We start from the raw sequence: 105,542 nt of genomic DNA on the forward strand, positions 1-105,542 counted from the left end.
ACACTGTAAAATCACTGTGTACACACACACCTACTACATACACAATGAATGGAGCTCGCTCTAACCACAGCCAACAGAAAAGGATTGGAGGACTGGATGAAGTGGTAAAGTTGCAATTGCCACACCACACACACTTCTGACTTTCCCATGAATAAGGTACTCCTGCTCAGTATGAATCAATAGGATCAAACACATCACTCTTCCACTTTGATACAGGCTTTAATCAAAAATAAATAGCTACATATTTTCCCTTCGAAAGAGTGGTGCTTTTCATTCACACTCAGTGTTATATTTGAAGCTAATTGCAACTTACATTCTTTCATTAGTTCCATATAATAACATGAAACAGTAACATGCACATGAAGAAGTCGGGTTTAATGTTGTGGTATTCAAGGTCACACTTGAACCACTGAGGAACTGATCCAAATTCCATTCTCTATGCGTTGGTCATGACCTGCTGTGTGTGTCTGTGTGCGGCCTGGGATACGTGGGCCGCTGGGGCTTGGAGAGGGGAGAGGAGACCTCAACTCCTACCCAGTCACTTCAGCACAGCACAGCACAGCAAGTAGTGGCTGATTAGGAATGTGGAGTTAGGAAATTGTTGCACAAATGGCATGTGAAATCATGTGCGTTACTCTGCACCTCATTACCAGTGGTGCTGTTGTTATAACCCAAAACACGCATGTGGTATTCTTGTGGTGTGTGTACATCTGTTGGGTGTTGATTCAGTCTAGAGAAGCGCAAAGGCCTCCACTACATGTTATAAAATTGAGATTCAAATAGTGGGCCATTTTAAAAATTCTACTTGTTTCATGCGGTCTGTGGTACGGAATGTAACAGTACAGTCCATCTATGCAATTGCTGTCTGATCCAAAGTCAGTCCATTAAGCTCAGCACTCTGTTGCTCATATTTAACATGTCTCTCCTACATGACCCAACATGTTACTTACTTTGGCCCGGTATCTAAAGCCAAAGCCAGATCATTTCAGAGGAACCGTACATTATGTAGTGTAGAGCAGATCAGCACACGCTGACCGTCCGTTCCGGCCGGCCCAGCAGACAGGCGGTTGCTCGTCTCCTCTCCTGCCTGCCTGCATATGAACCCAGCGAGTCACCTCCCCTGCTCAACTCACCTCATTAACATTCCTTCGTGGGACAGCAGGGACGCGTTGTGAGGCCAACACAGACATGTCTGGCCTCCAGCAAAGCTCTCTCAGTAAACACAGACCCTGGATGATGAGCTGTGAGTGGCCAGGTTCGAGCTGCTGTGACGGGCTAGGGCTTGGCCCTCGCAGGGTTCAGGCAGGCCCTATTTGCCGGCCCTGGCCGAAGGCAGCTCGGGGGAGGCAGACTAAGCTCCGATATCTGATGGCAGCCTGTCATTTAACCTAGAGACATTTTTCTGTCCTCTAAGACTTGTTTGCTAATGCAGCACTTTTTCTTAGAAAAGAAAGTGGTCCTTTGAGTAAAAAAAGGTGCTACAGATGTGGTTAAATATATTGGCACCCATGCACTTTTCTTAAATAATTCTGTATTTCTTCTCAAATAAGTTGACATTTAAAAAAAATTGCTTATTGGATTTTCAACATTGCAGAACCAATGTTATTTTTACAAACTAGCTTAGTAGTTGCTCGCACAGCCTTTGGCCAAGATAACTTCAGACAAATGTTTCTTGTAGCCATCAACGAGCTTGCTGCACCTTTCTACTGACAATTTGGCCCCCTCTAATTCTTAAATTTTTCAGGGGTGCCCTTCACCAACTGCTGTTTTCAGATCTCGCCCTTGGTTATGGATGTGATTCAGATATGGACTCCTCACTGACAACTCCAAAACAGTCCTGGGTGCTTTTTGATGTGCATTTAGGGTTGTTGTCCTGCTGGAAGACCCACAACCTTCATGGAGAGCCCATTTTTGGAAACTGGGTTGAATATTGCACTCCTCCAAAACACATTGATAATCTGCTGATTTCATTTCGCTTGCACACGTTCAAGGCCATCAGTGCCAGAGGCAGAAAAGCAACCACACAGCATTATCAATCCCCCATCTCTGATTGTAGGGACATGCTTCATTTATACTGGTAAGTATGTCGGTCAAGGTATGACAGAAATTGGTGCCTGAGAAGTCAAGGTGAACACATTAACTTTCTCGAATTACAAAGAGAATTTACAACCCCTTCACGGATCTCCAACCACAGACCAAAAATATGCAGAGTGACTGTTCGCACTGTAAGAGGAGATATATTAACTGGCCAAAGGAAGTGACATGCGGTGGTGGCTGGCTCAACCATGTCGTCATCTAGGCCAGGGCAGACATCTGATGTAGCCGGCGGGCACAGGCACAGTCTCTCCCCTTCCCCTGTCCCCATCCCCCTGTCCAAAATTAGCCTGGACCATGAGCCTGGCCCAGAATAGGAGGCGGGTGGCATGGTGGCACGGCGCTAAGCCCTCCGGGTCCACAGCTGGAGCGCTCTAGACAAGGGGCCCCGTGGGGGCCTCCTGGCCCATCACCTGCTTCCTGTAAAGCAATTTGTTATAGAGTTGTCACTGTAAAATCTACAGCCTGTCCTGGAGGTAAAGAAAGACAGGGTCACATGTAATGAGGATACCGCTGCCTCAGTCTGGCTGTGATGTAACCGAAGGGAAGGACACACACTTTGGGCTTTGCATGTAGCTGTGGGTATACTATGTGGGTCTTTGCATGTACAGCAAGGCACATGTGCGCTGTGTTTAAGAAAAGTACAACCAAGATCTATCATGTCATATAATTAGGCAAACAATAATTTCATGAGGTTTCTGAATCACCCCCCCCCCCCCACCCCCCTCGCCCCCCCTTGCTCCCAGGAGAGACACACACATACCAGCACCACCTCCACTGTCTGTGTGCTGGTATTTTTAGGCAGCTGCTGTATTGTTTTTGACCTTTACTTAGGTGTGTGACTAATGCTTCTGGATTTGTGCTGATTAATATGACCCCACACACACATGCTCCCATTGTCCAGCGGCCTCTTCCTTAGCTGCGCAAAGCCCAAGCACACAGCACCTAGCAACTACAACTGAACCGTGGTAAGTACAAGGCCAGGAGTGTCCTTGAACATAGCTTCGTTTCCACATTAACCAGATGAGCTGCTGAACACTATCTGCCCAGAGTCTTGTCTGTAATGAGGGCAGGATGCCAATACACTTCCATTGAATAAAAAGATACTGTGAACTTGAACTGTGATGTTGAGTATTAAGTCGCCCACTGGGTGTTTGTTTGACAGGTAAGTGGCCATAAGTCAGAAGAAGTGGATGGATCTGACCTCAAGGTCAGGGTGAGTTATGCATGACCAGACCTCTCAAAGTGGAGCAGGCAGGCCAGCAGCAGCACAGCTTCTGCTCTTCTTCTATATGCAGACCCAGGACATAACTTTACCTGGCCTTAAGGTCAACTTCTCTTGTTCTTCCCCCTAACCTATAGGATCTCCTACCGTCAAACAATAATAGCTCTTCAAATATAGACACGACTACATGAACGTTTTGACCAAGGTCCATTGTCAAGGGGATTCAAGATTGCCATGCTTCAAAGGAAAACATTTACTACGGCATCACAATTGATATGCTAGTCCATAAGATGTTTGTTCTAAAGTATAGAGGTTATAGGTGAAGTTCATTTAAGGTTTAGGGTAAGCGATAGAGCGTTTAAAATCATATATTTGAAAGACCTTGTACTTCCATCCTTTGCAGTGTGGCCAGATAGTGGCAACCATTTGTTCTCAAAGGCATCCAGCTGAGAACCAATGGCAGGCCAGGCCAGACATGTGCTGAAACAGCCAACCAACCTCTGGGGCAGATTATGAGGTCTTTCAGTCTATCACTATGGAGATACCAAGTTCCTGGTTAATGATGTGTCAAAGCATGAAAGCTTGACCTCTCATAGTTGAAGGTGCCCCAAGCGAAACTTTCTCCAGCGCTTGCTGGGCTGACACAATGAAACTCCAGTCACATACCTGTTTAACTCCCACATCATAGCTTACAATGCTATGTACGAAACATAACATCTAGATAAGGAAAGTTGACGTCATCTCAAGAACATCAGTAGATGTGATTTATGGGAGTTGTCCACCTCATTGGAAAGCTCACAACCACTCTTTTCGCTATGTCTATGCTCTTGCATGTGCACTCACAGTTGTACAATACGGTTTCAATAACGTTCTGTTTGTTCTCTCGTTTCTGTTTAATTGGTCATTTCACAGATACATCTGATAGGCCTAAGCAGTGTGCCAATGTGCAATTATCTCCTAAAATAAACTGCAGATTGTGTGGTCCCAGCTGTGTGGTCCTCATAGTAAATTGTTTTTTTTTTATGGGCTTAACACAACACCACCATTTGCATGTAAGCAGTGAAATATATAAAACTTTTGGGCTGTTTCTTACATTGACATGTATTTAGATAATAAACATTGATGTATTAGGCTGTGTTTCATGAGGGAAATGGTGGACAAAAGGAAATGAAGGGCAATTGGATGAAAAGGACACCAACACCAAGCAACATGTAACGATTTTCTTCTTCCTCTGACTAGGAGTATGAGAGATCGGACCAATGAGCAGCGTGGTAATAAATCATAGTGGGTTAACAGGCTGCCTAAGAATGGTTCTCAATCAGAGACAACGATAAACAGCTGCCTCTGATTGGGAACCATACCAGTCCAAACACAGAAATACAAAAACATAGAACAACACATAGAATGCCCACCCCAACTCAAGCCCTGACCAAACTAAAATAGAGACATAAAAAGGGAACTAAGGTCAGGATGTGACACAACATGAAACTAGAATATCACCACTGTCATCCATAATTTCCTGAACTAATTTCTGCAGTTTTCATTTGGTTGGAGCCACATCATACATGCTCTGTTACTATTTCTTAACTATTATAGGGCGTGTAAAGGAACAATAGGGGAACTTATTGCCTATTCGCATAAGAAATAGTTTGATTCCTTGATTATTTTAGTTCCATATGACTCGGTATTTTTTTTAAGCAATTGAGATGAAAAACCTATTTGGGTAATTTTCCACATTAGTGCGCATCGAAACGGTTTGTCATCAGTCAATGAGGGTGTCAAAATCTTTCCAATATGGGGATCACCAATATTTAAACGGCTATGTAGGCTAGATAACTTTTACATGCCTATATCTAAATATACCGAAGTCCCTCACCTCACCGTGCACATACCAGTGTTTGTAATTGTCTAACAAAGGGGGGGGGGGCATGGACAGCTGACATGCTGGTGCAGTGTTTTCTTCCTGCGGCGCATCTTCAGTCCCGACTGAGAAGAGGAGCGCGGAGTAGCTATCTGTCTCATCCTCGGACAGATGAGTGACTGACTTTTTTCAGTGTCATCATTTTTCAGCGTCTGTTATACCTGTGTTTGGGTTGGCAACTTTTTCATCTTCACCTGCTATTCACGTCGAATGTCTAACAAATAGCCTAGGCTACAACAGAACACCCAACAGCAGAGGAAATAGTTATCGTTGGCAACAGAACATCTGTTTGGACATTTGGGACAGTTTCTCAGAAGATGTGTCTTCATTCGATTTACTTTTCCTAGACCGACTTTTGATAAGCACTGACTCGATAAATAAGAGATAAACACTTAGAAAACATCTTTTCAAGGCGTCAATGAACTGACAATACATCAAATTAGCCTTTTGAAACTGGATGGATAGAATATTTCAACTTCTTTAGATAGACAGGTTTCCCTCAATGATGATCAGCAAACCATCGCCAAGGACTTTTATCACTCATTATATGTTGTATGCCGTCTGTTCATGAAATTAGAAATGTTTTGTTTCTTCAAAACCCGAGGATATTCCAGGAACAGGACGGGGTCTCGAAATGGGATACTATCCCGACACCCCTCAAGGATATACTTCACCTTTATTCTGCTGCTTCTCATCTTCACACCTAGAGCAGATTCTTCTTGGTGGTGAGTGGTGTCTTTCATATGCACTTGATGCTGCAGAAATAATCCTATCATTTCTGTCCAAGATTACATCTATAATTGAAGTCATTGACATCCAAGATTAGATATGAGTTTCCAGTAGTTTGGGATGACCAGTTGTCTTAATTAGCTAATTATAAGACGTTCCAAGACCTATTAATGTTGGCTATTTAGGAGTACAAAATATAAATTAGGAGAAATCATATGGCCTAATGCATATATGCTATAAAGTATGGATTAAATATACAATTATAAACTGGGTGGTTTGAGCCCTGAATGCTGATTGGCTGAAAGACCTGATATATCAGACCATATACCACGGGTATGACAAAACATTTATTTTTACTCTCCTAATTATGTTGGTAAACAGTTTCTAATCGCAATAAGGCACTGGGTGTTTGTGGTGTATGGCCGATATACCACGGCTAAGGACTGTATCCAGCCACTCCACATTGTGTATTGCATAAGAACAGCCCTTAGTCGTGGTATAATGACCATGTACCACACCCCCAAGATTCGAGATTCAAATTATCCTAGGAATGCAGGAGATTGGGAAATAACTTAAAGTTATATATCAGTTATGTGGCAAACAAATTCAAGAATAGTTTAACACAATAAAACCTTTGTAGTCAATACCTCCATCACACCTTAGAGTCAGACCTATACCCTGCTGGTACTTGTGAAGAAATTGCTGTCAGGCTCCAATTCCAACAGCCACAGGGGGGAATGTGTCTGGATAGGAGTTTTATAACATCAATAGTCTATCAAGTGAGATCAACCAACAGCACCACACTGTCTGGTGTTCATGAAGATTCATGGACTCAGGGACTTTCCACTATCAATCTTTCATATTAGAAGTGTGGTGCAGGCAGTGGTGCAAGAAAAAGTGTTCCTTGATGATTTCTCTTGAGGGTAAGAACCAAGGGTGAATAAAGGAAGTAATAAAGGCAGTGAAACACTGCTCTTATGCCACAATACTCCAATCTTACTGCACAGAACATGGTAAACCAGCTTTCAGCTAGTGGCAAAATAAAAATAAATAGTTGTGTTCTTATAGTTGATCATCCAAACCACGATAATACCACATACGTTAAAACATTTTTTATTTATTATTTTTTTACATTTTATGTGAGACATTTTAGAAATGGATATTTTCATAAAAAAATCCCTGTGGTATTGTTGAAAAAGCTTCTCTGTCTCACAAAATATTATTATAAAAAGAAGTTAGTGCAATTAAACAGTGAAGTGAGGCGGAGCGGGGAGACGTGGTAGATCTCTCCAAGGATCTACATATTTATCTAATCATGATTTATATAGTCCGGGGTTACTTCCAACGTGATTGTGATTATTCAGATAAGAAGTAGTGTGTTTTCTGGTGTGCTGGATTGATTGTCCTCTCTCCAAACTAAGTATGAGGCGTAGAGACAGTCAGGGTCTTTTGGCTCAGTTCTCTACTCTCTCTATGGAGAGAATAAACACTGTGTGCCTCTGCTCTGCTTTATTGCTCAGACTCAGGCAGCAGGGAAGGGAGGCAGATTTTTTTATGTGGGGGGGGGGGGGGGGGGGTGACAACCATAACAGGAGTGGAAACACTTTTCTGTTTCTGTATCGGTGGCACGACAAATAATGTAGCTGTGATTAAGCCTGGCAGTAATGATGTCCGGTCATCACAGGGAGAGGGAGAGTTAGTTTACAGGGAGAGGGAGAGTTAGTCACACTGTATGGCTGCTGCACTGCACTCAGTGTTTCTGTTCTAGTCTCAGGGGTCTCTCCTAGTTAACTGTGTGGATTCTTTCCTATCTGTGAAAGAGCATCTGACGGTCTCACATTTCATAAACAACACTGTCCTCTGATGTACCATTTATGGCATCTGTAGCCGCGTGGGATTGACAATGAAGCGGGACTGAATTGTTAAATGCATACTTTGTATAGAATTCCTGCGGTTCAATCGCCAATTCAATTAATGATGAAAATCCATTGATTCTTGAAGAATATAACTTGTCACACATCTTTCTCGACCTAACTTCAAATCTGTACGCCTATGTAGATATTCCATTAAAAATCAGCCGTCTCCAGCTACAAAAGTCATTAACAATGTCTACATTATATTTCTGATCAATTTGATGTTATTTTAATGGACAAAAAATTGCTTTTCTTTCAAAACAAGGACATTTGTAACTGACCCCAAACTTTTGAACGGTAGTGTTTATACAAAAGTATGTGGATACCCCTTGAAATTCGAGGATTCGGCTATTTCAGCCACACCAGTTGCTGACATGTATATAAAATTGAGCGCAAAGCCATGCAATCTCCATAGACAAATATTGACAGTAGAATGGCCTTTCTGAAGAGCACAGTGACTTTTAAAGTGGAACCATCATAGGATGCCACATTTCCAAGTTTGTAAAATGTATGCCCTGCTAGAGCTGCCCCGGTCAACTGTAAGTGTTGTTATTGTGAAGTGGAAACGTCTAGGAGCAACAACGGCTCAGCCACGAAGTGATAGGCCACATAAGCTCACAGAACTGGACCACCGAGTGCTGAAGCGCGTAGCACTCACTACCGAGTTCCAAACTGCCTCTGGAATCAACGTCAGCACAAGAACTGTTAGTCCAGAGCTTCATGAAATGGGTTTCCATGGCCGAGCAGCCATGCCAAGCGTCGGCTAGAGTGGTGTAAAGCTTGCTGCCATTGGACTCTGGAGCAGTGGAAACATGTTCTCTGGAGTGATGAATCACACTTCACCATCTTGCAGTTTGACGGACAAATCTGGGTTTGGCGGATGCCAGGAGAACGCTACCTGCCCCAATGCATAGTGCAAACTATAAAGTTTGGTGGAGGATGAATAATGGTCTGTGGCTTTTATTCATGGTTCAGGGCTATGCCCCTTAGTTCCTGATCGACGACCAGGTTTCCACATACACTACATGACCAAGCGTATCTTGTTCTTTAACATGTTTTTTTTTTTAAATGGACATCTGTTTGTGCACAACAATAGTCCCTGGCAGTTTTACTGGCCTACTGACAATGCACCTGTCTATCTGATCTGCAGGTACATTGGAGCCCTGGGTGCACGGGTGATCTGTGACAACATTCCAGGCCTGGTGAATAAGCAGCGCCAGCTGTGCCAGCGCCACCCGGATCTCATGCAGTCTATTGGGGAGGGTGCCAAGGAGTGGATCCGTGAGTGCCAGCACCAGTTCCGTCACCATCGCTGGAACTGCAGCACGCTGGACCGAGACCACACTGTCTTTGGTAGGGTCATGCTGCACAGTAAGTCTGTTTCAGTGTGTTCATCTCTCTCTCTCTGTGTGTTCAGTATTCAATCACTTGCATCTTGGATGTAAGATTCACCACATGAATCTGATTCAACACATACACGTTTTCACATTGGTGGTTGTAGGCAATAGCAGAACATTGTGAGGGACCGCTTCCTTGCCTTTTAGACTTACTCATATTCAAGCCTTAAGGGTATAGCTATGTATATCTTAGCTCAATACATAATACAACAGTTCCCTTCCATATATGTCTCCTTTGTTTTCCCCTCTCCAATAAGGTAACAGGAGAACGTACTAGTTGCCATTTCCAGTTGTACAATACCCAGAGAGAATGTGTGCAAGTAAATGTATCTAGTTTCACCTTCTCCAGGAATGAGGAGGGTTGGAGAAAGTGGATATTCTCCGAAAACTAGTAGCAGATAGAGTGATCCACAAGGGTGATGTCTAAACAGTAATAGGAGATGTAAATATTTGGGTAGATGTTTCTGGCAGGCAGACAAAGCCGTACTCCCTGACATATTGCCTGTGTTCTGGTTCATTGCGTGAGGAGGAATGAAAACTAGAGGTGGGTGGGAAAAGCAGACCAAATAACCCTGAATCTGCTCTCCTCTGAAATGAAAACATACCTAGTGACTGAGAAAGCTGCCATCTGTGCAAATTAAAGAGTGACAGATGTTTATTAAGCCTTCGCAGAAGGCAGGAATCGTGGTCACAGGAAGGTAATAGTCAAACACGCATAGGCAGTCAAAAACGAACAATACCTAACAACCATACAAACATAAAGAACTGAACTAAATAGGGACCTGATGAGACCAGGTGAAATTAAGGAACAAAAATGAAAGACAGGGCTACGTTACAGGACAAAGAGAAAAAAACACAAGATTGACTAAGTAAAGAAAAGCAGAACCTTACAGTACCACCCCCCCCCCCTCCCCATGGGAGGCTCCTGACAACCTAGGAGGGTGGAGCGGGCGGGCAGGGGAGCAGAGGCGGACGCCTACCTCAGGGGCGAGGTCCGGCAAGCTGGTTCGACAAGGTCATGGACTGACCCAGCGTCAAGGCTGATGTCCAGTGGGTCTGTTCGGGGGTCGGCCCCAAGTTCAGGGAGCGGGACGATCCGGACGGTTATGGTGAAATGCCTGAATCATCTCTGGGTCAAGGATGTCTTGGTCGGGGACCCAGGACCAGTATTCAGCTCCATAACCTTCCCAGTCCACTAGGTAGTGGATGCGACCTCTCAGGCGTTTGGAATGAAGGATGGCCCGTATGGCGTAGGCATACGTAGGCATCCTGTAGAGGACTGTAGGTGACTGGTTTTAACAGAGACACATGGAAGGACGAGAAGATTTTATACTGATGGGGTAACTGGAGGCTGTACATGACAGGGTTGATGTGATGGGTTATCTTGAAGGGACCAATGAAGTATGGACAAAATTTTTGCAGGGGAGGCGGAGCCGGATGTCTCTGGTAGAGAGCCACACACGCTGTCCGGGTGAAAGAGTAGTGTAGGTCGGCGGCGTCTGTCGGAAAAGTGTTTCTAGGTATTAGATGCTTCCTGCAGATGCCAGTGAGCGGTCTCCAATACCCGCTCACAATGCCGAAACCAGTCGTTGACAGCTGGGCCACTACCAGGCTCCGCCTCCCAGGGAAACATGGGGGGTTGGTAACCAAGGACACACTGAAACGGAGTAAGGCGGAGGGATGAGTGCATGAGTGAGTTCTGAGCATATTCAGCCAAGGCTACATAATGACCCCAGTCGTGTGGAGAGCCAGAACATTGATGGCGAGGTACTTGCCTATTTCTTGGTTCAGGTGTTCTGTCTGCCCCTGGGTCTGGGGTGGTACTTGGGAGAGAGACTGAGGGCGACCCCCAGTCGGTCACAGAAGGCTCGACACACCAGGGAGACAAACTGGGGCCCACGGTCAAAGACGATGTCCTCTGGAATCCCACACAGATGGAACACCTGCTGGAACATACACACCGCCAATTCCATGGCGTTAGGTAGATGAGGAAGAGGAACCAGATGATACATTTTTGAAAAATGGCCTACTATGACAAGGTTGGTGGTGTTACCAGAGAATTCAGGAAGGTCTGTGATGAAGTCAACATCTATGTGGGACCAGGGTCTGTGAGGGATTGGCAAAGGTTGAAGCTTCCCGGAAGGGGGACGACAAGGGCTATTGGTTTGGACTCAGACTGGACAGGAGAGTGCGTAATCCTTTATGTTGAATGCCAATGAGGACCACCAGAATTTACGGGCTAGAAGTTCAGTGGTTTGTGTAATGTACGGATGTCCTGACCCTAAGGACGTGTAACACAATTGCATCAGTTGGGGTCTAACAGCTGCTGGTATGTAACTCTTTCCAGCTGGTGTCTCAGGAGGAGCTGGGTCTGAGGTTAGGGCTTCTTGTATGGCCGAATGAACCTCCCACTGTACCGGTCCCATAATGCAAGAGGGAGGAAGAATGGGTGTAGGTCAAACTGGCAGGAGAGAGCATCAGCTTTTATGTTTTTCTTTCCAGGGATGTAAGTAACATGAAAATGGAAGCGTGTGAATAAGAGCGCCCAACGGGCTTGTCTGGAGTTTAACCTCTTGACCCCTCTGATATATTCCAGATTACGATGATCTGTTAGGACGATAAAGGGATGTTGTGCACCAACTAACCAGTGGTGCCACTCCTCGAGGGCCAGCTTGATGGCGAGGAGTTATGTTCCCCACATCGAAATTCCTCTCAGCAGGGGATAACTTCCAGGAGAAGAAGGCACAGGGATGTGATTTGGGAGATGTTCCCACCGATTGAGAGAGTATGGCTCCTACTTCAGAGGCATCTACCTCCAGGGTGAAAAGAAGGGTCGGATCAGGTTGGCGAAGGACAGGAGCTGATGTGAAGAGGCGTTTCAAATTGTTGAACGCAGTCAGGGCAGTCCATTGAAGGGTCTTGGTCTTTTGGCTGGTAAGGGCAGTGAGGGGAGTGGCAGTCAAACAGAAGTTCCGATTGAACCGGCGATAGAAGTTGGAGAACCCAATTAAACATTGGAGTTCCTTAACGGTGGTGGATTTGGGCCAGTTACTGACGGCTGTGACTTTGTTCTCATCCATGCTGACCCTTCCAGGTGTCAGTACGAAGATGAGGAAGTTTACTGAGGTTACATGGAAGGTGCTCTTTTCAGTCTTCACATAAAGGTTATGGTCAAGGAGCCGTTGAAGAACCTTTTGCACATGCTGTATGTGTTCCTTCAGGGAGTAGGAGTAAATCAGGACGTCATCAATGTAGACGATGAGAACGCTTGATAATATCCTGGAAAATTGGAAAGTTGATCATATCCTGGAAAACTTTGTTCAAATAGGATTGGAAGACGGTGGGAGTGTTTGTAAGGCTGTATGGCATGACCAGGTATTTATAGTGCCCTTGAGTGGTGATAAAGGCCGTCTTCATTCGTCATCTTCATGTATACGGACAAAGTTATATGCACTTCGCAGGTCGAGTTTAGTATAGATGTTGTCGCGGCCCACTTGTTCAAGGGTCGCTGGGATCAGAGGAAGAGGGAAATGGTTCTTGACCGTGACGTCATTCATTGAACGATAATCAACACATGGACGGAGGCCACCGTCTTTTTTTCCAATGAAGAAGAAGCTGGATGCAGCCAGGGAAGAAGAAGGATGAATTCAACCGTTTGAGTGATCCATCAATGTAGTTCTCCATTGCCTCATTTTCCGGGATAGATAGGAGGTAATCATGGCACTTCGGTGGGGACACTCCAGGGAGTAGGTCAATAGCACAGTCTCCTGGACGATGTGGTGACAGAGTGGAGACCTTGGTTTTGCTGAAGACATTGCTGTACTGGGCATATTCAGATGGTATTGTGGGTGGCACTGCAGAGGCAGAGTCGTCAATGGTGGTGTCTCAGCTTACCTCTGCAAGGTAAGCTGAGACAACTGGAGAAGCAGGTAGAAGACCAGGACAATAGTTCACCTTGTTGCCACGAGATGGTAGGGTGTTGACGACAAAGCCAGGGGTGTCCGAGGTTGAGTGGCTGTTTGGGGGATGAGAGTTCCATGAGATGAATGGTTTCGGTGTGGAAACTCGAATCTGGAGGATGACGCTCTGTGTCAAGTGCGTGATGAAGCCCGTGCCCAATGGCTGCCCGTCCTGTGTGTTAATCCTTAAGGGAGGGTTGACAGGTGTTAGATTAATGTCAAGCTCTTGTACTAGCTGGTGATTGATAAAATTACCTTCTTCTCCCGAATCTATCAAACCTTCTACATACTTGGTAATCCCCTTCACGGTTATTAATACTGGGACGGCGAATTGCTTCTAGGAGATATTTAGAAATAAGGACACACTTACCTGCATGGCAGCGAGGGGACCCTTCTCATCTCTCCGTGGGGGGCGAACAGGGTAATGGCTGAGTAGATGATCTTTCCCTTCACAGTATAGGCAGAGCCCTTCTTGTATCCACTTTTGACATTTGATTTACGGGAGAGGAACATTGCCCAACTGCATGGGCTCTGGAAGACAGGCTAGCTCCACCTGAAGTTCCCTGTTAACCTCTCTAGGATAGGGGATGCTTTCCCTAGCAAAAGCCAGGGAAAATGCAGCGCGGCAAATTCAAATAAAATTATATAAAAATCAAACTCATTAAATCACACATGTAAGATACTAAATTAAAGCTACACTCGTTGTGAATCCAGCCAACATGTCAGATTTTAAAAAGGCTTTTCGGCGAAAGCATAAGAAGCTATTATCTGATTATAGCACAACAGTAAACGAAGAGAGTATCATATTTCAACCCTGCAGGCGCTACACAAATCGCAGAAATAAAATATAAATCATGCCTTACCTTTGACGAGTTTCTTTTGTTGGCACTCCAATATGTTCCATAAACATCACAAATAGTCATTTTGTTCGATTAATTCCGTCCATTTATATCCAAAATGTTCATTTATTTGGCGCATTTGATCCAGAAACAAACAGCTTCCAATTTGCGCAACGTCACTACAAAGTATCTCAAATGTTACTTGTAAACTTTGCCAAAACATTTCAAACTACTTTTGTAATACAACTTTAGGTATTTTTAAACATTAATAATCAATCAAATTGAAGACGTGTCTATCTGTGTTCAATACAGGAAGACAACAAACCAACTACTTTTCAAGTCTTGCGCAACTCTCAACAGTGTTACCCAGTTCCTATATGGCCGTACTTCTTCATTGCACAAAGGAATAACCTCAACCAAATTCCAAAGACTGGTGACATCCAGTGGAAGCGGTGGGAACTGCAAACAAGTGCCTAAGAAATATAGTTTCCCAATGAGAACACACTGAACAGACAGAGACCTCAAAATAAAACATCTGAATGGTCAGTCCTCTGGGTTTTGCCTGCTACATAAGTTCTGTTATACTCACAGACATGATTCAAACAGTTTTAGAAACTTCAGAGTGTTTTCTATCCAAATCTACAAATCTATAATATGCATATCTTATATTTTATATCTTATATTTTTGGCATGAGTAGCAGGAAGTTGAAATTGGGCACGCTATTTATCGAAAAGTGAAAATGCTGCCCCCTATACCTTAAGAAGTTAAGCCCTCTTCGGTAGACAGTAAGAAAAAGCAGCCTCATTCCATCCACTCCCTGCAGCCATGGTGCAGAACTCGAGGGCATACTCGTCAGCTGAATTGTGTTCTTGTTGAATTTCTATGAGGAGGTCTCCTATAGGATGACCGGAGGGAGATTGATCGAATACCTTTTTGAAGTGGGTGTGGAAATGGGGCTCAGATTCGAGTTCTGTGCTGTCGGCAGTCCATATGGCGGTGGCCCAATCCAGGTCTTTGCCTGTGAGTAAAGACAACAAAATCCACCCTGCTCTTGTCGGTGGCGAAGATAGTGGGGTTGTGTTTAATGTATTTGCTGCATTGAATCAGAAATCTTTGACATTTCCCAGGTGAACCGTCATATTTTCCCGTCATGAATATGAATGAAGGAGGGCTATGGGTTACGATACCTGGCATCGGAGGAGTAGGGATAGGTTGGCGGAGAAGACGGAAGTTGGCGGATTTTCTCCTTACGCTCCTCTTGCTGGGTTAGGCACCGCTCTAGCTCCGCTGAATCCATTCCGTTTTTAGGTGAGGTATTCTGTAATGAATACTCAGGGAGAAAAATGTGTAGGCTCACAGGCAGGGCGCGGCAAATATTTATTAATCCTTCGCAGAAGGCAGGAATCGTGGTCACAGGCAGACAATGGTCAACCACAGGTAGGCAGTCAAAAACAAACAATACCTCACAACCATACAAGCAGAAAGAACTGAACTAAATAGGGAGCTGATGAGACCAGGTGAGACACGAACGCAGGTGAAATCAATGAACAAAAATTAAAGACAGGGTTTTTACGTTCCAGAACACAAAAAACAAAAATACAAGGGTTGACTAAGAAAAGAAAGCAGAACCTGCTGTACATGGACTGATTGTACACGAACATTGTACAGAGAAAACCAAACCTATTTGACTCAAAAAATGTTGTGCTCTATATTTCATTCTATATATATTTGAACAGTGTCTGTGTTCCATGTTTCAAGAAGCGTAGACACTGTTTACATTCAGATAGCATGGGACACAGCACACACAAACAAGATTTGAATCAAATATAGGCATGTTTGTTTCTGTGCAATGTCTTTGGACTATGCAAGTCCAAAGCTTTCAGTTGGGCATATGTTAGTGTTCATAGCATGAAATCTGCTCTAGATGATGTACCGTAACTGCTGTGTAACGACATGGTTACTCCAACAAAACAAACTTCGCCTGTATAAGACTGACTTCGTTTATATATATAAAACCAACCTGAGGCCACGTGTTTGAAGAGTATATTGTTACAAGCAATATGTCTAAAAAATAAGCAAAATCAAAAAGGGTAGTTTTGAGATAATAATATTCATATTTTTAATGTTGAACAAATTCATGTGAAAATGTGTATTTCAGAATCTAGAATTGCTCCATATTTGAGGGAATACTATAAGGAGGATAATGACTCCAAGATGTTGTCTGTATCATGTATGGTTCACAGATCATAGGGTCTTACAGGAGGCATGTATAGGTTTAAAAAGGGTCTAAAATGGCAATTTTCATCGTTATTTTCTCCCCTAAATTTTTTATACAAAGGTAAAAAGGATGTTAAACACCCTTCCTCCCAATGAAGTTCCTATGTGAGAACTTCATTGGGCGTGGAATTGCCCAATGACATCTTCTTACACAAAATCTCCTACCATCATATCACCCCAGGTAGCCGGGAGGCAGCATTTGTGTACGCCATCTCCTCGGCGGGTGTGGTCTATGCAATTACCAGGGCCTGCAGCCAGGGGGAGCTCAAGATCTGCAGCTGCGACGCCCACAAGCGAGGCCGAGCTAGAGACGACAGGGGCGACTTTGACTGGGGCGGCTGCAGCGACAACATCAACTACGGCATCAAGTTCGCCAAGGCCTTCGTCGATGCCAGGGAGAGGATGGTGAAAGACGCTCGGGCGATGATGAATCTACACAACAACCGCTGTGGGCGAATGGTGAGCAATGGCTTCGGGGTTAAGGTGCCGTTTTGCTTTTTTGATACAGGCAGTCCCTTTAAACTAGCACTAGCATATGCTTTAACTACAGTGTAACAACATTGTTGCTACAGTAGAACATACATTGCTAGTACAATTTAAGCCACTGTTGAACTGAATTTTTATAAATACTCTAGACATGAATAGTGAGTGTACTAGGTTGGCCACAGGTGAGGCTTTGTCTCAACCTCTAACGAAATTGTCCAACCTTCTTGATTTCAGGCAGTGAAGCGCTTTATGAAACTGGAGTGCAAGTGTCATGGTGTCAGCGGCTCCTGCGCCCTCAGAACTTGCTGGTTGGCCATGTCGGACTTCCGGAGGACCGGGGACTACCTCCGAAAGAAGTACAACACGGCCATTGAGGTGACCATGAACCAGGATGGCACAGGATTCATGGTGGCTGACAAGGACTTCAAGGGAACCACCAAGAATGAGCTGGTGTATGTAGAAAACTCCCCTGACTACTGCCTCATGGACAGAGCAGCAGGTGGGTCAACTCATGCAGTCATAGATGTTATGTAGGACCAGGAATTTTTCCTCACCACATGACCTGGCAGAGAAAACCCCAGAAGTTTTAGCAATGTCTAAGTGGAAATTAATTTGAAGAGAAATTACATTTCAGTATATGATTCAACATAATATTACATTTAGTCATTATTAAAATGTATAGAGCCTTATTTAAGTACTTATCACCAAACTTGGTGAAAATATTGTCATCAGAAACTTAGCTGCTCTAAGTAAAAAGTATTACCCAGACGCTAAATAATACAGAAGTCTACGCATCAAATACAGCTACGAGAATCCCAGACTCATCTGCCGAAGGCCTGCATACCTTCATGGCTCAGAGTTCAATTATTTGACCTTTAACTTCTCTCTAATTCCAACTGTGTTTTCTCTGCCTTGGTAATCTCTGTCTCTCACGCCCCTCATGTCCTATCACTTCAGCAGAGCATCCAAAGAGCTCTAGAACAGCTAACGGGCTCTGGTTATGATACTTTGGATGTATTGTGTGTTACTGGTATTATCCTCATCTCTGTTAGGCCTATAGTTATAGGTTGACACCTAGTAAATTGCTGTTAAGAAGAGGAGCTATGCTACGCCCCTAGCCTACTACAAGGTGAAGCAATAATCTATTGTATAGGAATTCACACCCTAAGGATACAACAGGGTCATTTTTAAAAATCCTTCTGTGGTCACTATTAAGCTCCACTCCCAAATGCTCAAGGGGAATACCTCCGCTCACACCTATTCTCACACCCTTTCACTCAAGGGCCGGCTGGTCTGTCTTGTGCTCTCTCCACAGGCTCCCTGGGCACGGCAGGGAGAGTCTGCAACAAGTCTTCCAGAGGCACGGACGGCTGCGAGGTCATGTGTTGCGGACGGGGCTACGACACAATGCGTGTCAAACGAGTCACCAAGTGCGAGTGCAAGTTCAAGTGGTGCTGCGCCGTGGAGTGCAAGGACTGCGAAGACACAGTGGACGTTCACACCTGCAAGCCACACAAGAGACCCGATTGGTTGGACCTAACATGACCCTGAGGTCCGGCCTTTCAAAGGATCTAGCAGTGGCCAACTGCATTATGGGATATGTAGTCCCTACTCCCGACTAATTTCTGACCTCCATTACCTCTGGCATGGTTCTCATTTGACAACCCCTTCTAAAGTGACATCCTAAATAACTTTTTGCCAAGGGGCCATATCCCAAATTGGATTGGATGGTGCAGTACTGTATGGTTCTGTTCTATAGGAAGGCAGTCTAAGAGAGTGGTTGGGCCAGGAGAGGGGATAGTTCCTATTTATGTTTTTGTTTGATCGTGTTGATCTGGGGAAATACTATTGTGCTGCTTCCAAAGTGCTAAGGACAGTTTTTCCAACAGAAAATCATTTACACATGATCTGTTGTGGAAATGCAGCACAGGACATTATACTGTGAGCACACCAGAGATGGAGTTAGGATTGTTGGGTGGTGTATATGTTGTTGGTTTTTGCTTGGTTTAAAACTATGTTCTCTTCTAAACTGGTGACCACTTTGCTCAGTGTTTCATCGGTGTTACAATGAAAAGTGGTAAAGTTCTGAAATTGTACTCTGCTTGAGACACTGGACATGGAAAGACTGACTTGTATTCAGTAGTTTAGGAGTGTGAACTTTCTGAAAAAAAGGACATCATGCCTCACCCGACTGGTCAAAACGGCATCGGAATGGACGTACAACAGAAAGTGAATTCAACTCTAACATCCAACTGTTACCACGGGCCAGAGAGCTGCACTATGGACACTAATATAGCCCAATATTGAGCAAAGAAATTCATTTAAAACAAATGCTTCTGCTATGCGAGTCAAGTGAAACCAACACTGTCGTCGGCCGAGGTGGACCGTAACGTCTTCTCTCCCGTTGGTGTGACAGTTACCCTGTCAACCTATTATTGTGCGTGTTCCTAAAAGAATACGGTGTGATGGACGGTAGCTGTCGTCTCTTGCTTTATTATCTATCACTGGTTACTGAAGCTGCTAGCTGCTCTCCCAAGTTAGCATTCTTCACTATGGGGCACTTTCATTATGCAGCCGTACGCAACACCATAGTCATTTCACTCTCGGGGTTGTTTTGTAGGCTACGTGGGGCTCTGACTGATCTGTGAGAGATGAATCACTTTGTGAAACGTGACGTAGAGGAGCTGAGAACCCGGATTGATTTTTCAACTCAACATTCACGAGTGCACATGGGCCTTTGGGGCCAGCGGGATATGACCAATGGAGACCGAACAAATGGTACAAACGAATGACCGAAGGCAGTGAGGTCCATGTGGCGATCACAACTACTTATTAAAGACGTCCGTAAGATGAATGAGATTTCGGTTTGTGTTAAAAAGAGGCGACATTTTCAAATGCAAATGGGCATTGACGTGATTTTAATGCAATGTTCTCAGAACGGTAGGGAGTCGCGGGCCAAGTTGTGCTGTGGTGTTAGTTGGAGTGTTGTTGTCACCTTGGGAGGACCCTAAAATACCACTCTTGTTCTATATTAAACCTTGTTGAGCCTTCTGTCATTCACATCAAATCTCATCCATCCTCATATCTCTGAACATGTGACACTGTCATTGTCACTGACACACAAGGTGATATTCACTGAATCTACTACTCGCTGTTCTTGAGTAATTCATTAAATTATGATAGATTCCACCCCCCCCTCTCCCCTTCCCCCCTCTAATGTCAGCGCTAGGCTCAGCACTCAACGAATCCGTGGTGTAGGTCCTCTAATTACAGCATTACTCTTCCCCGAGCCAAACATGGGAATTATTTATCTATTTCATAGTCTGTGTAAACCAGGGGATATTATGCAGACTGTTTTCTTTCTCACAGAGCATTATTGTAAAACGATTAGTCACATTAATCACTTTCGAAAAAGCTTTTATTGGTCTCTAAATCTTTTTAAAGGGCAAGCGCAACTGTGTCCTTGTGGAAATGTCCTGCCAAATCTCATATAGTATACAGTGGACAGGGAACGGGAAGCGCTTGCTTTGCTTACATCAGTCTTCTAAAATAACCAGCTTGTCACCATCTGCATTCTCCTCCCATCATTGTGATATCTAATGGGCATCTATTTAGTGACAACATGATCACTCTAAAATAGTCTCGGGGGGGGGGGGGGGGTTGAGGATGGAAGACCTAAATGTTTGGCACTAAGTGACACAATGTCTTTATGTTGCCCTTCAATAAAAATAAATGAGTCTATCATAGACAGGGGCGTAGGAGTGACTCTGACAACATGAAAAACATGTTTTACATGCTCGTGACTTTTGAGAAAAGGTTACAGACAAATCTTTTCTTACATACGGGCAAATTTACAAGGCTAAGGGGGCCCTTGCTGAGGGGCACATACTCTGGTACAGTCCAATCAGTCTTAGGGCCATTGCCATTCATACTGTACTGAATACCAGACTGTTCATGTGGATATATTCAATTAAACAACCATTTTGTACTCATTCGCTGCTACTGTATGATTTATTTCCTATTATTATCTCACTTCCCCTGTTTCAGGTTGTTACTGCTGCTGCTCCACATACTGTATGGTTGGAAACTTAACATAATATTTTCCACTTATAATACAGTTATTATACTGTATTATAAACTGGGTGGTTCAAACCCTGAATGCTGATTTTCTGACAACTGTGGTATATCAGACCGCATGTATTTTTACTGCTCTAATTACGTCAGTAACCAGTTTATAATAGCAATAAGGCACCTCGGGTTGCGTCGTGCCTAAGAACAGCCCTTAGCTGGTCATATACCACACGTTCTCGTGGCTTATTGCTTAAATAATAACCAGCAGCATACAGAGTTAAAATCTGTTTTACACAGAACAAAAAATATAAAGGCAACATGTAAAGTCCCATGTTTCATGAGCTGAAATAAAAGATCCTCAATATTTTCCAGGTGCACAAAAAGCTTATTTCTGTCATATTCTGTGCACAAATTTGTTTACATCCCTGTTAGTGAGTATTTCTCCATTGCCAAGATAACCCTTCCACGTGACAGGTGTGGCATATCAAGAATCTGATTAAACAGCATGATCATTTTACAGGTGCACCTTGTGCAGGGGACAATAAAAGACCACTCTAAAATGTGCAATTTTGTCACACAACACAATGCCACATGCCTGAAGTTTTGAGGGAGAGTGTAATTGGCATGTGACCTGAGATACTGCCAGATAATTGAATGTTCAATTCTCTACCATAAGCCGTCTCCAACATCGTTTTAGAGAATTTGGCAGTACATCCAACCGCAGACCACGTGTAACCACGCCAGCCCAGGACCACATCCGGCTTCTTCACCTGCAGGATCGTGTGAAACCAGCCACCCGAACAGCTGATGAAACTGAGGCATATTTCTGTCTGTAATAAAGCCCTTTTGTGGGGCCTGGCTCCCCAGTGGGTGGGCCTATAACCTCCCAGGCCCACGTCCCTGCCCAGTCATGTGATATCCATAGATTAGGGCCTAATTAATGTATTTAAATTGACTGATTTCCTTATATGAACTGTAACTCAGTAAAATCTGTAAGGAGTGACGCTGGAGAGAAGCAGGTACGGGGAGTCAAACATTTAATGGGGAACAGACATAGAACAAGACAGGAACAGAACACGGGTAACATGGACATATGACAATCAATCCCGAAGCAGGGAACAGAGCTTGGGAACAGGCAGATATAAAGAGGGTAATGACACAAGTAATTGAGTCCACATGAGTCCAATGATCGCTAATGCGCGTGACGGGGGGGAAGGCAGGTGTGCGTACTGATGGTGGCTTGAGTGCGTAATGCTGGGGATCCTGGCGCCCTCGAGCGCCAGGGGGAGGAAGAGCGGGAGCAGGTGTGACAAAAATCGTGAGAATTAGTGTTTATTTTTCTGTTCATTTTAATAAATAAAAAAATGAAGCATGAAAGGTCAAACTGAAATTAATCAATCTCCACAAATATCAAAAATGAAATATCATCATGGCTGCCTCTCTCCTGCATGAACTTACCACATGCAGTACACCCTCTAGACATAAGATGCTATCATTTCATCAGAGATAAATCATATAATTCAGATTGATTCACACTATGACAAAGCATCAGTCTGTGAACTCTATGGGCTCGGAGAGGCACTTCTCACTATCTTACCTGTTGCTTTGTGGCCTCTCTGCATGTCTGTCTGTTCATGGCTGTCACTCTCATGATCATGATGACACCAAACAAAGTCTTAACACATGGAACACACCTTCATGACCCATAATCACTGTGATGAAGTTCAAGACATCTAAGCTGAAAGCACTCAAATCTGCCATCTAGTTGCAAGGGTGGTTTCTCTTTTTTTTGACTGGTGGCACATCCATTGCTACCTTGCTGACCCTATGCTGAAGACTAAGACAGTGATTGAGCAAGTAATTCTGTAGCTAGCAAGTATTCTTTGCTTCAAAACATACATTATTAGTTTTACAAACAGACACCATTAGCTAGTTAGATAAAACCTGACAACTAAATAGGAATAAATGGTAGTTGTAAAGCTAACTAGCTACAAGCCAGGGGAAAGTTTATAGTTGCTCACGTTCATTCTAACATATCAGTCTATTCACATTCATACACGTTTTAGTTAAACTTACTTTGTTTTTGCCAACAACAATTACTTTCCCTGTTGCGGTTAGTGATGATGTTGGTGCTACAACATGCTTTTTCTCTCACTCTCACACTGCTTGTAACAACCAAGAGTGCAACCTGGTCTCAGAGCATTTTGTATTATTATATACAAAAATCTGAAATACTACATTTAGTATGATATGTTACCTTTGGTATAGTTACATAAAACAGATGTTTACTTAAGGCAAAAATGGAAGTAGGGTGGTTGGTTGGGATGGATGGATGGGTAGGTATATATTACAAATGTCTAGCAACCCAAAGGTTACGAGTTGGAATCTCCTCAAGGGCAACTTAAGCATTTTAGAAACTTTTCAACTACTTACAACTTTTTATCAACTTTGAAACTCCTTAGCATGTTAGCTAACCTTTCCCCTAACCCAAACCTTAGCTATTTTTTCTAACCCTTCCCCTAACCCTTTAACCTAACTATTGATGTACCAAAATTACATTTTTGGCCGATACCGATATCGGATATTTTCCTTGGCAAAAAAAAAATGATACCGATAACCGACATTTAAAATTTTAGCGGCCTTTCAAGCATTCTAGTACAGTTAAATAGTTAACACACACACATGGACGCAGCAGTCTAAGGCACTGCATCTCAGTGCAAGAGGCGTCACTACAGTCCCTGGTTCTAATAGGCTGTATCACATCTGGCCGTGATTGGGAGTCCCATAGGGCAGCACACAATTGGCCCAGCATCATCCGGGGTAGGCTGTCATTGTGAATAAGAATTTGTTCTGAACTGACTTGCCTGGTTAAATAAAGGTTACACGCATGCACATGCACACGCACGCACACACACACACACACACACACACACACACACACACACACACACACACACACACACACACACACACACACACACACACACACACACACACACACACACACACACACACACACACACACACACACACACACACACACACACACACACACACACACACACACACACACACACACACACACACCACTGACCAAAAAGTTATTTTGTTGGCATTTACATATATCCTCATTACCAGTAAAACATAATCAAAACCTATTTCTTTCACTTACTTGCTGTGCTGTTTCGTTGTTCATTTGTTCAGTCGTTTCATTCTTAACTAGGATTTCTATGGAACACCATTTGGGTCTTTGCGTGTCAAGAAATATACTATTTAACACTGTTTGAAATGTCAAATAACACTATTTGAAGTGCCAAATAAGCTTGTTGACCAACCAGGACCTAAATATGACTGCACGTCACATAACAATTTAACACGTTCATACATTTTTTAAAGTAGTTATTACACATTGATTACACTATCACTTGTATTTCATATGTCACAACGATTCATCGATACGTATGCTATGATGCTGGTAAAGTTGTCTCGCGCACCTACAGTACTGGTCATGAAAAAATCTAGCTAGCTCATGGATGCAAACAATGTTCTTCCCCAAAAACATAGCAAAAGGGCATAATCTCTTTCATTAGCTATAGTTCGCTAGCTAACTATGTAGCTAGGTGTCATTATCTAAAATAACCCTAATTTATAAGACAGTTCTTATTTGATTAATGGTGGTCGGACCCATCTATGTGAAGCTAGCCACAATGAGGATTAGCTACAATAGTGGACTTTGCGGTTAGCCTTCAAAATAAAAGTAAGGCATAATTCTACTAATTTGTATTCAATTGCATCACTGTCAATTACATACTTTTTGAAGGCAAACCGCAAATTCCACTATTGTGTCTAATCCTTATTGTGGCTAGCTTCACAACAAAAAAATAGGTCTGGTCGAGCCTCACTAGCCAGATGAAGCTAGCTGGCTGCTTACAATGTCAGCTTTGGGCAACAGGGTTAAGTAACTGGCTAGCAATTATTTTCTTGAACTGAACTTCAATTTCCATAGGCGAACATCAAGTGGAAACCTTGCTAATACTTACTCACAAGGATTCCTAAATCATTGCTAAAAATAATGTAAATGACTGTAGTTTCTACTGGTCATTGGTTTCAGGCTGGTTGTATTGGTGCTAGCTACGTACCAAGCGAAAGCTAGCTACCCCAGAAGTTGCGGTCGAACAAATTATGCTTTATTACCAACGTGGTATTGAAAACACATTGTTCGTGGCCGGTGTTTGCTTGTTTGCAGACTTTTTTGAACAGCTTTGACAGTATTTTTTGACACACAAACACCCAAACAGTGTTCCATAGTATGTATGTTGTGAAGCTAATAGCAGTGAGTCTATTACTGTATAACTCCGGTAGGGCAACATCTGAAAAATAGCACACTTGGTAGTGTGTACTGGTGCGCAACCAGTCGGCAAAAGCCAACATCACCCATGACAGAGAATGGTTGATTGTCAAGGGCAATGAATTCCATTATCTTGGCATTAATGGATTTCGCCTTTGAGTGGTCTCGCTGAAATTTTCTTACTCATTCAAATAACTGCTCGACTTGTTGATTGCTCGATCCACACTGCAGACATTGTGGGTTAGGTTAAGAATGCTCTGTTGCACATGAAGCGCAAAGTTTTTACGTGGGGTCATTACATCATGTTATATACCGTAGGGAGTTTACATAAACTTAGGTTGGAGTCAATAAAACTTGTTTTTCAACCACTCCACAAATTTCTTGTTAACAAACTATAGTTATGGCAAGTCGGTTAGGACATCTACTTTGTGCATGACACAAGTCCTTTTTCCAACAATCATTTGAGTCAATCGGAGGTGTACCTGTGGATGTATTTCAAGGACAACCATCAAACTTACTGTCTCTTTGCTTGACATCATGGGAAAATCAAAAGAAATCAGCCAATACCTCAGAAATAAATTGTAGATCTCCACAAGTCTGGTTCATCCTTGGGAGCAATTTCCAAATGCCTGAAGGTACCATGTTCATCTGTACAAACAATAGTACGCAAGTATAAACACCATGGAACCACACAGCCATCATCCCACTCAGGAAGGAGACGCATTCAGTCTCCTAGAAATGAACGTACTTTGGTGCGAAAAGTGCAAATCAATCCCAAAACAACAGCAAATAATCTTGTGAATATGCTGGAGGAAACAGGAACAAAAGTATCTATATCCACAGTAAAATGAGTCCTATATCGACATAACCTGAAAGTCCGCTCAGCAAGGAAGAAGCCACTGTGTAATGTCGTTAGTCTGTTGTTTGAAGTGAGTCAGACCGAAATGCAGCGTGTAGGTTACTCATGACTTTTAATGAAGAAAATGCTGTACATGAAATAACTGAGAATACAAAACAACAAACGAGTGAAACTACTTACAGCCTATCTGGTGACTAACACAAAGACAGGTACAATCACCCACGAAATACAACGCGCACTCAGGCTGCCTAAATACGGTTCCCAATCCGAGACAACGAGAATCAGCTGACTCCAATTAGGAATCGCCTCAGGCAGCCAAGCCTAACTAGACACACCCCTAATAATACACACTCCCAATTAATACAACCCCAATACGAAATACAACATATAAACCCATGTCACACCCTGGCCTACCCAAACATATAACAAAACACAAGATACAATGACCAAGGCGTGACACACTGCTCCAAAACCACCATAAAAAAGTCAGCATTTGGTCTGCAACTGCACATGGGGGGGATCATACTTTTTGGAGAAATGTCCTCTGGTCTGAAAATAGAACTGTTTGGCCACAATGACCATCGTTATGTTTGGAGGGGATAAAAGGAGGCTTGCAAGCCGAAAAACACCATCACGACTGTGAAACACGGGGGTGGCAGCATCATGTTGTGGGGGTGCTTTGCTGCAGGAGGGACTGGTGCACATCACACATCAGTCAGGAAGTTAAAGCTTGGTCGCAAATGAACAATGAAGTTGTGGCAAAATGGCTTAAGGACAACAAAGTCAAGGTATTGGAGTGGCCATTACAAAGCCCTGACCTCAATCCTATAGAACATTTGTGTGCAGAACTGAAAAAGCTTGTGCGAGCAAGGAGGCCAACAAACCTGACTCAGTTACACCAGCTCTGTCAGGAGGAATGGGTCAAAATTCACCCAACTTATTGTGGGAAGCTTGTGGAAGGCTACCTGAAATGTTTGACTCATGTTTTTTAAAATTATATATATATATTTTTAAAATCACCTTTATTTAACCAGGTAGGCCAGTTGAGAACAAGTTCTCATTTACAACTGTGACCATTTACAACACATAAACAAATGAACAGTCAATAACACAAAAGAAAAGAAAAATAGAAAGATCTATGTACAGTCGGTGCAAATGTAGAAGTGTACACAATAGGCAATAAATAGGCCATTAGAGGCGAAAATAATTTCAATTTAGCATTAATAGTGGAGTGATATGTGCAGATGATGATGTGCAAGTAGAGATACTGGGGTGCAAAAGAGCAAGAGGGTAAGTAATAATATGGGGACGAGGTAGTCGGGTGTGCTATTTACAGATTGGCTGTGTACAGGTACTGTGATCGCTAAGCTGCTCTGACAGCTGATGCTTAAAGTTAGAGAGGGAGATATAAGACTCCAGTTAAACAATTTAAAGGCAATTCTACCAAATACTAATTGAGTGTATGTAAACTTCTGACTCACTGGGAATGTGATGAAAGAAATAAAAGCTGACATAAATCATTCTCTCAAGTATTATTCTGACATTTCTTTCTTAAAATAAAGTGGTGATCCTACCTAACCTAAGACAGGGAATTTGACTATGATTAAATGTCAGGAATTGTGAAAAACTGAGTTTAAATGTATTTGGCTAAGGTGTATGTAAACTTCCGACTTCAACTGTAGGTATGCACGTCAGCTTTGACGTCGGTTTTGCACATAGGTGTTAAACTAGACATCCGATATATTGTGCATCCCTAAACCTAACTCTTAAACATAACCTTTGCCTTAACCCCTAACCCTAAAAGCTAGCCTAGCTAACGTTAGCAACCTAGCCACCTAGGAAGAATTCATAATCATAACATATTGTACATTTTGCAAATTCGTACATATAATACAAATTGTAATTTGTAACATGGGTGTTCTGATTTACTTACAGAATAATACAAAATGCTGTGAGACCAGGTTGGAAAGTGAGAACAAAGCATTCAGTGGGGGCAGGGGAAGTGATTCACTTTCCAGCAGTGAAGGCCTTTAAAAAAACATATTTTACCCACTTCGTACATTTGGGGAGACATGTCCCCCACATCCCCCTGGCTCCTACGCCCATTATCATAGAGTATTAACTTCTTATATCATCCACCAATTTTGATTGCATTAAAAAACAGTTTTATCAGTATGATGAATGATTAGGCTATAATTACCCTTTATTTATTACAAAAAGTTAATGGGGGCCTACGGCCTTATCTGTCCTTTTTAACAAATTCTGCAGTTCACTCTGCACTCCTTGCCAAATCTGTTTTGTTGAGTAATAGAGGGAAAGATGTATGTTTACTTTAAGAAGTTGTCAAATGGCTCCCGGGACTGCATGCGGAAACGTGTTGAAAGTTACCTATGTCTTTGAGAAAACAGCCTGCCAGTTTCATTAGTTTAGTTTGGCCCTGAGCAGAGCCCCATCAACTGTAATCAAGATTTGTAGGTGCACACACTGGTCTTCTCTGTGCTCTACAGAACAGCAGCTCCAGCCAAGTGACATCAGCACTAGCTGCTGAGAGAGAGTCAGAGTCCAAGTCCTTTTCTTTCGCATCCTAAATTAAAGCTTCATGACAACACAGGCCCACATATCACACATAACCCAAATTCGTAGCCCGCCCTAACGCATGTAATCTACGATGAACTGCTTAATGGTTACGTTGGCTCATCCCTGATCTGATTTATTTCATAAATTCAACACCATATGAATCATACCCCACTGATGTAATCCCATAATCACTACATATCCCGGTTCTGGTCACACTGTGCTGCGGCCTAGGAGGCTGCTTTAGAGTTTAGTGGTGGGTTTGTCTTTGGTTGGGCCATGTGCTTATTACTTACCTGCCTGTCCGATCCAACCACAGCCCACCGCAGTGCTGCATATCAGCAAGCTCAGGGTCCATGCCAGTGAGAGGTCTCTGGGGCAGATTTATAGGGGAATTTAGTGTATTATATACGTGACCTTCCGGGGCGTGCATGGCAAGGCTCCCAGGCTAGGTTCATGGTCTATTAACACACTCCCTGTCCGGGTGAGATTACCGGGCTGGCGGCAGAGGATTAACACATAAAAACCCTTATCTAGTGAGTCAACTGTCAAGAATGCGTCCCTCGCCGAGTTTTTGTCAGACGCAGGAGGCGGAGGTTCTGTCTGTCTGTTGCTGGAGAGAGGATGAACCGAAGATGGATACGAAGATAGTGTCTGCTCAGTTATAGGCAACCATTTTCACACTCTCATGTTCACACAAACCGTATCATGCTGGCTCAGATGTTTTGGACTTTTCTAGTATGGTTCCAGCAACTGTGGTGAATGTGAAACCAGGCCAGGGACACAGTACATCTAAGCTTGGCTCAGTAGTGTAATAAGGGATTATTCTCCCAGCCATTCAGAGACTTATTAGCCTGGCCCCAGATCCATATTAAACCAACATGTCTCACTATTGTTGTATTGCCTACATATTCAGAGGAATTGGATAAAGCACTTAGATCGTGGACCAGACTTGTGGCTAAGCCTATATGCCCTAGTTTGTCTACCCCGAGGTAGACAGCTTACCCTCTCCTCTCCAGCTTCTGACCTCTGACCACCAGTGTTGACCATCTAGGCCAGGCAGCTCCAGCGCTGTTTGGTTTAGTTGAGGTGACACCAAGTATATACAATATATCGAAAGGATGTGTCAAAGGGACTTGGTTCCTACATCATTCTATTCAGTCTTCAAGTGCAGGAACACACCAAACGATCATCTCTATATATGTTATCAGAAGAATGAGGACCAACCAGAGAGAATCAACTCCAAACCAGGAGTTGAAACCGGTTCAGGGAATGGAACAGAAAGATAACATAATTTTTGATGAACAGAATCAGAACCGAGAACGAAAGTGATCTATACTGTTCCGGAACAGAACCTTTATTTTAAAAGAATAGAAACTGGTTAATGTTATTTTATATTCTAAGCATTTTTTTCCAGTCCCACAAAAAAACGCAACCAAGTGCCTATACAAAGCCCTCACTCTGAAACATATTCCTGTCTGCCTGCTAGCCAGCTGAAAATCTTATCCAGTGTGTGTGTGTAGGCTACCTGCCCTTTCCCCCTCCGAAGCAAAGTCTAGTAGCCTACTGACGTTACAAGCGTGATTCAGAAATTAGGGAGAGAGATTAATTAGAGATGTAATTAATTAGAGATGTAATTAGAGAAGAATGGATTAACCTTTTCACTGCTAGTTAAGGATACTATAGGTAGCATGTTTCACATTGGATTTATAAACTTCAAAAAGGTAAGACGTGTTTTTATTTGAATTCTGGTGCCGCTTGCACACACAAGTTGTTAGCTAGCTAGTTGGCCCAACGTTAAGCCAACTCTGAAGTTCAAAGACATTCAAAGTTCCTTCACAGAAGCCGCTCCTCTATAGGTATAATTCTGTGGGCCTGATTCAGATAAGATAACGAATGTCTCTGCCCCACACACAAAATTTCAGTCGCACCTTGCGCCTTACACTCATTTGTCTAATGCGTGTAAATAGCTTGCCGACTCCATACTTCATCCATATTGATTGGTGAAGAAATTTAATGTTGAGCTAAACGTAAAAAAAAATGATTTAAGAGGTTTCAAATGGAACAGAAAGGAACGATATAAACCATTACATTTTTTGGGGTTCAAACCTGTTCAGAACTCTATTAATCTGTTAATAAAGTTCTGAAACTTAATCTGTTCCAACCCCTGGTCTAAAAAGGAAATTCTCTCAGTGTAGCTTTGAGAGTATAATGTAGCTACTGCCATCTGCGGGTATGTAGTGTGAAGTTGGATTTTGCCCGTAATGCTTATCCAATCCTTTCAGAACTACACAGTACCTAGGGGATAAGGGTTGTTTCAAACCCCACTACTTTTGTGTTGCAAGTACTAACCCTAACCCAAGTACCATGCTCCAGCCCAATAAGTTATGGGAATCACTCTCTATAAGTCTCTGTGTATCTCTCCTGACAAAGACAAAGTGGCTGTTTGTGTATCTTCATAGTGCGACCGATGAGAGTGTTTTGTCCCTGCTGTTGTTGTCATTGCCCCTGAGTCTGAGGAACATTCACCAGCAGTTTGTGTGGTTCAAGCACAAACATCATCATTAGTAACTTTCACAAACTCCTGGAGCTAATACAACTTCAATAAGTGGCCAACTTTCTCAGCCTCAAATTGCACGTATAAATGTAAATATTACAGTTGAACAACCCCTAGTCTAGTGTTAGGACATGGACTCTCTCTTTCACAGTGTTGGGGAAAGGGAACATTGAGTGGGCCATAATGTCAAAGCTGGTTCGCATCCCACAACCAAATAGAGGGAAACAGTTAGGGCATATAATATAGGTGGGTTTTTCTATAAACTAGGGTACGTACCAGTGAGCTGTTACAAAGGCATTCATAATTGTTTGATTTTTTTCTTCATGTGAATACATTACGATATAAAAGGGGAACATACAGGACCAGTCAAAAGTTTGGACACACCTACTCATTCAAGGGTTTTTCTTTATTTGTACTCTTTTCTTCATTGTAGAAAAACAGTGAACACATCAAAACTATGAAATAACACATATGGAATCATGTAGTAACCAAAATGGTGTGAAACAAATCAAAATACATTTTATATGTAATATTTTTCAAGGAAGCCACCCTTTGCCTTGATGACAGCTTTGCACACTCTTGGTATTCTCTCAACCAGCTTCATGAGGTAATCACCTGGAATGCATTTAAATTAGCAGGTGTGCCTTGTTAAAAGTTCATTTGTGGCATTTCTTTCCTTAATGCGTTTGAGCTAATCCGTTGTGTTGTAACAAGGTAGGGGTGGTATACAGAAGATTTGGTAAAATACCAAGTCCATATTATGGCAAGATAATAAATAAATAAAGAGAAACAACAGCCCATCATTACTTTAAGACATGGTCAGTCAATCCGGAAAACTTCAAGAACTTTGAAAGTTTCTTCAAGTGCAGTCGCAAAAAACATCAAGCGCTGTGATGAAACTGGTTCTCATGAGGACCGCTACAGGAAAGGAAGACCCAGAGTTACCTTTGCTGCAGAGGATAAGTTCATTAGAGTTACCAGCCTCAGAAATTGCAGCCCAGTTCAAGTAATATACACATCTCAACATTAACTGTTCAGAGGAGACTGTGTGAATCAGGCCTTCATGGACAAATTGCTGCAAAGAAAACACTACTAAAGGGCACCAATAAGAAGAAGAGACTTGCTTGGGCCGAGTAACACGAGCAATGGTGGAAATCTGTCATCCTATCACGCAGAGAAGGTGAACAGATGATCTCCGCATGTGTGGTTCCCAGCGTGAAGCATGGAGGAGGAGGTGTGATGGTGCTTTGCTGGTGACATTGTCAGTGATTTATTTAGAATTCAAGGCACACTTAACCAGCATGGCTACCAGAGCATTCTGCAGCGATATGCCATCCCATCTGGTTTGCGCTTTGTGGGACTATCATTTGTTTTTCAACAGGACAGTGACCCAACACACCTCCAGGCTGTGTAAGGGCTATTTAAGCAAGAAGGAGAGTGATGGAGTGTTGCATCATATGACCTAGCCTTCACAATCACCCAACCTCAACCAAATTGAGATGGTTTGGGATGAGTTGGACAGCAGAGTGAAGGAAAAGCAGCAAACAAGTGCTCAGCATATGTGGGAACTCCTTAAAAACTGTTCCAGGTGAAGTTGGTTGAGAGAATGCCAAAAGTGTGCAAAGCTGTCACCAAGACAAAGGGTGGCTACTTTGAAGAATAATCAAATCTCAAATATATTTTTATTTGTTGAACACTTTTTTGGTTACTACATGACTCCATATGTTATTTCATAGTTTTGATAGCATCACTATTATTCTACAATGTAGAAAATAGTAAAACATAAAGAGAAACACTTGAATACGTAGGTGTGTCCAAAAGTTTGACTGGTACTGTTGATGCATTCAATATAATTAATGAGTTGAATCAGAACCTAGTTGTTAAATCCCTTTCTCATGCTTGGAGTCTTCACAGATTTGGCAAAACTCATGTGATAAAAAAACACTACCTTTCTCTCCTTAGATTTATGATACTGTTGTTTGTTTTTATATCATATACTAAGCATTTAACAATTTAATTACACATTGACTTTGGCCCTGTGAAATTCCTGGATATTGCTGTCAGGATCTTTTTTTAGTGTGGAGATCTCAGAAGTGTACTGTAACCTCCTAACATTTGTGTTACCGTGTGAAAACAGCTTCATTGGCACATATATCCAAAATAATGCAAAGTCCAATGCTTCAAACAGAAAGTGTAACTTTAATATTGATACTGTCATTAATGGGGTTCTTCAGTAATTATGCATAATAGTTGTTTGATACGAGTTTGATGTCGCGCTGTTTAGTTCCATGGGGACATTATTGCACAACATCAGCTGATTCAGGAAAGGATTTTTCTGTGATAAAGAGCTTGTGTGTTACTGCACGCAATTTAACAACAGCCAAAGTGGCCAAAGTGCGGGAATTAATGTTGATCTCGAGGATTGACAGAACATTTTGGTGACTATGTTGTTGCAGTGGTCAAGATAATTAGCCTACTTGGTGGACAGAGCAATCGGGAACATGAAAACGGCTTATTTATTCGTTTTTGAATAGAAACTGAAGAAGAAAAATAAATTACTTGTTTTTCCCATTTTTGCATATTAAATCAAAACACAACTTTATATTTCAATGTTCAAATGTGGGTGGGGTTAAATGAGGAATGCCTGGTCAAGTGCACAGCCAACTCTTCCTGTCCTTTCAGAGCAGGAGGTCACCATTATAACTTCATCCTACGAATCCAAGTCATTCATTGATTAATACATAGCTGCCCATAATATTCCACAGTGCCAAGATAAGGTAAGACATCTCAATTTCTGCATAACATTTAGTGTGTAGTGTCTTATTAATGAACTCTTGTTAATGCAAATGGTTAGCTCAATGATATATCCTAGCTACCTAGCTAACCATTGGTCATCTTATTAAATAATAAAATACAGCCAAAACAACCGTATCTATTGATAGACTAGAGATCAAATCACATCAAATCAACGTTTATTTGCCACGTCTGCCAAATACAACAGGTGTAGACCTTACAGTGAAATGCTTACTTATAGGTGACCAATAGATAAGTAAAGTAATAAAAACAACAGTAAAAAGACAGTGAAAAATAACAGTAGCGAGGCTTTATATAGTAGTGAGGCTATATACAGGCACTGGTTAGTCAGGCTGATTGAGGTAGTATGTACATGTAGGTATACATACTTGCACAGGGGTTATGCCCCAGCTATAGTTAGTCAGCGATTTCACATCTAACTAGCTGGAATGAAGCAAGGGTATGAATAGTAGACATGTAAATATATCATTTGACTGTTTACAGCAGGTCTTCAAGCCTGATTAGGGTGCCGTGGATGTGTCCAGCTTAGACCTTACTGTGAAATGCTTACTTTACAAGCCTTTAACCTAACAATTTCAGTTTTAAGAAAATATTACTAAAATAAAATAAAGTTGCAAATTAAAAAAGTAACAAAAAAATAACAATAATGAGGCTATAACGACAGAGTCAATTTGTGGGGGTACAGATTATTCAAGATAATATGTACTGTACATGTAGGTAGGGGTAGAGTGACTATGAATAGATAATAAACAGCGTGTTGCAGCAGTGTAAAAACAAGGGGGGGGGGGGGGGGTCAATGCAAATAGTAAAGCAAAATAATTACTCAGCAGTCTTATGGTTTGGGGGGTAGAAGCTGTTAAGGAGCCTTTTGGACCTAGACTTAGCGCTCCGGTACCGCTTGCCATGCAGTAGCAGAGAGAACAGTCTATGACTTGGGTGACTGGAGTCTTTGACACATTTTTGGGCCTTCCTCTGACACTGCCAAGTATAGTATTTAGGTCCTGGATCGCAGGAAGCTTGGCCCCAATGATATACTGGGCCGTACGCACTACCCTCTGTAGCACATTATGGTCGGATGCCGAGTTGCTGCCATACCAGGGAGTGAGCAACCGGTCAGGATGCTCTCGATGGTGCAGCTGTATAACTTTTTGAGGATCTGGGGACCCATGCCAAGTCTTTTCAGTCTCCTGAGACTGTGCCCTCTTCACGACATTCTTAACGGTTTGGACCATGATAGTTTGTTGGTGATGTGGACACCAAGGAACTTGAAGCTCTCGACCTGATCCACTACGGTCCCATCAATGTAAATGGGGGCTAGGCCCTCCTTTTCCTGTAGTCCACGATCATCTCCTTTGTCTTGCTCACGTTGAGGGAGAGGTTGTTGTCCTGGCACCACAGTCCCAGTTCTCTGACCTCCTCCCTATAGGCTGTCTCATCGTTGTCGGTGATCAGGCCTACCACCGCTGTCGTCAGCAAACTTAATGATCAAATCAAAATCAAATCTAATTTTATTTGTCACATACACATGGTTAGCAGATGTTAATGCGAGTGTAGCGAAATGCTTGTGCTTCTAGTTCCGACAATGCAGTGATAACCAACAAGTAATCTAACTAACAATTCCAAAACTACTGTCTTATACACAGTGTAAGGGGATAAGGAATATGTACATAAGGATATATGAATGAGTGATGGTACAGAGCAGCATACAGTAGATGGTATCGAGTACAGTATATACATATGAGATGAGTGTGTAGACAAAGTAAACAAAGTGGCATAGTTAAAGTGGCTAGTGATACATGTATTACATAAGGATGCAGTCGATGATGTAGAGTACAGTATATACATATGCATATGAGATGAATAATGTAGGGTAAGTAACATTATATAAGGTAGCATTGTTTAAAGTGGCTGGTGATATATTTACATAATTTCCCATCAATTCCCATTATTAAAATGGCTGGAGTTGGGTCAGTGTCAATGACAGTGGCTGCTGCCAACACACTCAATGTTAGTGGTGGCTGTTTAACAGTCTGATGGCCTTGAGATAGAAGCTGTTTTTCAGTCTCTCGGTCCCAGCTTTGATGCACCTGTACTGACCTCGCCTTCTGGATGATAGCGGGGTGAACAGGCAGTGGTTCGGGTGGTTGATGTCCTTGATGATCTTTATGGCCTTCCTGTAACAACGGGTGGTGTAGGTGTCCTGGAGGGCAGGTAGTTTGCCCCCGGTGATGCGTTGTGCAGTCCTCACTACCCTCTGGAGAGCCTTACGGTTGAGGGCGGAGCAGTTGCCGTACCAGGCGGTGATACAGCCCGCCAGGATGCTCTCGATTGTGCATCTGTAGAAGTTTGTGAGTGCTTTTGGTGACAAGCCAAATTTCTTCAGCCTCCTGAGGTTGAATAGGCGCTGCTGCGCCTTCTTCACGACGCTGTTGGAGTCATGTTTGGCCATGCAGTGGGTAAACAGAGCGTATAGGGGGACTAAGCATGCACCCCTGAGGGGCCCCCATGTTGAGGATCAGCGCGGCAGATGTGTTGCCTACACTCATCACCTGGGGCGTTCAGTCAGGAAGTCCAGGATCCAGTTGCAGGGGTAGGTGTTCAGTCCCAGGAACATAAGCTTAGTGATGAGCTTGGAAGGCACTATGGTGCTGAACGCTGAGCTGTAGTCAAGCTGAGCTGGGATCACTTAGAAATGTCCTTGTTTTTGAAAGAAAAGCACATTTTTTTGTCTATTAAAATAACATCAAATTGGTCAGAAATACAGTGTAGACATTGTTAATGTTGTTAAGGACTATTGTAGCTGGAAACGGCAGAGTTTTTATGGAATAACTACTTTACATAGGCGTACAGAGGCCCATTATCAGCAACCATCACTCATGTGTTCCAATAACACGTCGTGTTAGTTAATCCAAGTTTAGCATTTTTAAAAGGCTATTTGATTATTAGAATACCCTTTTGCAATTATGTTAGCACAGCTGAAAATGGTTGTTTTGTTCTGATTAAAGAAGCAATTAAACTGGCCTTTAGACTAGTTGAGTATTTGGAGCGTCAGCATTTGTGTGTTCGATTACAGGCTCAAAATGGCCAGAAACAAATAACTTTCTTCTGAAACTCGTCAGTCTATTCTTATTTGGGGAAATGAAGGCTATTCCATGAGAGAAATTGCCAAGAAACTGAAGATCTCGTACAACGCTCTGTACTACTCCCTTCACACAACAGCACAAACTGTCCCTAACCAGAATAGAAAGAGGAGTGGGAGGCCCCGGTGCACAACTGAGCAAGAGGACAAGTACATTAGAGTGTCGAGTTTGAGAAAGAGACACCTCACAAGTCCTAAACTGGCAGCTTCATTAAATAGTACCCGCAAAACACCAGTCTCAACGTCAATAGTGAAGAGGCGACACAATTGACGTTGAGACTGGTGTTTTGCGGATACTATTTAATGAAGCTTCCAGTTTAGGACTTGTGAGGCGTCTCTTTCTCAAACTCAATGGGATGTTGTCCTCCTCGGATAAACTTAGATTAGCTAACACAACGTGCCATCGGAACACAGGAGTGATGGTTGCTGATAACGGGCCTCTGTACGCCTATGTAGATATTCCATTCAAAATCATCTATTTCCAGCTACAATAGTCATTTACAACATTAACAATGTCTACACTGTATTTAAAAAAACAAGGACATCTCTAAGTGACCCCAAACTTTTGAATGGTAGTGTAGGTGTTCCTTTTATCCAGGTGGGAAAGGGCACTGTGGAGTGTAATTGAGATTGCGTCATCTGTGGATCTGTTGGGGCGGTATGCTTATTGGAGTGGGTCTAGGGTGATGTCTAAGAATGGGATGTCTAGTTTTAACACACACACTCAGCTTGAAGAGTTTAGTGATTATAATGCTTTTGTCATTGGTTATTGTTATTATTGTTAATGATTATGTTGACAGAACCTATTGTATTACATTATTAAATGGAATGATTACATCAACTATTAAAAACGATGAAACGCTGTTGTTTATCCTTTTCATTCCCCTGGAAGGTTTAGCATGGCTATAAATGATGGAGAAGTTGTCTAAAGCACAAACAGACCTAGTTACTAGGCATGACAAAGAAACATGCAGTGTCCATGTTTCATATGACATTTTGAAAGACATGTAGATGCTTTGTTGTCGCTAGGAGTTACGATGTCATTGTGTCCATCTAGACTCTTATTCCTGTAACTACACAAGAGAAGCTGCAAGAAAATCACATTTAAATGCATATCAAACCTTTCAGAAAATGTGACCTCGATGCCACACATTGGCCCCCCGTTATAGAAAGACCCAGGTAGTCTGGACTTGTTTTGCATGCATGTTCTCCGTCTAGGTAAACCATAGAGCCTCCTAGGCCCACATTCCCAAGACAATCATAAAAACAAATTCCATCTTGAATCATTTTTATTTTTGGGGGATTTGTTCACAATGTACAAGAAAAATTCAAACACAAAACACATTAAAATGACATTCAATAACCAATTTATTGTGAGCTATCCAACTCATCATATGGTAGTTAGGTCAAATATTATGACTTCTGTCTTCAGCATTTCATCATGTTCCTCAAATATAATCCAACAGTATGGAATTAAAATAGTGCACAGTAAGTACACCCAGATAGTGCACAGTATAGCCGGGTAGGAATGTTGATGGCTTTGACACACATGTTGAATGTAAGCAAACCAATTATTAGTGCTGCTCAAGCAATGTGTGATAATTGACCGTGATGCCAACGCACCACCAGCAACCAATAAACGGTCAGCTCTCACTGCTGCCATGACTCATGATTGGGTTCACGTACACTCAAACGTATAACGCATTTGAAGGAATTAGCAAATGAATGAGCATGTTCTGAAACCACTGGTCCTCCCCGGTAAATAAGGCACTGTATGCCCGCAACGTTGGTTCAATACAATAAATATCTGGCAGTATCGTGGGCAATGTCTTTCCATTTCATCAAGCCGATTATTTCCAATCTGTCTGTTGAGCCAGTGAGGCACTTCATGCTATTCAAGTCCTGCCACAATATGTTGGCTATTGACTAGTCTTAGATCATGGTTCAGAGTATTTTCTGATGAGGATAAAGTGAGATCATACAGTACTTCAAACAAATAGTGTCCTATTGTGATTGCTATTGCCCCATAACCAGTGCTTGACTTGAACTGAAATAGGTGCCGGTACTCATTTTGGGTGCCGGTACTGTTTATATGTAAGTGCAGGAGCTCCACAATACTTTTGAGCTAATATTTTATAAAGAGGAACAGGAGCTCAAGAAGTAGGACATGCCGGTGCCGGGACCCAGCTCCGGTGAGCTCCTGCCCAAGTCAAACACTGCACAGAACACCTGAGCAATACGAGTTGCCTCCAACTCATAGAGGAGAAACTAGAAATGCAGCTTTCCCTTATGTAATTGGCTGTGAGTGATGCCCATGCCGTGACCAGTCAATATCCCATTTACATTTTCATGCAACGTCTGAGGGGCTAGAGTGATATAATACTGAGGTGGCATGCCGTAGCAACAACTGGCAAAACGTTGCAGGCGTTATATACACCACAGACAGGGTGAGGCAGTAAATCAAGGATTTTTAAATCTTTTTTTAGATGGTCTCACAAACTCTGACCCCATAGGAAAACTTTGTACCATAAAGGTTATGCTTTATTTATTTATTTTTACCCATCTCAACTGGCATGTACTCTTTTGACACACATACTTTGTTCTAGTGAACAGAAATGTGTCTGTACATAACTGTGATCCTGGAAAACATGCCTTCTAGTACCGTTTCTCCTCTTCTTTACCTCTCTCTCGCTCCTGTTGCACCAGCTAACAGAGGCAATACATTTGGCCAAATATTATCAACCGCAAATAGAACAGAGTAGGAACTGTAGTGTTAGCTTTCAGAATGATGAAACGTGAACCGTCACTGCAGTCCAAAAAAAAGAATAATTGTGTGCTCATTTAGAATCATTCATTTGTTGTTTCACTTAGTGTTTCGGCACTTCATCTATGAGAGAATGGCCCAATATCGAGGCCAGACTTGGGAGTAAACTGTGGGTTGAAATACTCTCAATTTACCATTCTGTGTTACGCAAAGTAACTTCAAGTTCATATAATAATGATAATAATAAAAAAAATGAATGACTGTGTGAATATCTGGTAAACGTTTACTTAAAAAAAAAAATCTGTCTTCATGATACAAGACTTCGCCAACAGAATCATTCCCAAAGTGTGTGTAAATGCTGAAGACAGGAGAGCAAACATTTCTGTCTATAGTTTTGAAGTGTTGCTGTCTGAGGAGTGTGTTTGTGTATGTGGTGCGTGTGTGTGTGTGTGATAGGGGTCAGATTCGAGTCAGCTGATGCCAAAAACTGGACGGCATGAAGCTCTCCATCTTGTCAGCGAAGAAACCCAGGGGTGCAAATAGGGTGCTGAAGAACTGAGGAACGAAAGAAACAAAGATATTTCAATACACTGCTTTCAATAGCCTACACAAGGGGGACTCAACTCCTACCCTACGAGGTCCGGAGACGGCTGGTTTTCTGTACTACCTGATAATTAATTGCAAACACCTGGCGTCCCAGGTCTAAAATCCGTCCCTGATTAGAGGCGGACAATGGGAAAAAAATGCAGTGGAACTGGCTTTGAGGTCTTAGAATTCAGTTTGAGGGGCCTACACCATTCCAAATCATACCACACAGCTCTATCGTTGTACATGTATATCTTTACAAGCTCAGTCACAACAATAACACAATTACACATGTGCTATAACTATATTTCTTACAATGCCATGACGTGGCATTGGCCTACTGGGGGGGTGGCTACACCAACACGATATAACTGATGAACAGAAATGAACACACTTTCATTTTGAATTCTGACAACTGCTATTCCCCTGTATTCAACAAACTACACAGACTGCTGTAGAGTACGGTGAAATCAAATGTGAGATGACAGGCACTGGCCTGGCGCGTTGTACTGAGGGGGCATGTTAGAATGTACCCTTCATCTAGGGTTGAATACCAACGCTTGCATCACTACTACACCCTAGGGATCCAAGGTCTAATTCTATAAAACGCTCTCCCAAAACAAATAAGCAAGGAGAGAGGAGACCCATAAACCCTTGTTGAGGCCTCCATGTCCAGCTTAACCAATTGAAATTGGCCCGCGGTCGCATATCTGAAAAAATGTTTCAACCCCAATAGTTAAATCCACCATAAACAACACTTGAATGTGTTTATGAAGCAATACGTTTGCGAGGTGAACAGATGGTTGTGACAGGATAGGGGAAGCAAGGCCACAGCATTTTGCTCTAGTATCTGGAACCACGGCCAACGCTTAAGCATGCAATGCCATGGGTCTCTCTCCCCCAATGCGTTGAGTCTCAACCGACAGCGATGACACTGCCCAACGTGACAGACAGAGGCGAGTCCTCATGCCTAGTGCAACAACAGGAATGGAAAATATTTTGAAAACATAAGATATTAGCCCAATTGATCAAGGTTTTTTCCAAATTCAGGTCTGCTAAGTGGAAAGTTATTGAGTGTGGTCTTCACACATTATTTTGTTGAAAGGTATTTTGTCCAACTATTTGCTTGTGTTTATAAAAACAAGCCTTTAGGTAAACATTTCAATAATCACAAGTCTACAGACACGTCCACCCAGAACAAACAGCGTGCAGTGACCATGAGTCAGATGTGTCAAAGTGTTTAAAAAACACCCAGTCAAATAAGATACACTATATATACAAAAGTATGTGGATACGCCTTCAAATTAGTGGATTTGGCTGTTTCAGCCACACCAGTTGCTGACAGGTGTATACAATTGAGCACACAGTCATGTAATCTCCATAGACAAACATTGGCAGTAGAATGGCCTTACTGAAGAGCTCAGTGACTTTCAACGTGGTACCGTCATAGGATGCCACCTTTCCAACAAATCTATTCGTCAAATTCCTGTCCTGTTAGGGCTGTCCTGGTCAACTGGAAGTGCTGTTATTGTGAAGTGGAAACGTATAGGAGCAACAACAGTTCAGCCACAAAGTGGTAGGCCACACAAGCTCACAGAACAGGACCGTTGAGAGCTGAATCGTGTAGCGCGTAAAAATTGTCTGTCCTCGGTTGCAACACTCACTACCGAGTTCCAAACTGTCTCTGGAACCAACTTCAGCACAAGAACTGTTGTCAGGAACTTCATGAAATGGGTTTCCATGGCCCGAGCAGCCGCACACAAGCCTAAGATCACCATGTGCATTGCCAAGCGTTGGCTGGAGTGGTGTAAAGTTCGTCGCCATTGGACTCTGGAGCAGTGGAAAGACGTTCTCTGGAGTGATGAATCACACTTCACCATCTTGCAGTCCGACGGACGAATCTGGGTTTGACGGATGCCAGGAGAACGCTACCTGCCCCAATGCATAGTGCCAACTGTAAAGTTTGTTGGAGGAGGAATAATGGTCTGGTTGCTGTTTTTCATGGTTCGGGCTAGGCCCCTTAACGCTACAGCATACAATGACATTCCAGCTTTGTGGCAACAGTTTGGGGAAGGCCCTTTCCCGTTTCAGCATGACAATGCCCCAGTGCATAAAGGGAGGTCCATACAGAAATGTTAGTCGAGATCACTGTGGAATAACATGACTGGCCTGCACAGAGCCCTGACCAACTCCATTTTAATGCCCATGCTTTTGGAATGAGATGTTTGACGAGCAGGTGTTCACATCCTTCTGGTCATGTAGTGTATATAAAAAAATAAACGCTCTCTCGTCATACCACTCAGTCACCTACTTCTGAAGACTTTGAAAACAACATCCATCCTCCATAAGATGGAGTGAGTTACAAAGCACACTTTGAATTAGGTTAGACCTAGCCCTACTGACACCAGTGAGCCACAGAATAGGTAACCTAATAAAAGCTGGTTGAGGACAGACATGTAGTAGGGCTAGGAGTAGATAAAGAGGAAGTGTGGGGGGGGGAGGTCACCCCCACTGTCCTGTTTCAGGCCGGGGATCTTTTTTATCCTCTTCAGCAGTAATCTCGTTTTTTCCTCAGAGAACGGTGTGGGCCTGGGCCGTTCCCCTCCCTCCAGCCTCCGAGGCTTTCATGGAGTGCCTCTATCTGACCCTTACACAAACCAGGCTCTCCACTGCGCTGTAAAAGTGTTATCTAGAGGCAGTCTTTCCCATAACAAAAGTGTGAGTGCCTGGCGGTCTCTGCGGACTTGTTTTTGCCCAGGCTAATGGCCCTGCTCTGCTGTGTAAAGTGAGAGCTAATAAACAGGGCCACCGTAAACAGAGGATTAGCGTGAGAGAGGGCCTAGCCAAACAGGCTAAAAACAGAAACACTGACAGTCTGCCACACTGTCTTATAAATAAACAAGGGACTAAATCACATACATCAAACCCAATGCTTAAACCCTGGAACTAATGCGCATGCTGTAAGCCTATGTTGGATTGTGTTATCAGCTGCTGGCTTACGCTCTTTCGGCCCCCATATATTCCCATAATGTGCGGGAAAAGGGGCTCTGTGAAATGGGCTATGGGGGCAATTGGACTGCAGTTCTTTACTTTTGATGTTTAACAGGCACGGTGCATTAGGCAACTGAGTCTGGGTTGGAAAACAGCCCTTTCAGAAGGACTGCGTGGAGGTGTTAACCTGTTCTGGTAGTGACAGGCACACTCTATCATCCTAAACCTTAACCTCCACATTCCCTGGAGACCCTCCTGACAGGGTGTGGCTCTGTGGAAAACCGGCGTCATCAAAGCAAGTTTCCTCTTCAGGTCTTCTATAGTAGCCAAGTACGGTGCTGCTGAGCGAAGGTGTTGCTCGCTTGTTCTCAACCTACATTTCCGGCTTTCTCAAGAGACTTGGATCTGGGAAGTGAGACGACGCAAGACTAGCCTGTTCTGGTTGAGAAAGGCCCACGTCACTTATCTAGTAATAAATAAATCACTAGAGGTGGCCCTCTTAGCTGTTGCTCTGTGGATGATCTTCAAGTCCTGCTATCCAATACATGAGTGTACCACAAACTACCTGGCTGGGACAGGGCTTAGGTGGAGATGCTGATTTTGCGCCAAGTCATACAGTACAGTACTCTAGGAATCTACTCAGACAATAGGATATGGTTAAGCTAGATTTCATTCTCACACCGTGGAGGCAAAAACAACTCTATTAAATAATACAATATTAAATCCTAAGAGATTCTGGTTGTATTGCTCTAGCGCTGTGCTGTGAAAGACACAGGAGCCACATACAAAAATCAGACCCAGGCATCCCATGAGCCTCGTTGTTGACAGAGGTGAGAGGCAGCGACTACACAAGAGGACAACTGGGTCAGAGTACATGAGAATAATAACACGCATACAACATGTCTTAAGAATTTAATCGTTCCCATTGAAACGCTTCTAAATTTAAAACAGACCCAGGTCGATATCAGCAAATCACTCTAGTTTAATGGTATTTTCTATACTAGGATTTGTCAATGCCACACCTCTGCAACTCCCGAGAAGGGTGATCACAAAGCAGAGAAATACCACATCCAGATTCCATTTATATATTGACAACCTTGTTTTGTTTCCTAGCCCAAATGACCATCGAGTATTCATTCAGCGAATGTAACGTGAAAAGCCATGTGAAGCGGTCCATAGTAAATATTACCCCCAACATCCAAAACGATCAGTGGAAGAGAATTGTACGACTTACTGCTTTGGCAAAGACGCCCATGAGCTCAGGAAACTGGTGTGTGAGCATGGCCAGCATGGCAGTGAACGAACAAAGGCCCGCTGTGAAGAGGATGAAGAAGGGAAGCTCTTTCTTTGGGTACACAGACACCTCGTGGAAGGCTGCAGAAGAGAACGAGAGGGGGGGGGGGGGACAGAGAGAGAGGAGAAGAGAGAGATAGATGCACATATTATCATCAGAATTGACCATTGCATTGAGTATACTGTATAGTAGTGACTTGTCCTACAACTTACAGGGCAGCAGTTCCCGATCTGCTGTTTCTGTGCACCCAGGGTAGGGGTAAAACAGGTGACCCTTCTCTAGAGGGTAGGGAATTATCCGAAAAGCTTCAGGGGCAGGAGAGAAATGCAGAACAACACATCAAGCATGTACATGCTTAGATTTTAAATGTCAATTCTTTTTTTTAATGCGAGTACTGCCAGAAATGCAATGAATTAATTAATCAACCTACTAATTAATCAAACAATCAATCAATGTCACAGTACGTACTGCCTTCCCATGTGCAGTGCAGCAGGTTTAAGGCTCCCTCGGCCCTCTTCCAGTGCTGCAGGTGAAAGAAGGCGTAGGCCACCGCCTCGCTGTCCCCCCTCTTCAGGATGTGCTCTGGAGGCAGGATCAGACTCTTCATCTCTAATAAATACTACAGACATAGAGGCAGACAGGAAACAACGCCATTACAGTACATTACAGGTACAAAGGCGTCGGCATAGTTCTGCAGCAGACGTTCTTATCCAGGGTGGCTTACAACCGGCGCGAGGTAAACAACCGCATTTTGCAATAACAGTCGCAATCTGCTAAATTTGTGCTGTTCAGCAGAGAAGTGTGAATGTGTGAGTGCAAGGAAGACAAGGGCAGTGTAGTTCATTTATTTGAATGGGAATTAGTCAGCACTTCATCCATATCCTGTTGAGCAATAATTCCCTAGGCTAAGGCTATCTGACCGATAGACTGAAATATACTTTTCCTCGTGAGGCATTTGTTGAGGGCCCTTGTTTTGCAATTGTTCAAGTGGGGGAAATCTAAAGCCTCTCTCTTCTCTTTTACTGTTAGTTTCAGAGTGTAAACTCCCCTTGTGAGTTCCTCCCACTGAGTCAGGCTATGCTGTGTGGTGCTGCCGACTTTCCTTCGTGTCTGGACTGTGTGTGTGTGTGTGGCGGCGTGGCAGTGGCGTTAATCCCCTCTGAACTGGTCCCCTGGGCTGTGGGGCCAGCAGGGACCGTTGGGGTTGGGCCTTCTGGATTCCCAGGCAGCCTGCTTCACAGGACTATGGGTCTTAGACTGACACTTTGGGAAGGTTACCCTAAAGCTAATCCTGTTTAATCTCCCCCATGGTCACAGGCTCAGCCAGCCAGCCAGCCCAGTGCATAGCAGCCCAGAGCCACCCTGCTTGCCCAGGAGGCTGCACCCAGGGCCTTTGCACTGCTCTCCTCTTCCCTCAGGGACAGTTAGCTGGTGTGTTAGCTGGCTGGCTACAGTGTGTCTGCATGAATATGATGCTGATTGGTTATGCGTGGATAATGGTCTGTGAGTTTCACGTTTTTGAGATTGAGTGTCTAGCACTTTTTAAAGATGTTTTCAGTGCACTCCACTCCTCTCTGCAGTGATTTATTTGAGTTGCAGTCATTCAATGGTGTGCGCGACTTTCATGTCCTCGCCAAATTTGAGACTTTTACGCCAGTCAGCATTTAGGCTTACTGTATAGATCAGGGCTCTCCCACCCTGTCCCTGGAGAGCTACCCTTCTGTAGGTTTACGCTCCAACCCCAGTTGCAACTAGCCTGATTCAGCTTTTCAACCAGCTAATTATTAGAATTGGGTGTGCAAGATTAGGGTTGGAGCGAAAACCTACGCGGTAGCTCTCCGGGAGCAGGGTTGGAGAGGCCTGCTATATAGATGCTGAGCATACTTCATTCTGTTAGGAGCAGCACTTTTAACCAGGTATACCAGTGTGTTTAATAAGGGTAGAGGTGATGGTTACCAAAGCATTTGACTGGCAGCTGTCCTTCCTGGCATGCCCTGGCATCAGGGTGGGTAACACCTCGGCCCTCTGCGCTGCCCCCCCCTCACCAGTCGCCTCTTTGATGAAGGGATCGAGTTTCATTGACGATCCTCTTTTATCTTGGAACACTCATACGCCGGAGCATAACTCATAAGCCTCCCTCTGATTTTAATCTTCGGCATTTAGCACAATGGAACAAGTCGTCGACATCCAGCCGTCGTCTCATTGGCTCACGGTGCTGTTGAAGGATAGGTGACCTCTGAGGCCGTCTGTCATGTTAGGTCACCCGAAGTTAGCGGCGGACTGAACTGGACAGATGCTGGAGGATGATATTGACCCGAGAAACTGATCTAAAAAAAAAAGAAGGTAAGTTTTGTATCGTTCCTTCCAATGATTAAGGTTAGGAACTGGTGAAGGTGAGCTGACGCTAGAGCTGTGCCAAGGCACTTCTTACTGCCGACCGTCTCCTCCAGTGCAGTGTTGGATCACACTTGACCTAAGTCAAGCCTCCATCCACCTGAATTCTGAGCAAGGCCGAGGAGGCCATCGCCACAACATAGGCGACCAGGCACAAAGCAGCACACTCCAAATGTGCGAGGAAGTGTTAACCACAGGAGTGTGCCAAATATAAAACACATTCAGGCTTTCCTCTGTCCAGTTTCTCAACCATTCTACTGTTCCTTGGAGAGAGAGAGAGAGAGAGAGGGAGAGCGAGACTGATTGGGACAGACAAGAAAAAAGTGGCGAGCAGAGCGGTTAAGAGGTTGAGCACTGAAACAGCTGGGTGTGTGGAGCATTTAGTGCAGTCTGCTCATGTGATGTAGCGTGATGTCCATATATAATCCCCTCAGGCCTGCTGCGATGCTGGCCCTAACACTCCCCACGCCTGACCTCCCAGAATGCCCATAAATCTTGCCTTCATTACACCACTCTTCCAAGGCTGCCTGGTGGGGGCTGGCTGGTGGACTGACTGACTGCTGAGGGGTCACGTTGCCGAGGCCGGTGGGAGGAATCGGGGGGGTCTCGCTCGTTGATTGAAGCAGGGGAATGCGGGGAAGCTGCTGGGAATGGAAGCCCACCCACAACAGAGCCAGAGCAGCTCGCTCCAGTCCAGTGAACAACTGGTATCTGTGTGTGAACACTGGCTGCTGGGCAGAAAACAGCCCACGCCAGGCATGCCTCGGGCTCTACGGCTACAGGTGCACTCACTGACCATTTAGACAGACAAGGACAGGGGTCCCTTGTGAAAGAGATACACACCGGATCTTGATAAGATCTCACCTTGATCAATAAATAAATAAACAAAGACAAGTCTGACACAAATCATTTAGTCCAGGAAATAATCCCGCTGCATAATCTCAAAAGCTTTGACTATAAGAAGACCAAAGCACCCAACCCTCTAGCGGATTCAATGAATTGACTTGACACGGTGAGGCTGAAAGAACCTGCTTCACTCCCGCACTCCTGAGGACAATGCGACAGGCACAACTCTTTTAAAAGTCGCCACGTTAAGTCAGTCGCAGCCATCTATTTCCTGTGTTTGAGTCGTGCAGAATCCACCGGTCACTTCAATATCACTGGATTGATTGCTTTCATTTGACTCCTGCGAACTTTTCATACCTCTTGATTGAGCCTGTACCCCCCCCCCCTTAAAGGTACGAGTGCAGAAATGTTTGTAATGGCCTGTCAAACGCACGCTGGTAATGGAGTCTATAATAACGCTAAAGCTTCGTCTGGGATTCAACGCATCGTTTCAATACTTACGTCACAAGAAAGAGAATAAATATTTATTTTGATGAGTGTTGATTTTTTTTTGGTGGATTTTTTTTTTTAAAGTAATAATTTAATACAGATGTTTACAAATTAGACACGCTGAAATGAAACAAGTATCTAAAATGAACACTTGCGATTATAGTGACATTATGTCTACTCTCGCAAACAATGTTTGTTTAGATAGGTGTAACCTAGAGCCAACTGTGGTGATTTCTAATCTAGGATATCCTGCTATTGACACACTTGTTGTGTTACGCAAAAGAAAGTGACAACAGTAATTAAATTAGGCAGTCTAGACAGCACAGGTGAGTGCAGGTAGGCATAGACAGCACAGGTAGGCATAGACAGCACAGGTAGGCATAGACAGCACAGGTAGGCATAGATTTACTTTAAGAAAATATACCTGATACCATTACAAAATATACAGTATCATCAGAAAGTATTCATACCCCATGGCTTACTCCACATTTTGTTGCGTTACAGCCTGAACTCAAAATAGATGAAATAAAAACTATTCTCATCCATCTACACACAATACTGCATGAAAGTGAAAACATGTTTTTAGAAATGTTAGCAAATGTATTAAATGTAATGAAATACAGATATGAATATAAGTATTCAGAGCATTGAGCCAATATATGTTACATTCATCTTTGCCATAGATTTTCAAGACGATTTAAGTCCAAACTGTAACTAGGCCAATCAGGAACATTAAATGTTGTCTTGGTAAGCAACACCAGTGTATATTTGGCCTTGTGTTTTATGTTATTGTCCTGCTGAATGTTGACTTGTCTGGTGGAAAGCAGACAACCAGGTTTTAATCTAGGATTTTCTGTTTATTTTAATCCTGAAAAACTCCCTAGTCCACTCCTTGCCGGTGACAAGCATACTCATAACATGACGCAGCCTCCACCATGCTTGAAAATATGAAAAGTGGTACTCAGTGATGTGGTGTATTGGATTTTCCCCAAACGTAACAGTTTGTATTCAGAACAAAGTTAATTTCTATGCCACATTTTTTAACAATTTATTTGAGTGCTTTATTGCAAACAGGATGCATGTTTTGGAATATTTTTTATTCTGGTCTATGCGTTTGAAATTCACTGCTTGACTGAGGGACCTTACAGATAATTGTATATATGTGTGGGGTACAGAGATGAGGTAATCATTCAAAAAGGATATGTTAAATACTATCCATGCAACTTATTATGTGACTTGTTAAGCACATTTTTACTCCTGAACTGATTTAGGCTTGCCATAACAAAAGGGATTGAATTGGGGGTTGAATTGACTCAAGACATTTCAGCTTTTCATTTTTTATTAATTTGTAAAAATGTCTAACATCATTCCACTTTGACATTATGGTGTAGGCCAGTGACACAACATCTAAATTGAATCACAACAAAATTTAGAAAAGGTCAAGGGGTGTGAATACTTTCTGAAGGTACTGTGTATATATATATATATATATAAGTGCATTCTAAGAAAAATAAGGGACATATGACAATACATGTTATACCTGAATTCCCACCAAAATCCCTGAACTCCATTCATTTATGTGTCAGTGGCAGTAAAATGTTTTATGTGCTATAATTCAGTCGATATCTGACGGATTTTAACAATTCTAAAAGGTTTGGAGTGTCCCGTCTGCCTGTCTACTATGAGACGTGAACCCTGGGAGGGAGAAGATCTTCTTCAATGGGACAGAGATTGACAGACGGAGAGAACATATTAGTCTCTCCCAGCTCAACGGTCTAGAGCAGGGGTATTCAACTCTACCCTACGAGGTCCGAAGCTTGCTGGTTTTTGGTTCTACCTGATAATTCATTGCACACACACCTGGTGTCCCAGGTCTAAATCAGTCCTTGATTAGAGGGGGACAGTGGAAAAAAATGCAGTGGAATTGGCTTCGAGGTTCAGAGTTTAGTTAGAAGGGTCTAGGGTAACACCAGTTGAAAGCAGAGGTGCTGTAGATGTGCACTATCTCTGGGATCACTACTTTATAGTCTGACCCGCCCTGTTTGTCAGTGCCATGGAAGGGGAATGAGAGGGGGCAAAGGGGGGGCTGAGAAGGGAGCAGAGAGGGGGGGCAGCAATGCCCCTGGGGCGAGGTGGGGGACAGGGAGACACTCAGGATGAGGGCCCTTACATCAAAGCCTGGATCAAAGCACTGAGTTTCCCCCTCGCTGCCTGTGACTGCCACACATCGCAGCTCACACACACACACACGCACACACGCACATTTGCTGTAGGGAGGCTGCGACCTCTGTGTATGTGAGTGAGTGTGTGTGTGGGGGATTGTGTGTTTTACTATAGGACATCCAAGCCTAATCCCTGTGGGAAGAGATGTGCAGGAATTGTTTCTGTCTGTCTACTGCAGGGGACACATCAAGGCCCCTTGTTGTCACCCAGACCAGAGTACAGCCCAGTCATGTCCATGATCAACGAGGTTACACCTCAGGTTCCTGTTCAGTAGGTAGAAAATATTTTGAAACGGGGGATGTACTATCTGATCTTATGCAGTAAAAATATAGATTTGTATTTTCTGTTGCAAAATATTTTGCTACAGTATGCCCTACTGAACACGATCCAGATCTCACCAGGAACTCTTCATAGTCAACTGATAGATAGCTAATGGAATAATAATTAGGCTTATAGTTTTACCTTTGGAAAAATCCACTAAGTGCAGGGCACCGTGTTCTACTGTGCTACAGAGAGAGTGAGTAGTGGCTCACAGGTCCAGTCCTGACTACAGCAGCTACATTTACGATGCAGTGCAATACTGACACCAGCTGGCTGTCCTAGGTCCTTACAAGTACTAAAGTCAGCACAGTTCTGGTAGAGACATTGATGCTCTCTGCTGCCATCACCCCAGAAGAGAATGGAGTACAGCAAAATAACTAAATAGCCATCACCTGTGTTTGTAAAAAAAAAAGACAGAATTTGCTCAAATAAAGCTAACGGAAAAAACATACAAATTGATATCAGTTGTTACATTTCCCCCACTAATTGTTCAGGTTCGGACTTGGATAGGGTACTCTAAGCTGATTCTAGATATGTACCTTTCTTGCAATTAATGGTCAAGGTTAGGCTTTGGAGAGCATAAGCTTATCCTAGATCTGTGGCTGAAGGTCTCGACTGACCTTTGGCACATGTGGGTTGAACTCCACAGCTCTGTGTATAGCCTCCACAGCGTTCATCTCTGCAGTGCTCAGGCCCCGCCGGGATGCTGCCTCAGGAGAAAACCTGGGACGTATGGAGAGAGAGACGTATGGAGAGACCGAGAGAAAGACACACCCATGTTAAGACAGAAGTACTACTGCACTTCAGTCATAAAAAGAGAGTTGGACGTCCCACAAAAAAGTATCGATTGTTAGTAGGCAGAATTCCCCCGTGCTAAAAACATATGCATCCTTGTCAAGTATAGATCATGCAATATACTGTTTTTGTACGTCTTATATTTTGTTTTACAATAATGGTTAATAACGGATCTTAAAAATCTAAATTTCCCCCACGGGGACACTTACTTCTCTGATACAGCCCGTGCTTTCAGCAGTGCAGACGTGTAGCATATAGTAGCTGACTTTGGCAAGCTGATGTCTACAACGATAACACATGATGGTTATTTCACTTTAAGCTCAAACTAGGAGTCTGGAAATCATGAACACAGAGGACTGGTTCAAAGTCATTGTCGTTTGTTGGCTTGAACCCTGTTTTTCCTCACGTGGTCCTACGGGGTTCAGTTGGTAGCATGGGGCTTTCAACGCCAGGATTGTGGGTTTGATTAACGCTGGGCCCACTAATATGAAAAATGTACACACTCATTACTGTCGCCTTGGATAAAAACATTGGCTACATGCCATATAGCTTACCGTCATATTTGGCAAGGACTGCTTGTACGTCAGCGTAAGCCTGCAGCTCCAGTAACGCCTCTAGGAGATTTTCATGTATATTCAACATTCCCAACAGTGGGAATTCTTTCATTAACTGGGAAAAAGTAAGGAACAGTAAGTGAGAGAAGGAATCATAAAGTGTCCTGACTAACCAGTATTAAAAGGTGCATAGAAGAGGACTAAAGACAGGACAATAAAAATCACAGCCTCCAGGTCCACAATACTTCTGTTTGTTCTATCCTCTAAACAGCGACTAATACCAGGGCTGCGTTCAGTATGACAAAACAGTGTAAAACGATGAATTCAACGGAAATGGTACTCTACTGAAAGACCGGTTGAAAAGCTTTGTGATTATGGTGGCCCAGAGGGCAATTATGAATGGTGTGCTGCAGGAGTTTTGTGATTTCAGATGGTCACACCCATATTGATCCGGCCACACCCCGCCAACATGGGAGCAAAAACATACCACAAAGGCTGTTTAAGAACGATGCAAACCGTCACGCAATGTAGCAAACGTTGAAGCGAACTGAATGCATCCCCAGGTAAGTGAACTCTCCCTCTAGCCAATCAATGGCATCAATCAATAAAAATAAATCTTACATACACCAGATAGGTACAGTGAAATGTGTTGTTTTTAAAGGGTCGCTCGAGGGAACACAGATTTTTCACCTTGTCGGCTTGGGTATTTCAACCAGCAACATTTTGGTTCCTGTCTCAATGCTGTAACTGCTAGGTTACCTGCATAAACAGCCATAATGCAGAACTCAAGGCCCTGATTTTAACACCCCTGGTCAAGGAAATGGCAACACTCACATCTCTCATCATTTTCACTGCCTCCTTGATGCGTCCCAGCTTGCGTGCACACATGGCCAGTCTGCGTTTGATATACACCAGCAAGTTGATGTCTTTGCCAGCTATGCAAGAGAGGCAATGTATTGCATTTAATTACAAAAATCCCATTCCAGACTAATGATTTCAAAAGGCCTGAGGCTTGTGATTTGGTCCTGTACTCTCTGTTCTCTCTTACCACTCCGCAGGGCTTGTTTGAACAGCCGCTCAGCCTCTGTGATGGTGGTAGCTTCCTCCTCAGCCAGGAGGACATAGGCAGCAGCACACCTAAAAACCACAGGGAAGACACTTGCTTTGCTTTCTACTTCTACTAGAATGCACCTACTTGTTTGGCCTAAATAAGACTATTCATTTTGGATTTCCCGAAATGAGCGTGCAAGGTCTTCGAACCGCAACCGAACTGTCATGGCGGTAGAACTCACTCGTGGTTCATCTCTATGGCCTGGTAAGCTGCTCTGATCCGGGCTTGGGGATTTCTCTCCCTCCAGGCCTTCTGCATAACTGTAAGAGGACAGAAAAATATAACAAAATACTGAACGTAGTGCCTAGACATGGATCCAGAAGACTGTCCGCAGGCCAATAAGGCCCAAATCAGTCTCTTTACAAAGAATTAAGGATTCTATTCCTTCCCAGAAATGTAAACTTTGGCTTTCATACATCATAATATACCAGTTGAAAAGCTTAGATTCAAACCAGTATCTTCAGTCTTGAGTTGCTGAGTGTCACCAGTGAAGAAGGTCTGGTGGTCTTGAGCAGACAGGTTCATATCGTAGTAGGTCAAAGGCTCTTTTCCAGTCACCCATGTGTACCTTTAGAGGGGTACAAAATAAAGAGTGTCAGGGGCAAAGTATTTAAAAATAGCAATTTACCTTTAGATAGAAGGCCAGTGTAGCGAAAACTCAGGATGAGTGACATCCTGTGGTGGGGGATGTACGTTACCTGCTGTATTCTGCTCCTCTGAATAGATTTAAAGGATTCCTCCAAACTTTACACTCTGCAAAAGACAAGTGTCATTACAGTGATGGCCTTGCAAACCTGAGTCACATATTCACTGGCCACCAAATGGAAGAAAAATGGACTGAAACAGTGAGAGAGCACCTGAACTTGTCCAATCAGAAATGCTCATTTTTTTTGTTGTCCATTGCAAAATGCTTTGCTGCAGTTTGCTACAGTGTGCTGTGCACTAATTACTATCACCCAGGTCTTTGGTCTGTTTGGGGAACCATACTATAGGTGAAATGTTTACCTGAGACACTGGGTCTAGGCTCAGCCTCTCCGTTGACTGAGGAGAACAGGCCAGTGGTCGTGCTGCTCTCCACCCCACCTAGGAGAGGCCGAAGATGGCTAACAGACACCTGCTCAATGAACGAGGTCCCATACTTACGAAAGTACCACCACTCAAATATCTGCAAGCAGGGGATTGGGCCAGTCATACAGAGAGGAATGTACCAGTATACACATCTTCTTGACAATGAAATTGATTGCCATTTATTTGAATCGTATCATTGTGCACTAGCTAAGTGTACAACACATCTAGGTTCCCTTTGGTGTTGGTATTTGAATTGCACATTTGCAAATGTGGAGTGTCCAATCTACAACCAGGACTAACTATATTCACCAACCCCCATGCAGTGAATAACCATGTGATCTTCACAACTCACCAAGATTAGGCCAGAGATGAGAGAGGATGTTCCAGTGAGTGCCACATAGAATTTAGGGGTCAGTGTATTCAAGAACACAGATGCTGAAACAACAGGTATGTTAGATCAAATGCATAACACACAAATTGTGACACTGCACAAGCCTGACTGAATAATATGACTGGGATTCAGATATAACACTGAACGTAAATTAGAGGCTGATAATGCAGAGCCTACTACAGACAGAGCCTGTGCTGGGTCCGTGTAGCTAGCGAGGTTGAAGTAGCCCATTGGTGAAGAAGCCCATTGGTGAAGAGAGATATAGCTCGTTAGCTATGTCTCTAGCGAATAGCCACACAGACTAAGAAACTCATGCAATTCTAGCAATCACTATGCATTGCTAGTTTGAATGATGTACACTAGCGATCTAGCTAGCAGGTTAGTTGTTATGCATAGGCATAACAGTAAACGTTAGTTAGGTGTTTAATAGCTGTCTAATATTGAATTTAAAAAAAAAACAACCTGAGATGCTGGCTATGGATCTGTCAAACTTTAACTTCATCCACTGTCTCTCGATGTATATTTGTTAGCTAGCAGGCTGGTTACATTAGCTAACTAGCTAGCTTGCCCATTCTTTGATGGCTCTGCATTACAGCTAACGTTACTTTAGCTAGCTAACTCACCTGAGGTAAGAGTGTCCTGCAGTTTCAAGGGGCTTCGCAGAACATAGATCATAGTTAAAACCATGGCAAACCAAACTGCACATATGTATGTCCATGACCAGGACAGCCATGATTTTAATTTCTCTGTAAATCCAATAGATTGAGGATTACTGCTGGTGGCGTCCTCCATGTTTTTACCGGATGGCTGTGCTGTAAACAGAGGAATCATGTGCCAGTGGCACCAAAGATTTGTTAACAGTAACCCAAGGAAAATCAGAGCCTGTCGTTTCCAATGGGAGCAAATGAATCATATTGGCCCGAACAAACAAGGAGGTGGGCAGAGCCAAGCACGAGAAAGCGAGCTCCTATTGGCCTGTTCTAACATTAATTTACATATTTTCGTTAGGGAACGCCTACTCTGTGAAATGCGCGAATGCAATAACACAATACGCCCTCGCACTCCATCTAAACAACGCATTTTGTTTTTACTTTGGAAAAACCTAAAGTCTACAAAACGCAGTCCACCATGTTTTTTACAGATTCTAGTTTTGGAAACAGAAAACTGTATGGAGATAAAATGTTTCATCGATGAGAAATTTTTCAGAATTTCTGACAAAATCCAACTCGCTCTATCTTCTCCCACTGCCGGCCACTGGGCTTCCTCTCATCGCCATATTTGGTAGTGAGTGGAACGCCAACCGGATGTTTGACATTTATACATCTGGTGAAATATCTGGCTCATTGTTATGTCTATTGTGACACTGTGGAGATCCGCTTCATCACTGTCGCAGATCAGCCAAGATGGCAAATTTTGAAGAACAGCTCACTGGGGAAGAGAAGGTAGCTACATAACTAGTCAGTATTTTGATAAGCTTTGTTCACTGTTTTACGATTTTTAGTAAATTAGCTAGGTTGTTGTGTCCTTCCTAAATTATTTTGGCTGCAGAAATAACATTAGCTAGTTTGCTAAGCTAGTGCCTAGCTAAAGTTAGCTTGCTGGCTGGCTGACGTTAACTAGTTAACATATGAGCTAACTATCCTGTCTGCTAGGAAATAAACTGACGGAGTTAATTGAACCAACTATTACTCATCATGTAAATAATACCGAACGCAAGAATCAGTTTGCGTAAATACGAGTCTGTAGCTAGCCAAAATGTTTGTAAATGTTAGCTAAGGTGGGTATGTGTCTTAAGACGTAGACACATATACCCACTGTGCTAGACACAACTCCGAAGAACATCGCCATAGGCATCATTCGATTCATTATCACATTGTCTGTATTGGTGGTATTACATTACATCTAGCCGATTGACTATAACAACCAGGACTGTCAAACATTAAATAAAAATATTGATTAATGTCAAGCTCAGAATTAGTTCAAATTAAGATGTAATTAAATCAGATTTAGCTTTTTATTTTTAACTTTACCATAATGACTTGGTTTTGTCTATAAAGTATCGGTTAGCACAATTTAGGTGAATTGAAAAACAGCACACTTGTTTTTTTTTTACTTAACAAAAATATAAACGCAACATGAAACAATTTCGAAGATTTTACTGAGTTACAGTTCATATAAGGAAATAAAATCAATTTTAAATAAATAGATTAGGCGCTAATCTATGGATTTCACGTGACTGAGAATACAGATATGCATCTGTTGGTCACAAAAAAAGAAAAAAGTAGGGGTGTGGATCACAACCAGTCTGTATCTTGTGTGACCACCATTTGCCTCATGCAGTGTGACACATCTCCTTCGCATAGAGTTGATCAGGCTGTTGATTGTGGCCTGTGGAATGTTGTCCCACTCCTCTTAAGTGGTTGTGGGAAGTAGAACACGCTGTTGTACACGTCGATTCAGAGCCTACCAAACATGTTCAATGGGTGATATGTCTAGTGATTATGCAGGCCATGGAAGAACTAGAACAGTTTCAGCTTACAGGAATTGTGTACAGATCCTAGCGACATGGGGCCGTGCATTTAACATGCTAAAACATGAGGTGATGGCGGCGTATGAATGGCACGACAATGGACCTCAGGATCTCGTCACGGTATCTCTGCATTCAATTTTCCAGAGATAACATTAAATTGTGTTCATTGTCTGTAGCTTATGCTGCCTTCCCATACCATAACCCCACCGCCACCATGGCATTGACATCAGCGAACCACTCAGCCACAAAACACTATAGGTGTGGTGGTGAGGCCAGTTGGACATACTGCCAAATTCTCTAAAATGACTTGAGGTGGCTTATGGTGGAGAAATGAACATTAAATTCTCTGTCAACAGCTCTGGTGGACATTCCTGCAGTCAGCATGCCAATTGAACAATCCCTCAATTTGAGACATCTGTCATTGTGTTGTGACAACTGTACATTTTAGTGGCCTTTTATTGTCTGGAGCACAAGGTGCACCTGTGTAATGATCATGCTGTTTAATCAGCTTCATGATTTGCCACACCTGTTGGGTGGATGGACTATCTTGGCGAAGGAGAAATGCTCACTAACAGGGATGTAAACAAATTTGTGCACACAATTTGAGAGAAATAAGCTTTTTGTTTGTATGGAAAAAATGTATTTAAGCTCATGAAACATCGGACCAACACTTTACATGTTGCATTTATATTTTTGTTCAGTGGACGTTGCATAGTTGTTTTTAGCTGTTTACCTTAATGTCCTTTGGGCAACCCAAATACAGACAGATGGCGATATTGGGTCATTTCATCTTACCGTCCAAAGGGAATCTATGCAGCCAGCTATACACTTGTATCAAAAAATCTGTAAATAATTAGATGATTTTGCAGAGGATGTTTTATTTAACGTCTAAGGAGTTTGCAGTATTTCTCAAGTAAAAAAAGGGTAAGGTTTTGAATTTAGTTAACAAATTTGTGCTGCTAGGCAGGTCTCTCACTGCGTATGCTATTGGATAGAGAGCAGTCACCACAGCTGTTAACCCCATGTTAGAAGGCAAATGGACATCGTCAAATCAAAACCCAATCTTCATTTTCTCCTTGTGACGCACATACAGTGTTGTGAAAGTATTTGCCCACATTCTGATTTTCTCTATTTTTGCTACTATATGTTATCAGATCTTCAACCAAACCCTAATATTAGATAAAGGGAACTTGAGTGAACAAATAACAAAAATAATTTATCCTTATTTAATCAACAAAATTATGCAACACAATTCTTGTGTGTGTGTGGAAAAAGTAATTGTCCCCTTACACTCAATAACGGGATGTGCCACCTTTTTAGCTGTAATGACTGCAACCAAATGCTTCCTGTAGTTGTTGATCAGTCTCACATCACCGTGGAGGCATTTTGACCTACTCTTGAATGCGGAACTGCTTTAACTCAGTGTAGGTTTTTAAGCATGAACAGCTCGTTTGAAGTCCTGTCACATCTCTATAGGGATTAGGTCTGGACTTTGACTAGGTCATTCCAAAACTTCAAATTTCTATCTTTTTAGCAATTTTCATGTAGATTTGATTGTGTGTTTTGACCCAAAGACAACTGTTGGCACAACCAGTTGAGTGTAAGGGGGTAATTACTTTTTGCATAATTTTGTTTATGAAATAAGTATTTAATTGTTACTTGTTCACTCAGGTTCCCTTAATCTAATATTAGGTCTTGGTTGAAGATCTGATAACATTCAGTGTCAAAAATATGCAAAAGTTGAGAATTCGAAAGGGGGCAAATACTTTTTCACAGCACTATGTTCCAAACTCTGTTTTTGACGAAACTAACTTTATGACCAAAATGATCTTATTCACTTTGTAGTCATTTTGTATACTACAATAACGGTTTCTGACTCCAATTGATGCCCATAGGGCATTTTCAAAGGGATTTGTTGCTTTTAAAGGCAGTCGCTCTTGAACAGATTCAGATAATGCAATAAAAATTGTATTACAAGAACTCTGAAAGCCCTAATTACAACACAAGGAACTGTTGACATCTTACTTGGTATAGGAATCATTGGACTTTTCATGGGATCACACAAACATACAGTGCCTTGCGAAAGTATTCGGCCCCCTTGAACTTTGCCACCTTTTGCCACATTTCAGGCTTCAAACATAAAGATAAAAAACTATTTTTTTTGTGAAGAATCAACAAGTGGGACACAATCATGAAGTGGAACGACATTTATTGGATATTTCAAACTTTTTTAACAAATCAAAAACTGAGAAATTGGGTGTGCAAAATTATTCAGCCCCTTTACTTTCAGTGCAGCAAACTCTCTCCAGAAGTTCAGTGAGGTTCTCTGAATGATCCAATGTTGACCTAAATGACTAATGATGATAAATACAATCCACCTGTGTGTAATCAAGTCTCTGTATAAATGCACTTGCACTGTGATAGTCTCAGAGGTCCGTTAAAAGTGCAGAGAGCATCATGAAGAACAAGGAACACACCAGGCAGGTCCGAGATACTGTTGTGAAGAAGTTTAAAGCAGGATTTGGATACAAAAATATTTCCCAAGCTTTAAACATCCCAAGGAGCACTGTGCAAGCGATAATATTGAAATGGAAGGAGTATCAGACCACTGCAAATCTACCAAGACCTGGCCGTCCCTCTAAACTTTCAGCTCATACAAGGAGAAGACTGATCAGAGATGCAGCCAAGAGGCCCATGATCACTCTGGATGAACTGCAGAGATCTACAGCTGAGGTGGGAGACTCTGACAACAATCAGTCGTATATTGCACAAATCTGGCCTTTATGGAAGAGTGGCAAGATATCCATAAAAAGTGTCGTTTAAAGTTTGCCACAAGCCACCTGGGAGACACACCAAACATGTGGAAGAAGGTGCTCTGGTCAGATGAAACCAAAATTGAACTTTTTGGCAACCATGCAAAATGTTATGTTTGGCGTAAAAGCAACACAGCTCATCACCCTGAACACACCATCCCCACTGTCAAACATGGTGGTGGCAGCATCATGGTTTGGACCTGCTTTTCTTCAGCAGGGACAGGGAAGATGGTTAAAATTGATGGGAAGATGGATGGAGCCAAATACAGGACCATTCTGGAAGAACCTGATGGAGTCTGCAAAAGACCTGAGACTGGGATGGAGATTTGTCTTCCAACAAGACAATGATCCAAAACATAAAGCAAAATCTACAATGGAATGGTTCAAAAATAAACATATCCAGGTGTTAGAATGGCCAAGTCAAAGTCCAGACCTGAATCCAATCAAGAATCTGTGGAAAGAACTGAAAACTGCTGTTCACAAATGCTCTCCATCCAACCTCACTGAGCTCGAGCTGTTTTGCAAGGAGGAATGGGAAAAAATTTCTGTCTCTCGATGTGCAAAACTGAGAGACATACCCCACGCGACTTACATCTGTAATCGCAGCAAAAGGTGGGGCTACAAAGTATTAACTTAAGGGGGCCGAATACTTTCGCAAAGGCACTGTACTGTACAACCATATTCACAAGACTTCTTCTGAAGAAAATACATTATCATAGTGATTGTGGCCATTTCAACAAATTGCGATTGAATCTTCAAAAACTAAACAACCTTCATTTGAAAGCTTGAAAATGGACTGTTCTTGCTGTCAGCTGCAGGCAGATACATGTTTGAAGCTGCCAGTCCCTACTGGGGTGTAACATTCCTATCACTTCAATGGCAGGCCCACAGCAGGGATACGGTCAGATATATGTACAGACTAGTAGAATGAGTATAGTATTTCACAAATACTGCTCTGTGTGGGAAGGTGCCACAGTCTTTGGGAGCATCTAAAGTGCTTTCAGAAGTATTCACACCCTTGACTGATTCCACATTTTTGTTTTATTCAGGTTGAAACGACAACAAAAAATAATCTCACCAATCTAGACACAAGAACCAAAATTGACAAAGTGAAAACATGCAAATGTATTGAAAATGAAATGCAGATATCTCATTTACATAAGTATTCACATCCCTGAGCCAATGCATGTTACAATCACCTTTGACAGAGATTACAGCTGTGAGTCTTTCTGGTAAATTCTATAAGAGCTTTACACATTTGGATTGTACAATATTTGCACATTATTCTTTAAAAATGTCTTCAATCTCTGTCAAGTTGGTTGTTGATCATTGGTGGACAGACATTGTCAAGTCAAGCCATATGTTTTCAAGATAACTTTTTAAAGTCAACAGTAACTAGGCCCCTCATGAATTTCCAATGCCATCTTGGCAACTTTGGCTTTGTGTTTTAGGTTATTGTCCTGCTGAAAGGTGAATTTGTCTCCTAGTGTCTGTTGTAAAGCCGATTTGAACCAGGTTTTCCTTTTTAGTATTTAGCCTGTGCTTAGCTCTATTCCAGTTATTTTTATCCTAAAAAAAACCTCCCTATTCCTTGGCAATGACAAGCATACCCATAACATGATGCAGCCACTACCATGCTTGAAAATATGAAGTGGTACTCTGTTGTCGTGTGTTGGATTTGCCACAAACATAATGCTTTGTATTCAGGACGTAAGTTTCATTTTAAATGCCACATTTTTGACAGTTCTACTTTGCCTTGTTGTGAACAGGATGCAGGTTTTATTTTTTATTCTATAGAGGCTTCCTTTTCATTCTGTCATTTAATTTTGTATTGTGGCTTAATTACAATGTTGTTGATCCATCCTCTGTTTTCTCCTGTCACAGCCATTAAACTCTAGCTTTTATTTTAGTCACCGTTGGCCTCCTGGTGAAATCTCTGAGTGGTTTCCTTCCTCTCTGGCAGCTGAGTTAGGAAGGATGCCTGCATCTTTGTAGTGACTGGGTGTATTGATACACCATCCAAAGTGTAATTCATAATTTCACCATGCTCATTGGGATATTCAGTATCTGCTTCTATTTTTTTTAACATTTGTATTTACGCATCTACCAATAGGTGCCCTTTGTGAGGCTTTGGAAAACCTCCCTGGTCTTTGTGGTTGAATCTGAAATTCCCTGAGGGACCTTAAAGATAATTGTATGTGTGGGGTAGAGAGGAAAGTTATTCATTCAAATCACGTTAACACTATTGCACACGGAGTTAGTCCATGAAATGTGTGATTTGTTAAGTGAATGTTTACTCATTAAATTGAGGATTAACAAGGCCATAAAGGGGTTGAGTACTTACATATTGACATGACATTTCAGCTTTTCATTTTCAATTCATTTGTAAAAATGTCAAACACAATTCAACTTTGACGTTGTGGGTTATTGTGTGTAGGCCAGTGACTCCAAAAATATATTTAATCAATTTTAATTTCAGACTAACACAACAACATGTGGAAAAGTCAAGGGGTGTGAATACTTTCTGAAGTAACTTTAAGCCTAACTGTGCAGCAGCATACACACAGCAGAACTTGTTTGTTTCAATTTTTGACATGCACCAGTGAAGAGTTGCAAAAATAGAACTATACAGTGAGTACTTTACTTGTATTGAATTAAGCTATGCAACCCACACAACCTTTGGGTCTGCATCTGGACATGAACACAGTACCAGTCAAAAGTTTGGACACCCACCCATTCAAGGGTTTTATTTTTACTATTTTCTACATTATAAAATAATAGTGAAGACATCAAAACTATGAAATGACACCCATGGAATAATGTATTAACCAAAAAAGCCTTAACCAGGCTTTTTTGTGCCTTGAATTCTAAATAAATCACTGACAGTGTCACCAGCAAAGCACCATCACACCACCACGCTGGGAACCACACATGCGAAGATCATCTGTTCCCCCACTCTGCATCTCACAAAGACACGGCGGTTGCAACCAGAAATCTCAAATTTGTCTCATCAAAACAAAGGACAGATTTAAACCTGTCTAATGTCCATTGCTTGCGTTTCTTGGCCCAAGGAAGTCTCTTATTGGTGTCATTTTAGTAGGTGCTTCTTTGTAGCAATTCCATCATGAAGGCCTGATTTCACGCAGTCTCTTCTTTTTTTTACATTTAACTATTTTATTTTTTTACCCCCTTTTCTCCCCAATTTCGTGGTATTCAATTGTTTTAGTAGCTACTATCTTGTCTTATCGCTACAACTCCCGCACGGGTTCGGGAGAGACGAAGGTTGAAAGTCATGCGTCCTCCGATACACAACCCAACCAAGCCGCAATGCTTCTTAACACAGCGCCATCCAATCCGGAAGCCAGCTGCACCAATGTGTTGGAGGAAACACCGTGCACCTGGCAACCTTGGTTAGCACGCACTGTACCCTGCCTGCCACGGGAGTCACTGGTACGTGATGAGACAAGGATTTCCCTACCGGCCAAACCCTCCCTAACCCGGAGGACGCTAGGCCAATTGTGCGTCACCCCACGGACCTCCCGGTCGCAAACCCAGAGTCTCTGGTGGCACAGCTGGCGCTGCTGTACAGCACTGGCGCTGCTGTTAACCACTGCGCCACCCGGGAGGCCCACGCAGTCTCTTCTTAACAGTTGATGTCTGTTACTTGAACTCTGAAGCATTTATTTGGGCTGTAATCTGAGGTGCATGTAACTCTGAGCTTATCCTCTGCAGAAACTAGGTAACGAGGTAACTCTGTCTTTTCCTGTGGCGGTCTTCATGAGAGCCAGTTTCATCAGAGCTTGATGCTTTTTGCGACTGCACTTTAAGAAACTTTCAAAGTTCTTCAAATGTTCCATATTGATTAATATCTTAAAGTAATGGGGGACTGTTGTTTATCTTTGCTTATTTGAGCCGTTCTTGCCATAATATGGACTTAGCCCTATTTGGTAAAAGACCTTCTGCATACCACCCTACCATGTCATAACACAACTGATTTGGCTCAAAGTCGTTAAGGAAAGAAATGCCAAAAAAAAAACTTAAGGCACAAATTGTTAATTGAAATGCAATCCAAGTGACTCCTGCATGAAGCTGGTTGAGAGAATGCCGAGAGTGAGCAAAGCTGTCATCAAGGCAAAGTGTGGCTACTATGAAGAATCTCAAATATAAAATGACACTTTGATTACTACATGATTGTGTTATTTCATATATTTGATGTCTTCACTATTCTTCTACATTGTAGAAAATATAAAGAAAAACCCTGGACTGAGTAGGTGTGTCAACTTTTGACTGGTACTGTACATAGGTCTACAATATTTTCGTTCCATCAACGGATTTCAGTGCACTTGACTTTTTCAGGGGGGCCCTTGTTAAAATGTCCTAGTCCCCCCCCCCCCCCCTCTCACACCCCACATGCTTACATATGCATTACAGCTGCTAAAAAAAGCCCCTTCCATCTAAGGAGTGGCTTGGACAGAGCAGAGGTAGGCTCATCAGGCAGCCAAGCCAGTCACTGCTCTCTGCTTCACTCTAGTGACCAGGGTAAAATGGCTGTCATTATACTGTCACTGTCAAATTTTTTCCGACTGACCGTCAGCCTTAAAAGTTGTTTATCACATTGTATTGTCTTTCCCTCAGGTCCGCATTGCGGCTAATTTCGTCGTCCATGCTCCACCTGGAGAATTCAATGAAGTCTTCAACGGTGGGTATGCTTAGAAATAGTATGATCATTGTACTGTTTATTTACTACCCAGGCACTTGTTTATTTTTGTACAGTCTGTTAATGCATTGCTGTTGGTAGTCTCTTGATAATGCCATTTCTTGATTTAAGATGTGCGGATACTGCTCAACAATGACAATCTTCTCAGGGAGGGTGCAGCGCAGTGAGTGGAGTTTTATTTATTTATCTATATTCTGTTCATGCATTGTTGTGCAAATATAACCTTTTAACCTGCTGTATTTCAACAGAGCCTTTGCCCAGTACAACATGGATCAGTTCACCCTTGCCAAACTTGAAGGGTATGATGATCAGGTAAGATGCTCAGTCACCTGAATTGTGACTCTTACCCAGCTGTTTTGAAACTGGTTGGGCTCATACTGTGACATGCATACATACCGTACCAGTCAAATGTAGCCACCCTTTGCCTGGATGACAGATTTGCACACTCTTGTATGTATGCATGTTTGATGTCTTTGCTATTATTCGACAATATAAAAATAAGGAAAACCCTGGAACGAGTAGGTGTGTCCAAACGTTTGACTGGTACTGTACGTATGTGTGTGTGTATATATCACATTATCTGTAAGGTCAATGCAGCAACTGATGCCCTCTCTGTGTCCCTGTGCTCCGCCCCTCCCCCTCTCCAGGTACTGATCACCGAGCATGGAGACTTGGGCAACGGCCGTTTCTTTGACCCCCACAACAAGCGGTCATTCAAGTTTGACCACCTGAGGAAGGAGGCCAGTGACACCCAGCCCCATGAGGGAGAGGCGTCTCTCAGACCATGGAGGGATGCGTGTGACAGCGCCCTGAGGGCGTACGTCAAGGAGCACTACCCCAGCGGTGTCTGCACTGTAAGTCCTCCTTTTCACCTGCAGGATAGGATTCTTAATTTTTTTTTAAACTAGGCAAGTCAGTTAAGAACGTTCTTATTTACAATGACGGCCTCTGCCGGACGACGCTGGGTCTATTGTACGCCGCCCTATGGGACTCCCAATCACAGCCGGTTGTGACACAGCCTGGATTCGACATAATAATATTATCTTTAAAGAGCTTTTCATGCTGGAAACATTAATTATTTTGGACTGTACAAGTGTTGTTGATAAAGATGAGCATGGTAAACATTGACAGAACCTTGTTTTATTCATCACAGGTTTATGGGAAAACTATAGACGGCCAGCAAACCATAATTGCTTGCATTGAAGGTCACCAATTTCAACCAAAGAACTTCTGGTAAATGAGTGTACAATGCAAGTACACTTTAAGAAGTATTCATTTAAATATAAATTTGTTTTGTTTTTGTTTACAACATTATATCTATTTCTATGACTGGGTAAGGAGTCAGGACTCATTTTGATTTGTGTTTTCAGGAATGGCCGTTGCAGGTCTGAATGGAAGTTCAGTATATCCCAATCTACAGCTCAAGTCGTTGGAGTCCTCAAAGTACAGGTAGGCTTGTGTCTGTCGCCAAGTGTCCTCCATTTTGTCCGGCTGTGTAAAAGCCTCTTGGGCACAGGCCCCTGAAAGTCAAATTGATTTACTGAACATATATCTTGTTCTCATGTCATATTGTATATTGCTTCTCACCCCTATCTTGTGGTTATAGGTACATTACTATGAGGATGGAAATGTGCAGCTGGTCAGCCACAAGGATGTCCAGGAATCACTCACAGTGAATGTGAGTTTCCCTTTCTGTAGAATGTGCCCACAATCAGTAGCACTAAAGGCATGCTTATTTTGCAAAGGACACTGGTAATGATAGAATGCTTGAAGTGTCAGTCAGCCCTAGTAGAGGAGACACTCATGATACTCTACTGTGGTTTTGTGGCCTATTTCCTCTAAACCTGCACATAAGTGTTAAAAGGAAGTAGAAGGGTGCAGACTAACTGTTCATTGGGGCATGAGGGGAAGTAAGATGAAGAAAAAAAAGGCCTTTATGATAGAGATGGTCTTCAATCTCGGTCAAGTTTATAGGCAATTGTCAAAGACATGAATTCTGATGTTTTTATTGGTCCTTTGGCATGACAACTCTTATCTTACATCCGAGGTGTAACACTAGTTTTTTTATTCTCTTGTTTTGACAGAATGAGACTCAGACTGCAAAGGAGTTTGTGAAAATCATTGAGGATGCAGAAAATGAATACCAGGTATGCAACTTATGTTTGCTCCCAGTAATATTTTGATACATTTGAAATAAATCACATTTCTTGTCATTGGGGAGGGGCGAGAGTCTAAACATTTATCTCATTTCCAGACGGCCATCAGTGAAAATTACCAGACAATGTCTGACACCACGTTCAAAGCCTTACGCCGACAGCTTCCTGTCACCCGCACCAAGATTGACTGGAACAAGATCCTCAGCTACAAGATTGGCAAGGAGATGCAGAATGCCTAGAGGACAGCGTGTCGGTCTGTCTCTGTGTTACTGCAAAGACAAATCGCTTGAACGGGTGAAATCAGAAAAGGAGAGGGTGGTCTAATGTGTCTATTTAGTCTGTGTTGAAGAATGCCACGATTTGATGTCAGGAGTTAGTGTACTTCCTTCGCCACGTTACAAGGTGATGCCTTCATTTTAAGAGGACATTTTGATGGGTTGTTCAGCTCTGGCTCATTTGCAACAACAAAAAAAGAAAATGCCTTTACTGACACTGAACGTTTGGGTCATTGGGTCATCCCCTCCTGCCTGCACACACTCACGCTTCAAATTGTAGTCATACCCCTCAGTTGGTTGTCTGGGTGCCACAGGTAGCAATCTGTTTAAGCCTTGTATGTAACCCTACAAGCGCTGGGATTCAAACAAATGCAGATAAATTACCTGTGTTTTGTGGTTGATCTTTGGTTAAATGTGATTTCAGATTGAGCTGAGCTACCATCCGCTTCCTTGACGGCTTATTTGATCTCCGTTAATGTCCTGGGATATTGCCTTTTAACAGCATGCACACAGCGATAGGCTTTTAATCTGCGTTGGATTGAATTCCGACCTATATCATTTTGTATAGCTATTGGCAAATCTTTCTGTAACCTAAGGTCTCTTCTGAGTGCGGTGTATACTCCGTTTAATATGACAAATATAGTTCACCTCCCCACCCCAAAGAAAAGACCCAAGTAACAGTTCTGTTCCATCTTTCCCATGGTAAAGATATGTACTTTGAACTGTTTGGAATTTTTTTTGAATTCATCACACTGAATGACTCTTCATTTTGCACATGAGACATGCCTAAGTGCTTGGCTCTGTGGTTTAATCAAGCCTAAACAAGTACAGTACCATCAGTGTCCTCTATCAGTAATTAGGCTACGTTAATATATAATACCTATATTCCCTTTACCTTCTTTTTTAGCGTTTTACTTTATTTTTATACAAAATGTCAAACATGTATAATTAACAAAAGGAATGAAGAAGTTGCTGTAACTACTGTGATCATTAACTGTTAACCATACTGTTTCCCATACCAGTGTGTAGAAATATTCTGAGTGGGAGAAATTTAAATCAGAATTGGTGCCAAATTTGTAAATTCGGAATTACACTGAAAATACAGTAAAGGGACAATTTGAATAAAGACACATTATTGTATATCACTTTATAATGAAGTACTTGAAATGCACCTCTTGACTGTTTTACATATGAAATATAACACAGATTCATTGTCTGTGTACTGGTACATTTGTGTCCAATGTGTAAAAGCATTTTGGACAATACACTATTTTGCCATATTGTCCTCTGCTTTCAGTTCTTATGTCAACTATTCTATACAGTGCATTCCGAAAGTATTCAGACCTTGACTTTTTCCACATTTTACATTACAGCCTTATTCTAAAATGGATAACATGTTATTTTCCCCCCTCAATCAACACACAGTACCCCATAAAGACAAAGCAAAAACTGTTTTTTTTTTTTTTAAAGTCATTTTTGCAAATGTAAATAAAAAGATAAGTATTCAGACCCTTTGATCAGTACACTGTTGATGCACCTTTGGCAGTGGTTACAGCCTCGATTCTTCTTGGGTATGAAGCTACAAGCTGGCACACTTGTTTCTGGGGAGTTTCTCCGGTTCTTCTCTGCAGAACTTCTCAATCTCTTGTCAGGTTGGATGGGGAGCATTGCTGCACAGCTATTTTCAGGTCTCCAGTGTTGTTTGATCAGGTTCTAGTCTGGGCTTGAGCTGGGCCACTCCAAGACATTCAGAGGCTTGTCCCGAAGCCACTCCTGCATTGTCTTGGCTGTGTGCTTAGGGCTTAACCTAAGTCCTGAGTGCTCTGGGGCAGGTTTTAAATGATCTCCGTACTTTGCTCCATTCATCTTTCCCTCAGAGTCCTTTAGGTGCATTTTAGCCAACACCAAGTGGGCTGTCATGTTCCTTCTACTGAGGAGTGGCTTCTGTCTGGCCACTACCATAAAGGCCTGATTGGTGGAGTGCTGCAGAGATGGTTGTCCTTAACCTGGAAGGTTCTTCCATCTCCACAGAGTAACTCTGGAGCTCTGTCACAGTGACCATCGGGTTCTTGGTCATCTCCCTGACCAAGGCCCTTCTGCCCCGGATGCTCAGTTTGTCTGGGCGGCCAGCTCTAGGAAGAGTCATGGTCAGTGGTGGTTCAAACTTCTTCCATTTAAGAATGATGGAGGCCACTGTTCTTGGGGACCTTCAATGCTGCAGAAATGTTTTGGTACCCTTCCCCAGATCTGTGCCTCGACTCAATCCCATCTTGGAGCTCTACGGATGATTCCTTCGACCTCATGGCTTGGTTTTTGCTCTGACATGCACTGTCAACTGTGGGACCATATACAGGTGTGCGCCTTTCCAAATCATGTCCAATCGCTTGAATTTACCACAGATTGACTCCCAAGTTATAAAATATCTCAAGGATGATCAATGGAAACAGGATTCACCTGAGCTCAATTTATTTCGATTCTCAAACAAAGGGTCTGAATACTTATGTAAATAGGGTATTTCTGTGGGAAAAAAACATACACTTGCAAAATGTCTTGACCTGTTTTCGCTTTGTCATTATTGGGTATTGTGTGTAGCTTGATTGGAAAAAATGTTGATTTGATCAATTTTAGAATAAGGCTAAAGTAAGAAAAAAAAGAAAGTGGAATAAGGGAAAGGGTCTGAATACTTTCCGAAGGCGCTGTATATAACCTTTCCTTCATAATACTCGCATGATAATCTTATATTGACGTGCTGTTTTGGTGAAAACTGGCCCAGTTAGATTATGTAAAAAAAAAAGAAGATTTAAACTATTTGAAATACACAATCATACCACAATGAACAGGGAAGGGTTGACGGACAACACAATCGCTTTTCTTGGAATACTAAACTCAAAAGCTAGAAATCCATGTTTCAGATAAAAAAAATAAGTGATGTGCGATCCATGCCGGATTGTTTGCATCACGTACACAGTTTCATTGTAATGGTTTCAATTGTAGGGATTATGTAACAAACTGCCCTGGGAAGGACTAACGTTAATTAATGCTAAAGTAAAGACTTCTCTTTTAATCATGAGTATATTAATCTAACATGTATCAAATATTAAAGGTACTATGTGATTTAATATGAACACTACATAATTTACACGTTCATATTCTGTGAAAGTTTGGTTTCAAACTACTTTTCGTTCTTGCGCTCAGTAAGCACTTTGCAGATATGTCCCTGAAACGCTGAAACAGTATTTACTGTATGCGCACGTGAACACACGGCGCCGAAAAGCGAATAGGGGGTTGCCATTTTGACCATAGCCAATACCTAATTTGTTTCCACTGTCTGCAATACAATCATTATTCAAAACACTATCACTCGTTGTTACGTTGCAACATGCCGTCGCTCATGGACTCGCTCGAATCCGGATTGGACTTCATAGAATTCCTCGGAGAGAGGAAATCGACTATGTCGGATAGAAAAGAACTTCGTGACATTTACGATTTAGAATTCAAATTCAGGTAATGAAAAGGATTGGTTTTCAAAGGCTAACTAACTGTGACACCTGACCTGTCATAGACGGCCTAATAGTACACGGTATGCTTCAGTCAGACAGCTGACATATGACTACATGGTTTTGTTTTTCAGGGAAGGAATGAAAGACCCCCACTTTTCCAACGTTCTATATGCCCTGCTGAAATTCAACAAAGTCCGCATACGACAGGGGAAATTATACTTTAATGTCAAACCCCAGGTAATAATACCTTATTGCACTTTCCAACCCCAATCAGCTCTATTCTACTGTAGTTATTATGTTCTTGATGTGAGGCTCAGCCTCAAACTAAGGCACCACTCAATGTTTGGCCAAAGGGAAGACAAGTGAAACAGATGATTGATCCGCATATGGGCTATGTGCTTGTCAGGTAATACATAGAGCTCAATATCCCCTTTACACCCTTGTGGATATGCCCTAGACCAGGTATTCCCCAAAACTGTGGTACGCCAAATAAAAACGTGATTCACATGTATTTAAAAAAAAAAACACATTTCAAACAGTTAATTTATATTTTCCAACGGGGCTATACATTTGGATGTGTTTTTTCTCTCTCGCCTGAGTAGCCTCGTTTTAACTGCCAAAAATAAAATGACATAATCTAGTGTTGGGTGAAATAACAACACAATGTCAAATACAGGTAGCGTAGTCAAATAATTAACATCCAATCACATTAACCGTTACTCTCTCGCGGGAATTCCACTAACGGTCGGTACGAGGCCAAACGTAGCTGCTGCTCATTCCTTTTGCTGATAAATGGTTCAAAAAAGTAAGGCCGTGCCATAGAGACACATCCCAGCTTTACTGGTAGTACCTGCACCTGTCGACGACACAAGTTGTTCTGCTTCCACGAGCACATCCAATGCTATCAGTAATTCTACAGTTATCCCAGCTAGCATGGACACTGACAGTTGTGAATCTGATGCAGCCAATGAGCTACTGCCCTCTTACCCGGGAAAGCACCAAACTACAGACAGGGACGTTGGACCATCGAAGAGGTGCTAATATGATGAGAACTACATTGATATGGCGTTCACTTATATTGGTAGTTGTGCCTTTCCTCAGTCACAGTGCAAAAGTACTATCGCACAACTCAATGAAACCTTCACTCTTGCAAAGACTTTTAGAAACAAAGCATGCCAATTTGAAAAATAAGCCATGGGAGTTTTATGAGCGAGAGTTAAGACGACTTTCGCGTAGTAAGACGTATATAAAAACAACAGATACCATTAATTAGAAGGGGCTAGAAGCATCTTATATGGTGAGCTACTGAGTGGCTAGGACAGGCAAGCCCCATACTCTTGTGGAGGACTTAATTATTCCGGCTGCGGTGGATATGGCTGGGACAATGCTGGGGGAAAAGGCCAAAAAGTTATACAGACAAATGCCTTCATCAAATAGCACTGTTTCACGACGCAAAAGCGACATGACAGGAGTTGTTTTGAAACAATTACTGCTTCGCATACAAGCCACAATTATATGCGTTACAGCTGGATGAGTCAACAGACGTGGCGGGCCTGGCACAGCTCCTGGTATATGTCCGTTACGTTTATGGGTGGTCAATTAAGGAAGAGATGCTCCTCTGCAAACTACTGGAAACCAGGACAACAGGAGAGGATATGTTTAAAGTACTGGACAGCTTTGTGACATCAAGTGGACTTTGGTGGTCTAGATGTGTTGGTATCGGTACTGATGGCGCAAAAGCCATGATAGGGAGACATTGTTATGCTGGTGAATGAGGACCCAAAAGCGACTTAACGAAAACAGAGTCTTTATTCCAGTTTAAGACAAAAGAGATAATCCTGGATATTATCAAGGTGAAAACAAAACAGGAAAACTGAAATCCACTCGTCAGTAGAGAGGGATGACTGGAGACTCGACCACAGACTGCAGGTTGTTTCGGGAAGGCACCGGCCGTAGCTGACACTGACACCTGCTCACACGCAGCATCTGAAGAAGGTAAAACACGACAGGGCGTAACAAGGACACAGAACAGCGAACATCATACAAGGATCCGACAAGGACAGAAGCGGAAAACAGAGGGAGAAATAGGGGCTCTAATCAGAGGGCAAAATAGGGGACAGGTGTGAAAAGAGTAAATGAGGTAGTAAGGAGAATGAGGAACAGCTGGGAGCAGGAACGGAACGATAGAGAGAGAGAGCGAGAGAGGGAGAGAGGGAGGGGGAGAGAGGGATAGAAAGAGGGAAAGAACCTAATAAGACCAGCAGAGGGAAACGAATAGAAGGGAAGCACAGAGACAAGACATGATAACCAATGACAAAACATGACAGTACCCCCCCACTCACCGAGCGCCTCCTGGCGCACTCGAGGAGGAACCCTGGCGGCAACGGAGGAAATCATCAATCAACGAACGGTCCAGCACGTCCCGAGATGGAACCCAACTCCTCTCCTCAGGACCGTAACCCTCCCAATCCACTAAGTACTGGTGACCACGTCCCCGAGAACGCATGTCCATGATCTTCCGTACCTTGTAAATAGGTGCGCCCTCGACAAGGACGGGGGGAGACGAACGGGGCGCGAAGAAAAGGCTTGACACAGGAGACATGGAAGACAGGGTGGACGCGACGAAGATGTCGCGGAAGAAGCAGTCGCACAGCGACAGGATTGACGACCTGAGAGACACGGAACGGACCAATGAACCGCGGAGTCAACTTGCGAGAAGCTGTCGTAAGGGGAAGGTTACGAGTGGAAAGCCACACTCTCTGACCGCGACAATACCTAAGACTCTTAAACCTACGTTTATTGGCGGCTCTCACAGTCTGCGCCCTGTAACGGCAAAGTGCAGACCTGACCCTCCTCCAGGTGCGCTCACAACGTTGGACAAAAGCCTGAGCGGAGGGAACGCTGGACTCAGCGAGCTGGGACGAGAACAGAGGAGGCTGGTACCCAAGACTACTCTGAAACGGAGATAGCCCGGTAGCAGACGAAGGAAGCGAGTTGTGAGCGTATTCTGCCCAGGGGAGCTGTTCTGCCCAAGACGCAGGGTTTCTAAAAGAAAGGCTGCGTAATATGCGACCAATCGTCTGATTGGCCCTTTCTGCTTGACCGTTAGACTGGGGATGAAAACCGGAAGAGAGACTGACGGAAGCACCAATCAAACGACAGAACTCCCTCCAAAACTGTGACGTGAATTGCGGACCTCTGTCTGAAACGGCGTCTAACGGGAGGCCATGAATTCTGAACACATTCTCAATGATGATTTGTGCCGTCTCCTTAGCGGAAGGAAGCTTAGCGAGGGGAATGAAATGTGCCGCCTTAGAGAACCTATCGACAACCGTAAGAATCACAGTCTTCCCCGCAGACGAAGGCAGACCGGTAATGAAGTCTAAGGCGATGTGAGACCATGGTCGAGAAGGAATGGGAAGCGGTCTGAGACGACCGGCAGGAGGAGAGTTACCTGACTTAGTCTGCGCGCAGTCCGAACAAGCAGCCACGAAACGGCGCGTGTCACGCTCCTGAGTAGGCCACCAAAACCGCTGGCGAATAGAAGCAAGCGTACCCCGAACGCCGGGGTGGCCAGCTAACTTGGCAGAGTGAGCCCACTGAAGAACAGCCAGACGAGTAGAGACAGGAACGAAAAGAAGGTTACTAGGACAAGCGCGCGGCGACGCAGTGTGAGTGAGTGCTTGCTTTACCTGTCTCTCAATTCCCCAGACAGTCAACCCGACAACACGCCCTTCAGGAAGAATCCCCTCGGGGTCGGTAGAAGCCACAGAAGAACTAAAGAGACGGGATAAGGCATCAGGCTTGGTGTTCTTATTACCCGGGCGATAAGAAATCACGAACTCGAAACGAGCGAAAAACAACGCCCAACGAGCTTGACATGCATTAAGTCGTTTGGCAGAACGGATGTACTCAAGGTTCTTATGGTCAGTCCAAACGACAAAAGGAACGGTCGCCCCCTCCAACCACTGTCGCCATTCGCCTAGGGCTAAGCGGATGGCGAGCAGTTCGCGGTTACCCACATCATAGTTGCGTTCCGATGGTGACAGGCGATGAGAAAAATACGCGCAAGGATGGACCTTATCGTCAGACTGGAAGCGCTGGGATAGAATGGCTCCCACGCCCACCTCTGAAGCGTCAACCTCGACAATGAATTGTTTAGTGACATCAGGAGTAACAAGGATAGGAGCGGATGTAAAACGCTTCTTGAGGAGATCAAAAGCTCCCTGGGCGGAACCGGACCACTTAAAGCACGTCTTGACAGAAGTAAGAGCTGTGAGAGGGGCAGCAACTTGACCGAAATTACGAATGAAACGCCGATAGAAATTAGCGAAACCTAGAAAGCGCTGCAACTCGACACGTGACCTTGGAACGGGCCAATCACTGACAGCCTGGACCTTAGCGGGATCCATCTGAATGCCTTCAGCGGAAATAACAGAACCGAGAAATGTGACAGAGGAGACATGAAAGGCGCACTTCTCAGCCTTCACGTAGAGACAATACTCTAAAAGGCGCTGGAGTACACGTCGAACGTGCTGAACATGAATCTCGAGTGACGGTGAAAAAATCAGGATATCGTCAAGGTAGACAAAAACAAAGATGTTCAGCATGTCTCTCAGTACATCATTAACTAATGCCTGAAAAACAGCTGGAGCATTAGCGAGACCGAACGGCAGAACCCGGTACTCAAAATGCCCTAACGGAGTGTTAAACGCCGTTTTCCACTCTTCCCCCTCTCTGATGCGCACGAGATGGTAAGCGTTACGAAGGTCCAACTTAGTAAAGAACCTGGCTCCCTGCAGAATTTCGAAGGCTGACGACATAAGGGGAAGCGGATAACGATTCTTAACCGTTATGTCATTCAGCCCTCGATAATCCACGCAGGGGCGCAGAGTACCGTCCTTCTTCTTAACAAAAAAACCCCGCTCCGGCGGGAGAGGAAGAAGGCACCACGGTACCGGTGTCGAGAGAAACAGACAAATAATCCTCGAGAGCCTTACGTTCGGGAGCCGACAGAGAGTATAGTCTACCCCGAGGGGGAGTGGTCCCCGGAAGGAGATCAATACAACAATCATACGACCGGTGAGGAGGAAGGGAGTTGGCTCTGGACCGACTGAAGACCGTGCGCAGATCATGATATTCCTCCGGCACTCCTGTCAAATCACCAGGTTCCTCCTGAGAAGAGGGGACAGAAGAAACAGGAGGGATAGCAGACATTAAACACTTCACATGACAAGAAACGTTCCAGGATAGGATAGAATTACTAGACCAATTAATAGAAGGATTATGACATACTAGCCAGGGATGACCCAAAACAACAGGTGTAAAAGGTGAACGAAAAATCAAAAAGGAAATGGTCTCACTGTGGTTACCAGATACTGTGAGGGTTAAAGGTAGTGTCTCACATCTGATACTGGGGAGAAGACTACCATCTAAGGCGAACATGGGCGTGGGCTTCCCTAACTGTCTGAGAGGAATGTCATGTTTCCGAGCCCATGCTTCGTCCATAAAACAACCCTCAGCCCCAGAGTCTATCAAGGCACTGCAGGAAGCAGCCGAACCGGTCCAGCGTAGATGGACCGACAAGGTAGTACAGGATCGTGATGGAGAGACCTGAGTAGTAGCGCTCACCAGTAGCCCTCCGCTTACTGATGAGCTCTGGCTTTTACTGTACATGAAATGACAAAATATCCAGCAGAACCGCAATAGAGGCAAAGGTGGTTGGTGATCCTCCGTTCCCTCTCCTTAGTCGAGATGCGAATACCTCCCAGCTGCATGGGCTCAGTCTCTGAGCCGGTGGGAGGAGATGGTTGCGATGCGGAGAGGGGGAACACCGTTAACGCAAGCTCTCTTCCACGAGCTCGGTGACGAAGATCTACCCGTCGTTCTATGCGGATGGCGAGTGCAATCAAAGAGTCCACGCTGGAAGGAACCTCCCGGGAGAGAATCTCATCTTTAACCTCAGCGTGGAGTCCCTCCAGAAAACGAGCGAGCAACGCCGGCTCGTTCCAGTCACTAGAGGCAGCAAGAGTGCGAAACTCTATAGAGTAATCCGTTATGGATCGATCACCTTGACATAGGGAAGCCAGGGCCCTAGAAGCCTCCCTACCAAAAACTGAACGATCAAAAACCCGTATCATCTCCTCTTTAAAGTTCTGATAATTGTTAGAAAACTCAGCCCTTGCCTCCCAGATAGCTGTGCCCCACTCCCGAGCCCGACCAGTAAGGAGTGAAATGACGTAAGCAATCCGAGCTCTCTCTCTTGAGTATGTGTTGGGTTGGAGAGAGAACACAATATCACACTGGGTGAGAAAGGAGCGGCACTCAGTGGGCTGCCCAGAGTAACATGGTGGGTTATTAACCCTAGGTTCCGGAGACTCGGAAGACCAGGAAGTAGCTGGTGGCACGAGACGAAGACTCTGAAACTGTCCTGAGAGGTCGGAAACCTGAGCGGCCAGGGTCTCAACGGCATGACGAGCAGCAGACATTTCCTGCTCGTGTCTGCCGAGCATTGCTCCCTGGATCTCGACGGCAGTGTTGCGAGAATCCGTAGTCGCTGGGTCCATTCTTGGTCGGATCCTTCTGTTATGCTGGTGAATGAGGACCCAAAAGCGACTTAACGAAAACAGAGTCTTTATTCCAGTTTAAGACAAAAGAGATAATCCTGGATATTATCAAGGTGAAAACAAAACAGGAAAACTGAAATCCACTCGTAAGTAGAGAGGAATGACTGGAGACTCGACCACAGACTGCAGGTTGTTTCGGGAAGGCACCGGCCGTAGCTGACACTGACACCTGCTCACACGCAGCATCTGAAGAAGGTAAAACACGACAGGGCGTAACAAGGACACAGAACAGCGAACATCATACAAGGATCCGACAAGGACAGAAGCGGAAAACAGAGGGAGAAATAGGGGCTCTAATCAGAGGGCAAAATAGGGGACAGGTGTGAAAAGAGTAAATGAGGTAGTAAGGAGAATGAGGAACAGCTGGGAGCAGGAACGGAACGATAGAGAGAGAGAGCGAGAGAGGGAGAGAGGGAGGGGGAGAGAGGGATAGAAAGAGGGAAAGAACCTAATAAGACCAGCAGAGGGAAACGAATAGAAGGGAAGCACAGAGACAAGACATGATAACCAATGACAAAACATGACAGACATAGTGGAGTGGTAACGCGCGTGCAAGCAGTTGGTCCCGACGCCACTTGGGTGCACTGCAGTATCCACCGAGAGGCTCTTGCTGCCAAGGTAATGCCGGACAGCTTAAAATACGTTTTGGACACTACAGTGAAAATGGTTGACTTTGTTAAAACAAGGCCCCTGAACTCTTGTGTATTTTCTGAACTATGCAATGATATGGGCAGCGACCGTGTAACACTTTTACAACATACTTAGAAGTGCGCTGGTTACCAAGGGACAAAGTATTGACACGTTTTTTTTAAATTGAGAGACAAGCTTAAAGTGTTGTTTTACTGACCATAATTTTCACTTGTCTGACGGCTGGCATGATGAGGAGTTTCTCACATGACTGGCCTGTCTGGGTGATGTTTTTTCTCGCCTGAATGATCTGAATCTAGGATTACAGGGACTCTCCGCAACTACATTCAATGTGTGGGACAGAATTGAGGCTTTGATTAAGAAGTTGGAGATCTTCTCTGTCTGCATTAACAAGGACAACACACAGGTCTTTCCATCATTGTATGATTTTTTTGTGTGTAAATTACCTCAAGCTTAAGGACAATGTCAGATGTGATATAGCAAAGCACCTGAGTGAGTTGGGTGCGCAATTACACAGGTACTTTCCCGAAACGGATGACACAAACTGGATTCGTTATCCCTTTTGTTGCATGCCTTACCGACAAGAGAGTCTCATCGAAATTGCAACAAGTGGTTCTGAGAAAATTTAATTCAATCAGAAGCCACTGCTAGATTTCTGGATTGGGCTGTGCTCAGAGTATCCTGCCTTGGCTAATCGAGCTGTTAAGACACTGATGCCCTTTGCAGCCACATACCTACAGTATGTGAGAGTGGATTCTCAGCCCTCACTAGCATGAAAACCGAATACAGGCACAGACTGTGTGGAAAAGAATTTAAGACTGAGACTCTGGTGCTAGAGGGGTACGCAGCTGGAGGTTGAATGTTTGAAGGGGTACTGGACAATTAAAGGTTTGGGAACCATCGCCCTAGACAATATCTTCTTCCTGGTCTCTGGTATGACAGGTCCGAGTGTACTACTGTGACCAGTGGAGGAGACCTTCAGTACGTCAACAACAGGAAAATATCACACCTCAGGAAAATGGAGAAGCCCCAGAGCCTTTCTCTCCTTTCACATCCTCTTCCGCTACCCCTGTCGACACTGTGTTGACACCCAAGAAGAGGCTCGCTAAAGAAATCCTCCAAAGCCTAAAGGTGAACAGGTGAGATATTGTGTGAGCCCCTACTGTATACGACTGGTTAGTGACCAGTCAGATGTGACAACAAGATAGCCATTCGATTAGTTGCAGCAGTTGATCCATGTCCTATCTAGATTGTATGGGGATCATGTAGATGATGATCTTCTGTGGTTTGACTGGTATGTCCTCCTCTCTCTCTCTCTCTCTCTCTCTCTCTCTCTCTCTCTCTCTCTCTCTCTCTCTCTCTGTCTCTCAGGGCAGAGTTGACCTCTGACAAGGGCGGCATTGAGATCACTTCAGATCCTGAGATGACCAATGGTAAAGTCACGTTCAGCGTGGATCGCCTGCAGGAAACGTTTGCAGTCAAGTTCTATATTTCTAACAACGGAGCGAGCTGTGTGTATTTTACCTATTACACAGCTCTGCACAGGATCTGCTGTTTTACACTGATGGACGAGAGAAGAGTGACTCGGGCCTGTCCGCTCTTCCTATGTCCAGGTGAGAAAAAGTCGAGCACCATCTGTCTCAATGCACTGTCAAATTTGTCTGAATTCATTAGGCTTTGCAAACAAATGAACACCTTAAAATAAACAAACTTCTAGTGAGTTTGCCCTCACACCCTCTCTATTAAACCCTGCCTGGGTACAGTGAGGGAAAAAAATATTTGATCCCCTGCTGATCTTGTACGTTTGCCCACTGACAAAGAAATGATCTGTCTATAATTTTAATGGTAGGTTTATTTGAACAGTGAGAGACAGAATAACAACAAAAAAATCCAGAAAAACGCATGTCAAAAATGTTATAAATTGATTTGCATTTTAATGAGGGAAATAAGTATTTGACCCCTCTGCAAAACATGACTTAGCATTTGGTGGCAAAACCCTTGTTGGCAATCACAGATGTCAGACGTTTCTTGTAGTTGGCCACCAGGTTTGCACACATCTCAGGAGCGATTTTGTCCCACTCCTCTTTGCAGATCTTCTCCAAGTCATTAAGGTTGTCCTGTCCCCTTAGCAGTCAAACACCCCCAAAGCATAATGTTTGACGGAGGGGGTGGTGTTCTTGGGGTCATAGTCAGCATTCCTCCTCCTCCAAACACGGCGAGTTGAGTTGATGCCAAAGAGCTCCATTTTGGTCTCATCTAACCACAACACTTTCACCCAGTTGCCCTCAATCATTCAGATGATCATTGGCAAACTTCAGACGGGCATGTATATGTGCTTTCTTGAGCAGGGGGATCTTGCGGGCGCTGCAGGATTTCAGTCCTTCACGGCGTAGTGTGTTACCAATTGTTTTCTTGGTGACTATGGTTCCAGCTGCCTTGAGATCATTGACAAGATCCTCCCGTGTAGTTCTGGGCTGATTCCTCACCATTCTCATGATCATTGCAACTCCACAAGGTGAGATCTTGCATGGAGCCCCAGGCCGAGGGAGATTGACAGTTCTTTTGTGTTTCTTCCATTTCCAAAAATCGCACCAATTGTTGTCACCTTCTCACCTAGCTGCTTGGCGATGGTCTTGTAGCCCATTCCAGCCTTGTGTAGGTCTACAATCTTGTCCCTGACATCCTTGGAGAGCTCTTTGGTCTTGGCCATGGTGGAGAGTTTGGAATCTGATTGATTGATTGCTTCTGTGGACAGGTGTCTTTAATACAGGTAACAAGCTGAGATTAGAAGCACTCCCTTTAAGGGTGTGCTCCTAATCTCAGCTTGTTACCTGCATAAAAGACACCTGGGAGCCAGAAATCTTTCTGATTGAGAGGGGGTCAAATACGTATTTCCCTCAGTAAAATGTAAATACATTTTTAACATTGCTGACATGCTTTTTGGATTTTGTTGTTGTTATTCTGTCTCTCACTGTTCAAATAAACCTACCATTCAAATTATAGGCTGATCATTTCTTTGTCAGTGGGCAAACGTACAAAATCAGCAGGGGATCAAATACTTTTTTTTTACCCCCACTGTATGTGTTGTGTTGTTTTTCACAGGGGAAAGCTATGATGTAGAGGTTCACTATTGGCTGCATCATTATGGCCATTTCCCTGCCACCATGTACTTTGAGTTCTGCACGGAGTCAAACCCTCCAGGCTCCTCTAAACCCTTCTGCATAGTGAGGGAGATGGAGGCATCAGCCAGGACTCACTTAGCTGTGGAGCTGGGGCCTTTCGCTCCCTTCAAGCCTTGTCAAGTGGCGCCATACAAGCCTGTGGACACGGTGATAGTTGAGGGAGAGCCCCCTGAAAGGTACAGTAAGACAAAAGTGATGTTTACCCATTTGTTTACCCATTTTCATCAATAGTCATATACTGTACATACATTGTTCTAATTCTAATGAGTTTTCTTTTCACATTGTTTATGTGGTTTGATAATGATATTCCTTATAGTCAAAAGTTACATTTCATCGTTCTCATTTGTCACGGCAGATCTGTTGTCCAGCCTCTGAAAATGCTAGTGAAACTCAGAGACTATAAGTATCCCTTTTATCTGAAGGACCTGGCTAAACAGAGACTGGAGGACTCTGAGTACCTCTCACCTACAGCCAGACAGAAGCTCTCATTGGTGAGGTCAGTGTGCTGCCTGCCTGCCTGCTGGGATCAATAACTGCCTAGACTCCATCCTCCCCAGACTGATAGCTCCTGTACTTGAAGGTCATTCTCATTGACAATTCTGTCTTGTCTCTGTCTATGTTCTTCCCAGAAACCTCCTTAAATGCCCCCTGAAGATGAGGAACTACCACCATCGCTTCCACCTCCTGCTGCACCTGGAGGAGATCCAGATGGAGGTGGACATCAAGAAATATGACCTCCATCACCAAACCATGACTCAGGACAGGGACAACAGAAGACTCCTGGTTCTACAAGTAAGAAAAGGCAAAAGGCCATAATGTACTGTATGCCTGCAGTTGTCAATCAATCAATCACATTTATTTATAAAGCCCTTCTTACATCAGCTGATGTCACAAAGTGCTATACAGAAACCCAGCCTAAAACCCCAAACAGCAAGCAATGCAGGTGTGGAGAGAGAGAGAGAGAGGACAATTATCAGAGAGGACAATGATGACTTAAAGTGATAGTTCATTCCTGAACTAAATTGACAGTCTTTTTTTTTTTTTACCTCAAAGTTGTGTAATGAGTTCCCATCTCGTGCTCTGTTTTGTTTAGATCCAGTGATATAAGTCAACCCCAAATGAATGGGTACGATCACTGACTCTAAATATCACTCTAACCATAAGTATGCTGAGTGTCTTTCTCCATGATATTCACCAGGTCCCGGGTGTGGCAGAGAATAGGCCGTCTGTCCTTAGGGGAGACTGCCTGAAAGTGGCCAAGTCTGAGGACAAGGTCCAACCCATCACAGTGTATACAGGCTACGTTCATAGAGTGGAGCTAGAAAGAGTCAAGCTGGGCTTCTCAAAGAGGTAAGAGAGAGACCACCCATAATGTTACAATGCAATGGCCATCTGTAGGATACTTTCCAACCCCCTCCCTTCCTCTCAGGCTGGTGCAGAGCTTCATCAGTAACACAAGGTTTGACGTGGAGTTCACCATCAACCGTTTCCCCTTGAAGCTGCAGCACCGGGCGGTGGACCTGGCAGAGAAGCACCAGATGGACGAGGTGCTCTTCCCATCGGGGTCTGGAGTCCAGACTACCCACATGCCCAAACTCAGGTCTGGATTTCCCCCTTCCAGCCAATAGCAAAGCACTCACACTGGCTTTGCTCTGTTGTTGTGGGTAGATGGTTGTGTCATTATACACTCATGTAATCGCAAGAACCGTTCAACTCCATTAGTATGGAATCACAAACCAATTACTATGATGTATCTGCGGTAAATTACAGTGTCGCTACACAAGTACGAGAGCAACTTCATCTAAAGTGTTTCAATGACATTTCATACCAAATGACAAACTGTAAGTGTGAAGGAATGAATATCTCTCTCAGAGGAAGGTCACAGACAGAAGCGTTGGTGTGATTCCCATTATATAATGCCATTTTGTAAGGAGTGTCGCCATGACATTTCAAAACGTAGATTGTGAATGGCTCCTCTCATATTTCTAATTTTGTTCCCTTCCGGCCTCTCGGTTTCATGTCAGTGACTAGACCTCATTAATGAGTTTGTAATCTAGATGGTCTGCCTTTTGTTAGCCTAAAAAGTCCCACGCTTATCACAAGATTGCAAGACATTTCCCCAAGGAGTTTTATTCAAATAAAGGATCCAACTGGCAGCTCTGCCTGTGTCAAGTTGGCGGGGCCCATATCTAGTTTCTACATCACATACCTTCTCATAGTTCAGTGGCTCCATTTCTTCGGTTTCAGTGTGTACTTGACATGCAAAAACATATTTTCCTATTCCGGATCAAACAGTTTGAGTGGAAACAGTTGATGACAGCAGATAAGCCTGGCATGTGATCTAAGTGATCGTTATCTCCTCCTGTCTCCAGCATCTTCTTTTTAAACATATTTTTGATTGGAGAATACAGGTTGACACATATGATATGACATTGTAGTAACAATGGTCCAATGTTTCCTCCACATTTCTCCAGCATTTTTAATCGTCAGCTGGAGAACAACCCAGAACAACATGCAGCCATCCAGCGCATCGTGTCTGGGGCCTCCAAGCCTGCTCCTTACCTGGTGTTTGGACCTCCAGGAACCGGCAAGACTATCACTCTAGTTGAAGCCATGAACCAGGTATAAACTCCCCCATCACACAAAAATAAAGTATGACATATTGCATACATGTTCTATGATCTGTCTTAATATTTGATGTACCATTTTGTCTTCACTCGCTTTGATGGGGCAGAGCGCTCATATTCTATATTCTATATAACATTATATGTAAATAGCATAACATAGCACTACATAAATAACTACCCCCCCCCCAAAACATGTCTTAAACTCGCGGTGCTGGAATTCATTCTGACTGTTGATCTTTCAATTGTGTAGATATTCCATAACACATTATCAATTGCAAAACGAATGCATTTACTATGCTAAAATATGCCATAAGAAACCTCAGGACACTAAATGTAAATTGTGATAAGTCTGAAAATGTATTTATTGATCCAGAAGCGCATAAACTGTAAATACTAAAATAAGACAATAGTGTATTATCTGACTGTAAGACAAGAGTCGACTGCTAGCTAATGGTCTATCCAAACTACACATAAACTATATTGAAAAATGTTCTCATGTGCAATATAATAATAGATGTAGCCTAAAAACAAAATTCAATTGACTGATGGGTCAAATCATCCTACAAAGGTCCATGTATTCCAGAGGTTTTGATTTGCTATACCCTATTGGAAAGAGCAGATTGTAAGGTTTCTAATTAACCTGGTTTTGCCAATAAGCTCTCAATTTTTGTTGTTGTTGATGGACTCTTTTTCAAAACAACTATTTCCTATAATTATCGTGGCTCCACGTGTTCCGCATGCGAGTTACTGGCGACAATCAGTGATAGCCATTTGAAAAACATAATTTATATTTTATTCTGTTATATTCCATTATATTTTTACTGTAAAATAAACACTGAATATACAAAACATTAATTAAGAACACCTGCTCTTTCCATGATGTAGACTGACCAAGTGAATCCAGGTGAAAGCTATGATCCCTTATTGAGTGTGAATGGGTAAGGCAAAACATTTAAGTGGCTTTGAACAGGGTATGGTAGTAGGTGCCAGGCGCATCGGTTTGTGTCAAGAACTGCAACGCGGCTTGGTTTTTCACACTCAACAGTTTCCCGTGTGTATCAAGAATGGTCCACCATCCAAAGGACATCCAGCCATTTTGGCACAACTGTGGGAAACATTGGAGTCAAACTGGACCAGAATCCCTATGGAATGCTTTCGACACCTTGTAGAGTCCATGCCCCGACAAATTGAGGCTGTTCTGAGGGCAAAAGGGGGGAGTGCAACTCAATATTAGGAAGGTGTTCCTAATGTTTGATATAGTCAGTGTTGACTGTGTGGTAGGGCAGGGAATTATAAGCATGTGATGTCTGCGACATGTACATTTTTAAAGAATGGCGCTGGAGGGAAGGCTGCCGTTTTACGGCCTCCTAACCAATTGTGCTATTTTGTGGGGGTTTTTCTCAAATTGTTTGTAACTTATTTTGTACATAATGTTGATTCTACCGTCTCTTATGACCGAACAGAGCTTCTGGATATCAGAACAGTGAACACTCACCTCGAACTGGACAAAGATTATTTTTTTTATGATTCTGATCAAAGAATATAATGTTGCTATCAGACAGGGCCCAAATCCCTGTCATTCACATGAAGAAAATAAGGAGATACAGAGGTTGCAGATCAGAGGGCCTTGTGAGAATTTGTCGATGAGTGTGAAACCTGCCTCTACCATCTGTTATATTGCACAACTTGCAATCACTGGAGAATAAACAGGATGAGCTCCGTTTGAGACTATCCTACCAACGGGACATTAAAAACGGTAATATATTTTATTTCACCGAGTCGTGGCTAAACGACGACATGGATAATATACAGTTGGCTGGGATTTCCGTGCATCAGCAGGACAGAATGGCTACGTCCGGTAAGACGAGGGGTGGGGGTGGTCAGATGACACGGATGCTACGCTACAGGACTGTTTTGCTAGCACAGACTGGAACATGTTCCGGTATTCATCCAATGGCATTGAGGAGTATACCACCTCAGTCACCGGCTTCATCAATAAGTGCATCGACAATGTCGTCCCCACAGTGACCATACGTACATATCCCAACCAGAAGACATTGATTACAGGCAACATCTGCACCGAGCTAAAGGCTAGAGCTGCCGCTTTCAAGGAGCAGGAATAATCTGTGCACTTACAAGAAATCCTGCTATGCCCTCAGACGAACCATCAAAGAGGCAAAGCGTCTATACAGGAGTAGTATTGAGTCCTGCTACACCGACTCTGACACTTGTCGGATGTGGCAGGGCTTAAACTATTACGGACTACAAAGGGAAAGCCAGCTGCGAGCTGTCCAGTGACGCAAGCCTACCAGAAGGGCTAAATGCCTTTTATACTCGCATTGAGGCAAGCAACATTGAAGCATGCATGAGAGCACCAGCTGTTCTGGACGACTGTGTGATCATGCTCTCTGTAGCGTGTTTTTTAAAAACGTTTATTTAACTAGGCAAGTCAGTTAAGAACAAATTCTTATTTACAATTACGGCAAAACCCGGACGATGCTGTGCCAATTGTGCGCCGACCTATGGGACTCACAATCACGGCCGGTTGTGATACAGCCTGGAATCAGACCAGGCTGTATCACAATTAATTGCCTACTGTCTGTAAGCTGTAGTGTCTTAATGACCGTTCCACAGGTGCATGTTCATTAATTGTTTATGGTTCATTGAACAAGCATGGGAAACAGTGTTTAATCCCTTTAAATCTGTGAAGTTATTTGGATTTTTACGAATTATCTTTGAAAGACAGGGTCCTGAAAAAGGGACGTTTCTTTTTTTTGCAGAGTTTAGTTTTCTCAAAGTACTGATACAGTGTAATATACACATATTTAGGAAAAGTCAGGGACAGGTGTGTTCAAGGTTTTTATTGAAATTACAAAGTTTTAAAATGGTCAGATTGACCATCTTGGCGGTTCTAGTGTTAAACGTTATGCCTGTGTTTTCAGCTGAACAGACTGGATCCTCTGTGCCACATTCTGGCATGTGCCCCATCTAACAGTGCATCAGACCTGTTGTGTGAGAGGCTGCTGGGTCACATGGACCCTCACTGTGTCTACCGTCTCTATGCCAGCAGCAGACCCCTCAGCACGGTGCCCCAAAACCTCCTGGTGAGGTTCTCACATATTACATGAGGTTGTAGGCCACTTGCATGGTGATAAAAGGTTAAACAAATAAAATACATTGAGAATACAAGTCTCAACAGATTTTTATACTCACTGACATTTCACTGTGTGTCCTTTCCAATGACTCTCCCTCTCCATGTTCTTCGGCATTCCAGAAACATTGTAACTGGGATGCGAGCCAGGACAGCTTTGTGTTTCCCACAAAGGAGGTTTTGTTGGACTACAAGGTCATCATCACCACACTGGTGACAGCAGGACGGTACGGTTCATTTTTACAGTAGGAAGGCTGAATGGTTTTATACTGCTGTAAGAACCGATTTGCAGTGTGTAATTACTAACGTTGTTACATTGTGCTTACAAATTATTACAGTTTTACACAAAATATATCATTTTTCCTGATGAAGTCTCTCTGTTTAACTTCTTGCGTCGAGCCATCCCGGATCCGGTATCGTGACTACAGCCTCAAGCTCATTACCATAACGCAACGTTAACTATTCATGAAAATCGGAAATGAAATGAATCTATTTGCTCTCAAGCTTAGCCTTTTGTTAACAACACTGTCATCTCAGATTTTCAAAATATGCTTCTCAACCATTGCAAAACAAGCATTTGCATTTGTGTAACAGTATTGATGGCTAACGTAGCATTTAGCGTAGCATTTAGCATTAGCATTCAGCAGGCAACATTTACACAAAAAAACAGAAAAGCATTCAAATAAAATCATTTACCTTTGAATAACTTCAGACGTTTTCAATGAGGAGACTCTCAGATAGCAAATGTTCAGTTTTTCCTGAAATATTATCGCTCTGTTTTCTGCGTCACGTTTAGCTAAGAAAAAAAACCTGTATCCAGGATTGTGTAAATCTATCCGCAAACTCATTAGCATAACACAACGTTAACTATTCATGAAAATCGCAAATGAAATGAAATTAATCTATTTGCTCTCAAGCTTAGCCTTTTGTTAACGACACTGTCATCTCAGATTTTCAAAATATGCTTCTCAACCATTGCAAAACAAGCATTTGTGTAACAGTATTGATGGCTAACGTACCATTTAGCGTTAACATTCAGCATGCAACATTTCCCACAAAAACCATAAAAGCATTCAAATAAAATCATTTACCTTTGAAGAACTTCAGATGTTTTCAATGAGGAGACTTATTTAGATAGCAAATGTTCCGTTTTTACAAAAAATATTATTTGTGTCGACTAATCGCTCCGTTTTGTTCATCACGTTTGGTTAAGGGGAAAAAAAGTCATTAAAACGGGAACTTTTTTCCAAATTAACTCCATAATATCGACAGAAACATGGCAAACAATGTTTAGAATCAATCCTCAAGGTGTTTTTCACATATCTATCGACGATAAAATCCATCGTGGCAGTTTACTTTCAATTCTGAAGAAATGGAACGCGCATGGACCTACAGATTACGCACACAGGACACCGGGCGGGACACCAGGTAAATGTAGTCTCTTATGGTCAATCTTCCAATGATATGCCTACAAACACGTCACAATGCTGCAGACACCTCGGGGAATAGACAGAGAGTGCAGGCTCATTACTGGCGCATTCACAGCCATATAAGGAGACATTGGAACACAGCGCCTTCAGAATCCGGGGCATTTCCTGTATGAAACTTCATCTTGGTTTCGCCTGTTGCATTAGTTCCGGGGCACACACAGATAATATCTTTGCAGTTTTGGAGACGCCAGAGTTGTGTCTTTCCAAGGCTGTCAATTCCATGCATAGTTGAGCATCTTTTCGTGACAAAATATTGCGCTTAAATGGGCACGTCTTTTTATCCAATAATGACACAGCGCCCCTATAGGTTCAAGAGGTTAACCACTGTGTGTTGGTGTTCCTTTCCTAGGCTTGTGTCCGGCGGCATCCCAGTCGGTCACTTCACCCATGTGTTCATAGATGAGTCGGGTCAAGCAGTGGAGCCAGAGAGCATCATTGGGATCGCAGGTGAGATAGATAATACCAGGGAGGGCTCTGTTCAATGTGTGAGCCCTATATTAGATTATACACCATAGGCCAGGCTTGCGGTCAGTAGGGAACAACTCAGCAAAACGTTCTGTAACAGATAACAAAAATCTGTCATCGTATTGGATAAACTCCTGTTGCACCTCCTCTATTTCACTATATTTCAAAATGCTTCATCCCGTTTTGGCCCTAGTGAACATGACCATATTGGCTTGCTACTATCCAGTAGCCAATGGCTGCCTCTTGTATCCACAGGCCTGCTCCATCCAGAGGAGGGCCAGCTGGTATTGGCTGGAGACCCTCAGCAGCTAGGACCCATCTTACGATCCCCCCTGGCCATGCAGTATGGAATGGGTAGGCTCTAATGCGCAATCAATGAAGCATACCCAATGACTATATTCAATAATCAATCCCCATTTCTGTCATGTCTCATAGCTGGAATATCAGCAAGCTCAATGTACTATAAGCGGGGGTGAAAGTAAGGCGGTACGGTCTGGTGCGGTGTCCCAGCAAAATAAATAGTGGCGGTACGCCATACTGGTAAAACATGAGCCTATCACAATACTTAAAAGAAAACTAGGCTATTACACCACTTTTTATCATTACTGCATGAAAAAATAACTTGACAAAGGGTGAGAGAACCTACGCTCCAAAATGTGATGTCGTTCGACGAGAACACTGACATTTTGTCAAGGCAGAGATGAGGGGCCGACACTGAGACGCGCACGGACAGCAATTGACGCATACATTCTGCCCTAATGACATTCGCCAAATGTCATTACACTTTTCTGTGTAACAATGTCCCTTTCCATTCACTACTGTTTGGAGGCTGGAAATATGTTGCTAGTGGATGAACGTGCACAGGTAGCCTAGTAAAGGAGCCCTCTGAAGTGATTGTTTAACAGTCAGATTAAAACATCATGACTGGTTGTGTTTATCCCTAAATGAAAGGTAATACATTTTATAAGTTATATGGCAGATCTTTACGACTACGCCAATAGAGATCCTATTGAATTAATAGGGGTTCTATATGTCATTCTATGATTAGGCCCAGAATTTTTGGGGGTCACACACACAAGCTTGTGCGCATATCGAACGCCCCGTACTGGGAAGAAATTGATTATTCTTTTTCCCATGACTATAAGATTAACCTTTGTGTATCCCAGGGATTTCTTTGCTAGAGAGACTGATGAAAGACAACCCACTGTATCAGAAGGATGGAGAATTTGGACACTTTGACAGTCGCTTTGTGACCAAGCTCCTTCGCAACTACAGGTCTGGGCTCTGGGATTTCTTCCATCCTGTTCTTTCCAGTGTTGCTATTTTGTAACATCGTTTGATTAGATAGTTCTGAGCTCATCTACCTTAACTATTTCCTTTCCCCTATTCCTTTCTTCTCTTCCACCCCAGGTCCCACCCTGCTATTCTGAAGATTCCCAATGAGCTCTTCTATGAGAAGGAGCTGCAGGTGTTTGCAGACCAGTGGGATCGTGAAACCTACTGCAACTGGGAGCATCTGCCCAAGGAGGTGTGACAAGTGTTCTTTTTGTACAGGTTCTGCTAGCACCATCTCTGATTCAAATGTTTTCTTCCCGTTCAGTGCCTACTGAACATTATTCTGATTTGAGGTTTGTTAGGTGTGTGAGTTAGTGTTGTTGCACCTCTCCAGGGTCTCTTCTCCTCAGGCAGCTCAGTAATTACAATGTCAGCGCGTGCCTGTCTGTCTGTCTGAGGCATGGCTGCTCCCCTCTGACCACAGAGCTATTCCTGAATCCCCAATAACATTAGTAGCAGCATATTTATAAAAAATGTTTTATTTTATTTTTTAAAGCATCTCTTTCTCAAACATGCAGCAACAGGTCTATGTGGACTGCTGTTTCTCCTGATTTCGTAATGAATATTTAAAAGGTAAAATATGAGTGGCCATGTTGCAGAAAGCTGAATCTTAATCATGGGTTAAGTTGTGATTGTGTGGGTGGTGGAAATGTCTCCAGTATTGTTTGCAGTCCTGTGGTCCTTCTGTGTAGGGGTTCCCACTGATATTCCATGGAGTGTTGGGAAAGGATGAGAGAGAAGGCAACAGTCCGTCCTTCTTCAACCTGTCAGAGATTGAGGTCCTGGTGGACTACCTCACCAAGTTGATGAAGACCCAGGGCAAGAAGGGCATGCCCAAACTGTCCCCTAAAGACATTGGCATCATCGCTCCCTATAGGAAACAGGTGAGACGTCATCCATGGGGTTAAAAGCACCCATCATGAACTATACCTGATATGCAGGAGTTTTACCTAAATTAATCTTCTGTTTTTAACAGGTTGAAAAAATCCAAAAAGCTCTGAATTTTGTCAAAGAGTTGAGTCAATGGAAGGACATCAAGGAGCTCAAGGTGAGTCCTGTGTTATACATCAGTCTTATAACCTGATGCCTTTGTTTAGATGAGGCGTTAAAGGTGCAATATGCAGAAATCGCTCCGCCATTTCCTGGTTGCTAACATTCAAATTGTTCACCTAATTTCAGTTTATGTGACAAAACACATCGTACCATCTAATCCGCTGTGAAATATATTTTCAATAACCAAAAATATTGTATTTTCAGCTGTTTGAAGCTAAAAACTAAACTTAAGAATGGGAAGCAAAGAAATAGCGCACTTAGAACAGATCTACAGCTTCTTAGACGTTCTTTCAATGAGAAGGACATATCTATAACTTACATTTCTATGTGAATTTGGTCGGATCACCCAAAAAGTTGCATATTGAAGCTTAAACTCTTGAAGCATGAAGCATGTTGTTGTTGTTTCAGGTGGGTTCAGTGGAGGAGTTCCAGGGACAGGAGAGAAAGATCATCATGGTCTCTACCGTCCGCAGCAGCATCAACTACGTCAAGATGGACCAAGACTTTAACATTGGCTTCCTCACTAACGAGAAGGTCTTTCCCAGCACTTACCTTTTGCTCAATCTTGCTCTATATGATGTCTGTGTTCGCCCACATGCATGTGTTTTGTGTCCGCATTTGTGTCCGCAATGTGTACATTGTGTGTATGCATAAATAATAGTGTAATAGTGCATCATTATCATATTTCCCAGCATGCTCTATTGCAGGTTGATTTTTATAAACATTTTGTTTCAATATTTATGTGTTTGCATGTATATTGACTGATTAATTAATCTTATGCTACTCAAATATAAATAACAATTCTTCTCAACTAATCCAATATGATAGTTGGACTAATTACACCCGTTACTGAAAAGATCATTCCAGTTTAGATGCTTTTACGTAGTCTAATTTCTTACTCTTCCCAACTCTGGCAGTCATTTGGAATGCAGGTTGCGGGTGAATAAATATTCAAAATGTTGGATATCCCCACTCTGGCTGGATTCCAATAGGAATGACACATTACTTTGCAAGCCAGCATAATGTGACATGCAGGCCTGATGTGGCTTGTAAACCATGAATTTCAGGCCACTGTATCAGCGTAAAAACTAGGCTCTTAACATAAGGCCTTATGAAATACATGTATTGTATTGTGTTAAAGAATTCCATTTTAATGATAACACATTTGCTTAGGATCTTACTTGGGGAATGCAACAGGAATGAAAATGGATGGATGCAACAAATACAGTCATAGGTGGTAACTCTACAATTCACTTGAAAGGCAAGGCACTCTGGGAAATATGCAAATAATGCTTTACAATTAGCAATATGTTAATTTAACACTGAAAAGTGTGGACCCATATAGATACTGGACCAGTGTTAAATTGAACACTCTCCGTGTTGATTTAACACTGGCTAATTTTCTGTGTACTAGACCCAAGAGAAAGTATTAGCTTTTCACCATGTCCTGCAGTGAAACACTAAGATTTAGAACGCCAGCTAACTGCAACTGTAAATCACCATTTTTACATCACTGGCAGGAGAGAACATTTTGGAACTCCCAAAAATGGCTGAATTTATAGAGAGTAGCTACGAGTCTGAGAATGAGTTTATGGCAGAGGATGAAATAACTTTACTTAGGGAGACAATAAACCTACTGAAGCCATTCATGTTTTTATTTTTTTATTTGTATTTTTTTATTTCACCTATATTTAACCAGGTAGGCAAGTTGAGAACAAGTTCTCATTTACAATTGCGACCTGGCCAAGATAAAGCAAAGCAGTTCGACAGATACAACGACACAGAGTTACACATGGAGTAAAACAAACATACAGTCAATAATACAGTATAAACAAGTCTATATACAATGTGAGCAAATGAGGTGAGAAGGGAGGTAAAGGCAAAAAGGCCATGGTGGCAAAGTAAATACAATATAACAAGTAAAACACTGGAATGGTAGTTTTGCAATGGAAGAATGTGCAAAGTAGAAATAAAAATAATGGGGTGCAAAGGAGCAAAATAAATAAATAAATTAAATACAGTTGGGAAAGAGGTAGTTGTTTGGGCTAAATTATAGGTGGGCTATGTACAGGTGCAGTAATCTGTGAGCTACTCTGACAGTTGGTGCTTAAAGCTAGTGAGGGAGATAAGTTTCCAGTTTCAGAGATTTTTGTAGTTCGTTCCAGTCATTGGCAGCAGAGAACTGGAAGGAGAGGCGGCCAAAGAAATAATTGGTTTTGGGGGTGACTAGAGAGATATACCTGCTGGAGCGTGTGCTACAGGTGGGAGATGCTATGGTGACCAGCGAGCTGAGATAAGGGGGGACTTTACCTAGCAGGGTCTTGTAGATTACATGGAGCCAGTGGGTTTGGCGACGAGTATGAAGCGAGGGCCAGCCAACGAGAGCCTACAGGTCGCAATGGTGGGTAGTATATGGGGCTTTGGTGACAAACGGATTGCACTGTGATAGACTGCATCCAATTTGTTGAGTAGGGTATTGGAGGCTATTTTGTAAATGACATCGCCAAAGTCGAGGATTGGTAGGATGGTCAGTTTTACAAGGGTATGTTTGGTAGCATGAGGGAAGGATGCTTTGTTGTGAAATAGGAAGCCAATTCTAGATTTAACTTTGGATTGGAGATGTTTGATATGGGTCTGGAAGGAGAGTTTACAGTCTAACCAGACACCTAAGTATTTGTAGTTGTCCACGTATTCTAAGTCAGAGCCGTCCAGAGTAGTGATGTTGGACAGGCGGGTAGGTGCAGGTAGCGATATGTTGAAGAGCATGCATTTAGTTTTACTTGTATTTAAGAGCAATTGGAGGCCACGGAAGGAGAGTTGTATGGCATTGAAGCTTGCCTGGAGGGTTGTTAACACAGTGTCCAAAGAAGGGCCAGAAGTATACAGAATGGTGTTGTCTGCGTAGAGGTGGATCAGAGACTCACCAGCAGCAAGAGCGACCTCATTGATGTATACAGAGAAGAGAGTCGGTCCAAGAATTGAACCCTGTGGCACCCCCATAGAGACTGCCAGAGGTCCGGACAGCAGACACACTGAACTCTATCAGAGAAGTAGATGGTGAACCAGGCGAGGCAATCATTTGAGAAACCAAGGCTGTCGAGTCTGCCGATGAGGATGTGGTGATTGACAGAGTCGAAAGCCTTGGCCAGATCAATGAATACGGCTGCACAGTAATGTTTCTTATCGATGGCGGTTAAGATATCGTTTAGGACCTTGAGTGTGGCTGAGGTGCACCCATGACCAGCTCTGAAACCAGATTGCATAGCAGAGAAGGTATGGTGAGAATCGAAATGGTCGGTAATCTGTTTGTTGACTTGGCTTTCGAAGACCTTAGAAAGGCATGGTAGGATAGATATTGTGGTCCTTCTGTAGCTCAGTTGGTAGAGCATGGCGCTTGTAACGCCAGTGTAGTGGGTTCGATCCCCGGGACCACCCATACGTAGAATGTATGCACACATGACTGTAAGTCGCTTTGGATAAAAGCGTCTGCTAAATGGCATATATTATATTATTATATTATATAGGTCTGTAGCAGTTTGGGTCAAGAGTGTCCCCCCTTTGAAGAGGGGGATGACCGCAGCTGCTTTCCAATCTTTGCGAATCCCAGAAGACACGAAAGAGAGGTTGAACAGGCTAGTAATAGGGGTGGCAACAATTTTGGCAGATAATTTTAGAAAGAAAGGGTCCAGATTGTCTAGCCCGGCTGATTTGTAGGGGTCCAGATTTTGCAGCTCTTTCAGAACATCAGCTGAACGGATTTGGGAGAAGGAGAAATGGGGAAGGCTTGGGCGAGTTGCTGTTGGGGGTGCAGAGCTGTTGACTGGGGTAGGAGTAGCCAGGTGGAAAGCATGGCCAGCCGTAGAAAAATGCTTATTGAAATTCTCAATTATGGTGGATTTATCAGTGGTGACAGTGTTTCCTATCTTCAGTGCAGTGGGCAGCTGGGAGGAGGTGTTCTTATTCTCCATGGACTTTACAGTGTCCCAGAACTTTTTTGAGTTAGTGTTGCAGGAAGCAAATTTCTGCTTGAAAAAGCTGCCTGTGTATAATGGTTTCTAGCTTCCCTGAACAGCTGCATATCACCGGGGCTGTTCGATGCTAATGCAGAACGCCATAGGATGTTTTTGTGTTGGTTAATGGCAGTCAGGTCTGGGGAGAACCAAGGGCTATATCTGTTCCTGGTTCTAAATTTCTTGAATGGGGCATGTTTATTTAAGATGGTTAGGAAGGCATTTATTAAAAAATATCCAGGCATCCTCTACTGACAGGATGAGATCAATATCCTTCCAGGATACCCCGGCCAGGTCGATTAGAAAGGCCTGCTCGCTGAAGTGTTTCAGGGAGCGTTTTACAGTGATGAGTGGAGGTCGTTTGACCGCTGACCCATTACGGATGCAGGCAATGAGGTAGTGATCGCTGTATTTAGAGGGGAAGTTGGTTAGGATGATATCTATGAGGGTGCCCGTGTTTAAGGCTTTGGGGAGGTACCTGGTAGGTTCATTGATAATTTGTGTGAGATTGAGGGCATCAAGTTTAGATTGTAGGATGGCTGGGGTGTTAAGCATGTTCCAGTTTAGGTCGCCTAGCAGCACGAGCTCTGAAGATAGATGGGGGGCAATCAGTTCACATATGGTGTCCAGAGCACAGCTGGGGGCAGAGGGTGGTCTATAGCAGGCAGCAACAGTGAGAGACTTGTTTTTAGAGAGGTGGATTTTTAAAAGTAGAAGTTCAAATTGTTTGGGTACAGACCTGGATAGTAGGACAGAACTCTGCAGGCTGTCTTTGCAGTAGATTGCAACACCGCCCCCTTTGGCAGTTCTATCTTGTCTGAAAATGTTGTAGTTTGGAATTAAAATTTCAGAATTTTTGGTGGTCTTCCTAAGCCAGGATTCAGACACAGCTAGAACATCCAAGTTGGCAGAGTGTGCTAAAGCAGTGAATAGAACAAACTTAGGGAGGAGGCTTCTAATGTTAACATGCATGAAACCAAGGCTATTACGGTTACAGAAGTCGTCAAAAGAGAGCACCTGGGGAATAGGAGTGGAGCTAGGCACTGCAGGGCCTGGATTCACCTCTACATCGCCAGAGGAACATAGGAGGAGTAGAATAAGGGTGCTGCTAAAAGCAATAAGAATTGGTCCTCTAGAACGTCTAGAACAGAGAGTAAAAGGAGGTTTCTGGGGGCGATAAAATAGCATCAAGGTATAATGTACAGACAAAGGTATGGTAGGATGTGAATACAGTGGAGGTAAACCTAGGTATTGAGTGATGAAGAAAGAGATATTGTCTCTACAAACATCATTAAAACCAGGAGATGTCATTGCATATGTGGGTGGTGGAACTAATAGGTTGGATAAGGTATAGTGAGCAGGACTAGAGGCTCTATAGTGAAATAAGACAATAAACACTAACCAGAACAGCAATGGACAAGACATATTGACATTAAGGAGAGGCATGCTTAGTCGAGTGATCAAAAGGGTCCAGTGAGTGGAGAGGTTGGTTGGGAGTCACAGCAATTTAGACAGCTCGCCAGGCCATCGGTAGCAAGCTAGCATAGGATGGAGGATTGTTATTAGCCACCTCTTGCGTTCCGTCAGTAGATTAGTGGGGTTCCGTGTGGTAGAGGGGATTAATCCAAATCACACAACAACAACAACAAAAATAAAAACAATAGATCTAGTTATAGAGGCCCAAGAAGAAAACATAATAAAATAAAAATAAATAAATTGTCCGATTGTCTATTCAGATAGCAGCCGGTAAGACAGCTAACGGTTAGCAGGCCGCAGATGGGCGTTCAGGTAACGTGGCAACGGAGGAGCCAGCCGGATAACTCCTTCGGGTAGATAACGTCGGCAGTCCAGTTCTGAAAGGCCCGGTGGGGCTCCGCGTAGGCAGTAAAACTGGTCCGGATAGGTGACTGCAGCCCAGGAGTGATTGATGGAACTCAGGAGTGATTGACGGAGCTGGCTAGCTCCGGAATAATTTATGTTTGCTCTGGAATCGACGAAAGCCGATAGTCACACGGATAGCAGCTAGCTAGCTGTGAGATCCAGGTATGAATGTCCAGAGAGCAGTTGAAATCCAGGGACATGGAGAGAAAAATTGGTCCGGTATGTTCCGAGCCGCGCTGCGCTGCGCCGTACAAAACTGGCGATAGATTTTCGATCTAAAGGATAGCTGATGACCACAAACCGTGGTTAGCTGAATACTAACGATTTGCCAGTAAAGAAGCTAACTAGCTTCTGAACTAGCTTCTGATTAGCTTCTGGCTAGCCTCTGGCTAGCTCCTGGCTAGCTTCTGGCTAGTTTGAGCTGATCATTGCCCCAGATCAGAGAGTTCGTTCTCGTAGCACTAATAACAAGGACAGTCATTGTCCTGTTGAGAAACAAATGATAGTCCCACTATGCTCAAACCAGATTGGTTGGCGTGTCGCTGCAGAATGCTGTGGTAGCCATGCTGGTTAAGTGTGCCTTGAATTCTAAATAAATCTCTGACAGTGTCACCAGCAAAGCACCATCACACCTCCTCCTCCATGCTTCATGGTGGGAACTACACATGCGGAGATCATCCGTTCATCGACTCTGCATCTCACAAAGACATGGCGGTTGGAACCAAAAATCCCAAATTTGGACTCATCAGACCAAAGGACAGATTTCCACCGGTCTAATGTCCATTGCTAATGTTTCTTGGCTCCAGCAAGTCTCTTCTTATTGGTGTCCTTTAGCAGTGGTTTCTTTGCAGAAATTTGACCATGAAGGTCTGATTCACACAGTCTCCTCTGAGCAGTTGATGTTGACATGTCTGTTACTTGAACTCTGAAGCATTTATTAGGGCTGCAATTTCCCAGGGTAAACTTATGAACTTATGCTCTGCAGCAGAGGTAACTCTGGGTCTTCCTTTCCTGTGGCGGTCTTCATGAGAGCCAATTTCATCATAGCGCTTGATGTTTTAGGCGACTGCTCTTTCAAAGTTTTTGAAATGTTCAGTTTTGACTGACCTTCGTGTCTTAAAGTAATGATGGGACTGTCATTTCTCTTTGCTTATTTGAGCTGTTCTTGCCATAATATGGACTTGGTCTTTTAGCAAATAGGGCTATCTTCTGTATACCACCCTACATTGTCACAACACAACTGATTGGCTGACATATAAAATCTCACATATAGAATCTCACATGTAAAATATATTTTGATGGTTACTACATGATTCTTTGTTTAAAAAAAGGTTTTGATGTCTTCACTATTATTCTACAATGCAGGAAATAGTAGAAATAAAGAAAAACCCTGGAATGAGTAGGTGTGTCCAAACTTTTGACGGGTACTGTATGTCACGTTTTTCTGTGCAACTGTCAGCTGACCCCACCATGTCCTCTCTTCTCTACAGAGGTTCAATGTGGCCATGACCAGAGCCAAGGCCCTGCTGATAGTGGTGGGAAACCCTGTTATCCTCAACAAGGACCCAACTTGGGAGCGGTAAGACCTTTGTTCTCCCAAGGGCCAAGGAAAGTTAACATGAGGAGAATGTTAACTATCCTCTGTAGAATGGTATGAATCCACTCTGACTACTGAGGATGACAATTAGTGTAGGAGGAATATGATTGTAATATAATAATTCAAACTGACTCCATAATCACGTGAATAAATGCAATAGGCCTTAAGCATCTCTGGCAAGTCTAGCAAGAAGTCCCATTAACTATAATTACACGTGTCTAAGATAACTGTTATGCAATTAACAATGTCCAGATACTATGAGCGAATTCTAGCGATCGAAGTTCCAGCATTGAGTCAAGCTTAGGGCAGAGATGTAAAGTTAGAACCCAAGCACAGGCTATGTGTAGTGTAAATAAAATGTACCATTACATCAAAGAATAATTAAGGAAAATATTACTCTGAAATATGAGGACTACCGTACATATTGTGTGTCCTGTATAGTCATAAGGATTGGCGGATGTCCGGCCCCCTACTAACCTCCCTAGAAACCTATCAGGGTCAGGGAGAGTTTAAGAGAGGTTTATGGTACCCCCTAGACTCTCAGGCTCCGGTTGGTCGTGGGGGATGGGGATTTGGAGTGTGCATCTCAGGGTTGCGAGGTGCTGATGACGGTCACCAGCAAGGAATTTGTAACGATTACAGTTATGCAATAAGAATACAGTTATCAAAGAGTACACACCAGAAGTCTTACATTTAAAAAGATAGAGCATTATTAAGCATAACAAATACACTACTATGGCATACAAAGTATGACATTGTTTTACAATGACTCCCTGAACGAAGCAACACTTTTTTCTCCTAACCAGGACAGAACTCCACTTCAATAACCCTCGTTGTTTCATTTCCATCACTGCTTTGCCAAAACAATTAAACAAAAGCATAACAATTCACACACATTTCTCTCGTCTAATCAACACAATAATAGGAGCGCACAATCTGGGCTGCTCCCACTTTGAACTGACCGGCTCCCGGCCAACACTTTAGCACAGCAACTCTGGGGGAAAAATGAATCCATAACATGTACAGTATAATCAGGAATATCAACATTCACAGCTCTTTATGAACACTTGAAACAATTGAAACATGAAAAATTAATTCACAGTAACATTCATTTTGTCAAGTTTCATCAGTCTTCACACCTCCGTCAGTAATCCCCAGGGCTCCAAGGGAAGGTCCCGCCCCGGAAAAAGCCAATGGCGGCAGTGTGTTTCACTCCTGTGATATGCAAACATACAGCCATCCAAACCTGGAAAATTCCATTAATTGTGATCAAATCATCACGCTGTGCTGGCGTCAGCAAGTCACCAGACACAAGGGCCACCCTCTCTCATTTCTTTCCCACGACACTCTTAGGAAACAAAGGTGCTATCTAGAACCAAAAAGGGTTCTTCGGCTGTCTCCATAGGAGAACACTTTTTAGAGCTCCTTTTGGTTCCAGGTAGAACCTGTTTGGTTCCAGGCAGAACTCTTTTGGGTTCCATGTAGAACCCTTTCCACAGAGGGTGGATGGATCACAAAATTGTTCTGCTTACACCAAAAAGGGTTCTACTTGGCACCAAAAAGGGTTCTTCCATGGGAACAGCTGCAGAACCCTTTTGGAAACCTCCACCGCCACATACACATATTGGTGCTCTCTTCTCTTTTCTTACATACCAAAGTTGATTAAAGAACCCAGGACAACTCCTAGTTATAGTTGCTATATGTATGGCTCAGTTGGTAGAGAATGGTGCTTTCAATGCCAGGATTGTGGGTTTGATTCCCAAGGCCACCCATACGTAACATGTACAGTGCCTTGCGAAAGTATTCGGCCTCCTTGAACTTTGCGACCTTTTGCCACATTTCAGGCTTCAAACATAAAGATATAAAACTACAAAGTATTAATTTAAGGGGGCTGAATAATTTTGCACGCCCAATTTTTCAGTTTTTGATTTGTTAAAAAAGTTTGAAATATCCAATAAATGTCGTTCCACTTCATGATTGTGTCCCACTTGTTGTTGATTCTTCACAAAAAAATACAGTTTTATATCTTTATGTTTGAAACCTGAAATGTGGCAAAAGGTCGCAAAGTTCAAGGGGGCCGAATACTTTCGCAAGGCACTGTATGTACACATGACTGTAAGTGTGTTTGGATTATTTAATACATGTTTTAGCTCACTCAACACTGTCTGTGTGTTCAGGTTTATCAGCTATTGTGTGGAGGAGCAGGGGTACACTGGCTTCGACTTCACTGACGCTGAAGGAGAAGAAGATGTAGTAACACGACTGGCTTCCCTTAAAATCACGGTGGAGTCTTCCACAGGTCTGGCAGGGGAGAGTGACCTCTAGCAGTATGTCCATCCAGAGTGGAGGACTGAGCAGTAGCCCTCTGGACACCAGCAAAGCTGGGCAGGAGCTAGGGCTGTGGCGGTCATGACATTTTGTCAGCCGGTCTCATGGTAATTGACAGTTAATTAACATAAACATGTTTAGCGTCTCCAGGCCTCCACGCATTTAAGCCGCTGATGCACGCCTTTAGAACATCTACATTTAAAAAAAGTCAAATAAATCCATTTTAATATACACAATCACAATAAATCCATTATTTATTTTAGGCAGGTCTAAAGAAACATGATATGAAGATAATTTGTTGTCAGAAGAACAGAATATGAGTTGAGAATATTTATTTATTTAACCTTTATTTAACCAGGAAGGGCTCATTGAGATTTGAAATCTCTTTTTCAAGAGCATCCTGGCCAAGATAGGCAGCACCAAGTCATTACACAAATACAGACAGACAAACATGAAAGACTACAAGTAATCTAGTAAAAACCATAGAATTCACAAGAGCAAAATCATAAAACAGAAAATTAAAAATATTGACAGGTCAGGGAATCAGTCTCAAAATCCTTCATCAGTGATTTAAAAGTATTTTGTAAGGCGTTCCAAGCACAGAGTACATAAAAGCCCTTTTACCAAATTCAGTTCGGACATTTCTAACAGTTAGCAGGATAAAGTCCTGCGAACGAAGAGAGTCCCCACCACATTTCTGAACAATAAAAATGCCCAAATAAAATGGGATTAAACCCAAAATGGCTTTGTAAATAAAAGTATACCAGTGACTGAGCCTATGAGTGACTAGAGAAGGCCAGCCAGCCCTGGTATATAAAGTGCAGTGGTGCGTAAGTGTTTTGCAGTTTAAATAAATCTCAATGCGTCATGGAAGCATTCATATATAAAATATCCCCATAGTCTAGTAAAGGCATAAATGTAGCCTCCTGGCTTCAAAAGAAAAATAGGCCTTATTCCTAAAATAAAATCCCAACTTCAGCTTTTTTTTTTTTGCAAGTTGTTGAATATGCAATTTAAAAGAGAGGCCATAATCAATTAAAATCCAAGATATTTACATGAGGTTACAACCTCAATCTCATTGCCCTGACAGGTAGTAATAGGTGAAAGTTTCACAGATCTATTTCTTGCTTTAGAAAACACCATTAGTTTAGTTTTGTCAGTATTGAGGATAAGCTTCAATTGACACAAGGTATGTTGAACAGTATAAAAAGCAGTTTGCATGTTCTGGAAAGCTTTTGTGAGAGATGAGGCACAACAATAAATAACAGTATCATCAGCATAAAAGTGAAGTTACTCATTTTTCAAATGTTTGTCTAAATTAATTATAGAAATAGTGAACAAGAGGGGACAAAGTACAGAGCCCTGGGGCACACCATTACTCATATTAAATTGTCTGTCTGTATGTTATCCGGCTATAGGCTGTAGGCTTGTTCATTTTGTAGACAAGAAATGCTTTTAAGTCCCATTCCATTATTTTATATTATAGGATTTTATAGTAAGAAGAATATAATTGAACTTAGCTGAATAAAAGTGTGCATATGAAGTGGCGATGTTGAGCGTTAAAGTGATAATTTGAACAGGTCCTATACAGTGCACTGTGAAAGTATTCAGACCCCTTGACTTATTCCACTTTTTGTTACGTTATAGCCTTATTCTAAAATGGATGAAATTGTTTTTTTCTCTCTCATCAATCTACACACAATACCCCATAATGACAAAGCATTGTTTTCAAATGTATTCAAAATAAACTACTGAATTATCACATTTACATAAGTATTCAGACCCTTTACTCAGTACTTTGTTGAAGCACCATTGGCAGCGATTACAGCCTCGAGTCTTCTTGGGTATGACGCTACAAGCTTGTATTTGGGGAGTTTCTCCCATTCTCTGCAGATTCTCTCAAGATCTGTCAAGCTGGATGGGGAGCGTCGCTGCACAGCTGTTTTCACGTCTCTCCAGAGATATTAGATCGGGTTAAAGTCCGGGCTCTGGCTGAGCCACTCAAGGACATTCAGAGACTTGTCCTGAAGCCGCTCCTGCATTGTCTTGGCTGTGTGCTTAGGGTCATTGTCCTTTTGGAAAGTGAACCTTCGCCCCAGTCGGAGTTCCTGAGTGCTCTGGAGCATGTTTTCATCAGGCGTCTCTCTGTACTTTGCTCCGTTCATCTTTCCCTTGATCCTGACTAGTCTCCCAGTCCCTGCCGCTGAGTGCTGGCGAAAGGAATGAAGGAGAGAGAGGAGGAGATGGAAATGCACGGTGGTGAGATATATTCTGTAGCTAAAAGTAATGTCAGCCTATTCATTATGAAAATATAAAAAATACCCTTGGCTATTCAAAATCAAATAAAAATGTACTATAGTTGTAGACTTAGCCACCCTGCATAATCGATGAACCAACAGCACTGCCTAGGCCTAAATGTTTCCCCCCCCCCCAGACTCACGGATAGAACGTTTGGAGTGTAGCATAAGGTAACCAGTCCATCCAGTATGCATAATAATACAGTCCACACTCAAAGGTGATTACTAGAAGGTATTTAATTTTGTACTATAGGCTGATAGACCAATTATCTACCAAATACATCTTAAATGCGTAAAATGCAGTAGGCTATGTATTGTATAACGGCACAATCATTATTTTAATTCAGGTTTTTTTTTCGGGCTTGGGCTCATAGGCCTAAGTGGTTTTGAATTAATGATCCCCTTAGAAAGCGCGGTCCATTTCGCTATGTTAGGCTTTGAAACAACATCCTCAATGACCATGTTTTCCACGGTCTCAACCTGCTTCTTTCTTTGAATTGATCATTCACAGTGAGGTAAGTTTTAAAAGCACAATACGGTTTTGATGTGATTTTTGAATGCATTTGCATTGATGTCAGAGTGGTTAGAGGGACAATAGAGCCCTGAGTACCAGGCCATTGGTGACCTGATGGTTGTGAGTGAGTTGGGTACTACCAATGCATGTCCAGAGTGCATTAAAGGAGATTACTGTGACTTAACGGTCACATGAAATTTTACATAATATAATAATATATAATAATATATAATATAATATATGCCATTTAGCAGACGCTTTTATCCAAAGCGACTTACAGTCATGTGTGTATACATTCTACGTACATGACTGCCAGTGGCGGTAATATGGTCACCGCAACAGCCCTTGGGAGTTACAAAATTATACTGGAGGTACTGTACATCTCAAAACAGACATTCCACAGACATATTTTTGCTGCCTTTTGTGAACTTTATATCAAAATGAAGTATAGCGTTCCAATCAATTGGCAACAACTCTATTTTGGAAAGGTATGTCTCGATGGATGATCGAAATCGTTGCTCAGCAGAAACTGGATGAAATCTTCAGCCAGACTCGTTCGCTGTTTTGTAATAGGAAATGTCCCACTGACAAGTGACCAATGGAAACCAACACATACCTACTACTTTAAAGGCAGTATCTCCTCAGAGCATATGATGGGAGTGTATTTAATATTCAAAATGCATATATTTTCTGCTTGTGGTAATGTATTTGTATACCGCCACTGTATTTTCAGTATGCCGACAATTGAACTACTACATTTTAGATACAGTAGTATGATGACTATTGGATCAGTGTCACCTGGTCTAACATTCATGTTTCAGTCGCTCAGGAATCTATAACCATGTACTTACTGTAAGTTCATGTCTCACTACTAACTCCCTAACTGAAGCAGTGGCTGCTAAACTGGAAAACAAGCAATACATGATTTTGGATTCTCACATAGCTTTCATCATCTGTGTGTAAAATGGAACAACTGGAATAGTGAGGCAGTGTATAATCTCGTCTCAAAAATAGTTTATTAACATTGTTCATGTTCACTTTAATCAAACATCCACTACATCACTTTCCGTTTAAGCATTATTACAATGAGCTTTCTTATAGAAATCTGGATTGTTATTTTTTTTAGATACTTCCAGAAAGAGGAGTTAAAACACTGAGCAGATAGAAGCTGTTCCCATAGTGGAGCAACTGTTGCAGAGACCATAGTTTCACTCATGCAGACACCGACACAATAGAAGACAAGATTAGATTTTGTAGTAGTGTGATCTAGGTTAAGTAGCAGCGTACACAAAACAGCAGTCTACATGCTTATCTTGAT

At 42.9% G+C, this 105,542-nt stretch overlaps 4 protein-coding genes across 8 annotated transcripts; 3 read left to right on the plus strand and 1 right to left on the minus strand.

Annotated features, from left to right (window-relative positions):
• Window positions 1–5,280: 5,280 nt before the first annotated feature.
• On the plus strand, window positions 5,281–20,833 carry wnt2ba (wingless-type MMTV integration site family, member 2Ba). Of its 2 annotated transcripts, none has more exons than XM_046343010.1 (5): window positions 5,281–5,965; window positions 9,033–9,253; window positions 16,537–16,814; window positions 17,076–17,340; window positions 18,157–20,833. In XM_046343010.1, the coding sequence occupies exons 1-5, from the start codon at window positions 5,808–5,810 to the stop codon at window positions 18,384–18,386; spliced, it is 1,152 nt and encodes a 383-aa protein (XP_046198966.1). In that variant the 5' UTR covers window positions 5,281–5,807; the 3' UTR covers window positions 18,387–20,833. The 2 variants fall into 2 exon arrangements, with proteins under 2 accessions (XP_046198966.1, XP_046198967.1); XM_046343011.1 differs by having other exon boundaries at window positions 9,033–9,235.
• A 17,641-nt stretch (window positions 20,834–38,474) lies between these two features.
• LOC124031587 (suppressor of tumorigenicity 7 protein-like) lies at window positions 38,475–55,922 on the minus strand. Of its 2 annotated transcripts, none has more exons than XM_046343013.1 (15): window positions 55,653–55,922; window positions 54,991–55,073; window positions 54,576–54,735; window positions 54,269–54,323; window positions 54,023–54,138; window positions 53,752–53,830; window positions 53,508–53,596; window positions 53,294–53,394; window positions 52,460–52,574; window positions 52,115–52,187; window positions 51,731–51,833; window positions 45,306–45,456; window positions 45,050–45,142; window positions 44,778–44,917; window positions 38,475–40,522 (listed from the first exon to the last, which is right to left on the minus strand). In XM_046343013.1, the coding sequence occupies exons 1-15, from the start codon at window positions 55,858–55,860 to the stop codon at window positions 40,427–40,429; spliced, it is 1,662 nt and encodes a 553-aa protein (XP_046198969.1). In that variant the 5' UTR covers window positions 55,861–55,922; the 3' UTR covers window positions 38,475–40,426. The 2 variants fall into 2 exon arrangements, with proteins under 2 accessions (XP_046198969.1, XP_046198968.1); XM_046343012.1 differs by having other exon boundaries at window positions 53,999–54,138.
• A 420-nt stretch (window positions 55,923–56,342) lies between these two features.
• On the plus strand, window positions 56,343–68,660 carry LOC124020973 (F-actin-capping protein subunit alpha-1-like). Its single transcript, XM_046336288.1, has 10 exons — window positions 56,343–56,471; window positions 65,008–65,071; window positions 65,201–65,252; window positions 65,338–65,401; window positions 65,737–65,943; window positions 66,243–66,322; window positions 66,460–66,538; window positions 66,696–66,767; window positions 67,174–67,236; window positions 67,344–68,660. Exons 1-10 carry the CDS (start codon window positions 56,433–56,435, stop codon window positions 67,482–67,484), a joined length of 861 nt encoding a protein of 286 aa, XP_046192244.1. The 5' UTR covers window positions 56,343–56,432; the 3' UTR covers window positions 67,485–68,660.
• A 2,133-nt stretch (window positions 68,661–70,793) lies between these two features.
• Window positions 70,794–101,724, plus strand: mov10a (Mov10 RISC complex RNA helicase a). Of its 3 annotated transcripts, XM_046343014.1 has the most exons (21): window positions 70,794–71,024; window positions 71,152–71,257; window positions 79,237–79,433; window positions 79,666–79,907; window positions 81,397–81,652; window positions 81,832–81,972; window positions 82,106–82,268; window positions 82,675–82,826; window positions 82,906–83,076; window positions 83,951–84,098; window positions 87,046–87,207; window positions 87,378–87,481; window positions 89,094–89,191; window positions 89,465–89,563; window positions 90,376–90,484; window positions 90,620–90,737; window positions 91,237–91,428; window positions 91,521–91,592; window positions 92,006–92,131; window positions 98,979–99,067; window positions 101,263–101,724. In XM_046343014.1, the coding sequence occupies exons 1-21, from the start codon at window positions 70,900–70,902 to the stop codon at window positions 101,408–101,410; spliced, it is 3,018 nt and encodes a 1,005-aa protein (XP_046198970.1). In that variant the 5' UTR covers window positions 70,794–70,899; the 3' UTR covers window positions 101,411–101,724. The 3 variants fall into 3 exon arrangements, with proteins under 3 accessions (XP_046198970.1, XP_046198971.1, XP_046198972.1); XM_046343015.1 differs by lacking the exon at window positions 79,237–79,433 and having other exon boundaries at window positions 70,891–71,024; XM_046343016.1 differs by lacking the exons at window positions 70,794–71,024; window positions 71,152–71,257 and having other exon boundaries at window positions 79,301–79,425.
• The last annotated feature ends 3,818 nt before the right edge of the window (window positions 101,725–105,542 follow it).

This window comes from Oncorhynchus gorbuscha, linkage group LG03 (genome assembly GCF_021184085.1).
Source record: "Oncorhynchus gorbuscha isolate QuinsamMale2020 ecotype Even-year linkage group LG03, OgorEven_v1.0, whole genome shotgun sequence".
Lineage (NCBI taxonomy): Eukaryota > Metazoa > Chordata > Actinopteri > Salmoniformes > Salmonidae > Oncorhynchus > Oncorhynchus gorbuscha.

Bases quoted from the DNA above. Each gene is read 5' to 3' on its own strand.
- wnt2ba (XM_046343010.1), top strand. From the start codon at position 5,808: ATGAAATTAGAAATGTTTTGTTTCTTCAAAACCCGAGGATATTCCAGG. The intron at 5,966-9,032 runs GTGAGTGGTGTC...TCTGATCTGCAG, and splicing joins AGAGCAGATTCTTCTTGGTG to GTACATTGGAGCCCTGGGTG. The intron at 16,815-17,075 runs GTGAGCAATGGC...TCTTGATTTCAG, and splicing joins ACAACCGCTGTGGGCGAATG to GCAGTGAAGCGCTTTATGAA.
- LOC124031587 (XM_046343012.1), bottom strand. From the start codon at position 55,860: ATGATTCCTCTGTTTACAGCACAGCCATCCGGTAAAAACATGGAGGAC. The intron at 54,139-54,268 runs GTAACGTACATC...ACCCCTCTAAAG, and splicing joins AGAGGAGCAGAATACAGCAG to GTACACATGGGTGACTGGAA. The intron at 45,457-51,730 runs GTCAGTCGAGAC...CTATGTCTGTAG, and splicing joins TCAACCCACATGTGCCAAAG to TATTTATTAGAGATGAAGAG.
- mov10a (XM_046343014.1), top strand. From the start codon at position 70,900: ATGCCGTCGCTCATGGACTCGCTCGAATCCGGATTGGACTTCATAGAA. The intron at 79,434-79,665 runs GTGAGATATTGT...TCTGTCTCTCAG, and splicing joins CAAAGCCTAAAGGTGAACAG to GGCAGAGTTGACCTCTGACA. The intron at 90,738-91,236 runs GTGTGACAAGTG...CCTTCTGTGTAG, and splicing joins GGGAGCATCTGCCCAAGGAG to GGGTTCCCACTGATATTCCA.
- LOC124020973 (XM_046336288.1), top strand. From the start codon at position 56,433: ATGGCAAATTTTGAAGAACAGCTCACTGGGGAAGAGAAG. The intron at 56,472-65,007 runs GTAGCTACATAA...TCTTTCCCTCAG, and splicing joins AGCTCACTGGGGAAGAGAAG to GTCCGCATTGCGGCTAATTT. The intron at 66,323-66,459 runs GTAAATGAGTGT...TTGTGTTTTCAG, and splicing joins TTTCAACCAAAGAACTTCTG to GAATGGCCGTTGCAGGTCTG.